General features: G+C 32.9%; 11 protein-coding genes, 1 non-coding gene and 3 pseudogenes across 30 annotated transcripts; 8 read left to right on the top strand and 7 right to left on the bottom strand.

Annotated features, from left to right (window-relative positions):
- The first annotated feature begins 3,421 nt into the window (after nucleotides 1–3,421).
- LOC111308946 (E3 ubiquitin-protein ligase MBR2-like) lies at nucleotides 3,422–10,929 on the top strand. 7 transcript variants are annotated; one of them, XM_089746782.1, is made up of 8 exons: nucleotides 3,422–3,677; nucleotides 4,202–4,458; nucleotides 5,769–5,881; nucleotides 6,017–7,931; nucleotides 8,770–8,820; nucleotides 10,124–10,222; nucleotides 10,300–10,443; nucleotides 10,544–10,929. In XM_089746782.1, the coding sequence occupies exons 4-8, from the start codon at nucleotides 6,156–6,158 to the stop codon at nucleotides 10,673–10,675; spliced, it is 2,202 nt and encodes a 733-aa protein (XP_089602908.1). In that variant the 5' UTR covers nucleotides 3,422–3,677; nucleotides 4,202–4,458; nucleotides 5,769–5,881; nucleotides 6,017–6,155; the 3' UTR covers nucleotides 10,676–10,929. The 7 variants fall into 7 exon arrangements, with proteins under 7 accessions (XP_089602908.1, XP_089602909.1, XP_089602910.1 ...); XM_089746783.1 differs by having other exon boundaries at nucleotides 5,700–5,881; XM_089746784.1 differs by lacking the exon at nucleotides 4,202–4,458.
- A 2,052-nt stretch (nucleotides 10,930–12,981) lies between these two features.
- RGE1 (basic helix-loop-helix (bHLH) DNA-binding superfamily protein) lies at nucleotides 12,982–15,708 on the top strand. The gene is made up of 3 exons (XM_022907662.2): nucleotides 12,982–13,583; nucleotides 14,269–14,715; nucleotides 15,043–15,708. The coding sequence occupies exons 1-3, from the start codon at nucleotides 13,251–13,253 to the stop codon at nucleotides 15,136–15,138; spliced, it is 876 nt and encodes a 291-aa protein (XP_022763397.1). The 5' UTR covers nucleotides 12,982–13,250; the 3' UTR covers nucleotides 15,139–15,708.
- Nucleotides 15,709–24,125: 8,417 nt separating this feature from the next.
- On the bottom strand, nucleotides 24,126–25,753 carry LOC111308949 (U-box domain-containing protein 26 pseudogene; annotated as a pseudogene). The gene has a single exon (XR_016329427.1). The product of XR_016329427.1 is annotated as a U-box domain-containing protein 26 pseudogene (transcript).
- Nucleotides 25,754–35,717: 9,964 nt separating this feature from the next.
- LOC111308944 (PI-PLC X domain-containing protein At5g67130-like) lies at nucleotides 35,718–39,833 on the bottom strand (annotated as a pseudogene). Its single transcript, XR_016329426.1, has 9 exons — nucleotides 39,520–39,833; nucleotides 39,390–39,446; nucleotides 39,180–39,302; nucleotides 38,952–39,089; nucleotides 37,123–37,221; nucleotides 36,698–37,001; nucleotides 36,369–36,593; nucleotides 36,188–36,274; nucleotides 35,718–35,961 (listed from the first exon to the last, which is right to left on the bottom strand). The product of XR_016329426.1 is annotated as a PI-PLC X domain-containing protein At5g67130-like (transcript).
- Nucleotides 39,834–43,085: 3,252 nt separating this feature from the next.
- LOC111308285 (putative receptor-like protein kinase At1g49730) lies at nucleotides 43,086–48,581 on the top strand. 2 transcript variants are annotated; one of them, XM_022906605.2, is made up of 9 exons: nucleotides 43,086–43,458; nucleotides 44,322–44,873; nucleotides 45,407–45,700; nucleotides 45,806–46,067; nucleotides 46,159–46,211; nucleotides 46,508–46,575; nucleotides 46,663–46,752; nucleotides 47,309–47,393; nucleotides 47,470–48,581. In XM_022906605.2, the coding sequence occupies exons 1-9, from the start codon at nucleotides 43,386–43,388 to the stop codon at nucleotides 48,012–48,014; spliced, it is 2,022 nt and encodes a 673-aa protein (XP_022762340.2). In that variant the 5' UTR covers nucleotides 43,086–43,385; the 3' UTR covers nucleotides 48,015–48,581. The 2 variants fall into 2 exon arrangements, with proteins under 2 accessions (XP_022762340.2, XP_089602901.1); XM_089746775.1 differs by having other exon boundaries at nucleotides 43,114–43,458; nucleotides 45,413–45,700; nucleotides 47,470–48,424.
- Nucleotides 48,582–52,062: 3,481 nt separating this feature from the next.
- On the top strand, nucleotides 52,063–56,250 carry LOC111308943 (subtilisin-like protease SBT3; annotated as a pseudogene).
- Nucleotides 56,050–59,802, bottom strand: LOC111308942 (uncharacterized). Of its 2 annotated transcripts, none has more exons than XM_022907649.2 (3): nucleotides 59,513–59,802; nucleotides 59,324–59,387; nucleotides 56,050–58,132 (listed from the first exon to the last, which is right to left on the bottom strand). In XM_022907649.2, the coding sequence occupies exon 3, from the start codon at nucleotides 57,998–58,000 to the stop codon at nucleotides 56,408–56,410; it is 1,593 nt and encodes a 530-aa protein (XP_022763384.2). In that variant the 5' UTR covers nucleotides 58,001–58,132; nucleotides 59,324–59,387; nucleotides 59,513–59,802; the 3' UTR covers nucleotides 56,050–56,407. The 2 variants fall into 2 exon arrangements, with proteins under 2 accessions (XP_022763384.2, XP_022763383.2); XM_022907648.2 differs by having other exon boundaries at nucleotides 59,641–59,802.
- Nucleotides 59,803–60,384: 582 nt separating this feature from the next.
- On the bottom strand, nucleotides 60,385–62,364 carry LOC111308284 (thioredoxin M3, chloroplastic-like). The gene is made up of 2 exons (XM_022906604.2): nucleotides 62,038–62,364; nucleotides 60,385–60,938 (listed from the first exon to the last, which is right to left on the bottom strand). The coding sequence occupies exons 1-2, from the start codon at nucleotides 62,213–62,215 to the stop codon at nucleotides 60,619–60,621; spliced, it is 498 nt and encodes a 165-aa protein (XP_022762339.2). The 5' UTR covers nucleotides 62,216–62,364; the 3' UTR covers nucleotides 60,385–60,618.
- A 357-nt stretch (nucleotides 62,365–62,721) lies between these two features.
- On the bottom strand, nucleotides 62,722–62,794 carry TRNAR-UCU (transfer RNA arginine (anticodon UCU)). Its single transcript has one exon. It is a non-coding gene; the product is annotated as a tRNA-Arg (tRNA).
- Nucleotides 62,795–62,950: 156 nt separating this feature from the next.
- MCCB (3-methylcrotonyl-CoA carboxylase) lies at nucleotides 62,951–66,505 on the bottom strand. The gene is made up of 10 exons (XM_022907642.2): nucleotides 66,034–66,505; nucleotides 65,836–65,955; nucleotides 65,298–65,732; nucleotides 65,132–65,222; nucleotides 64,799–65,040; nucleotides 64,547–64,711; nucleotides 64,249–64,323; nucleotides 63,888–64,019; nucleotides 63,422–63,478; nucleotides 62,951–63,312 (listed from the first exon to the last, which is right to left on the bottom strand). The coding sequence occupies exons 1-10, from the start codon at nucleotides 66,244–66,246 to the stop codon at nucleotides 63,109–63,111; spliced, it is 1,734 nt and encodes a 577-aa protein (XP_022763377.2). The 5' UTR covers nucleotides 66,247–66,505; the 3' UTR covers nucleotides 62,951–63,108.
- Nucleotides 66,506–66,528: 23 nt separating this feature from the next.
- Nucleotides 66,529–70,176, top strand: DJ1C (Class I glutamine amidotransferase-like superfamily protein). Its single transcript, XM_022907643.2, has 8 exons — nucleotides 66,529–66,864; nucleotides 67,130–67,330; nucleotides 67,711–67,860; nucleotides 67,946–68,125; nucleotides 68,376–68,453; nucleotides 68,615–68,815; nucleotides 69,024–69,161; nucleotides 69,252–70,176. The coding sequence occupies exons 1-8, from the start codon at nucleotides 66,604–66,606 to the stop codon at nucleotides 69,459–69,461; spliced, it is 1,419 nt and encodes a 472-aa protein (XP_022763378.2). The 5' UTR covers nucleotides 66,529–66,603; the 3' UTR covers nucleotides 69,462–70,176.
- A 381-nt stretch (nucleotides 70,177–70,557) lies between these two features.
- On the bottom strand, nucleotides 70,558–75,221 carry LOC111308941 (ABSCISIC ACID-INSENSITIVE 5-like protein 7). 2 transcript variants are annotated; one of them, XM_089746745.1, is made up of 5 exons: nucleotides 75,084–75,221; nucleotides 72,979–74,122; nucleotides 71,930–72,001; nucleotides 71,810–71,839; nucleotides 70,558–71,047 (listed from the first exon to the last, which is right to left on the bottom strand). In XM_089746745.1, exons 2-5 carry the CDS (start codon nucleotides 74,071–74,073, stop codon nucleotides 70,973–70,975), a joined length of 1,272 nt encoding a protein of 423 aa, XP_089602871.1. In that variant the 5' UTR covers nucleotides 74,074–74,122; nucleotides 75,084–75,221; the 3' UTR covers nucleotides 70,558–70,972. The 2 variants fall into 2 exon arrangements, with proteins under 2 accessions (XP_089602871.1, XP_089602872.1); XM_089746746.1 differs by lacking the exon at nucleotides 75,084–75,221 and having other exon boundaries at nucleotides 70,558–71,038; nucleotides 72,979–74,207.
- A 5,502-nt stretch (nucleotides 75,222–80,723) lies between these two features.
- On the top strand, nucleotides 80,724–84,640 carry LOC111308937 (pentatricopeptide repeat-containing protein At4g33990-like). Of its 3 annotated transcripts, XM_089746734.1 has the most exons (3): nucleotides 80,725–81,396; nucleotides 81,935–82,032; nucleotides 82,147–84,640. In XM_089746734.1, exons 1-3 carry the CDS (start codon nucleotides 81,389–81,391, stop codon nucleotides 84,387–84,389), a joined length of 2,349 nt encoding a protein of 782 aa, XP_089602860.1. In that variant the 5' UTR covers nucleotides 80,725–81,388; the 3' UTR covers nucleotides 84,390–84,640. The 3 variants fall into 3 exon arrangements, with proteins under 3 accessions (XP_022763373.2, XP_089602860.1, XP_022763372.2); XM_022907638.2 differs by having other exon boundaries at nucleotides 80,724–81,386; nucleotides 81,935–84,640; XM_022907637.2 differs by having other exon boundaries at nucleotides 81,935–84,640.
- A 2,342-nt stretch (nucleotides 84,641–86,982) lies between these two features.
- LOC111308938 (glycoprotein 3-alpha-L-fucosyltransferase FUT11-like) lies at nucleotides 86,983–92,822 on the top strand. 2 transcript variants are annotated; one of them, XM_022907639.2, is made up of 7 exons: nucleotides 86,983–87,691; nucleotides 88,672–88,832; nucleotides 89,396–89,637; nucleotides 90,770–90,874; nucleotides 91,258–91,414; nucleotides 91,585–91,812; nucleotides 92,152–92,822. In XM_022907639.2, exons 1-7 carry the CDS (start codon nucleotides 87,308–87,310, stop codon nucleotides 92,405–92,407), a joined length of 1,533 nt encoding a protein of 510 aa, XP_022763374.2. In that variant the 5' UTR covers nucleotides 86,983–87,307; the 3' UTR covers nucleotides 92,408–92,822. The 2 variants fall into 2 exon arrangements, with proteins under 2 accessions (XP_022763374.2, XP_022763375.2); XM_022907640.2 differs by having other exon boundaries at nucleotides 92,172–92,673.
- A 4,061-nt stretch (nucleotides 92,823–96,883) lies between these two features.
- LOC111308936 (ferredoxin--nitrite reductase, chloroplastic-like) lies at nucleotides 96,884–99,481 on the top strand. 5 transcript variants are annotated; one of them, XR_016329405.1, is made up of 4 exons: nucleotides 96,884–97,434; nucleotides 97,667–98,021; nucleotides 98,100–98,427; nucleotides 98,561–99,481. XR_016329405.1 is itself a non-coding variant. In XM_022907634.2 (4 exons), exons 1-3 carry the CDS (start codon nucleotides 97,065–97,067, stop codon nucleotides 98,405–98,407), a joined length of 999 nt encoding a protein of 332 aa, XP_022763369.2. In that variant the 5' UTR covers nucleotides 96,907–97,064; the 3' UTR covers nucleotides 98,408–98,427; nucleotides 98,561–99,481. The 5 variants fall into 5 exon arrangements, 3 of the variants coding, with proteins under 3 accessions (XP_022763369.2, XP_089602837.1, XP_089602842.1); XM_022907634.2 differs by having other exon boundaries at nucleotides 96,907–97,434; nucleotides 98,134–98,427; XM_089746711.1 differs by having other exon boundaries at nucleotides 96,929–97,434; nucleotides 98,134–98,427.
- The last annotated feature ends 14,053 nt before the right edge of the window (nucleotides 99,482–113,534 follow it).

Here is a 113,534-nt window from a genome sequence, read left to right as displayed (position 1 = left end):
AAACTAACTGCAATATAATGAGTTTTTTTTTTTTTTTGGCCAAAGATAAAAACACACTACTTGTTAAAACCATGACAAATTTAACAAGCACTGCAACAGAATGAGTTAACCATGCCAAATTCTCTCCATCTTATGTCATAATTTCAGTTAAATCATTGTCACAGCGCATCATGTTGTTGCTTAGAACAATACATCGTCAACGATTACAATCTTCGGTAATTTCCTTTATTTATTTTTGAGCAGTTTGTCTTTACAAGGAACCATGTCTCTTTGCAATGTGTGGTTTATAATCTACCATTCCAATTCTCAATAAAAAGTAATAGACTTGTTGCACTAGAAAACAAAGAACATGCTTTCTATTGAATTAAAAATAGTTACCATCCAATAAATACTACTACAATCAGACAGAAGAATCCTTACATTTTCCATTGATATCTACGGAGGATGCTGAAATAGATTCATCTTCAAAAATCAATTGGTAGACCAAAAAAAAAAAAAAAGGGAGACAAAGGGAAAGAGTTCCTTGCTGTCATGAATGTGTAATGCCAGGGTGAAAAAATGCCTAATCCAGGTGGAATTATTTTCGTTTCAAATGAGCAAAAGAATTGTCAATCACTTATTTCAAAATTGTTGAATCATGAATGGTCACAATCCGGTAATATTTAGACTCTGAAACTGAATCAAGCAATCTAGTTGAGCTACAATTATACTGAACTTCTTGGATCGCCTCCCAAACTTGACACATGAGCTTCTCTAGCTTCTGTTGCCAATGCATCTCGAATAACAGAAGCCTCTTTCCTAATTGAATTCTCATCTAAGCTAGCTTCCTCATAGTACTGAGATCTCTGATCATGCACCAAGTAATCTCCCATCCATTCACACAATGCAGAATCATCCTCTCTCATAAGCAAAACATTATGCAGAATTGAACAAGCCCCAATAATTGCGACCGCAGTCTTAAGTTCTTCTTGCATTGGTTGATTCAAAATTCCCCAATTCCTCAAACTAGCAAAAGTTTTCAATGCTGAAACATGCATTGGACTAAGTGCCACATTGAACTTCATTTCGCTTGACCCTGGAACCACATCAACGAAAGGTACCATTAACCACGGAAGCAAAGGGTACCCTCCATCGCCAACCAAATATTGACTTATAGCCACTCCATTAACCATAACTGGGCTTGAATTGAGTAACCTCCCTTTCTCAATATCTTTATACAGAGTTGAAGATTTAAGGACTAGAGAATCACCCTTATCTCCCTTAAAACCAGCAACAATGCTCAAAATTCTTGATGATGAATCCACCACTAACTGAACAGCAATGCTATCAATGCTTCCATTGTTTTCATTTATAATATTGAATCTATTGCAAGAAATAACGCCGCAACAATTTGGCAACCCCGTAAATTGTTCAAAAGATGAAGATACAGACTTTAGTTCCTCTGGACTAGGAAATGCAACCCAAAATCGGAAATTGGTGCAAAGAACGCGGCACAAATGTTTAGCACAGAAACGAGTCACAGACTCGGAAACCCCAAATCGTTGAGCGATTTCAGGGTAACTTGAACCGGTGGCTAATCTGAATAAACCAATACCAAGCCTTAACTCAGCCGATAGATTCAACGGTGAGCCAACCGGGTCACGGCACTCTAGCAGCGGCTCGAGCAACCCAGCGAGCCACTCAAAATTAGAAGATCTCATTCTAAAGCAGGCTTTGAACGAGTCAGGATTCCGAGTCAAGCAGAGTCTGACTCGGTCATCGTCGAGTCGATGTAAAAGTTCACGGCCCGCGTCTTCACCTATGGGTTCAGATTCAGATTCTGGACAACGGGTTCTCTTCCTTTTCCTGGAAACAGAAACGAAGGAAAGATTAGCGGCGATTTCTTGCGATGACAGCAAATAGTTGAGGATGGAAAAGACGCTGCCATCGGAAACGAAATTATTGGAATTGTAAGAATTGAAGAGAAGGAGAAGCAATAAAAGGAATTGAGAGACAAGGGAAGAGAGTAAAGCTGACAATTTCCGGGGATCCATAACGTGCCTTTTTGTCGGGGAATGAGGAATTGGTCTTCTTGGGAATCGAGGTTTGTGTCAGAGAGTGTTGGGTACGTGAATCAGGGAGGACCCAACACTTGAACACACCTGGCTACCTGCTTGCTCGTGTGGAATTTGTAATTTTTGGAACCTGCTTGTGGGTCATCCACTTTTTCAATTCCACATTTCCACTGCATTTTTCTGCTCACATTTCATTTTTTGGGCTAGTCATTTATATGATCCAACGGGCTTTCCTTATAACCCAAAAGGATTAAGTTCCAGTTTATTACGACAAAATATTAGGATGCTTTGAATTACTTCATTGTTTTTTCGGAGAGGAGGTGCCTTGAAATTTGTAGTACACTAGTACTATTAAAAAAAATTTTGGCAATAAATAATTTTGAAAGTATTTAAGATGATATTTTAAATTTTATATAATATTTATAATTTATTTATTTATTTTTAAATTTTGATTTATATATATATATATATATTAAGTTGCAAGAGGGATAGTATTAAGAAGAAAATGCGTAGACATATTTTATAAACATAAATGGGTAGAATACAAAAAATTGGATTGTTTGACCCCAAAACTTAAAATTAGTTATTGTAATAAGTGAAACCATTTATCAAATCCTTTAAATCAAATAATTGCTAATAAAAAATTTGAGGATATTTAAAAAAAAACATATAATTTTTTTATATTTTACAAATCAAGCCAAATCAAAATTAAAAGATAAATCAACTGGAAATTTAATTTTATTAATTCATTCTATCATCATTAATAAATAATATTTTTTAAATTTAAATTTTAAGATATGTAGTTTTTATTTTATAATTTTTTATTAAAAATAAAAAGGTGCTGCCGAATAACTCCTCCATCTGAACATTCATCTTTTGAAGCCCCAATAACAATGGCCATTATGTTGAAATGATGAAGTTGGGTGTTGGAATAACCCAAAAAACCATTCTGGGCATTCTAGAAGCCTTGCTTGCCTCCGCAACCAAATAAAAATTATTTGGCCCAATTTTAGTAACCATGGCCTGTAATTGCGTTTGTCTTGCTTGCTAAACTTCATCCAAATCCTTCCCCGGCTGGCTCCGAGGTTTAACTACTTTTTTTTTAATTTACTTTTTTATTAGACAGAAAATAACAATAAAAAAAAAAATAAACGAGAAATGGGCCCATGGTAATGCATGAAAGCTACGTCTGCAACAAAATGCCTCAAGCACTTAAAGACTACAAGACAAAAATTTTGTTTTTTTTATTATTTTTATTTATATTCAAAAAGTTGTACCTATTTTCAGAATTTATCTTATTACAAATTCAATAAAAAAAAAAAAAACCAATATTACAAACAAAATACACTTACTCTCTTTCTCTTTCTGTCTGTTTCTCATCCATTGTTTCAGGCTTTTGGTCTTGTCCTATTCCGATGATCTACTTCTCTTGCAAAATAAGGAGAGCAAGAGAAAAGTCCAAAAACTCCCCCAAAAAATGAAAAATAAAAAGAACAGGATGAAACGAATTGAAGAAACGCCCCTGATTCCTCTCTTGACAACTGTTTCTCTTAATACCCTTTTAATCTCAAAAACCCAATTTTTTATCGCTCTTCGTTTCATCATCTCAGCTTTCTTTTTCAGGTATTTCTCTTCACCCATGCGATTTTTTTAAATAAAATATATTAGCTTTAATGTTCTAAAATATTTTTCTTTTAAATCGTTTTATTTTGTCCTGGGATTTCTTTGTTTTTGCTAATTTTATGGTTGTTTACTTTATTTTTTATTCGATTTTTTTTTTTTAAGTGTACGAGGGATCGAGGTCGACCCATGTTGGGTTCTTTGCAAAGTTTTTTTTTTTTTCAATTGGGTATTTATCTACAAGCATTTGCTATTTTCATTTTCGTTTTTTTCACATAAAATAAAATTTTCGGTCAAATATTTGGATATGAGCATTCTTCAATTTAATCATCTGATGCTAAATTTGGTTTTTTTTTTTTACTAAATAGAGGAAGAAATAGTATTGGGTTTTCTTGTTTTGTCGGATTTTTGTCCAAAAATCAAAGCTTTACTAGTACAAGAAGCAGCTTAGATGATTTTTAAAAGACCTTTTTTGGGTTGTTTCCATTTAGTTTAATGGGTTTGTTAATTTTTTTTTCTTGATGCAGATGCTTAATTTTGCATACTTAGACAGTTGAGATCCTGCTTCTTCAAATTGCGTTTTGTTGATTTTGTAATTTGAGGCTTGAACAAGTGACATTTTGATCTCCGGTTCCCGCAATCCCAGCATTTTATTCCTTTTGATCTGCTTGAATTGCTTCTAAGCATTTAGTGCAATAGTCTGAATGTTCTTGCCAAAAGATCTTGAATTCTTCCCTGTTTGCGAGTCGAAGCTAAGTCTTGAATATCGAGCACATTATATGTGGTAATAATTTTAATAGCATTGTGCTTGTATATGATACTACTTTTTCAGTGTTCATCAATTGGTTCTTTATTATAGTTCTAGCTTGCACCTGATTATGGATGACAATGCATGAAAATATTGATGAATTTATGGTTGAGTTGTAGGTTTGTGGCAATGGCCACTTTCTTTGTTTCCATTTGGTCATGGTACTGGAATTTTACTGCTTGATTCTGCACTTAATGTGAATGACTAGTTATAAAGCTTTGTGATTTTGCACAAGAATAGAGTGCTTGCGAATAGAGTATCTTTACATGTCAAAATGGAAGGCAGAAAAGATGTTGGAAGAAAGATTGATTTGCTAATCTGGCTTAAAGTTGCCATCTTTTTCCCAAGTATCTAAGTTGCTTTGGATTTCTAATTATGAGTCTTGAAGTCATCTTGATTATGAATGTTCAGCAGATGAGTTGATAAAAAGGCTAGGTTAATTAGTGTTAAAAATAATTACACAAAATTTGAGCTGGTCAGTTCTGGTAACATGATTTTGCATATGCTTAGGTGCATTTGCATGTGTGCGGTTCTGAAATGTGAGTTTGAGTTTGTATCCTGCATGTTTATCTATGTTGCTTGAAAGGGACTATGCCAATAAAAGAACAAAGTAACAGCCTCACGTATCTTGAATCTCAAGACAGTAGGATCTGAAAAGTAAAAACAATAAAAATATCTTGTTCAACTGGTTTTAGTCGTTTCAATATACTATTAAACAACAATTATAATGTATGAGGGAGCGGGTTATGAGCGGAAAGACATAACAGTTGCTCATCTTGGGCATATTATCTTAGACTGAATGATTTATTGGAAGAACATTTTATCCTTTACCAATGTGTCATTAGGTGATGCTTGATAGACTCAGAGGCGATCTCTTGTAAACATTCTCTTTTAGCTTGTTAGGTTTGGTTAATCCTCTTGTTATTTGCTGCTTCCTACTTCCAGAATTTTTTTGTTTTGTGGATCATCTGCTATTTATGCTTGGAATGCCCTGAACGAGACAATTACTGCCTTGTGCATTCCATGCGGAAAGTCTCTTGGGATAAAGAAATAGTCAATCAACTGCTTTCCTTATAACCATAAACCTGTCAATACAAGTTCATATATTGATCTCTAATTGAGCTGGCATTTTAGAAGTTAAAACTATTGGTACTCTGTTTTTGTTTTGATCTACTTGACCTATTGGGATTTCTCGTTGCATGCTATGTAAAATATAGTTACTTGCCTGCACCTCCTGTCAAAAATCAATATCTGTTGTCACTGAGAGGTGTTTCTTTGGGTTCAAGATGATAGTGGCTGGGGCTTTCGCTTGCTGAAATACGTGATACACCAAATGCAACTGGTCAATCCTATATTACCTGGGAAAGCTAAAGACTTCAGGAGTTTCAGAAATTATTTTGTAAGTTGGTTGGAATATTGTGATTTTTTAAAATACTTTACATAATTTCCTTCCTGCATTGCATAACCCCTCTCTATCTTCTTTTTTCCCTTTCATAACTAAAATGAGAATTTGATGTTGTGCTTATCTTTTCAGATTTCAACTACTGGCCTGTGCTTGTGTATCCCTTTTGTATTTTGACCTAAGAAGCACGCAGATTGAACAGGCATTTGTTTTGGAAATTTGGAATAATATTTAGCATATCTGACATATTTCTAGGTAGATATTGTCCCTGATGCAAGGTCAGGGGGGCACCATTGATACCTTCCCTGAAACTGTTAACATTGATGAGGGATCTAGTCCGAATAACACCACTATCGGTCAACCGAATTCTTTGCCTAACATGCTGAATCCTGCGGAAACTCAGTTATCCAGTTATACAGTATCTTCTGGTGGGACAATGCATGGAAATGCTATTATTCCCGATATTCAGAGCTTCAGTGGCTGGAGTTCTGGTGAACCGAGCTCAAGATTGAGACTGCAAAACCAGGTGATGCAGGGTGTTCTAAATCACCATCTTAATGATGATGGGACAAAAATGGAATGCAGTTGGTCTTCTTCTCACGGTGCTCGTGTTGGGGTTGCTCCAAGGTCAGAAGAAATGCGGATCGAACCACCGAATGTCTTTTTTCCTGGGAGACTGAATAATGGACAGAGTGGCAATCAGGTAAGAAGTGGGCCCATATATATGCAGGGTTCCAGCTCTAATCGTGTCCTGCAGAATGTGAATCTAAATGAAGGATTTATTAGCAGTAGTGGTACCAGGGGTTTAGGTGTGGGAATTGGTGGAGGTCCTAATCTCCACAACTCAGGTGGACTAGAAAGAGAACAGATATCTAATGCAATTGTTTCTTCTGATAATATTGGTAGTTCATCTGGAAGCTCTAATTTTGTGGGGGACAAAACTAATGATGGTTCAGGCTCCTCTTTGGGCAGTTGTGGTTTATCCTGCAAGAGGAAGGCCCTTGAAGGTACTTCTGGACAGTCTTATTCTGCTGGTACTTCAAGCTGTTTTCAACGAATTGAAAATGCGGCGTGGCATGATGGTCCTGCTGGTAATGATGCTTCCAGCAGCTTGAGTTTATCTACACCCTCTCGGAATTTTCTTAATGTAAGTCATCCTGATCAGCTGAATCCAAGAGTTGTGCTTGGTTTGAGAGGGGTTGTTAGTGATGCATTTCCTTCTTCAAGTGTAAGAAGAGGAAATCCGGGAAACCAACAAGAATCTTTACCATTTAGTTTATCATCAACAACAGTTACCGGGCATTCGAATTTTGGCTCTCCTAGTCACCCTAGAGTTGCCCCATTTAGTGATCGTTTAGACTTGAGATCAACAGCAGCAATAGCAGGAAATTCCGGTTCTCCCTCGACTCAACCTCATATGAGGACTACTCCCGTTGTGCCTAGAAATGTGCATCCTTTCCCTTGGAATGGTTCTTCCAATTCAAGAGTTGGCAACCCATCAAGTTCTGTTAATTCTGGAGAGAGAGCTGCTGCATTATGGGAGGAACCAAACATAAGAAATATTCCAAGAAACAATACAGAGCATCCCATGTTTGTACCAGCAACTGAGATGCGAAATGTGGCACAAGATCCTACAGGTTGGAGTTTGGCTTCTGGAAATGTTAGCACTTCTGGAGGAATTCCATCTAATCGACCAGGGCCTAGTTCAAGCATCCATCCTTTGCCCGCTTCTGCCTGGATTCCTCCTCACAACCCTCCAATACATAATCAACAAAGACTATCCGAATTTGCTCCTTGGTCTTTATTTCCTCCAATTGATTCTGAATCTGGTGGTCACAGTGGCCATTTTCCACCATTTTCTTCAGGCCCTTCCACTTCCCCACAAGAGACGGTGGTGCCATCTGGATCTAACCGCCAAGGGAATAATCTACCATACCCAAGGTCAGCATTCATATTGGAAAGACATGGTGATGATGTTCTTAGGATGGCCCACTCATTGCGAGCATTGGCTGCTGATATTGAAGGGAGACACCGGCTAATATCTGAGGTTTGTGGTCTACAGTTTTTTTTTTTTTTTTTTTGCTAATTTTTAACTTAATTGCCTCTGTACATTTATATGTCTAAGAAATAGGGTTGCTTTCAATTAATTTTAGTACTAAATAGTAGCACATTTGGCTTTCAAGATAATGATGATTTGTCGCATTCTAGAAATACCGTAGTTATCCAATCCTATGATGCGCATCTATACATAGTATTGTGTTTATATGCATATAAACTTACACCCCTGTGTGCACACAAACATGGTTCATATACTCACACAAACAAACACATAAATCATAAATCAATTCTAAGAAGACAGTTTTATTTCTAAATTGCTATTACCTATTAGTAATGTTCTTTTTGTTCTCCGTATTTCATATTTGATGTTCTTCACAATCACAAATTGATTATGTGTAGGTTATTTACACCAGTCATATGCCACTTTTTAGTCTCTCTCTACTAAAATGTGCCATCTCCATAGTTCTCTCTTCTCTTAGGTTATTTTCATTATTTTTTTTCATCTGTTCAATTTTGTTGGATGTTGATGATTTCTATTTACCTCTTCTTTGTTATTAACTTTTTTTCAAGAAAAAGCTGCCAAAATCATCTTTATTTTGCTCAATTCCTAATTATGCAACCCATATCTATTACATAATCTGTTTATACTGTTGTTTCATAGCTTATTAATTTGTCAATTTTGAGAAAATAATGTCTGTTACATAAGTTGACCAATTAAATTTGAGATAAAAGATATACGTCAGTAAAAATTATAGGGTTTTTTATAATGGGAATTGAACTTAAGAAAAACTTTCCAGTAACTTCTCATTTTCTTCTCCATATGTCAGATTCACCAAGTCTTGAATGCCATGCATAGGGGGGAGAACTTACGCATTGAGGTTTGGTTTTTATTCATGCAATGGTTATGTTACCATGACATTTTCATAATAGGTTGTGAGCTTGCAGTAAAGATTAATTTTTGTCCTTTGGCTATAATGATTTAGCTGGCTAAAGTTGAAAAGATTCATTCCTTTTCTTTTCGCCTTTTATCTACTCAACAGTTTTATCTATAGGTGATATGGTTTCTATGCATTTCATATCCTTTGCCAATTATTGAATTTTTCTCATACAAAAATTTTCTCAAAATACAAATAACTGCTATAGCAGCACTTCAATGAGTTTTGATTTCTTTGAAAATGAATGTTTGTCTTGGGACTGGATTGAAAACTTAGTAGCATCAAGTATTTAGGTGGCTTTGGTGGAAATATATCTAGTCTCTTCAAGGAAATGATAGAAGTTGGAGACAGCTCAGTGCTGATGAGCAGAAACAATATCATTCTCTTCCTTTATCAGCCTCCTTTCACTAGTTGGGATAAATGCAATATTCTAGAATATGTTTTCATTATTGAGAACAAATTCTGTGTGACTTATGTTACTAGCTTAGTCTTGAATTGAAAACTTAGTAGCATCAAGTATTTAGGTGGCTTTGGTGGAAATATATCTAGTCTCTTCAAGGAAATGATAGAAGTTGGAGACAGCTCAGTGCTGATGAGCAGAAACAATATCATTCTCTTCCTTTATCAGCCTCCTTTCACTAGTTGGGATAAATGCAATATTCTAGAATATGTTTTCATTATTGAGAACAAATTCTGTGTGACTTATGTTACTAGCTTAGTCTTGAATAATCTGTCAGAGTTAATTTTCAGGCAAAGCATATTATTGGATAGTTTGGTGCATGGGAGGTTGTTTGATGTCTGACTTGATTGCTTCAACAGTTGAAGATGCTTGTGATGTGAGGATATGGTGATGTTCACTTGTTTTAAAGCCACATTTCTGTTCATATTCCATATCGTCTAGTCTTGATTTTTTTGGCCATTATGTCACATGCATGGCTTGATATCCTTTAAGCAAAATTTTTCTCACAATCTTTGATTCTTAGCATTCTTGGATAAAATTATAGTAGGATTTCGCACCCTTTGGTCCCACAAAGGAAAAGAAACAGGCTCGCAACCTTCAGAATACTGAATACATGTCTAAATACTTTCTAAACCGATTTCCACCAAATGAGAGACAAGGAACTCTTTTAGTGGAGCACCCGGGTAGAAGCCTAGGAAGTGCTTTTTGTCTGATAATAATTCTTAGTCCTTTCCTACATTATATGGTGTTGTATTGATATTAGATCTTTACATGACGCCCTTCCAGGATTATATGCTGTTTGATCCATTGATATATCATGGAATGGCTGAGATGCATGACAGACATAGAGATATGCGTCTTGATGTTGATAACATGTCTTATGAGGTAAAAAGGGTTGCTGCTTTATGTTCTATCACTTCACATTGGAGGTTATTCTTCTTACATATCAATTGGAACATTAGGAATTGTTGGCATTAGAAGAACGCATAGGAGATGTGAGCACTGGACTGAGCGAGGAAATGATTCTGAAGTTGATGGAACGGCAGAAGCATTCGACCACTGCAACAGAATCCCCAACGGAATTGGAACCATGTTGTATCTGTCAGGTATGATGCAAGACGAGAGTAGATCTGCTGCTTTAAATAGCTTCATTAAGCTTCTGTTAGTTTAGTTTTGTTTACCTTGTTTGAACTTTAACCATGGCAGGAAGAATATGCAGATGGGGATGACACTGGGACACTAGATTGTGGACATGACTTCCACACTAACTGCATCAAACAGTGGTTAATGCTAAAGAACCTATGTCCTATTTGTAAGACAACAGGCTTGCTTAAATGAGAGCGAAGGCCATCGTTAGAGCCAGGAAATTTAATTTTCCTCTCATGGGTCATTAGATCCAATAATAGGGTGGATTATATCTGTGATTTAAACCGGCTTTTCTTGCTTATGAACTACAACTTTCAAGGCCATGGAGCAGTTGTTACTGCCATGAATTACAGGATGAGTTTGTGGCATAACAATGATAACATATTTGAATTAATATTTTTGACATGACATTATCATGCTTTAAGAAGGTCAACATTAGTTCTCAATGTTTCTGCTGGAACTTATGAATGTGCTGCTAGTATATTATTGTTTTGAGCGTTTGGGCATTTTTATGGCTTTGGACTGTATTTACTGCCCAAACCAGTCCCCTTGGTCCTTATTACATAAGCAAGCCTCTGTAAATATTTTGAAGCCATTTTATTTTTTCCATAAGCTAGTGATATAATTAGGCATTAGCCGGGGTTATGCAAGTGAAAGCTATCAAGTACAATAACCATAACGAGTCCCTGTAAATTTTTTCAATTTTTATTGCAATCATACTTTTATCCTTTCAATTGTTTATAAAGAATATATATTTTCAGTTTCGTCGGAGACAAAATACAAAAGAACAAAAATTTTAAGCTATTTTAATGGATTTCAGGCCATCTATATGGCTTCTGGCTGTTTGATGTGATGACGCATCCACGTTTTCTTTATTTTCATAAAAAAAAAAAAAATTATTATTATTATTATTATTAGTATTAGTGTTATACGCTCAACCTCTTTTATGAAGTACATGCACAAATGAACTCTTTCTGCCACTAGATCTCTTTTATTTTGGATACAACTGCTGTCCCCAAGGCTGCGTGGCCAATTTTGAAATTTGAAACCTCCCATATCTCACCCATTTTGTAAGGGAAAAAAAAAGCCCAAGGTAACACATCTTGAGTCATTTTTGATGGATTACTTTTTAGATCATCATCAGATGTGATAGCAACAACATGAAATATTTTGGATTAATTCATTATTATATAAATAAATCTCATTTTTTTTTAAAAGTATGCTCGTGTGAACGAATATAAAAAATCTTAATTTCATTGTGATTTGTTTGAAGAAACCGTGGATCCATTTTTTAATTTAAAAAAATTGTTACTTTCCATCATATAAATCATGGGTAGTTTATTCATAATATAAACAATTTATCAAAATCATTAGGATATGCTTAGTGTTGTAGGATTAGCCCTTCATTTTCGAAGAATAAGAGCAATTTCACAACTTTCTTTTTTCTTAGAATCATATATCTTATATAATGAATGAAAATATTCTATCACTAATCATACGATGTATTAATAAAGTATTTAATTTTTTGTTTTAATAATTAAGATTTAAATTTTAACAACTTCAAAAAAATCCATTAAAGATATTACTTAATAATTAAGTTTATTTAATAATTAATTTAGTGAATTTATAAATTGAGAAGAGTGTTTATAGAATGAGATATGAATATATGTACGTAGAGTTATATAAAAATGAGTGTCTATACAAATGAATATTTGGGCTGAGATTATTAGAGAGAGTACTGCTCATAAATTTGTTTGATATAAGATTAATTATATATGTTTGTGTTTTGAGTTGTGAGCTGAGTTAAAATGTTTGAACGTCGATGATTGAATATTATTATAATATTTCTACAATTGTGTGAAAAGTTTTAAATAAAGTTTGTAAATTTTTTAATATAAAGAATTTAATTACAATTTTAATAAAAAATTTAAATTGATAAATTAATAAAGTTTAATTAAAAATAATATTATGTAAAAAATTTTAAAAATAACGTTTGTAATTCAAATTTGATTAGTATTTATCAACAACATAAATTTTGTCAAAATTTTACTAAAAATTGTTATCTTAAAAATGTATCAAAATTTATAAAAAAAAAATTTTACAATTTGTGTACTTGATTTATATAATAAGATCTTATAGTTTATCAATTTTTATTTTTAATTTTAATTTTTAATAATTTTTAATAAAAAATTTTATTTAAATTTTTTCCGTGTAATTGAATGTCTAACAATGTTAATTTCTTAAACATTGTGTGTATGAGTTTTTTTTTATATTGTTTTAAACTTTAGCCTAATATAGACTCAGTAACTTCAATACCAGAAAACAAGTCAAAACCTTTTTCTTTATGTTTTTCAAAAACTATAGAAGACAAAAAAACAGTAATTTGTGAAAGAAAGAGTGGGGCCATGTAATTGTAAAAATCAGTCTTTATAGTAAATGGTAAATGGTAAATGGTAAATGGCAAATGGCAAAATACGGTGGGGTCATCATGAGTTGTGGAACCCTCAAACGAAGAGAAAAAAAATATTTGTTACAACGCGCTTTAGGCTAAATCATATATATGTACGTTTTTGTTTTGATTCTCAGTAACGGCATTGCCTTATGATTGTATTTTCGGCTCTTCCTCCCTTCCTTTCTTCCTACTCCAAACAGAATCCCCCCCGCCCTCTCTCTCTGCCTTGTTTGCCACCTTTTAAACGCCTTCTCTCTTCTCTTCTTCTCACCTCTTTATTTTCTCTCTCTTTCTTCTAGCTAGCTATACCCAGTCATGTCAGAGGAAGGCGGCCATGAAAGTTTTTTATTATTGGAAAACCAGTCATGGGCCTTATCCAATTCAGATAATAATTCAACTGGTACTGGTGCTGGTAGTGATGAGAAATCAGGCAAAAACCAACAAGAGCAAGAAACTTTACAAGACGAGACTGAGAAGAACAATAAGAGAGAACTTGGAGGAGGGGGTGAAAAGAATGGGAAAGGAGGAGGAGGAGGAGGTGAATCGGATGATCATGAAATGCATATATGGACAGAAAGAGAGAGGAGGAAGAAGATGAGAAACATGTTTTCTAACCTTCATGCTTTGCTTCCTCAGCTTCCTCCTAAGGTAATATAAGTGACAGTCTCTTTCTTATATCTTGGTCTTGCTCTTCAACTTTCGGATAGTTACTTATCAAACATAAACAAACTAAGAATAGACGGCAAGCTGTTGAAAATAAAAAAGTGGTAACGTTTTGATATTCTGAACTTTGAAAAACTTTTGCATTTTGTTTCTACCATGCTTGGCCTCAAAAAAAGTAAGAAGATAATCTCTTGGTCTGGCTGAATTTTCTATGAGAAGATACATATTCATTCATGATCAAGAAAAATCAAAATTTTAAAAATGGTTCCTTCTTGAAGTTATTAAGTTTTTGACAAATTCTGAGAACTTACTGTGGAGATAGGGAAAAAAAATTGGTAAAACCAGACCAATTTTTTGTCATTGTCAAAAGAAAGTAAAAATCGTGTCACTTATAGTTTCGGTTATAGAAAATGCTTCAATGAGTAGTCAGATTTCTTCCTTTATTTGTTTATGACTTAAGATGGAAATGTATTTAACTATTTATTGTAACTGAGTTGTCATAATCTGCATAATTTTCCAAATCCCGGTTTTGGTTGACGGTTTTTTCTGAACCAGGGAGATCATTCATGATCTAGTTACTTGCCTGTATAATAAACCAATCTTAATCATGATATGAAAAGTTGGCACCCGATGAAGATTGGGCTAACTCCATCGAATTTAATTTACACAGGCTGACAAATCCACCATAGTTGATGAAGCAGTAAACTACATCGAAACCCTACAACAAACTCTCCAAAAGCTACGAAAACAAAAGCTAGAGAGGCTCCAAGGTTCCAATCATGTTGGTTATGAGCCCTCCTCCATGATGAACAACCAAAAGCAAGCTTTTGATTTATGCAGGGAGGCATTCTTGGCTGATCAAGTATCTTCTAGTGACCCAACCATTTTTTCGAATTCTCTTTTGGTCTCTCAATTCCCTGTACTATTTCAAACATGGACTTCTTCCAACGTTGTGTTGAACTTATGCGGTAACGAAGCACAAATAAGCGTGTGCTCACCAAAGAAGCCAGGGCTGTTCACCACTATTTGCTATATTTTGGAGAAGCACAAAATAGAGGTGATATCTGCGCATGTTTCGTCAGATTCTAATCAAAGCATGTTCATGATTCAAGCGCATGTAAGTTTGTACTTCTCTGATCTCTGCCTCAAATTATCTATATAATTTTTTACTTATAATTTGCCACTTCCAGCATTCTTGTTCACCACAGCAAGAAGATTATTGTCTTTTAGACATGCTAAATGAAAACCATTCTATAGAACTAATTTTAGACATTCTTGTCGGTGGAAATCCCTCAAAATTCTTGTCAATATTGTTTATATATTAAAATTGATAATATAGATAGAAAGCTCAATCAAAGCCTTTTTACTGATTAAATTAAATTCTTTTTAGCACCAACTTTGCATTTGTATCTTACACCAATTCTGTGTTGGGTGTATTGTCCAGGCAAGTGGAGCTTCCAATCAGCTGTCAGCGGCATTTCAAGTGGAAGAAATGTTCAAACAAGCTGCAGCTGAGATCATGTGCTGCGTCTCTTCCTGATCATAGCATAAACTAGGCCCTCAAATACATATTATTGCTTCTTTTGGTAAAAGCGACCCGAGTTTTAGTATAAGAGATATGGAGTAAATCCATCGCCATTGACAAGATCCTTTTACCAATTAGCTACCAATATTCTGAATGTTGCTTTGTTTGCTCGAATTTGCAGCCTCAATTAGGATATGATTCTAGCTGCCCTCCCTCCATAGTCTATACCTGAAGGCTTTAACTTCAACCTATAATCATGATATTTCCAGAAAATATTGGCTTTTCTAATATGAAAGAAAGGAAAAAAAAAAAGATATGTTTTGATGCGTAACAACATTTTCAACCTCCCTCTGATCTCTATCCTCGTACAATTTTTTCTTTCATTAATAATGAAAGAAAAACGATGCCCGAACTGTTCAAATATACATGCATAATTCGACACTTTAAAAAAAAAAAAAAAAAAGATATTCAAAGTGTTGGGCTTGAAGCAACAAATATAATAACTCATAAGCAATATATCGCAATAAACTCATAGTAATAGATAAAAATCAACAATCAACAAAGCAAGAAAAATAAAACACACTAAGATTTACACGAAAAACCTTCCAGTATAGAGAAAAAAACTATGAATCATCAGAAAAATCTCAATTATCAAATAATGAATATACAAAGTTCTCCTTTAACTAAAACTAGAGCTGATCAATAACTAGAATGACAATTTGGAGAAATCTTACTAACTAGGTGATTCAACAAATATACCATGAACTTGTTTTTAGAGAGCTTCAAACCTGATCTCTACTATTCAGAATGTAAAACACTAAATCATGAACTTGCTGATAAAATTTTAGCTCAATCGGACTACGAATCGACTTCCGTTCAACTAATAACTCTCATCTCTTCATTTTCTCTCTATCTTTTCTAATTTTTCTTTTACCCTTTTCAGTGCCACTCCTTAATTACCAAAAATAGCTCGCCACTTCTTTATTATTTAGGGCTTTTATTTCACGTTAAGTTAAAAGGCTTTGGGCCTTTTAATTGGTGGAAACAATAGAGCTGACCCTATTTTTCAAACAATCTCTCCTTCTAGCTCTATTAAGAAGAGATTCATCACTATAGTACTCATTTGGAACTTACCTTGACCAAGGAACTCATTATGATCAAGTTACTACAGAACTTAAAATTTTTCTTAAGAAATGTCTTAATCAATATATTTACTGCATTTTCATCAATATAAACTTTTTTTAACTACATCTAATGTTCTTCAATCATCAAATGTAACTAGAGATATCTAACATTAATGTGTTTTATTTTAGCATGGTACATGATATTTTTACTGAAATCTAAAGCATTCTAGCTATCACAAAATATCACATACTTATTCTGATTTAATCTCAATTCAAGAAGAAAATATTTCATCCAAAGCATTTATTTACCTATTTCGATTGCTAAAGTATACTCAGCCTCTATATTTGATAAAGCAACATACTTCTGTAATTTAGACTGTCAAAACATAGTTCTTCCTATAAAAGTTAACAAAGACCTTAAAGTTACCATTAAAATCACATGTTATGCTAGCATTAGTAAACCTTTTTAGAATTGGTTGTATATTTCATAACTCAAACACATCTTCAAGGTGCCTCTCAAATATCTGAAAACTATTTCACTGTTTCTCAATGAATCTAGACATAGCTAGTTGCTCTTCCTTTTGAATAAGATTTCTTATTCAAATGAAAATGATTGACAAGTAAACTACTAATTAATTTAGCATATTGTATGTTAAATCTACTAAACGCCCATTCAATATACTTTTCTTGTGACAACCATAATTTTTTAGCTCTCCTATCTAGGATAATATCCATACTAAGAATCTATTTTGTTATACCTAAATCTTTTATGTCAAACAACTTAAAAAATTATTCTTTCAACCTGTAAATTATACCAACATCTTATACTACAATCAACATATTATCAACATATAATAAAAAAATAATAAAATTACCATAAAAAAATTTTTAACATACATATAAGGATCCGCTGCCGCTATTTTATAGTTGTGACCCACCATAAAAAAATCAAACTTATTGTACCATTGCTGTAAAGCTTGTTTCAAGCTATACAAGCTTTTTTTTCAGTTTGTAAACTAAATATTCTTTCTCTTTCACTTTAAATATCTCAGGTTGATCCATATAAATATCTTATTGTAAGTCACCATGTAATAATGCAGTCTTAACATCAAGTTACTCAAGCTTAATATTCAAACTAGCTACTAATCCTAGTATCACTCAAATAGAACTCATATTCACAATTGAAGAGAATATCTCATCAAAATCGATGTTGAGTTTTTGAAAAAAAATTTTACCATCAATCAACCTTTGTACCTCACTAGTTTATTGTCATCTTTTTTTAACTTGAACATCTACTTATTTTTCAATGGTCTCCTCCTTTTCAAAAAGTTAATAAGATCATATGTACCATTTTTTCGTAATGACTATTTTTTTTTTCATTTTTTTTAATTAGTGTTTTCTATCTAGAGTAGTCTATATATCTTGAAAACTTTTTGGCTCTTTTTCACTAGTAACTAAAATAAAATCTAAACTTGGAGACTTATTAGATGGTTTGTACTCTCCAGTAGATCTTTTAAGCTGTAACTCTACACTACTTAATACCGAAGATAGTTTTTTATGCTCAACACTTTCTAATAGAAAATACTGCTCACCCTGCTCAACATTTTTAGGTAGAAAATATTGTTTCTTTTATTTAAAACTGATTACATCTAACTTATCACTAACCATGGTTGACTCATTTGTATCTTCAAGTTCTGTCTCTTGTTCATTTTCACCATCAATGGCTCTTTATTATGGAACCTTTATCGATGTTGAAACATTATACTCAATAATAATCTATATAGTTTTCTCATTTTTCTCAATGCTTACTATGGTTTCTTTTTCGTGAAAGATTACATCTCTACTTCTTACTATCTTTTTTTTCACTAGATCTCATACCCTGTAGCTAAATTTTTTATCACTATATTTGACAAACACACATTATGTAGCTTTACTATCAAGTTTTAACCTCTCTTCTTTTGGCATATGCATGAATACTTTACACTTGAAAATTTTTAAGTGAGAGTATGAAGTATCCTTTCTTGTCTACACTATTTTTAAAATGTCAACACCCAAAAGAATTGACGGTGATCTGTTAAGCAAATAACAAGTTGTGTTGACTATTTCACCCTAGAATAGTTTTGATAATTTTGTCATTCTCAGCATACATTTAACTTTTTTTATAATAGTACAGTTTATCCTTTTAGGTACACCATTATGTTATGGTGTTCCAGATTCTATCATTTCATGCCTGATTTCATGCTTTAAATAATATTCTTCAAAGTTTTTGGATGTGTCTTCCTTACCATTATTAGTTTGAATAGATTTCAAGAGTAACCCTGTCATCTTTTTCATCATGACATTACATTTTTAAAAATATTATAGCACCTGGCTTTTGTTTTTCAATATATATACCCAAGTTTTATGTGAAGCATCATCAATAAAAGTAACAAAATATTTGCTATCATCTAATGGTTCAACCTTAATAAGATCACATGCTTCAGAATAAATTAATTCTAATATATTTTCGTTTATCTGAGAATATTTACAAAAAAAAAATTTTACGATGCTTATCATACAAACAATGATTATATGAATCTAGAAATATACCTTTTATTAAAAAAATAAGAGATTGGCTTGCCAAAACCTATAATCCCTTCTCGCTTACGTGTGCCAGCCTTTTATGCCATATATTTGACATCATCCTCAACGATATTTATCTTATTGCTATTCAATTACATCAATATTTTGTATATTATGCAACATAATTTTTTTATTACCACTATCATAGATCTTTTGAAAAGCTTTCATTACCTATTGTTTTATCGACTCTCATATCTTTATCAAGGACATTAATCACAAATAAGTTCATTCTCATATCTGAAATATGTCTAACATCTTTCAAAATCAATATACAACCCGTACTAGTTTGTACAACAATATAACCAATCCCAACAATCTGTAACACACTCTTATTTCTTATATTGATGCAACCAAAATCTCTTACTTTAAAAGTTGTAAACAACTCCTTCTTACGAACACATTGATATGTCGCTCATGTGTCAACTACCCTCTTAATACCAGAATTACTTATATGATTACAATCGTCATGTGTATAAATAAAAGTAATTAAATCACTATCTGAATTCACTATTGCAATATTGTCATCAATTGAACTCTAACATTTTTCATCTTTTCGTTCTTGCTTCAAGATTTTATAGTTTTGCTTTACATAATCACGTTTACCATAATGGTAGCACTTCACTTTATCTCTGGATTTGGATTTATGTCTAAACTTATTACGATCTTTTAAGTTTCAACCTCTATTAATGTTTTTATCCTTGTTCTTTGTGACAAGAGCTTGATTCCCAAAGTTTGAATCTTTTTGCCTTTCTTATTCATTAAGCATACTATCTTTTACCATCTTCAATGTTACCTTATAATTAAAAGCTGAATTAAGAACAGTCACAACTAAAGTATTTCAGCTGTTTGGCAATGAATCCAAAAAAAAAAAAAATGATTCCTTTATTTCATCATCCATCTTAAGCTCCATAGTAATCGTCTAATTGAATATATCTTGAAAATCACTCAAGTGCTTTGTAATCGATCGTCTATCCCTATATTATAAAGTTGCAAGCTTTTTAACAAATATAACTTTATTTATGCCTGTTTTTCTCTCATATAACATTGTCAATTTTTTTTAAATGGTGTGGACATCTGTCTCCTCTGCTACATAATGAAAAATACTGATATCAACCCATTTTCTTATTGTGGCCTGTGTATTCCTGTTTACTTTCTTTTAGCTTTCATCTTTCATATCTATTAGCTTAGCTAAATCACCTAATATTGACTCATACAAATTTTTATAGTATAAATGATCCTTCATCATAGGCTTTTAAATTGAATAATTTGATACTGTTATTATGAAACATATATCACTCTTTATGATCTCAAATAAAATTTATTTCTATTCTGAATTGCTTATGTATCAATATATTAAAATAACCAAGTTTTGATATCATTTATTGGGCTTGAAGTGACAAACACAATAATATAAAAACAATATATCACAATAAACCCATAATAATAAATAACAATCAATAATCAACAATGCAATAAAAATAAAGTACATCAAGATTTACATAAAAAATCATCAAATGTAAAAGAAAAAAATTATGGACCACTAGAAAAATTTTCACTATCAAATAATGAACATATAAAATTTTTCTCTAGTTAAAACTAGAACTAACTAATAATTAAAGAAACAATTAAAAAAACTCACTAAATAAGTACCTCAATAAATATATCTTAAATTCATTTTTAAAGAGTTTCAAACTGATCTCCATCATTCAAAATATAAAATATTAAATTATAAACTTACTAATAAAATTTTAATTCAATCAAATCACAAATCAATTTTTCAATCAAATCACAAACCAATTTTCAATCATCATATAACTCTTCCTTCTTTTTTTTTTTTTCTGTATCTTTTCTGATTTTCCTTTTTCTTTTTTCGGCGCCACTCCCTAATCACCAAAAATAGGCCCCCACTTTTTTATTATTTAGGGCTTTTATTTCATATTAAGTCTTTAGGCGTTTGAATTGGTGGAAACAATAGGGCTGGACCCACATTCCCAACACAAAGATCCTGCATGCGCGAACCAATATGACGAGCAATTGCTTTCCCTGATACGAGAGAAAGAAATAAAGTTTCTCATTAGTACCTCGTGTGAACTACGTGCTTTATGATCTTGTGCTCATGTATCAGTTGGTTCTTATTCTCTTGAATTGATTATACATGGATGAGAATAATCTGGCATTTGTTAAAAAGGCATAATGAGTGAACGGGTTATTTTGATTGAACAGTGCCATGGAGTACTTTTCCACACACCGTGACTTCAAGCTAATTTGTTCGACAACCACAATAAATAGGAATTTATTATAGTCTTAATTTCGTTTATATATACATTAGATAGAAAATGCATAATCCAGAATTTTTAGTGTACAACTTTACTTCATCAAAATATTTTCAATACTCTCAACTCTTTGTTTTGTTCATGAGAGAAGAAAATATGCAATTGATATTGCTCTAATAGGGTTGCTATTGGAATCAAACCCCTCGTCCACATTTTCTAAAGGCTAAAGGGATGGAGTTTGATTATGCAAAAAAATAAATAAATAAATAAAAATAATAATAATAGTTTTTTTTTTTTTTTTTTTACCAAACCCAAAAACACCAGGACAAAACCCGCTATTTGTCCTTAACCCATTTGGCTGACACCTCTCACTTCTTACCGCCGACGCATACTACCAATTTTCGCTTAACCTCAAACTGAGGCATCTGCAGGAAAACTTCAACTTTTCTCGATCATATTTCACCATCTCTAGGTTAAACTAGTTGTGGGCTAGAGTAGAACTAGTTGTCTGTTAGACTAGAACCGAGCAAGGGGAGGTGCGAACTGCCCCTATCACAGCAAGTACAAATCCAACATTTTTGACAACTTCATGCCAACGGCGACTCTATCTCACCTCCAGTTAGACTCCATATCAGCAGTCTTTGTCCATGCGGACCATCCTAAAAATCCTCCCAATAATGTAGAACATATTTTTAAGAAAAATATGTTGATTTAAAAAAAAAAAAAAGAAAAAAAACAAAACTTCGGATTCAACTTTCAAACACTACTATGTAATTTTGGGCCGTCCAACCCCTCTTTAAACACGAGTGTTGAGGGTCTTAGATCCTTTTAAATAAATACTATTGGTAGAGTTCTCGTCAGGTTTTGTGGGTCATAATACTACCCAAAGTGAGATGAATTGGGCTTAAGAAATGAATATACAAATGTCCACATCAGGAATAATCTTAAGATTCCTCCCCCCAGAACAGAAATATAAAACAGGCAGCTTATCTTTGTCTTTCAATTTTAGAAGGAACTCTGGTCAAGATCAAAGCTTATCTTAGTCTCCAAAATATAACGCAGGAAGCGGGGGGACAATCAAGGATCATAGCTATTCTAGTTTATGAAATTCAAATATGTATGATATCCAAAAGTTGTATAAGGTAAACTCTTTATAGCCGAAGAATGTTCCAACTGTACATTAAATGGTCAAGAACTCGGCTTGCAATTCTTTCCTCAAAGATCATGACTTATATTCCAGATCTGGCGTGTCTGAGAGCTATAGGTACTTCAAATCATGCTCAAACAGATAGTGGACAATTTTTATCGTACTACAAGAGCATACTCCAACAGAACAGATTCTTGTACGAGGTTCAAGAAAAGCAGGTGTTGCTCTTCCATTGTTCACAAATCACAACCTTGAATGGATAGGCATTCGTTCTACGCCATTTACTACCATGCAACACAAAAATAACTGATCAACTCAAACTCGAAGTACATTTGTACAAAGAATAATTGAAGGGGCTGTAAAAAGCAAGGGAAACTTTATTACTACATATTCAAAAGCAATTCCTGCAATTGTAAACCACAATTTGGTTGTGCCAGGTTGAAACATTGTGTATACGCACTTGACGGGTCTTTACATTGGCAATGTTTAATACGTTCATGTTCTGGTTCTGGTTGTCGTTGTTTTCGAGTAATTAATGTGTCAATACTCAAAACACTAGTCAGCTTCATGAAGCTTTTCTATGGTTGTCGCTAACCAAAGCCTATTATCATAAAAACTTTCATCACCTAAAGATAAATGTCATCTTCTGCAAACTATTTTCAGGTAAAAAACCCTCATGATTTGGCAGCACATGGGTGATTCAGCAAGTTCTAAATTCAAAAAAAGTTAAGAGGGAAGACATTAATGGTTGGGACCCAAATGCTGCAAAAATCAAAGAGGGCGCAAAGACAAACGAATTTCCCAGTCGTTGTTGTGACAAAAAGAGTAGGAACAAAGTTGGTGTCTGGGGCATGTGAGTACTAGTAGCCATTACCCACAGGGAGGAAGAATGTGAACCAGCCCACGTGATTCCATGGTTTTATTCGCACCAACATGTGACCCATCATCTCCCCACATCTTTAAGCCACATAGCTATTTTTCCATTTCAACATTAGGGTGGAGGGGTCCTTCTAGAGGGGACCCTACCCTTCCCTGTTTCCTTGCCATGATTCATCTTTGGACCTCTAGCATGCACGCTGCACGCGAGCATGAAAGAACTAGCTTAGCTATCTTTGGCAGTCCAAAGTCAAATCCCAGTTTCAGCAGAAAGTAAGAAAAAAAAAAGAAAGCCAGGAATTAACAGATTACGCCCAAACAAAAAAAATAATAAGGAAACAGAACTTTTTACTGTCAGATCTCTGGAGAAAATAGGGAAAAAGGGAGAGAAAAAGAAAGATGAAGGAGATGGTCTGGAGTCCAGGGGACAGTTCCAGGATTTGAATGTGATTTTATGAGGATCAGCTTTCTATAACCGGTTATCAGATACTAGAACCACGTTTATTCCCCACTCTAAACTTAGACATTTATAACATTTGATTGCCAAAAACTGATTCTGTACTGCGTTTGTAATTTGTAGTATTTCTTACAGAAAAAATATATGGAGTTCTTTTTTTTTTCCTTTATTCATTATATTGATTTCAGCTGTTCGATTAATTCTTAAACAAATCTGAGACTACAAGTTGGATTAATTACAGGGTTTGAATCCAAATCCAGTAGCTACGCTGAGGTCAATATGGTTAGCTCTTTCAAAAAGCCAACGTTCAACTCTAATTTTCAGGAAAAGTCTGCCGAACAGCTATGAAACATGTGTCGCACCCACCAAATCAAATCAAATCTAAGTTTCATAATTATTGAAGACTTTGCAAGCTCATTTCACCCATAAACTAATTACCCTCCATCAAGAGTTCCCGCAAAATATGAAATAATAACAAAAACAAAAATAAAAAAAATTGGATACACCAAGAACAGATCTATCTTTTCTTCTGCTTTCCTTGACAAAAATTCTTACGTACAAAATTACATACAATAAAATTACAATCTTCCTCTATATACCCATCTAAGACCCTGAAATTTTATTTTTTTTAGAATTAAAATCTTAAGTTATAAAAAAAAAAAACTAGTAAGTAAAAATCTATCATTCAAAAGAGTACGATTTCATTGCAAGCAAAATCATCCGAATTCCCAATAGAATCTTCGGGCCACGAATCCCGAAGCAACTTAAGCAGCATTTGAGCCTTCCTCTTAGCCCTGTCCGTACAATCACTTTGAACCAACAATAGCAGCTGCGTCAGAACACCCGCACTCACCGCGTCCCTTTGACTCTGTTCCGACTCCGAACACAGTGCCAGGAGCGCACCGGCTGCGTACTCCGTAGCCCTGTCCGAAATCTTCAATATTGTCTTGACCAACAATGGAACTGTAAGCGCGTGTGCCGCGAAGGCTGAACACCCAGAGGGGATCCGACATAATAATTCTATCGCAGCTAAAGCTCGTTCAGCATCGCACTTATCCAAATCGGCTAATCGGTCAATCAACGTCTCGGCTGCTCCGGCTTGAACAGCTTTGTGCCTGGTTTGTTTTACTAAGCACAAGGCAAAAAGAGCTCGAATGCTGATTTTTAACGCGCGTGGATAAGAGCTGAGGTTTCTTAATATGTCGGTGACGCCTTCGAAAATTTCATCTACATTGCATATCTGAGCTCGAAGATCTGACGATCTTGTTCCGGCGAGAACGATTTCGATGAGCGAAGCTGAGGTGACTCGGACTTCAATCGACGAATGGGACAAGAAGTGTGACAAGTAGGTTACTTTGTTTGAATCCGAAGCGATTGATGCGCACTCGGATTCGGTGAGCTGAAACATTACTAAAAGCGCAAGTGCCTCATGGTTCAACTCCGACGAACTGGAACCCGTATCTGAAAATAGGATGCTTATGAGCATTTCACGTGCGTTATGGGAGGAAATCACGGAACGATTATTGTCGGAGTCGCGGGCGAGTCCCTTGAGTCGACGCAGAGCAGAAAGACGAGATTGAAACGGATTCGAAACGGAAGAAGCTTGATTCAGTAAGGACCGAACCATGGTAGGCTCAGCAGGTTGTTTAGGAGTAGGAATTCGCTCGATACCAAAGGCCTGGTTGGCGACACACCAATCTTGAATAAGGCGGCGAAGGGTATGGTTAGGGATGAGAGTGAAGTCGGAAAGTGGGGCTCGAGTAACAGGACAAGTGGAGTTACCGGTAGCTACCCATGACTCAATGCTGGTTCGGTCATAGGTTTGGCCGGTGCTGACTGTTACAGGGTCACGCATGAGCTCAAGTGAAATAGGACACCTGAAATGGTAAGGAACTTGCACACCAACCAAATCTAATGGCTCTATACTTCCAGGCATCTCCAGAGACAAAAAGGGAAAAAAAAAAGTAAATCAGTAGGGGTGGGAAGAGGACTCCGAGAATTCTCTGGAGAAATTTGTTTGGTGCCTGGTTTTGGTTTCACACTTATATATATGAAAATTTGGAACAGAGAGACAAGTACCCAACAGCTATACCATAAGGGAGTGGTGGGACTGGGAAGGGGGCAGGGTAAAGGGGGCTCGGGCTGGGGGTCTGCTCTTATCTGACTAAGGGCCACACGTGTGGCTTTTATAAGTCTGGACTGTGGAACCTAACCGAAGAGTTGAATTGGGGGAAGGGTTTGGTTGGTCAAAGAATATGTGCGACTTGGTGGGTCCCACCTTTTTCCAAGCCTAAAATCTAACTTCTGTTTACATCAACACAACCACTGTTTGTTTTTTCAGATTTGATTGAGCATCATTAACAATGGGCTGGCTTTTGTTTCGCAATCGAGTCCTTATAGTTTGGTGTTTTTCCACATCATGCACTATTTTTTAAAAAATTTGGAGTGTGAGGTATTGAAATTTGAAACATTACTTTTCCAGCAAATTATAATTATTTGTTTCAATTTAACTCCAGTGGAAGCTTCAAAAAGTAAAATCCAAAACTTGTATGTTTAGTATATTTTGTTTTGAAAACATAGCTGTGAATTGAGTTGCCTCATTTTTCTGAAAAAAAAAATGAATAAAGGGTATAGGTGTGAATTGAGCTGTGCCTGTGCCCATCATCAAGAAATGTGGATATTTTTATCTTATCTACGTTTTTAGGTAATGTGTTCATGTCTATGCTTTTACTGGCTAGTAAGAAGACTAGCTTTATGCATGCTGTCATGGTTTGGATGTCCTATGGAAATCATGAAGACAAAATTATGTTAGGGCTCGCTTTACAGTCTGGTGTGGTGTCAAATCTTGCTTTGTGAGTGAAAATTTTTCAAAAAAAATAAAGATAATGAAAAAGGGAATCGAACCAATGGCAACCTCAATCTTCAAAGTTTACTACTTTTAAAATTAATGCTTTTGTGCCTTACAAAAGGTTGCAAGGACTGAAAAATTACAACAATATGTAAACAAGAAAGGTTTTGGTTTTTGAATAGCAACAAACGGAAGCGAATCCTTCAATTTGAAGTAAAATCAAAGAAAAAAAAACTTTTAATTAGTTGCATTAAGACCCTTGAAGTAGAAGAAATCTTTTTTTGACAATTTAGCTATAATTACCTTGATAATAACTTTCTTAGGGTTGCTTTTAAAAGCCAATAAGAAAATAAGTGCGACAATTTTCAAAAATTAAAAAAGAAGTGTAACAAATATTTATTATTCACATAAAGTCTTTTTATTTTTTTTATATTATAGTGTTCAAATTTAAGCTTAGAATTTGATTGGAAGATGAATGTGGATAAGAATTGTAAAGTAAATGAAAATTTTCACATATTTTTTAATGATAATTCAAGATTTAGGATTAGTTTGATATTATTGTTATAAATGGAAAAAGTACATTTAAAAAATGTAATTAAAAATTTTAAAATTTTAATATTATGATAAAAAAATGCTATTAGTAATTAAAATATTTAAAAATATATAAAATATTAAAAATATAGAGTAATATAGTGATTTTAAATCCTAAAAACACTTTTTCAATGTAAAAGTATGATTTGGGTTGCAAAACTAAAGTTTTTTTAATTAAAAAATTATTTATTTGTTACTTAATATTTAGATTTGATTAAAAATAAATTTTAGTACAAAAGATAAAACTGAATTTATTAATTCATATACACATTTTTAAAAAATTATTTTTAATAAATTTTAATTTTAATATTTAAGACCTTTGATCTTATCTCAAAATGAGATATTTTTAAAAAAATTATAAAAAAAAAACAAAATGAAAGGTGGGGAGTCCAATTGCAAAGGATTTGAGATTAATTATTAGGTTTCAATTGTCTGTTACTAATACAATAGTAGTGGGCGGTCAAAGGTCAAAGAAGAGGAGATAATCACAGGAATGTGCGGGTCCAGGTTGTCTGTCCACCTCTTTATGCGAGCAACGTAAATTACAAAAATAAATAAATAAATAAATAATTCCGTGGATAACATCAATAGGGTGGTTTCTAGATGGGGTGGGACCGAACATAAGTGGACGATGTTGATCAAGTGGGCCCCCCACAATATTGTCTATGTTAACCAAAATTCCCTTTCCACTTTCCAGTCCCCCCCCCCCCCCCCCAAAAAAAAATCAGAGACCTCTGATTGAGGCCATTCAATATGTAATAAGTTGAGTGAGAAACAGGGAATCTGTCACATGCTTTTACTTGGGAGCAAGTAAATTGGAACTTTCTTGCCTTTCGGCCTCAGGAGACCGCTCAGCTACGTTACTTGGGAGCCTCATTTGTATTGTCATCAGTCAAATATTTATGGGTTTTGCCAATGACATTTGCTAATCTTTTTATTACTTCTTAATACTTTTAATTAACTTTCATAATTGTACACCTTATTTTTAATGAGTATTTTCTTTAAGACAATCATGTAGCACAATTTAGGAAGATAAATATACCATCATTACTTGCTCATTCAATCCATTTTATTATGCATAATTGAATTATTGAATAGAGTCTTTTATTTTTTATATGTATATAATTTTATGATTGTAAATTAGTTATATTTTTAATTTATTAAAAAATTATTGGTTTTATTTATATAAATTATCATTAACATTTAGCAAGTTTTCTAAAGTTGAATAAAAATGTTAAAAGTAAAAGAATTAATCTCAAATGTAATTGTGACTGTTGAATTATTGTTTTAATAAAAAAAATTTCAAAATCATAAGAATTCAAGTTAAAAACTTATATTGTATGTAATTTGAATTAATTTCTTAATAAATTTTTTATTGAGATAACTATAACACCAATTTTGATAAGGATTGTTTGGTTGCGCAATAATTTGAACTTATCAATATTGTTTTTATAGAGAAAAAACTTATAATTCCTTCTCTTGTTTTGTTTAAGATTTTCTATTTTGCCATTTCTTGGCGCTGGAATAGTCGGTGTCGTTTAGCGGCGGAAGCACACGCCTGTTGGGGGACAGTGCGCCCCACGGGCCACGTCCCTCCTGCGACCCTGCTGTCTCCGGTCAACCGGGCAAGCCATTGCCGCTATAGCCTACACAACGTTTGCCTGCTCCGATGCACGTACGATACAACACGTGTTTCCAGCTATAAAATCAAAATCCTTGACAGAGTCCTTTTTTTTTAATTTTTTTTTTTAATTTTTCTTTCTCGTTTAAGAAAACAAAAGCCTTCTTCCGAAAACAAAAATCTTAAAGAAGAGAAAACAAGATCAGAAACAAATTTTTAACATGGCTTGCTACTGTTACAATCCTTGGTTGGTGCCCCAAGTATGGTATCTCTGATTCCAATCAACCTTATCCCATTGGGTTTCGGATAACTTGCGACTTTTCATGGATCTCCATTGATTTTTTGTGCTCTTTTTCCTCCAAATTTCTACGTTTTTTAATACAATAGCAACCTATTTTATTACTAATAATTTTACTAATCGATGGTCTAAACATAATTACCAACGACTTTTATTTGGATTTCAAGGCATCGATATCCATTTTTTTTATAATAAAAACATTCAAATAAAAATTTTAATTTTAATTTAATTAATTCATATAATTTTTTTAAAAAAATAATATTTAATAAATTTAAAATTCAGGTTTCATCATTTATACTTTTTTTATTTCTTAATTGCAATTAAAAAAAACTTAAAATAAGTATTAGGCTATTAGCTTTGCTGAAATCAAAATTTATAGTGATCGTTTACAATGATTTTAATCAAATTTGATGGTTGAAATGAATTTTGAATACCAGCTCCAAAAGCTGTTTCATTGTCTTTTATTTTTCAAATCTTTTTTTTTTATCTCAATAAGATTAAGCTTTATTTTTCAATTATTACAATCTATTTAGGAATTTAACAATGTAAGAAACTAGGCATGTGTTACTATAAATTTGTAAATTATTCATAAATGTATTTTTTCTTTAAAAAATTATATAAATGTGAGTAGGCAAGCTAATTGACATTGAGAAGATCACGAGCAAGCATTAATAAAAAAAAAAAAAAGCATGTATGTTAGTAAAATAAAGGACAAAGAAGGGGTACCTTGAAATTGCCAACAAAAAATAAAACTTTTTTGATAATTTTGAACTTTTATCTCAAAGATGACTCGTGAATCGATAAGGTTTTTTTTTTAATGTTTTTCGTTTGATAAACAGAATCTAATCAGAGTGGACGACGACTTGCATTCTTTATTAATCGTTCATACAATTGGATAGTACGAAACAAAAGCCTTTAAACTTGAACGGGGGATGTCTTTTTCAGGCTATTACCCTACACTAATCTTAATTTAACAGACAGTGTTGTCTGTACTTTCATTTCCACTTCTCCAATTTTACTATTGCAAGTTCGTAACCTTTTTACTTTTAACCATTCAACTTTAATTGAAAAGTACTTTTCCGCAAATTTTGTAATTTTAAAAACAAAACGGTAATATAATAAAAAAATAATATAAATTAAAAATATAAAAATAATATGATTTAAAATTTTTATAAAAATCATATACGAATTTAATAAAATAAAAAAATATAATTTATATTTTTGTATTGATATAAATTTTAACAAATAATTTTTATATAAAATATAAAATAAATATATAAATTATTAATATTTTACATAATACGAATATATAAATTATTAAATTTATTATAAAGATTTTTTTTTGTATCATATTATGTTGTCATGTTAAATTGATTTAAGTAAATTTATTTATATTAGATCCGATAAATTCATGAAAAATTATTTTTTATAATTTTTCTTTTTTTTTGTATCATATTATGTTGTCATGTTAATTTATTTTCAAGTTTTCATTACTACTCACTAATGGTTTTTATTTTTTAAAATCCCACCAATTGCACCAATTTTTTATTATTTAAAAAATTTAGGATAATATCTGTATTTTTTATTAGATTTAAGACTTCATGATATGATAGGGATGAACAATTCAATAATGAAAATTAGTCCCTTGGAAATTTTCTTTTCAAACAATTCTTCAAAAAAGAAAAAGGCTGGATGATTTTTATTGGAAACGATTTTATATGGTCAACCAAATTCTATTCCCACATTTAATGTAATAGTAGCAAGATAAACGACTAATTCAATTGTCATATCCGGAATCTAAACAATAACACTTATTCTTAGAAAAACGATATTAGATCTTAGTATCTGATTTTCTTTATTGTTTTGCAACAAATTTATCATAGATATTAAATTATATATTAATAAAATATTATATACTCTAATTGCACATTTCTTATTATCGATTATGCAACAAATTAATTATAAATATTTGATATTGCTTTACTATAAAAAACGTAAGTTTATGACCATTTTTTTATTTTAAAAATACTTTAATTATTTTCAAGTTAATGAGTATAAAAAGTCTAGGAGATATAATTAACAAATTATTTAATTTTTTATTTTTGATTACAATTAATTAATTCCTCCAATATTTATTTACATTTAATTAAGGCCTTATTTTGATAAAAAGTTAACATCATTAATTTTTTGTAATTTTTTGTTATAATCAAGATAAAATTTTATATGATATCAATATAAGATATGAATGTTTATCATGTAACGTAATTAATATATATAAAAATTAAATAAAATATATATTTTTTGTTTTATTTTTGATCTATTTTTTCATTCTCTCTAAGATATTTTTAAGAGTTTAATTGACTATAATTAAAATATTAATTAATTTATTTTTGTCATATAATTAAAATATATCTAATTAAATATTTTAACTAAATTAAAATTAAAATTTAAAATAATTTTTTAATTATAATTCAAGTACAGTTTTTACTCTTTAGCCTTATTTATTTTTAAAAACAATTAAAGCTCAATTTTGGAGGAAAAGTAGATACGAGAATTGAAAGCCACAAAAGAAAAAAGAAAAAGAAGATTTGAGATTTGGTAAGAATATTTTAGCATCCTTTTTATGTAAAAAGAAGTTTGACTCTTGGTTTTGCCTTTATGCTAAATTAAAAATTCTATAGAGGCATAGTGCCCAACAAATCTCACAGACGTTAGCTAAGTTCACTATCTCATTACCGTCAATTAAATTAAGTTAATAAATCAACTATATCTTAATAAATATGTATTTTATAAAAAATCATAATTAAAAAAAATATAGATGTTAAAATTTAAATTTAATATTTGTTAGATATTAATATATAACTTTTTAAAAATTATTATTATAAATAAATTAAATTAAATTTTAGATTGAATATTGACATATTTTAGAATTAAAAAAAGTAAATCACTTTTGTAAGCCTAAAAAAAAAGTTTTTCCTGTCTCTTCACTGGATTAAAGTTGCTCAAATAGTATGTTGCTTCATGTCAAGAATCTCAACCTCTAAAATGTATTTTTTTTTAAGGAATTATTTAAAAAAAAAAAAAGAAATGGGTTATTTTTGACTTGTCGGAGTAATTAATTGACGATTAGAGTGTAAAGTAGGCAAGTCTAGTTGGCATTGTGATTCGACCTACGATTTTGTCTTTATGTGGTCCAATAATGAAATTATGAAATCAACTTTCCACGTGGGTTTCTCCACGTTGACCACGTCTCCAGTTTTAGTTGTGCTGCTGACGTGGTCCATAACTAACTTGGAATTTTTTTTCAACTGTGTGTTTTATAATGTGCGGTTGAGCTCTCCACGTGGACCTTTTGTTACATCCATCCAAAGCTAGGAGAAAAGTCGTAAAAAGTTTTCCAATGAATAAAAAAATCAAATAGTAAAGATTGAAACGATGACGGCTTTTCATTTTATTTTTTTAATATTATAAATAATTTTAAATTATAATAAAATATTTATTATAATATTTAAATTTAAAATTTATTTAATGTAATATTTAAATTATAAATTTATTAATTAATGTAATATTAATTTATAATATAATTAATTTAAATTATAATATTTTATAAATAAATAATTTTTTAAATATCATATTAATTAATAAATTTATAGTTTAAATATCATATTAAATATATATCATTATAATTTAAGAAATATTTATGAAATTAATATTTTTTTTAATTAGATAACTTGATTTAATCAATTGATCTAATCTAAGGACATTACAAAGTTAAATAAGTATTAAATATTATAAATATTTAAGAAAAATATACGTTTGATATTTTGGATGTGATATAATATTTGTCATAAAATTAAGAGATTAAAACTTTATTTTTTATTCATTAAAGTTTTTCGCGGGCATTGATTCAAATTCAACCCAATAGAAAAATATTATTTCATTTCATTTGACATTTTAAATTTATAAGATTCCAATATTTTACCAGATGATATGGCTGTTATTACAATATTTATGTAACCAGCAACCTCTTAACCTAGTAACAAGAATAAAATTTGTTTGGCTTGTAAGCTTTGGTCCTGAGTCCAAATAAAATAAATAAATAAATAAGACATTTTAAGGAATTTTTTGTTAACTCCAGCTAGCTTAATCCCACCAATTAAGATGGGTGAAAATTTTTATTTATTTATTGTTTATTACTATATCTAAATAAGAAAGATAAAATAAGAATACTTAAATTAAAAAGAAAATAAGAAAAAAATTACTTGAAAAAATGATGAAGGGTGCGAAAACTTAGGAACAAGGAGATGGAGAATGATAGCTGAATACGCAATTGTCAAAGTTTTTAGTATAAATCTCTTTAGATTACAGTCATGCAACACTAGTGACATTCAAATGATGAAATCTTTCAATGAATTCATGTTGTTATAATGATTAAAGAAAAAAAAAATTGTGGTTTAACAAAATTCAATTGCTCAATGAATTTTGACTTTCATACGTAACTTCAATGTAGTGAAAGTCTTTTTTTAATCGCATTATACTTTATCATGAACAAGATTTTAAAAAGTTATTGCTTATTTATAAATATATCTTTAGACTTAAAATAACAATAATTATTGATTTTTTTTATTAATTGGTATGTTATTAAAATTGATATTTAAAAATTATAGACTTGAAATTATATGTATAATATTTTTTTAACTAAATAAATAATAAGTTAAAAAATTTAAAAATATATTAAAAAAAACAAACTGCTAACTATATTGAATAGTATCGATTAACTTCTAATATAATGATTTTTAAAAATATTCATTAAATAATTTTAAAATTTAAATTTTATCACTTATAATATATATTTAGAAAAAAACCATCATACGTCTTTTACTGTTACTGTCGATATGATAGAATAGGTGGCATGTGAATGAAAGTGGGTGAGAAAATAGTAATGTAGTGATAGAAAGCAGTCAAACTAATGGCAATAATATAAGTTGGGTTGCTTTCCAATTGGTCCACTGCTAGCACAAATTTTCAAATCTTAATTGGTCAATGTCGTTATCAGATTTTGAGTATACTGTTTGGGGGCGCATGTTAGGCGAATATAAACCACATGACCCCATTAGTCATGGATGAAATTGATGCCCCTCTATATGTCATTTTCTTTAAAATAAAAAAGAGAAATCTATATATATATTTGGCTTTGGTCAGACCTTCGCTGCCCTTGTCCACCCATATAATCATGCTTTTTTTATCACATGAGACTTTATTAAGATCTTCCATCGTCATACTTGACAAATTTTATTTTTATTGGAGAAAGGTTCGAATTTTATTATTTGTATCAAAATAGTGATTATAGAAAAATTCTCCAAAGTTAAATTTTTTGTTTTTAAATTATAAGTACTGAAATTTAGGTATCTAATTTACTTCATATTATTTTTTAAAATAATTATATGAATCAAATAAATTTAATTTAATTAATCATTAAAAAAAATCCATGAATTAAATGAAAGCAGTCATTTTCCCTTGTGAACCTGAGGCACTAAGGCAGCAAAATCAAACATTCCCACACAAATTTTTAGTGGAGCACTTCAGCTATTCCTTTTACCATCATATCAAGGTAGGGAAAGAAACGACTTTCTTTTTTTTTTTTTTTTTTTTGTCATGCATTGTACTATCAACTCAAATCTGATCACAAAATTTAATTATAAGCAGCATATTGAAACCTTTAATTAAACTAAAATTTTAGTGAAAGAAGATGTTTAGGATATGCCATGTTCATCACATAATTGAACTGGTATAAATTGTTTATCTGTAGCCATATGACAAAACTTTCAATGGATTCCCCCTACCTGCCTACAAAACGTATATTCCAATTCCCATTTCAATTAAGTAGTGAATAAAGAAGCAAATTGTGTAGATTTGAGTGTTGACTTCATCAGATTCACAAGTACTGTTTGGAGCTGGTTAAGTTTGCTGCATGTTAACGTATCATTACGCCTTGAATGACTTAAAATAAAGGGATTAAGGTTTCTCGAGCTGTGCGCAAACCGACTGGCGATTGTCAGGGGTGTTTTTTATGCTTAAGTGCCCTTGATTCACGCACGATTAACTCTTAAGTTATGGACTAATAAGGAAAAAGAGGGGGAAAAAAATGGGAAACCGAAAGCGAGAAAGAAAGAGAAGCTCTTGTTTCTCATGGCACAGCTGGTTGGACCTGGTAAATTGAAGGCGGGGTGGGGAACCAAAGTGGAAGGGTCAGGCCTACTTTTTCAAACTAACAAGCCTATATCTCATAAGGAAAACTAAGTAATGGGGCAATTGGAGTTGGGATTTGTTAACCATTTGGATTGAGTAGCCCAAACTGGGAACATAAGACAGGAAGAAGTTCCATATCTACAGCTTTTGTTCACTTTCTTTCTTCTCAGATTTCTGTCTCTTTTGTCGGCTTAATACTGCAGTGGCTTCCACATTACATTTAGGTTCATTGATTGTTAAATGGCAGGTGAAGGTTGACAGGGAAAGAGCCAGACAATGTGTTGTGCGTTAAGACAGAGCATGCCTGAAGTAGCATCACTAGCAAAAGGTAAAGATTCTTCGAAACAATCACATGGTACCCACTCATACTATAAAAACCTGCTATGATAATTGAAACAGAAGAACAAATACCAACAATTATGTCACTCGATAGCCGCCACTCTTGAACCGTCGTGAATGTCCAACACCAAATAAATAAAGCTGGAATAAGGAGTACAATCCTTTCGAAATTGAATTAATCTATCTGGTTTGTGTAATGGTTAGAACTTAAAACAAGTTTTAAATTCATGTTTACAGTTGTAAGAGAATTGCTACTAATATTACGCCAAGCAGCCACTGCAATGGAATTGGTCGACTATCCAAATAAGCAAAGCTGGAATCATGTGCTACTGCTCCTGGTGCAGGAGGAACACCTGCCTCAGGTATGTCGCATATTCCAAAAGTCATATTTGCCTACCCACAACAATTCAATACCACAGTGATCAATCAGACATTCAAATTCGTCATGTTTTTTCAGAGTTAGAATGCAGAAAATTTTAATCTCTATGCCCCCAAGTAGAGTTGTAATTGTCCAGGGCTTTAATCAACCATTTCTTATATATTTATAACTCCTGAATCCAAAATATTTATAGGAGGAAATGGAATGGAGATCATAGATAGAAGTACTATTGTTACAGACCTTGCAATAGACAATGTTTCCGCATCCAAAAACTAGATGACCATTTGCCACGTCTATAGCTTCCGGAGCACCTCCACCATTACTCCTCTGAAATGTTCATCCAAGAATTGGTTATGAACGCCCAATTCAGCACCACTAGAATTTTTAGGCTGCTCATGCTTTAGTAGTAATAAATGATTACCTTGTAAAAATCTACAGCAAATGAAGTTAGGCCACCGGTTGCCAGCTGCTACATAACATGTGTTCACCTTGTTAATCAGTGGAGCTGAATTGTGTTTGCAAGCTTGAGTTACATCTGGTCTATCAGGAAAGTAGTTGAATAAGGCCAGTGACCTTGATGTTGCATTCATGGCAGGTGATTCTGCTCGGTTTGGACATGAACCAGCTACCATCCCTCCATTGCCATCTGCTATTTCCAAATGCATCAATGGCACCTCTGCTTTGAAATAAGCATAATTTTCTGCTTCTTCAAATGAACCGTGTTTAAAAGATGATGGTAACAAGACTCACATTGGTTTTCTACCATGTATCTCCATTGATAAGCTATACCTTCAGAGGCCTCCTTTGCTGACTTTGAAGTGAAAACCAGCAGGCGCTGATTCTTTTGTACCATATCATCAACCGTTGGCCAATTTCCACCATTTTTTGGCATTTGAGATACGGGAAACCAGAACTTCCTCAGGCCAGCAGCATCAAATACTTTGCTCAAGCCCCTTGGTGAGGTAACATAGTCTTCAATGATAATGGTAGCAATTACTGATGGGTTTGCTTCAAGAAATGCTTGAACCTCTTTCAAAACATTAATAGCAGGTTGCTGATAAAAAGAAACTCGTGCATTAAGGCCATGGTAAAAAGAAATTGTTAAATTCACATTTTGCAAAAACGAAGTCCAAATAAAATATATGTATTTGCTTTAGATGTCGACACAGACTTACAAAGGCTGTATGGTTGAAGCATTGTCCTCCAAAGGAGTGACACAACCAGATGTCATTCTGGAAATCATACATGTCCAGCATCAAACCTCTAACACCATTCTGCAAGACAGAAAACCACTTCTGTACTCACGAATTATTGAAAAACCACTGCTATTCCATTCATATTTAGCAAAACATTGGCCTATTCAATAGGGAGAATAAGTATATATAATATATGAAAGCCATTACTCTGCTTCTAGGGGGGGAACATCTACATGAGTGTAATGAATGCTGGCATCAAGAGCACGGTAAGAAATTAGGTTAGCCTATCAAGCAGGGCAGCAAGCATTTATTCATTAACCTGATCATTTTTTGTGCTAATAATTCATCTGGGATCCGACAGAATACGGTTATGAAGCAAATGCAACATTAGTCATAGGTCAACTGCAGTATTTAGGGTATGCAAAGCACATGAATTTCATTTTCTCCACTAGGTTATATATTTTTTGAATGATCACCTCACCTAACGCGCTTGCCTAACACGTGGATTTGGGAGGAGATTAAAGTATAGATGTCGTTTACACCTAAAAATAATTATTAGAAAAGAAGCATGTTGATGTTGCTCTTACTTTCCAAGATCAAATTTTTAACTTGCCTGCTTAAATTAAGAATCACATGTGAACAAAAAACACAAATTCCAAAACATTCCAACTGAAAAGAGGGCCAACCTAATGGGGATGTCTCTGACTCTTGACATGGGCTTGGTAGGATTTCTTCTTCATTTCCCCATCATAAAAATACCAAACACATGCCATTTTCATTAGAAACATAAAAAATTGGTTAAAATCTAACATCGAATTGAAGCATTCAACAGAAGGTATCTTATACCGTCGCAAGTACAAGATATCTGGGAAAGCATGGTTTCTATATAATTTTCCCTTAAGCAAAGAAATGCTTTGGCTTCCTTCATTTTTACTGAATTAAAATGGAATTCCCATATCCTTTCGAGGGGTAAATTAACTTCATTATCTACCTACAAAAAGAGCTAAAATGCTAAATAATCTTCCAATTGTACACATGTAGAAATAAAAGAATCTATAATTTCTTACTAAAATCATCGAGGAACCATGCAATTAAAGCTTCATTTGGGAGCACGATTAAAAAGTTCTTGCACCGAAAAGTACTTATTATAGTCGAACCTCTCCCAAATAAACCCTAAGTTGACAACAATAGTCGAACCTCAAAGTCGTTTTCTATCTGTCTTATACTAATAATCCAACAATGTCTAATTTAATTCAAATCTAGTCGGTAATCTCATAATATAAATGCCACTACTATCACTTTAACTTTTAATCAATTCCAAGCTGTATAATTCACCCAAAACATGTTCTTGTCATATTGGACGCAGCATCCTCAGAAATCAGATAGTACCAACAACTACATTCAAGCACAAGCAAACGAATCCCTTAACAAAAAGACTTGGCTATCCTTTCTCTTTAATATAAAATTTCAAAATATTCCCCCCTTACAAAGAGATTCTAGTCTTTTAATCCTATCCAAATTTTACTTTCCAACTGTAGAGCCGACATTCCTTAAATTCAATCAATACCAAACACCGCCAAACCGCTTGCAACCTAATACACTACCTAGTTATTAAAAAAAAAAATTACACTACCTTGTTTAATTCACTGAAAAGTGGAAACCCAACCGAATTTTTTTTTGTAAGAAAAGCTGAAACTGATTGCATAGGATTTGAGAACTGCATTGATTTTCTTTACTGTTCGGTCTGTTTGTAGAAAATTAAGCATAGAACAATTACAGTTAATTAAACGGGGATCGAGAGAACATACGTTAAGCTGGTCGGTGATGGAGTCCTGCTGGTTCGTGGGAGCTAAAATCAAAGACCCAGTTGCAGACCTCTCTCCCAGCCTCGCAAACGAGTTGTGGGTAGTCAACCAGGAGTATCGATTATATGGAAGTCCCTTAGCCTGTTTCAACCATCACACCCACAGAATTTATGTCTATATATCCCTCCTTTTTACTTGTATACATGTCGAAAATGGATTAATTGTACGGACCTGAGAAGTGGGGTTTACAGGTTGGATTCGAGTGCATCTGGGCCGTAGATTTCCATTTGCCAGACAGGTTTCACAGTGCAACCCTGAGTCACAATTGCTATTTGCTACGCATGTTTGTCCCTCCTGTTCAAGATACACCTCACATATTGGAACTGACATTTTAAGGAAAATCATAAAGGAGTCTCCTCCTGATAATTGACATAGGCATACCTTGAGAGCAGAGCAAAAACCAAAGAGAAGAGAAGTAATGATCAGAATGATAATCAACTGCAAATGAAATATAGTATATTCTGTTAGTTTTCCTTTGACGACAGAGAAGAAGAAGATCATTAAAACTTGCCTGCATTGATTGGTTTTTGGAGTTTGCTTTTTTTGAATTTTCCTTTTGCTTGCCTCTGTCTTCATATAGGATCAGAATTTGTAGTCCATTAAGTTTCGGATAGTACTATTTTTTTGTGGTGACCCTTACATATATAGATATAAGGGCATCAAAATAGACAAATAGAGGGAAAATGAAAATGCAGGTGTTTCATGCGCCGCTATGGGGTGGTTTACCAGGGCATGTTTTTCTCAACTAGTCAATGGTTTTCTTTAATCAATGATGATTACCCAAGTTTTAAGAAAAAGAGAGAGAGAGAAAAGCTTTTAGGGTATGAAGAGGAAAAAAAATCACTGCAACTGATATCTTCAAATTTTAAAAAAAATTGATTGGTAAGAGAATGATCTTTCGTAACAGCATGAAATTCTAACAAACAAGGAATAGCATCCCAATAGGGCACTGAAAATTTGTTGCTTAAAGTCTTCCTCTTCTACTTGCTTGCAATCATCAACCAATAAATTATGTATATTCCAAAGTCTTAATAATTGTAACACCCATTTTCTCAACATTTTAATAGTTGTAGGATGATTTTCTGGCTTTTGTTTGTCGGATACTAGGAAAGTTCCTTTATCATTTTCCTCTGCTTAAACATTATAGATTATAGGTTTGCCATCCACCATCGATTTAAACTGCTTTTGGCAGGAAAAAAAAAATCTCAAAGTCCCATCATCAATTCGCAAATTGAGAACAGTGCCGCTTTAAGAGTGCGAGTTCAGCATCGCACACAATGTTAGCTTCACCTGGTAGCTTTAAAATATCTAAACCAAATGTTGAAATTTTGAAACTAACATATTGGTAACTTCTGTCTTTTAGCCCCGAAACAAATTGCCAGAATCCCGAGTTGACAAACCTCTACATGCAGAACTCTGAGCTGCAAGAATTATTTGATCTGAGGGAAAGCTGTCCTGGACATTCTTTCACATTTAGCACATGCATGGTAGCTCTAGCAGCCTTTGTTGGCACGTATAACTGCCACTAATCCAAGCCCGCTGCATGACAAATGTGGCTATTCCATAATTTTTGGTCCTCCTTAGTCCGGCCTTGAAGGCCTGAATAACTAAAGTCGAATCATGGCAGCTTACTAAAGCCCTATTTACTGAATTTTGATTTGGTCCAACCTCACAGCATACACCATAACGGGCTTGAAGTTATTGAAAGATTGAAACATAAGGGGGGAAATGTTAAGAGCAAATTATTCAATCATGCTTTACTTCAGATCATCAGTTATACAGCAAATGTTAAATACGAATGAAGACAACTCAACTCGAAAAGACACATGATACTTTCCTTTTTGAAAACAGTGTGGCACAAGATACATAGATGTTATTTATTGTTCCAACTTACAATTTGGTGTAGGCATTGACAGGGTAAAGTTAAAGCCTATGTAATAGCAAATTGTAAATCAGGTGTGTGGTTGAATCCCTGTGTAGTCCATTGTCTTTATCGTACTAATTTCACAGTCGACAGTTCAATAATAACTACAACGATGTAACAACTGATGGAGACATGTACTAATAGGGATTTTCACGGCTATGGTAGGGTAGGGGTAAAATATTTTTTATTTTGATTTTTTACATTAACTTATTTTATGCCTTAAACGACGAATATTTTAAATTTTTTTAACGGATATATTTATACTTATAACTTCTTAAAAAAATAAAAAAAAATATTTTTCTGTTTTTTTTTTTTATAATTTTTGTTTTACATATATATGCTATTTTTTATAAATATATATTTTTATAAAAAATTATAAAATATAAAATATAATCACAAAATAAATACTATATTATACTCTTCAAATATCTAATAAAATTTTTAAAATCATATCCATCTTTATTTATATTTTCAAAATTTAAATATCCATCTCTATCTTTATCTAATCAAAAATGAACTTTTCATCAATTTTAGCACATCCCTTATCCTACAGGTTATATTGTGCACATTATTAAGCTTCGAAGTAGTAAGAAATTAAAGATATATTTGAAATTACATTATTATTATTATTATTATTATTATTATTTCTCTTTTATAAGGCATAAATGAACAAGAACAAAACCATCAATGCACTAGAGTTTCTTGTATTTGGATTTGAGATGAAAATTAAACTCATCAAGTTGAAGACAGAATTCCAAATTAATTGACTCAATTTGATTAGAATACAAGGGATTCTTTTTCAAGCAGAATCTTATTATAAAAATGAAGATGAAGAATCAAAAGCAAATGTTCCAGGAGTGGACTGCAAGGATAAAAGAAAGGCATTGCCTGCCTGCCCAAAATTGACATATAAAGCTGTTCATAAAAGTCATTATCCTCACTAAAACCCTTAGCATTCCCAAAAGTCTCTCATTAAAAACGTAGTAGCTCCCACTCCCACCCCTGCAGGATAAAAAAAAAAAAAAAAAGCACAGGTGATGTTCATCAAAATCAACGTCTAGTTTCTACTGATATATGAGGTTATAACAGTACTCTAGCAGTCGTATAAAACTTTATCAGTATTATTAGAGTGAAGATTAGGTCTTTTTTTTTTTGTCAGCACATTGAAAAACTGATATGATACCAATTGAAACCCACGCCCACAGAAAACAAAAATGCTCGAGTTTCCACCGTTTTGGGTTTTGGCTGTTGCAGTATCCTCTCGCCTCCCCACAATTAATGTTGGTCCCACTTGATTTATAACCACAAAGTTTCCGAGAAAATTTAGCTCACACCCTGCCAACACAGGTAATTTGAATTATAGTACAGAATTTCTCGAGACTTTGAGCGGCTGAGTGGCTAAAAAGTTTGCAAGTTAATTTGTGTCTCTATTGCAACATGGGGATCACATGTTAATGATTCTTCCATTGCAACAAGTTGATCTTCTTTTTATGTTATCCTCCATGTACAAAGCTCAGAGTCCTTGGAAGGCCTGGCCATTTTACCTACCCACCCTCATCTGTCCCTGTTCATTGTAAATTCTGTCGTGTTAAAATAGATGTCAAATTGTCTATGCAACTCTGCAAGAACTTTCACTTTTCCAAAGTTCTCTATAAAAACTTGGTTTCACATTTTTGCCTCAAACAAACAAACAAAACATTGTTTTGTCTGCAAAGAAAGCATCAAACAACCTTTATGTGCTAACATACAAAAATTCATGAGCAGCTTGAAGAAAAAAAAAAGGGTAAAGTGGCTTCAATTCATTACTATTGTCCCTAAACTTAAATCTTTTAAACCCTATATTAATATTTTAAGACAAGATAGGCTCACATTTTAGTTAATAAGTAATTAATATTTGTGGGTTAATATAGTATATGAAAATAAAGTGACCTATACTACATGAAGTCATAGTCAAACAAAAGAAGAGAGAAACCCCAACCGACCAACAAGGATAATCAGCAGATATCTCATCAAGACAACTCTTATTATACCCGTAATAAAACGAGTCCTAAAAATAATATCAAAACTGACCCACTTCAACGTGATTCTTTGGGACCACGCTCCCTTCCATTTTTCAATTTTCCTATTTCAATGATAAAATTAGTTTTGTTTATGAGCTGAGAACCCCTGCAGGCCTCCACTGCTTAAAGACCCGAAAGAGAGAGGAGAAAGAGACAAAGAGAAGGCTCAAAAGCCGCACTCACTCACTGCTCAGTGACCACTGACCAGTGCCCCCTCTCTCTTTGTTACTCAGTTCTCTACGGTTCCTAGATGTGCTGACATTGCTCCATTACTTAGATTTCTCTGTTTCTTTTCAAATCTTTCTCTCTCTCTCTCTCTCTCTCTCTCTCTCTCTCTCTCTCTCTTTTCTTCGGGCAAAACTTGAAAAAAATAAGTTTCTTTCCTGTTCGACCATGGTGGTTTATGCAAAGGCACTGTTGGGTTTCCTGGCTTTTCTTGGTTTGCAGCTTCCTTTGATATCGGCAGGTTATGTTTGATTACTTTCTTGTTTCTAAAGCTCAGCTCTACTTTCCTTTTTAAGCAAGTTGCAATTGGTGTTATCACTTGTTTTTCCTTATTGTAAAAGATGTCATTTTGGGCCATTTATTATGCTTTTTTTTTTCCTTTTCGGTCTGGGGTAAGAGTGGAATCCTGAAAAATAGGTTTTGGTTTTGAAGCAGAACATTTTGAATTGTGATTTCCATTGATATGAAAATGCACGCTTTTAAAGTTTATCCATTGTTCTGTTTTGATTGTAATTGACATTAGAATGTTTGAGCTACCTGCTTTTTGTACCCAGTTATGTGGTTCAGATGATTTATAGGTACTTTCTTGTCGCTCACTGTTTAAGGAATTTGAAGACAATAACATGTTCAATCCATTATCTTTTCAATTTCTGGATTTAGCTTAATGGATACTTAGAGCTCCGTGTCAAGAATTAATGGCCAAAGTGGTGTCATTTCAACTGGATATTTCTGGCTTGCATTGTATGTTTTTGCTTGGTAAAATGATGTGGCAATGTGATTCCTATAGTATAGTGTTGATTTGGCACTGATATAGATTTTCAAATAAGGGCTGTCCATAGTATGCCAGAATTTAGGTACTTTTGGCTAGATGATGCATTCTGGGTTTCAAGTTGATTGAATAGGATCCTTTTCCTTTATAATCACCAGTAACTAGTCATTTAAAGGTTACAGAAATTTGACTGTCATACTAACACCTTCTGTCAAACATTTTCTTGGTGATTGTCAGTGATCTATTTTGCAAGTGATGAATTGAAAAGCAAAGATGGTGATGTTATTGTTGCTTGAGTCACTCGTATCTGATCAATGGTCTTACTACTTTTGCAGATTGCCCCTTAGATTTGAGCGGATCAAATTTTACTCTTGTGGCTTCTTTATGCTCTAATAAAGATGACAGAGGAAAGTGTTGCCACTATATGAATGCTTTCATTGCCTTTTCTGTTGCTCAATATGCAAATATGACAAGCAACCTAGGAGTTACATCAAATTTATCTGATTTCTGCGTCCACTCCATATTGCAAACCATGGAACTGTATGGAGTGCCACGAAATGCCACAATTTTCTGTGGGTTTGGTACAAAAATTCCCGTTAGTTATGACTGTAGGGGTCGAACAACTGTACCAGAGATGCTCGAGTCTCCAAAATTTATGGATGTCACAGAGAACTGCAAACTGCCACTTTTGCTGGAAAATGATTGCCGAAAATGTTTAAATGCTGGCATTGTCTACCTTCATCATCTAGTTGGATCTGAAGATAATATGACATTGAGTACTTGCCGAGATGCGACCTTTGCTGCGCTTGCAAGCCAAGTTGACAACACTTCAGCTATTGAAATTGCAAGTTGCTTTTTCCAAGTTCAGGGATTTAACATCCCACCAGGTATGAATAGTTTCACAAAAAACAGGGATTTGATTTTATACGAGAACTGTTTGTGTATCCGTTGTTATGTGGATAGTTTTTTGTAAGAATTCTCCCACTTTTGCAGTCTCTTGCACGGCTCAAATGTTATATGATTTTTCTTAACTTTGTATCCCTCTATCCTGCTTCCTCACTTTTCCTCTTATCAGTGGTGATTAGAGCCAAGAAGCTTTGTTGATACATTACCTCTCTGGTACTTAAAATAGGTGGTCTAGAACAATCATCAGGCTAAAGTTGAATCTTTTATGGGGACTGGTAATAAACATTGTAATGCTTTGGTGCCTTGTTCTAGAAAATTAAAAAAAAGAAAAAGAAACCTAAATATGCCTGGAAAAACTGATGCTCCTAATTAATATCGCATCAAAAATGTGCTTTTGCTTTCATGTGGCCATTAGATATATGAGCATGTTTTTCATGGCTTATTTTCTGTAAGTAAATGAACTTTTATGTACTCCATCCAATCAGCTAGTAATTTATTGCAATCATGATGCTAGTTTCAGAGTCATCTCCATCTCCACCTACCCCTAAGGCTTCTCCTAGTCCGTTGGTTGCCGCTAGTCCAAGTCAACTCATTTTCGGAGTACGGCCAAAACAAAAGCACCAGACATACCACCTAACGTTAATTCCAGGCATTGGCATAGCAGTTATAGTAGCTGCTATGATGATGCTTATAGTATTGGTAGTCTTGATTCGAAGGAAGAGCAGAGAGTTAGATGATTCTGAGAGTATGGACAAGAACTCTTCAAAACTCTTTCCTTCTCCTCCACCCATGCGTAAATTTCAGGAAGGTTTGTTTTGATATCACCTATTGTCCTGGATAATGGCAAGTTTTGAATGTCATTTTCTTTCAAAGGGCAGTTGTGTGATCTGATGGGGATTGGTATTAAATGCAGGTACTTCATCAATGTTTAGAAAATATAGCTACAAGGAAACAAAAAAGGCAACTGACAATTTTAACACTGTCATTGGATGTGGAGGGTTTGGGACGGTACACAAAGCTCAATTTAGTGATGGCTCAACGATAGCTGTGAAGCGGATGAACAAAGTTTCAGAGCAGGGAGAAGATGAATTTTGCAGAGAGATAGAACTTCTTGCTAGATTACACCATCGTCATCTAGTTGCTCTAAGAGGATTTTGCATTGAAAAGCGTGAGAGGTAGTTCATTCTTGTATGTACCTATGTACGTGTGTATGTCCAGGAGATTGATCCATCTACCAGCAAACTTAAATGCTTTTGCTTCTTGCAGATTTCTAATGTATGAATACATGTCAAATGGAAGCCTAAAGGATCATCTTCATTGTATGCTTCTCCTTTCCTTTAATTCACTTCTCCAAAGTTCAATATTATCCTTAAATGGGTTTGGGAAGGGGTTCTTAGGAGCAGTTTGAAGTCAGTTACATTATTTTGGTTCAAAAGAAGAATTTCTTGCCTCCATTTGACACTGTATTAACTTTTGTGATAATTGTATAACAAATTTGTACACACAAATGCAGTAGAAGGCATACTTGATCAACTGCTTCTTTCCATGTTATCTTTCCATGTCCATCATTTGTTCATTTAATGCCCTAAATGGATTTGATCTCAAATTTGTGCAGGCCCGGGTAAAAACCCACTGAGTTGGGAGACCAGAATACAAATTGCCATTGACGTGGCTAATGCTTTGGTAATAGCAGTTGATTCTGTTGTTTTTTGGATTTGCAGATTTGTTTATACAAAATTATCATCTTGCTAAATCTCTTCTCTTTTGCAGGAGTACCTTCATTTTTATTGTGATCCACCTCTGTGCCACAGGGACATCAAATCAAGCAACATTTTGTTGGATGAGAATTTTTTTGCGAAGGTATTGTGTCTGTTGAATGCTCATTTAGTTGTACAACCACTTGTATTTTGCTCTCACATTTATGAGGAAACTCCTTATGGAGTATAATAATTTCTCTCCAGAATGCTCATAGACTCTCTCTCTCTCTCTCTCTCTCACACACACACACACACACACACACAACTTGAGAACTTTTGATTTCCTCATCATTTTCTCAATAAAGTAAATAGTAGTTTTTCTTTCTCGGTATGCATATGTTTGGATAATAAAAAATGGACCTTCAATTACTAGAGCAAGCTTTTTTTTTTTTTTTTTCTTTTGAAGTAATTACTAGCGCAAGCTTAAAGTAATAAAAATGGAATACAACCTTCAATAACTAGAGGAAGCTGAAAGCTGGTGAAAGCACAAAAGGCCATTCTAATTTCTAAAACAATGAGAATGTTTGAGAAAATGAAACAGTTTCTGAAGAAATTAAGGAAGAAACGTTTCATATGAGAACTTTGAAGAACTTCTGTCTTCTGCATCAAAGTACATTGCTTTTAAACAATCCTGCTTTCTGCTTTACTGTATCCTCTAGGTTGCAGATTTTGGCCTTGCGCATGCTTCAAAAGATGGTTCTATTTGCTTTGAACCAGTAAATACTGACATCCGTGGAACTCCAGGTTAGCCAATAAATCATTGGAGGCTTAATTGTCTCATATTCTTCACTTAAAGATCTAAACGTTAGATAACTTTCAGGTTATATGGATCCTGAATATGTGGTCACTCAAGAACTCACAGATAGAAGTGATGTATACAGCTATGGTGTGCTACTTTTGGAGATAGTGACTGCAAGACGAGCTATACAAGATGGCAAGAATTTGGTAGAATCATCCCAGGTACTGATGGCATCAGAGTCAAGGCTAATTGAGCTAGTGGACCCCCAAATTAAGGATTCCTTTGATTTAGACCAACTTCAGACAGTTGTGACCATTGTGAGATGGTGCACCCAGAGGCAAGGGCGGGCTAGACCTTCAATCAAACAGGTCCTTCGGCTTTTGTATGAGAGTTCAGATCCAATACAAAGTGGGTTTATACAAGCTGTTGAAGATGAAGATTATGATGGTACTGACGGAAGAGGAAGGACAAGCAGAGGGAAAATTCCTAGGAGTGGACCTCTTTTTCACAGTGGGGATGGAAGATATCTTGCTTCATCTTCAAGTACATCAAGGTCATATTGTAGTAGAAGCTTTTTACTAGAAACTGGATCACCACAATCTCCTCAAAATATACTCTCCCTTTGAGGCCAATCATTTGTTTGCTTCATCCAACCATACAAAGAGTTGCCTCTATTTGATTAAACCATAGCTGAGATTTGAGAGATTGCTTGATGTGATTTCACTCATTAACTAGCAGGTATGCATGGTCTTTGTTATGCAGAATCCTCATGTAGTAGAGCAAGTGAATGCCATCAAGCTTGTTACCTGTACAAAAGGGAAAAAAAGGATTCAAAAAGTGGTCATCTTATAATTTTCCAGTTTATTTTTCCCTTTTTTTTATGGATAAATGACACAAATGTATTTTTTGCTTGTATCATTGATGCAGAGATTAGGATATTGCAGCTAGTCATTAAGATTGCCCTTTATTGATTCAAAAACTGAAAGATATGCCTCAGTACAATTGTCTTATTGCGCCTTCAAAGGGAGTTGCTGCTATTTTGTCTGTGGGAGTTTTTTTTTCTCCTTTTCTCCTCTCTTTTATGATAGGGTATGTAGGAGTTTGAAAGTCATGTAGTCTGTTTGAAATTCCATGGAAAAGTAAATCATTCTATTATTGTTTTGCCATCAAAATCAAGTACCATATGGTTTAGTAATCTCAAGGGTTCCTTGCTATGGTTGAATTCCTTGGTGCTCATATGTCACGAGTTGAGATTCAAATTTGAGGCTCACATGGTTTTAGAACACGAGGATAATTTTTTTCGTGTTCCAAATTAGCTTAATTGTCATGATTCACATCAATTTGTGAGGTATTGTTTACATTGAGCTTCTTGGTTTTATGGTTTTGTCTTACAAAAAGAGACTCACAAGTTGAAGGTGATGTGAATCCTTATATCTTATGACTAATTCTAGTATACAGTCGATGTGAAATTCATGGTTTTTCCTTAGGATCATGACATCTTTTTCCACTTCAATGAATGACCACTATCCTTGGTGGGACATTGTTAGTACTTCAAGGGTTGGTTCTAACACCACTTGTCACGTGATCAATACTTTTTTCCTTCAAAATTGATTTATCAGGGTGTGCAATACTTTGACCTCTTTGTCTTATGATTTTGATTCACAAAAGAGGATTAACAAGTTAAAGGTAATGTGAACCTTTATATCTCATGATCAATTCTAATATACAGTCGATGTGAAATTCATGACTCTTTCTTAGAATTATGACATCCTTTCCCACTCCAACGAATGATCACTATCCTTTAAGGATTCACAAGTTAAAGGTGGTGTGAATCTTTATATCTTATGATCAATTTTAGTATACAGTTGATGTGAAATTCATGACTCCTCCTTAGGATTGTAACATCTTTTTTCACTCCAACAAATGATCACTGCCTTCTGTGGTACATCACTAATACCCCAAGAATTGTTTTTAACATCACTTGTCACATTGCCATTACCCTTTATCCTCAATGATCAATTTTAGTATACAATCGATGTGAATTCATGGCTTTTTCTTAGGATTGTGACATCATTTCTCACTCCAACGAATGATCACTGTCCTCTGTGGTACATCACTAATACCCCTAGAATTGCTTTTAGCATCACTTGTCACATGGCCATTACCTTTTATCCTCAAAATCGATTTATTAGGGTGTGTAGCCTCAACGTTTTTATATTCGGTGTGAACCTTTATATCTCATGATCAATTCTAGTATACAGTCGATGTGAAATTCATGGCTCCTCCTTAGGATTGTGACATCCTCCCCCACTCCAACGAATGATCATTATCCTCTGTGGTACATCGCTAAGTGACATCTTCCCCCATTTCAACGAATGATCACTGTCCTCTGAGGATTCACAAGTTAAAGGTGGTGTGAACCTTTATATCTCATGATCAATTCTAGTATACAGCCGATGTGGAATTCATGGCCCCTCATTAGGATTGTGACATCTTTCTCCACTCCAACGAATAATCACTGTCCTCTGTGGTACATCGCTAAGTGACATCCTCCCCCACTCCAACGAATGATCACTGTCCTCTGTGGTACATCGCTAATATCCCTAGAGTTGCTTTTAACATCTCTTGTCACATGGCCATTACCCTTTCTCCTTAAAATCGATTTATTAGGGTGTGCAGCCTCAACGTTTTTATATTTCCCAGACCTGGCTCTAACACCACTTGTCACATAGCCATTACTCTCTTCCCTTAAAATCGGTTAATGGTGTGTAACCTCAACGTTTTTATATTCCCCAGAGCTGGCTACGAATGATCATTGTCTTCTGTGGTACATCGCTAAGTGACATCTTCTCCCACTCCAACGAATGATCACTGTCTTTTGTGGTACATCGCTAATACCCCTAGAGTTAACCTGTTACACCAAAAGATGCAGTCAACACAGCCAGAATCACGCCTGTAACTCAAGTCAATTCGTGAGGTTTTTTAAAACCACCAATGAGATAGACACGAAATACATGCAGGATCATCATTAAGACCATCATACTTGCCGACCATTGATGAACTGATCGGATTAACCAACCAAAGTTAGCTTCAGTCATTATATATTGAACAGAAGTAAAAGCTTCAGTAACGGTTGGACGATAGTAAAAAGTCATAGCAAATCCTATAGCTACTTGTATCAAAAAACAAGTAAGCATAATTCCTCATAGACAATAAAATATGTTAACATGAGAAAGAACATATTTACTAGTTATATCATCTGCAATCGCCTGAATCTCGAGGCGTTCTTCGAACCAATCATAGACTTTATTGAGATAGGTAAACCAAGAGGACTCCCCTTCTGAGAACCGTATATGAGAATTCATGGTGTGTAGCCTCAATATTTTTATACTCCTCAGAGCTGGCTATGAATGATCACTGTTTTTTGTGGTACATCGCTAATACCCCTAGAGTTGCTTTTAACATCACTTGTCACATGGCCATTACCCTTTCTTCTCAAAATCGATTTATCCTTAAAATCGATTTATCAGGGTGTGTAGCCTCAACGTTTTTATATTTCCCAAAGCTGACTCTAACACCACTTGTCACATAGCCATTACTCTCTTCCCTTAAAATCGGTTAATCAAGGTGTGTAATCCTAACGTTTTTATATCTCAGTAACCTCTCTTTCATATTCGATGTGGGATTGGAGTACCTTATCTACTCTTTTTTGGAGGGCTTAACGGACATTCTCTTCCACCCAACCTTATCACATGATCATTACCTTCTCCCCTCAAAACCAGTTTATCAAGGTGTGTAGCGCCAACATTTTTATATCGCAGTGACCCACGTTTAATGTCTAATATGAGATTGAAGTATCTTGTCTACTCTTTCTTGAAAAGCTTGGTGTGACACTTTCCCACCCAACCTCACGACGCACTCATTACGGAGGTTGACCACTATGTCTACCCTCTCTCAAGGCATTTGACGTGAGTCGAATGGTTTAAGGTCTACTTTGATATCACTTGTCATAAGTTAAAACTCAAGCTCTAGACTCGCGCAGCTCCAAGACAGGAGAATGGCCCCTCTTTCGTGTTTTAGAACCGCCTAATTGTCATGATTCACACCAATTTGTGAGATATTGTCCCTTTCTTAATATCATGATTTTATCTCACAAAAAGCATCTCACAAGTTAAAAGTGATATGAACCTTTATATCTTATGATTAATTCTAATACACAATTGATATAAAATTTGTGATTTCTCCTTTAAGACCGTGACACGTGCTTATAATTGATGCTGAAAACTGAGGGTTCCTCTGTTTCCTTGAGCCAACTCATGCGTGTCTAGACTAAAAGGCTTGAGACGGAGAAAACCGAAAAAATGGAAAGATTGTCTCCAAATCTGATGATCAAAATTGTTACAATCACTCTTGCTTATTTCTTTGGGCGATCCAAACTATAATAACACATTTTGCCAGCTAATATTAGGTCGCTATCCGATAAATAATGTTGGAAAAATCGTTTTTGTAACTTTGGATGACTCATCTTACATTTAGTCCGGCCATTGGAAAATCAGAAAATTCATTGATTTACTCTATCTTTATGATGTATTAACTTGGGGACGATCCATGTCTATAAGTAAGATCCTCTGAATCTTCAAATATCACATCCAGGTGGTATTAATGACCTGAACAATGGAACAGCTCACTCCATCAGGACTCCTCATTTCTATCTCCATTTTATTCTCTATTGCCACATCCTCGTCGGCATCAGAACGCCCTAGGACCTACACTATCCATATGGACAAATCAGCAAAGTCCGCTATCTTTTCCACCCATCACGATTGGTATATGTCAACCCTCTCATCCCTGTCATCACCAGATCGCTTTTTCCCATTGCATCTCTACGCTTACAATCATGTGATAGATGGTTTTAGTGCTGTGTTATCCCAAGCCCACCTTGATCAACTTCACAAATTGTCTGGTCATCATGAAGCATTTGGTCACCTTCGTACCATCCGTACCCCAACATTTACTGGATTGAAGAAATATACCGGGTTATGGCCTGTTGGTGGATTCGGTGATGACTTGATTATTGGGGTCCTTGATACAGGCATCTGACGTGAAAGCGAGAGTTTTAATGATGAAAGCTTGCCGCTGGTGCCAGAGAAATGGCGTGATGCATGTGAAAGCGGTATTAAACTCAACTCATCTTATTGCAATAGGAAGCTAATTGGGGCAAGAACCTTCAGCAAAGGCATGCAGGAGGAAAAAATGAACATATCAAATACAGATGACTCCGATTCACCACCGAGGGACTACAATGGTCGTGGTACCCACACATCGTCCACAGTAGCAGGCACCCGGGTGGTAGGTGTTGATTAGTTTGGATATGCAAAAGGAATAGCTATAGAAATGGCACCAAAGCCTAGGATTGCCATGTACAAAGTGCTGTTCTTTGACAACAGTTATGATGCCGCAGCAACTGATGTACTGGCTGGCATGGATCAAGCTATAGAGGATGGTGCGGATGTCATGTCATTGTCTTTGGGGTCCATTGAGACTCCGTTTGATGAGAATCCTATTGCAATTGGAGCTTTTGCAGCTTTGAAGAAAGGGATATTTGTTTCATGCTCAGCTGACAATAATGGTCCTCATGCATATACCATTCTCAATGGGGCTCCTTGGATCACTACCGTTGGTGCTGGAACCATCGATCGAGACTCCGCAGCTCATGTCACGCTTGGTGATGGAGAGTTAACTGTAACTGGAAAATCTGCCTATCCAGAAAACTTGTTTGTCTTGGGCGTTCCAATATACTTTGGACATGGAAACCGAACCAAGGAACTCTGCGATTTTTACTGGCTGGATCCCGAAGAAGTTGCTGGAAAGTACTTATTCTGTGACTTCGACCCCAGCGGCCAACTAAATCCAAATCAACAAACTTTTGAAATGGACAGAACTGGAGCTGCTGGAGCTATATTTAGCTCGGACGATGGGCTGTTTTTCCAACAACGATTTCGACAATCCCTTTGTGTTACTAAATCCGAATGACGGAGATCTGATAAAAAATTACATAATCAATTCCAGGAATGCAACAGTCAGTATTAGGTTTCAAACAACCCTTTTGGGTACTAAGCCAGCTGCACAAGTGGCTTACTTTTCATCTAGAGGACCTGATAGAAGATTACCATGGATACTGAAAACCGATATTTTGGCTCTTGGAGTCGACATTTTGGCTGCTTGGGTCCCCAACAGAGGCTTTCCACCAATTGATGACTATGATTATTTGCTTACAGATTACGCTATTGAATCTGGAACATCCATGTCAAGCCGCCATGCAGCTGGCATAGCCACACTGCTTGAAACCACCCACCGCGACTGGAGTTCGGCAGCCATCCGATCAGCAATGATGACAACAGCTGATGTTATTGACAACGCAAATGGCCGTATCATTGACATGACCACAGGGATTGCTGGGACTCCTCCTGATTTCGGAGCAGGGCACATAAATCCTAACAAAGCCCTGGACCCGGGCCTAGTCTACGATATTGAGATTCCAGACTACATCGACTACCTTTGTGGGTTAAACTACACAAGAAGACAGATCCGGAATATCACGGGAAGGTCTCGTTGGATAAAATAATCTTTTAGTACAATCATTTTAACGAAAACGAAATTAATTAATTAATTAATTATATAAAAATAATAATTTAATGTAATTGATTCAATTAATTTATATTAATAAAAAAAATTATAAACATACATCAAATTAATTTATTATTCAATAATCAATATTTATAAATTTTTTTAATTTTTTTATGAAATATTTTCAATTCAAATAAACACATACTCATATATATACTTTCAACACAAATAAATACATACTCATATGTTTTCATTTATCATATTTATGTGAATTCTCTTAATCTCCTTTAGTTCACTCTCATGCACTATATTTATGTGAACTTTCACAATCTATTTTATTCAACTCACAAACATACAAATATACAAACTCAAAAGATGTAAATCTCTAATATTCTTATGTAGTGTCTATCTCATAACATTCTACAATTCTCTTACATATTTTTCTCATAGCTAATCATATAGAGACTTCACATATTTATAAGCATACAAATTTACCTATTAAAAATATTTTTCTTCTTATAATTTTTTTTTTTGTAAGTTAAATTTACCTATTAAGAATTATTTTTTTTTTTAAATTATTCTTTTATAATTCTTTTTATCTATCAAGCAATATCTAATAAATTTTAGATAAATCTGTTGTGAGATTTGAATCACTATTTTCAATAATCTCTACCTTGATTCAAATTTCATCAAATTATTTGTTTTCATACTAGACATACTTGACTTCATTTACAATGAAAGTCTCATAATCATTTTGTTTTGTGTGTCTTAATGCTTCACGTAAATTGATCATCAATCCTTAAAATATGAACTCGAACTCTATTTTTAAATCGAGCTCCTCTAGGCTTGCTTCTTCCTATGTCTCTAATCTCCACTTCTTCTTACGTCTTAAACTTAGCTCTGATACCATTTATTAGACAAAAAAATATCTAATCCAATAACACTAGTGAAAATAAAATCAAACAATTAATTAATCACGTAAAAGATAATAATATAACATGATTCGATTTAATCAATCTACATCCACGAATGAAAAACAAGATCCATAGGTTATAGAAAATTACAAATATACATAAAATCAATCAATCATTTAGCAATCAATACTCAAACCCTCTTAATCTCTTTTAATTTTATAGAGTATTCTTAACCCAAATAAAAACATATCTATGTGTATCATTTCAACACAAATAAACATATACCTATATATACACATTCATTACATTTAAATAAATTCTCTCAATCTCTTCTAGTCCACTCCCATGCACTATACTTATGTGGATCCTTTCAGTCTCTTCTAGTCTACGTATAAACAAACATACACATTTATAACATATAAATTTCTAGCATTTCTGTGAGGTATTTATTTCATAAAATCTTACAATTCTCTTACATATTTTTTTCATACATAATCTTATAGAGACTTCATCTATTTATAAGCATACAAATTTACCTATTAAAAATTTATTTCCTCTTAAAATTTTACTTCTGCAACTCAAATTTGTTTATTAAAAAAAAATTTTTTTAAAATTTTTTTATCTAACAAACAATATCTAATAAATTTTAAATAAATCTATTATAAAATTTAAACCATTATTTCCGACACATCTCACTTTACATGTGATAATGCTAACCTCGATCCCAATTACCCATCATTCATCATTATCTTGAACAATACTAACACAACCAGCATCACCTTCCAAACGGAACTGACAAATTTGGCAGAGGGTAGCTCGGTTTCTCGAGCAGTGGTGAGTGTTCCTTCAGGTATGAAAGCTGTAGTGCAACCATCAACAATTACTTGCAGGAAAATACAGTAAAGCCAAGTTCCAACTCACCGTTGACATTGATGTCGGAGTAGCAAGTATCCCTCAAAGTGATTACTACGGGAATTATGGATTCCTGAGCTGGTACGAGGTCGATGGGAAGCATGAAGTTAGAAAGTCCAATAGTCTCTGCATTCGCACCTTAAGCCAAATTGGCTGGAAATTTCATCTTTTTTTTTATGTTTTTTAGTAAAATAATGGAGCAAAAGAAAAAAAAAACAAAGGATTGATAACTCGATATTTTAATTTACAACAGAGTTCCACGTTATATGTTGATCAGTTACAATGACAAGGCATGAGAATTACATGGAAATTTTAAACTCCAAATCCATGCATGATGCACAACAAAAATAACAGTGCTCCCAGCCTGTCCTATCTACCACTTATGAAACCGTGGCAAAACAAATTAAAAGAGAGAGAGAGAGAGAGAGAGAGAGAGAGAGACAGAGACAGAGACAGATCAGAGACCAAGCATTGATAAGCATTGCTCAAAGGTCTGATCTATTCATTTTTTTTTTTTTTGTAAAAAAAGAAACAACGGCTTAGAGGAAAGAATCTGTCTGATTCTTCTAGCTACCCACTGCAAAGAGAAATTTCCTCTTGCTTACTGGTTCTTCATGCAAGACCACAACTTCCCTCACCTTGTCAAACAACTCCTCCAGCTTCTCAACACCGAGCTTTCTATAGTCCAACGGTTTCTTATACCGCTGCTGGTATATTTCTTCAAAGCAACCCAGGAAAATCCGGCAAGAATAACTCACAAGAATTTCCTGCAACTCATATTTAAATTGTTCAAGATTACGCTCATCAACATCACATCCTGCTACTCCAAAGTTAGTCCATCCTTCATTCCTCCTCTCATCACGTTCTTTAACTACCACTCTTTCCTCATCAGAAAACTCATCAGAAGAGCCAGCACCTGCAGCAACATCAATGTTTTCTTCCTGATTCCCCCTCCCCTTTTTATCTTTCCTTGCCAGATCCAAAGGAGGTGCACTTGGGCCTGCTTTCCAGTTTCTAAGGTAGACAAATTTCTTATGACCTTTTCCATCAATTGCCAGAGTGTCACCCATCTTTTTGAACAGATTAACAAGTTTGAATGCCCCATACTCTGCCACGTAAAGAGGCCTCCCAAAAAACTTTTGATACTCAGCAGGAATTCGGGTAAGAGGCATGCATCCTCCTGAAAGTTCTAGCAATTTCACCAGTTGTCCCTTCAAACCATTTATGTCTCCAGGTTGTACCCACATAGTATCATTCTGATCATAAAAGCCAGGACATCCCGATGCTTCATTTAAACCGGATGGGAGACTTTGTGACCTCAAAGTTGTAGGGAAAGAAGGTACGGCTATTGAAGGGTTGCTTGTATATTCAGAAAATGATTGTGACACAATTGAGAAATCTCTCGAGTTGTAATAGCTTTGTGAAATGCCCCTATAAACTATTGCCTCTTCCTCATTTTGGCTATCTGGATTGTCACTAATATGGCACCCCATGAAATAACCAGCAATATCAGCTAATCCTCCTCGAGGAGGCGTTAAGGCCTTTGAGGGAGGTACAAAACCTTCCCCACGAGCAACACTAGACCAGTCCCAAACAAATTTACCAGCACTGCTCAGCGCGGATGAAACAGCAACACCAGCAGGAATAACAAGAATGATTGTATATCCACGTTGGCCAAGTATGTGAAGAGCTGGAGCGAAATCAACATCCCCTGAAATCAGCATGATAGATGAAGGTGGAGGGTTATCAAGGGCAAATAAAAACATGTCAACCAAGATAGCCTTGTCAGCAGCATCCTTCCTTCCATTTGGGACATCTATCAGTTTGACACCGGTTCTCTGGCAGCCCTCCCTGAGCCTCCTAGGGAAGGCATTAAAATCCCCATAAGCAGAAAACATCAAGACAGCTCCTTTAATTACAGGATGCACTTGCAAAGCCATTCTTATATTCCCTGCTACATCTTCAGGCCGGACATCACCTGGGACAGGGCAGTTCTTTATATCCCAAAGGATAGCCACAGGACCATCAGAGGAGGTTCGATTTTGGTGGTTCATAGGAGGTTGAAGCACATTCATGTTTGACTCCACCATAAGAGTTCCCCTTTGTTCCCCAGATTCTGAAGGAACCATGGATGTTGATGCATTTAGATTGGCCATCATCACCCTCTTTTATCAGAAAATCAACCAGCAGAGAATTTATGGGAAAAATAATGAGAGCCAATACAAGGATGTTATGACAAGTAATCCTTAAGGCCGAACAAAGCAAATTCTGCATACGTCACAGAGCAATATCTGAAGAAGAAATATTAACAAACCAGTCAAGAGCTAGAATTAAGATTGCTAAGTTCATTGCACAAACAGAATCCTATAAGAAATATTAGACAGAAGTTAACAATGTATAAACACAATAACTTGCAACTAGACCTGGCGATTCGTGTCATCGTGTCGTGTAAAATATTATATTCACGTCATGTTTTACACGAAAAGCACATGTCATAGTTAGTGTCAACACAAAAACATAAAATACAATTTTTTGGTTTTATTAAAACTATTTAAGGTTTTTCTAAAATTTTAAGCCATATTATCTCCGTATATTTTATTTGTATTGTTTTCATATCGTGTTACCATATTGTGTTTCAAATTGCTAGGTCTACTTGTAACATGTGTTGATACTACTTTGGATAAAAGGGTATAGACAAAGCATCGCTTGGATACAGAAAGAAAGAAATTATGAGGAGGAATACAATACAACTGGTTATCCTAATAGTTAGTAGTGTACCGGTCAGAACTTTCCAATTTATGGAAATGTTAGCATGGTAATGAAAACAACCAATCATCTTGATGTTTCCCTTAGCATCTGTTCTAGATACTCGCCACATAAATCATTCAAAGTAAAACAGAAAATGCATATAAAAGAACCTAAAACATGGTGCTTGAGAGAAAAAAATGGTGACATAGTTTACTAGTGGTTGTTAAAACAGTTTTTGATTGTGCAAATGTTCATTTATAAGCACTTGATCAGAAAAGGATGTGGAAAACAACAATGCGAAAAGTAATTATGCATCTATAGGACTCCTTGGATGCAGAAAGCTGAATACCAAAAACATTTCTAGCAATTCCCAACACCAAATCAGTTTCTTAATTCTTGGGAATGAAAACCACAACTGAAAATTTTTTCCATTCAAGTATTGCCCTAAGTTCTAAGCTTTACAAATTAAAATTGACAAAATTTATTATATCACGTATTGAAGATTAGAACCCCGCACACACTCGCAAGACATACCACAACTCCTAAATTCAATCAGTAAACTCCACAGCTAGAACGAACTGAAAAAATGATTAATCCAATATCTATTTAAAACCCAATTTTCCCCCATTAAACAAAGCAACACACAAACAAAAAGTAAAATATCCAATGATCACTCAATCAAGAAAAATAAAAATTAAACAAGAATTAACACCAAAGATAGATGAAAAGGGTACCTTGTGTCAAGACCATAACACCATAAATTACGCGTCTGTCCCCAGAAACCAATAATCTCAGATCCTGAAACCAAAAAGAAGAAAGAAACACAGAAATATCCAATATTTAATAAAAGAAAGGATCTTTATTTCAAACCCACAAAAGTTGAATTAAAAATTAGGTTCACTTCAATAGAGAAAAGAAGAAACCTGGGGAAAAGGGCAGGTATTTCAATTGATGGGTTTATCTTATTTAAATAAAAAAAAAAAACAAGGGAATTGAGATAATCTGAGAAAGCTGAGAATCAGATAGGTAAAAAAATGGAAAGAGAAATTACACAATCATTGCTGTGGAGGAACTGGCTGCTTTCTTAGTACAAGCTACTATTTTTGGGTATAGACAGTAGATTCGACTTTCGGCAGCGGCTTTGCCTTGTTTTTTAGTTGGGCTTCGCTTGATTGCTTTGTTTTTGCGAAAAATATTTGCAAACAGTTTGAAGGAAATAAACATAAGATTTTGTTTGTCTAGTTTTATGGACGGCTAGATTTTGTTCCTGTAAGAACACGTGGAATTTCTTACCTCTTTGCATCAGAACTCGGTCGGTCTAATTAACATAAGGGAAAAATAATAAAATAATAAAAAATCCTTACATTTTATTATTTTATTTAAATAAATTCTCAAATTTTTATTCTTATCTAAATAAATTTTTTTAACGTTTAATTTATATCTTTGATTTTGAATTATATTTAAATAAATTATTAATTTTTAATTTATAACTAAATAAGCTTTCAACATTTAATTTATATCTAAATAAATTCTTAACATAAATTAATTTTTTCAAAAACCATAGGATGTTTAGCTCACAGTTTTAAAGATTGAAGCAAATTTGGATAGATATTAACTGAAATTTTATTGCTTTTTTGTAGATAAAAAAAAAAAAAGTCAACGATTAACAAAGGAAGTTTTGATAATGCGACACTGATCGATCATCCTCTCTAATTTTGCTTCCCATCTTAAACAGAACATTTCTACCTTCAACTTGAAAAACCCTTAAAACTGTATGAAAGAGAATCTGGGGACATGTGGAAGATTGATTGTATTGGTAGAACAATTTAAAGTTTTAAAACACCAGTTTCAGTAGGGAAAAAAAGGACAACCGTGAACAAAAAGGACCATTTCGAAGCTATGGCGATAACAGCAACTAGCGAGATACAACTAAAGAATGTACAATTTATGCACCGCATAATCCACTTGACATATATATGCAAGAAAAGATGAAACCTTTACTGGTTGTTCCAGTTGTGCACTACATTGTTTAGGACTTCAGAACCCTCTCTATAGCAGTTATATAAAAGTCCTTGGGCATCGTACCGACAACAGACTCCCGCTTCTCTCCATTTTTGAACAGCAACACCACAGGAACAGCCTTAATTTCATAATCCTCTGCAATTGGCAAGTCACTGTCGGTGTTGAGCACAAAGCAGTTAAGTCTCCCGGAATACTCTCCTGCAATCTCATCAATAATTCGGTGAACCATCCTACAGGGGCCGCACCAGCTTGCATAAAATTCGACTAGAACAGGGGTATCGCTGTCCAATATCAATTTCTCCCATGTGTCTTTAGTAACCACTGCAGCTGCAAATAATCAACAAAACATGATCAATTTGGCCTTCAAATGTTCTATAATATCATCACTTATATCTCAAAAGGAAGAAACTAGAAGCAATGCACCGAATATATGCGCACAAGCTCTACAAAACTTAAATTGCTCTTAAAATACTGAAGCAGCATTAGATCATTACCTCTAAGAGACAGTGAGACACCATGTTCAATTCTGTTAGTCGTTTCTTACAGCTTCTAAAGCTTAGAAAATAGATTGACATCCCAATTCCTGAATACAAAAGCTAAATTCCAAACTGTTGGTAATATCTCAGTTGGTTCGACCACTACGATACATTACAAAACAATCTCATCTTTTCAAAGTACCCTTTCTTCTATCCACAGCACCAGCAGTAAAGATTTTATGTTGCATGGCACCGCTACAAACAAGTTTTTTGGCTGATAGATCAAGTTAATTTTAGCGAAAGTATCAGCTTTGAAAACATAAAACTCACATATAATTATATAGTAGTAAACTTTACACTGAAAATTTCCGAGATCTAATCTACCATGATACATAGCAACAAATCCGAATGGAATTTAGTTTGAATCTACACATCTCCAAATTTAATAAAATCAGTCAAAAGGCTCTTCTATCGTTTCTCTTTTGCAGATCCAGTGGCAGATTCATCCAGCCAAAGCCATAAAGAGACAGAGAATATCTAAATAACCACCCTATTAAAGAAAAAGTAAATAACCAATGTTGAGGGTTCATATCCAACGTTTTAACACTCGTTTGAAAGCACCAAATCTTCAAAGTTAAACTATTTCCTAGACTTGGCCGCTAGTTGCCACAACTACGACCAACCGAATATTTTAACACACAGATGCACACAAACGCCTTTTGATTGGTTAAAGCTAGATTTTACAAATTCCCGGAAAATTTTTGCCTGTTTTCTTTCCTCAAATTTCTGGGTAACCAATCAATCTAACTTCACTGGATACGCCACAACAAATATGAAATAACATCCGAAAAACATAAACCCGATTAACATAGTAAAGCAGTATCAGATCAAATAAAAACCCACCATTTCAAACAGTATTAAAAAAACTCCAACAAAGAGTAAGACATTACCTTTGGGTTCACGGGTGGAGAGGGTCTTGAGAGTGAGAGGAGGCGCGTTACGAAGCTTAAAGGACCCATTTTTCAAAGGAAAGGAGATCCTTGAAGAGTTTAGCTTAAAGGGCAAGTGACAAGAAATGGAGCGTGTGGAAGCAAAATAAGAGTGGCTAATCGAAGTAGAAGAAGCCATTGAAGAAATAAAGAAGGAAAAAGACAGGGTTTTTATTATTGTAGCGAGGAATCGGATGCTTTATAGAAAAAGGACAGCGGTTTTGGTTTTGGAAGATTTCTGGTTTGTTGGTAGCAGCAGCCGCTCAGTCTCAGTCCGCCTACCAGAAAAACCAAAGAATCAAATGGAAATAAAACATGTGCTCTTTTTGTTTTATTTTGATTTTTCGAATCGGACCCAGGGGTAAAGGTCCCATTTTTGTTGAATTTTCGATCGATCCATGACTAAAGGTAGGGCCCGTTGGGTCTGGTTGTTTGATGCTAGTGGGTAGGGAACTGGTCTGTTAGTTTGTCCCAGTTCAATGGGTTGGGTCTGATTGTTTGATGGTGGAGGGTAAGGAAAGAACCAGTTTTGTAATTGGATCTGATTAGTTTGGCCCAATTGAATTGAGTCCGGTTCGTTCGGTGGTGGGTACGGAAGGGGCCAGTCAGTTTTGTAATTAAAAATAATATTATATAAATATAAAGCACGCCCGGTGGGACTCGAACCCACAATCGCCTGATTAGAAGTCAGACGCCTTATCCATTAGGCCACGGGCGCTGTTGATAGTGTTGTGCTTTATTATTTATATTTCTTTTTGATATTATTAGAGTCTGAAACTGAAATTTTAATAAATTAAAACATTTCCGTGCTAAATTTTTGAGCAACGGAAGCAAATGTGAGGTTAGTAAGTTAGTATGGGCATCTCAAACATCATGAACATAAACTTATTCTGGCTTCAGTGAAAGACACACAAACCTTACAAAAGTTATGGGTCTTCGCTAACAGCATTTTAACATTTGACACAATGATTAATGATTTATGAGCTGCATGCAATTGGTTGGAAGAGGACGGATTGCAAGTTATGATTATGATTACATTCTAAATACACCATATTTGGTATCTTCCAATGGGTGATTCATGGATGCCGAGATGCAGAGCCCAATAATTTTCCTGGTATCAGCAGGATCAATAATACCATCATCCCAGAGCCTGGCTGTGGAGTAATATGGATTTCCTTCTCTCTCATATGCCTCCACAACCTTAGCCTTGAACTTCTCCTCTTCTTCTTTTGTCCACTGGAATACAAGAATGAGCAAGCACAGAGAAACAAGCATCGGTTCATAACTGCTTGGATTCAATAGAAGAATAATCATCATTCACTGCTTGAGAAGAAGATAAGTTTACCTGAATTCCTTGCCTTTTCTTGTTGGCCCCTTCAATTTGAGACAGCACACCAGCGGCCTTCAACATATGATATGATCAGCCAAAACTCAGAAAATTCAAGTAAACAAAACTAAGAAAATATTTTGAGAGATATCTGCATAACTCGTAAAATGTCTGGCTACCTAAGCGTAAGGAATAGCATTCGTGACATGAATGGAAGGTTCTCGAGTTTATCATAATTTCAATGGTGTACATCCATTCATTTTTAGAAGACAAAGACAAAGAATGATTTCAACGGAGCAAACTCATAATTTCAATGCTTGTGGTAAGCCACAAGCATGATGAAATTTCATGGCATATTGTATATGAATATAGGATGAAGGAAATGCTACTTTTAAGATTAGGATAGACTTCTCTATTGTTATTTAAACCAGGGATATAATGTATTGTTGGCACAAAGATTATCTGTAAGAAAGTATTGACCAACCTGTGCACCACCCATCACAGATATTCTCGAATTTGGCCAAAGGAACAGGAAGTTTGGGTTAAAAGCACGACCACACATTGCATAATTTCCCGCACCAAAACTTCCACCAATCATAATAGTCACTTTTGGTACCTGCAAAATCATCATTCAAGAGTGGTGAAGAGGTAAACATTATAAATGTGTATCGGTATGTTTCTGTCCATGTACCCCATGATTGTATTTTAAAATAGATGACGAAACAAATTTATACAAATAAGGAGGTGAAAGAAATTAAAGCAATTTGTTCATCTACGCATCCATCAGCGTATATCATAAGAATAACACACAGAGCCAATAAACAATGTTGGAAGATGATACCTACCTTTGCACAAGAAACTGCCATCACCAATTTAGCTCCAGATTTTGCAATACCATTTGCCTCAGATCTTGAGCCAACCTAGCAGTTGAGAATAATCAGTTAGGTTTGAAAGTGACATTAGCTCCATCAACTTCAGAGCAAAAAAGAGGCATAAATAATGGTTGTTGACAAAATTCAGTGATTTCAAACCAAGTGCATAATATTCTACTAAATGAGTTTGATAAGCAACACTCCGCATGAATCATGAATGCAAGGATATAAAGCATTGATAGGCTTGGAAGGAAAGTGTGGGATAATGTACCATAAATCCAGTGATGTTCTGAAGAAAGACCAAAGGAATGTTACGTTGAGAACAAAGTTCAATGAAATGGGTCCCTTTAAGTGCAGATTCATTAAATAATATCCCATTATTTCCAAGGATTCCCACAGGTTGTCCAAAAATTTTAGCAAAACCTGTTACAAGTGTCTGCAACAATACGATCAAGGTTAGCAGATTCATGCACATTATGAGGAAAAACAACTTCGAAAACCCAAGAGATATTCAAGTCCTCACAGTTCCATACAGTTTCTTGAACTCGTCAAATTCACTTCCATCAACAATACGAGCAATAACAGATCGGACATCAAATTGCAGCTTGTGGTCTACTGGTGCAATGGAACGAAGTTCTTTCACATCATACAATGGTTCTTTATATTGAAGGTTTGTGCTAGGAGATGTATTCAGTATCCCTTGTTTCCCAGCCAAGTGCAAGTTCTTGACAATATTCCTCCCAAGAGCAAGTCCATGCATTTCATCTACAGAAAAACATAAAAGAAATTGCAAATCCTCACATAATCCTAAATTGAGAGATTCCAATAGTAGTAACAGAGGATAAGGAAACAACACCTTGAGCAAAATAATCCGAAACCCCTGATGTCTTACAATGAACAGTAGCACCACCTAAATCCTCTGCAGACACTTCCTCTCCGGTAGCAGCCTGCCAAAATTTCCCTTTTAAGTATTATCTAATACAAACAAACACATTGAAACAGATAAGTGCAAGGAAACTAACCTTGACAAGAGGTGGTCCAGCTAGAAAAATGGTACCATTTCCCTTAACCATGACACTTTCATCAGCCATGGCAGGAATATAAGCACCCCCAGCAGTACAAGAGCCTAACACCAATGCAATTTGAGGAATGCCTTGAGCAGACATGGTAGCTTGATTATAAAAAATTCTACCAAAATTTTCCTTGTCTGGAAACACCTCAGCTTGCTTTGGAAGAAAAGCACCTCCACTATCAACTAGATAAATGCAAGGTAATTTGCATTGGGCAGCAATTTCTTGTGCCCTTAGATGTTTCTTAATGGTAATCGGATAGTAAGTTCCTCCTTTAACAGTTGGATCATTAGCCACAAACATACAAAGTCTCCCATGAACTGGACCAATTCCTGTTATTATTCCAGCTGACGGTAAAGGGTCTCCGTATAATTCATGCCCTGCAAGCTTTTTACATGAAATGTTCAATAAGGAAGCAGAAGACACCCAGAAAAGAAAAAAGAAAACAAACAAAAACCCATTTTAAAAGAGAAGAAATGGCCAAAAGAACCTGAGACAATTCGAGGAAAGAAGAACCAGGATCAAGGAGACGATCGATTCGTTCCCTAGGAAGAAGCTTATTTCTGCTCCTGTTCCTCTTCACAGCAGTTTCTCCTCCTCCAGCAAGAACCTTAAATCAAATGAGTTTTTAACTAATAGCACTAAGAGAAGAATTGGATATATATTTTGTTGAGAAAGTGGGAGGAACCTTGTTGATATGGGATTGGAGTTCAGACAAGAGACGTTCCATGGCATCGGAGTTTTGGGCAAAAGTGTCGGAGCTTCGGTCGACTCCATCGGGAAGGAGTCCTATGGAAAAGTGTTTAGTCTGGAAAAGTTGGATTCGATTAGCTATTAGACATGGGGTTGAATTTACACTCCAAGAAGCTGAAGCTGCTTTCCTCACCAAAGACCTTAGCATTTCTCTCTCTCTTTTTTTTTTTTCTTTTTCGGTTGTCAAAAGAAGCTCACAATTTGATTAAAAAAAAAAAAAAAAAGGTTCAGACTTTAGCGTTAGAACTTAAAGGAAGAGTTCATAGATTGTAGTGCATTTTAATAGTTTATCCTCTTCGCTGGCTTTGCGTATAATCCATATCCACCAATTTTAACTGGATCCTGAAAACGCAGCGTTCTACTGGCTCTCCCTGCCCTTTGGGTGCAAAACGACATCGTTGTGGTCACTGTGGAGTGTGGGTGGCAGCGGATAAGATAAAAGCATCAAATTTCTTGTTTTCAGCTGGAGAAGTAATTTGCTTTCCATACTCCGGTATTGCGAGGAATGGATACTTTGTCGTGTTTGGTGTTGAAACCACCAGCTCCTACGAGGTTATTTGGTTCGAGGCTTTCTCAAATCGCAGCTTTTGGCTCTGCAACGTTTCTTTCTAGCTTAACGTTTCCTTCTTCAATGGACTATCAACTTCCAAGAACTACTGCAAAACGCTCTTTCAAACCCATCAAAGCGTCGTCTTCAGCAGTTCCCACAACCCCATCAACAACTGCGACGGTTATAAACACAACCACCACTGTCTCTCCCAAAAAGGTGTCTCCTTCCTTAAACCCTATACCCTTCTTTTTATTCAAATGTCAAATTTTGGCTTTTTGTTTTAAATATGCTATATTTTTCTTTGCAATTGATATTTTTCTAATATCTGCAAAACCCTTTTCACTAGAGATTCACCGAGTGACTGCGTTTGGTTTGATCACATTGTTAAGCACTTAGCTTCATGGGTTTTAATTAGTATTTCTAATATTGATATAGAAAATTAAATTTTTTATCTTTGTTGTTTTTTTGTGTGAATGGATAGGTTTTGGTTCCAATTGGATTTGGTATAGAGGAAATGGAAGCTGTTATATTGGTTGATGTTCTGCGCCGTGCTGGTGCAGAGGTGACCATGGCCTCAGTGGAACCGCAGCTTGAGATTCAAGCATCCGGTGGCACTAGATTGGTTGCTGATACAACCATCTCCACCTGTACTAATCAAGTTTTTGATCTCGTGGCATTGCCAGTTAGTTCTTCAAACCCTGTATTTTCATATTTGCTTAAGATATAATGTCACTATGACTGCATATTCATACATTGTTAGTTGTCACAAGAGTACCAAGGGGTGTGTTTTTATTTGTTGTGACAATGAACACTATGCATTTGGTTTAGAGGTGTCAGCTGTCTATGGTAACAATAGTAGTGTTGGAATTATACTCTCCAACTGGAAATAACCTGAAACACATCTGGGATTAATGCGACACTTCTTCTTTCTGAGAATATGGCTGTGCTTCCCCTAATCTGTAATTTTACTGACCAAGAGATTGATTTGTTATTTATAGTTCTTCTGGTAAATTATTTTTAGTATACATTTCATGCTGCAGTAATTTTTTCTAAAATTTGAAGGGAGGAATGCCTGGTTCTGCACGATTAAGAGATTGTGAAATTCTCAAGAAAATTACAAGTAAACAAGCTGAGGAAAAGAGGCTGTATGGAGGTATATCTACTGCTCCAGCAGTCACATTTCTCCCTTGGGGTCTCTTGAGGAGGAAGCGGGTGAGTATTGGTTTACAATAAATTTGGAGTTTTGTGCATATCAATGAATTTTGATTGCTAAATTTGATGTAGTTTATCATGCAAGATAACTTGCCACCCTGCATTCTTTGACAAGCTTCCAACCTTCTGGGCTGTCAAATCAAATATTCAAGTTTCGGGAGAGCTTACAACAAGCCAGGGCCCTGGAACTTGTTTTCTGTTTGCTCTGTCCTTAGTTGATCAGCTTTTTGGGGAGTCTGTGGCCAAGGCGATTGCAGAAGTGTTGGTAAAGCCTTTTACTCTGTTGCTTTCAAAGTCTCTTTATGGTGCTTCACCCTTGCTTGTTTGATCCACGTGATAGACAATCACATTCATTTATGTACATAGAGTGATGTGGGCTTATATTTATTTTGATTTCTTTTTTAGTTTCTGACAAGACTTCATCTGCAATATTGAATTCTCAACTAAAAACTATGTTGCATTCCCAACTAAGGACAATGGCATGCATTTCACTCTGTATGACGATTGTTTTCCAGTTCATGCATTCTGCTGATGATAAACCGAGAAAGGAAGAGTTCAACAAAGTTGACTGGGCTGTTGACCACGCTCCTCATGTGAGTTATTACTTGCTTTAGTTGGATACATTCCATGTTCATACTCTGGCTTCAACTGTGACAAAATCTTGCATATTTTTATTTTAAGTTCATATGGCGTCTTTGCTTTAGCCATATGTTTCCTACCTCACATACTATTCTGGTCAAAATGTTTTTGGCAGGTTCTAGTTCCAGTTGCAAATGGTTCAGAGGAGATTGAAGTAGTTACTATCATAGACATTTTACGTCGAGCGAAGGTGGATGTTGTGGTCGCCTCAGTTGAAAAATCAGTTAAAGTTACAGCATCTCAGGGTGTAAAAATCATTGCTGACAAGTTAATTGGTGATGCTGCAGGGTCAATATATGACTTAATCATTCTTCCGGTGAGATAAACAAATTTCCATTCTAATACAAATAGTTTTGGATGTACTCTTCTCAATATAAAATTGGGATTAAGGAATTCTATTATATTTTGTATCCTACGTTTGTGTTTTAGTTTGAAATTCATAACTTGGGCCAGGAAGATTTTGTTTTCTCTTCTACCCTGCATCTGTGAATAGTAAAGATTTTTTGTTTATTTTTAACTTGTAGGGAGGAGTTGCTGCTGCTGAACGGCTACAAAAATCTAGGATTCTCAAGCAGTTACTCAAAGAACAAGATGCGGCTGGAAGAATATGTGGAGCAGTTTGCTCTTCTCCCACAGTCCTGCACAAACATGGTTTGGTGAAGGTCAAGACTCAAGATAAACTATTTGATATTTGCCTGCTTATTAATTATCATATGCTCATGCTCAACACTGATAACATCTGCCAAATACAGGAAAAGAAAGTCACTGCTCATCCCTCTACCATTAGGGAACTCACCAATGTAATAGATGGTCCCAAAGTGGTTATTGATGGTAAACTGATCACAAGCAGGGGCCTAGCTACTGTTTCAGATTTTGCACTGGCTATTGTGAGCAAGTTTTTTGGCCATGCAAGGGCTAGAGGTGTTGCAGAAGGCCTCGTTTTTGAGTATCCCAGGAGTTAGAAGATCTAATTTTGAGTCATTTCAGATGAATGGCAATTTTTCCAGATGCCATTAAGATATTAAGATGAGGTTATAATCCCTGAACTTGGTCGGCTAGTGGAAGGAGAAAACCATCACAAAAACATGCTCCATGTGAGTATGAGTTGAGTATCCTCCCTTTTTGGTGTATATGCCATGTCTTAAACAGAGGTCACACCTGCCTGTTAGGTGCAAAGCAGCAAAATGACAAATGTTGACTTATCAATTGTCATAGCCATATTCGGGTGATGAGCTGCTACTAAATCTTCAAATATCTACCGATGTGGCAAACCAACCTACAGGTAGTTTGATATTTTAATAGAACCTACTATCAGTAAAAGGCCTGATATGCTAACGAGTTCTGATACTTCAAAATTCAATTTTTTCTCTCGATATAGATCATATGTGTTGCCTTAGGTGAACTGGAAATTGCAATTGCAACGGCCTTTTCCGGGAATCCGAATAATGTAATATTTTGGGTGGGGGGATGAGGGGAATGAAGGCTGCAGATTCCCTACTGTTATAATATTGTTTGACTCTCTTCAACAAGATGAAAAATGTTAGTTAAGGGTCTAATCTGACTATGATGTACCAGTTTTAGGCCAATTTATGTCTTTCAGGAGCATTTAGATTTTTGTAAGCATTGTCATTTTTGGATATTTGGATTCTATCTCACCAAACATCATGTTTCTCTGCAGTCATTTTCTTCCAAAGGTTCCTGTAGTCTCCTAGGTAAAGAATTATTAAGGTAGTATATGCTTAGGGGGGCCGAATCAAATTGGAAAGTGGATGAGACATCCACGTAGGTGGGATAAAGGATTCCGATGGATGAGGCTGGGATTATCGCCATCTGGCTACGGGATTAGAAGATGTCTCATAACACGACAAAAATATAATGGCCTTTTCTGTTGACTTTTCGAAATACAAACGTGCACGACTTTTGTTCTTTGTGTAGGTTGTTCAAGAAACCATAAACCCAAAAATATCAAATCATGGTTCCAACGCCATCCCCAAAAAAATAAAAAGTAAAAATAAAATCAATGGAGCAATTGGTTTCTAAGCACCAGGAGTCGCTAGCTAAAAAACAATGCTAAACCTTTTAGGCAATTTCATGACCAAAGATTATTTGTTACAACACGCAAAAAGTCCTAAATTTTTAAGTCAAATCTGATGGAGGTTAGAGGCTAACCAAGTCTTTGGGTCGAGTGTAAAAACATATTGGAGCATACATCCAACAATGCTACATGCCTTTGTTCTCAAGGTTATATGTCATGATAGGCAAATAATATAGATCAAGCCAATAGGAAAGTCTAATCTACAGAGCGAAACTAATTGTATTAAGTTCATAATTTACAACTCAAAAACCTTTGCTCCTATGCATAAAGCTATCTACCCCCTCCGAAGTATGAAGATACAGATAGTAGATGCACACCGCAATCCTTCTACCATACCAATGGCCAAGATTTTTGTATCGACCATCTGCAGTTCCAACTCTACCAAGGGCCTGTGAGTGTTCTTCTCAAGCATTGTCTTTTACCTCCCCGTGGTCGATTCAGTGTCTGTAACATCTATCCGAATGAGGCAACAGAGAGCACAAGAAAAATAAGCATTATCTTCTCAGAGTGAGGTTAGTAAAGAAAAAGGTAACATTCATGTATTGCTGTCAACTTAATGAAGAGTAACCAGACTAGAGAGAGAAAGAGGGAAACTGCTGTATCCTTTGGTCAACCTACACGACTCCACTGGCTTTGGTGCAAATTAAACTATAAGTTTGTAACTCATCTTTTGACTCTTGAATCCAGCAATTGCTATGCATCATGCGTTAGTCTAGATAATTAACAGGTTGCCATCGTTTTTTTTTTGGGGGTGATACATCGACTAATTGTCAGCATAAAAATAAGTGCAAGAGAAAAGGAAAGCTGGATAGGATATTATCAAGCAAAAGAGATGTACTTGATTTCAAGTCAAGCACATTCTTTATGTAATGATAAATCGATCTTTATTGATTTTTTTCAGCTAATCACCCTGTAAAAATCTAGTTGCTGCGTCCAATTATAAGAGAGAAAACGTCCATTATCTTTTAATCTCAGAATAATAAAATACTGATTTTGAGGCTTACTAATGACTACTTTCACTATGCGAAACACAGTGCATAAAAGGAAACAGCTAAAACAGGATAACATTAACATTTCAATGAAATCCATAAGACATTATACTATGATTTGCAAAAATCTCTATATCTTTAGGCTTTGAAACCCATCTAAAAGCTAGTTGCTGTTAGGAATGCCAATATAAATGCAACCTGGAAATGAAAGAAATGAGCATATTACCTGATTTTTCTGCATTTCCATCATTTCTTCCTGCACCAACCAAAGTACAGTCAAGGATGGCACTCCACCCAACGTTTTCAATAAAAACACATAGAATCTTAGTCAGCAGACGGCACTTACCTGTTTCTTCTGCAATTCTTGGTTCATTTCTTTAAGTTTTGCAACCTCAGCTTCAAGTTCCAATGTATATGCCTGTTAGAAACTCAGAACAGTTGAAGCAATCAGTTGTTATATACTTGGAGTGAAACTATAAAATGAATACAACTTATACCTCTGTAGTACTTTTCTTTTTAGAGTTCGGTCCAAAAAGACAATTAAGGAACTTTTCAAAAAGTTTTCACAGAATTATTTTTAATTTCCATGTGATTTATGTAACACATAGAGCTAAAGGATAAATGATACAACTGCAACAAATGTCAAAATATAAAGATGCCTTCTCCATATGGCATGTTTTGCTAAAGATTTGTACAAGGAGTTAACTGAAATAACAGTGGTATTAAATTTCCACTTCAAGGAGTTAAATTAAGCCATGCTCCAATGTTGATGCACCATCAGTAATCTTGTCAGTAAATAGGGTTTGGTTTGAGTTTCTTATACATCTCACAATAAAAAAATAGCGTAGTTTACAGGAATAGTAGGTAGGAAAGAACGCAGGCTGCAGCATTTTATATTGACACAAACAAAAAGCCATAACAAAAACGATGCAGTGGACGAGATTGGTTAAAATTTGTTCCAAACAGCAGTTGCAGCAACCTTTCATCATAGTTCCTTCAACAGAAAGGGCCACATACCAACAGCAATTTAATGACTGCCTTTAAATAGGCCCATATCACATTATCAGAACGAAAACATCCCCAAGAAAGAGATATTCTTCCAAATGGGAACCTGACTTCATGCCAGTCATAAAGACTGCAAAATGCAGTGGCTCTGCATTGGCGTTATATTTGATTGGCAACTAGAAACCATACCAAACCACTATTTTCACACAATCAATGTAAGGGCATCGTCCTAAACTTATTCTGTAACATGTCTTTAGCAAGTAACAAATTAAAAACTAACAAACTTTTTAAACAAGAAGTATCAATGAGCTTGAATCTATACATGAAACGAAATAGTAACTGATAACTGTGAAGGAAAAAAGAAGTGTAGGGGCTCAGCACCCAACTCACCTGCTTGCGAGCTCGTGATCTTGCAGCTGACTCTCTGTTCTTAATCATTCTCCTTTGCCTTCTCTCAACTACTTTCTCCAAAGCTGCACTGCATTTTCTTCCCCGGCCAAATACACAAGGAACTGGTGAGAAAGAAGTGGTATCTACGCTGTTCTTTGAAATGACATCTGAAGATATCTGGCTTGCAGGAGATCCTAAACCAACTATTCTCATCCCACCACTCTGCAGCCCGCTAGACTGAACAAGATTACTATTCATAGAAGGGTCGCCAATTCCAACCACCGAACCCCTAGTTCCTGGACTAGCAAGCTGTGCAGCGTTTATTAAGTGCATAGAAGTAGCAAATGCAACTGTTTGTTGCTTGGGAAAGAGTGGCTGTAGCTGTGGCTGTGGTTGCTGCTTCTGCTGTTGCTGTGGTTGTTGTTGTTGCTGCTGCTGCTGCGGCTGTGAGGATTTGACTCCACTTATGTTCAACGGTAACCTTGAAGGCTGATTAAGAACAGAGTTATTGTTACTCAAAAATCCATTGTTTCTATTTGTCTGTTGAAGTCCAATAGCTAAACCAGAGTTGTTACCAAAGAATCCACTATTATTTGGCATTCCAATCTGTTGCATATCTTCTCTTACGACACCTGCCCTCGCCAAGAATTCCTCCAAAGTCATCTCTCCCAAAGTCTGTTGCCTCTGTGGCAAATTTGTTCCTCCACCACCACTGCTTCCGTCTTTAGCACCATCGTACTCTTTCATCAAGTCTCTCCACACTTCATCAACCGTTTTTTGACTCAGAGTCCTTGGCAATGTTAATGATCCTTGCCTCTGCAAATTGCCACCAGAAAGACTTCCTTCTCCTCCAGGAACTGAAGCTGTCATAATAGCCTGAGTTTCTTCAGCAGTTGATATATTTTTCAAGAGTTCATCCATGTTCATTGATCCAAAGTCCTTTCCAAGTCCACCAAAGGTGTTCTGCAGCTCATCAAAGGTCAATGAGTATATGGATGACTGCCTAGCCAATGGGAAATTCCCCAGTGGCTTTGACCCGATTCCTTCCATACTTGGAGCATCACCAAAGTTCTTGAAATTCAGATGAGATCCCATTTCTTGTTTTGAACAGCAGCAAACACAGATGACCTCAATTCAAATTTCCCTATAAATCCATCAACTGAAGTAGATGAGATGATTATATCGTTCACTGTCCTTCTTATTAATTTTTTTCCTTCAACCTAAGATCTAATAAATGTTCACAAACCAAGCAAAGTTAATCATACGTAATATTCTCATTATATTTTCAATTATGGTCATACTTTTTAATTAGAATTCCATTAAAACCATAAATATCTAACTAGCAATAGAATCATAACTATTCATCACAACTTTCAAACTATAAATAACAAAAAACGAAAATGAGAAAGTAACGGCTTAGAAATATATGGAAACCAATAAAGATTAAAACTTTCATCTTAAATCTCGAAATTTCAAGATTCTCCAACATGTAGTACAAAGTATACAATCATACACATAACCAAACAAATTGTTCTGCAAATCCATCCAATTTATGCAGATAAGATAGAATAATTTGAAACTACGTTTTGTCATTTTGTTTTTCTTCAATACCCAGATCCAGAACACTAAAAGGAAACAAAATCAATCTGGAGCTAGAAACTAATCAACAGCTAACAAGTGTCAAACTGCCATTTCTACTAAACTTTCATTTGCAGAAAACAGCACAAAAATCGAAGCTTTGACAGAATCTAAAGCCAACCCATTATTCCAAATCATAGAATCTATCAACAGCATGTAACATCAAGAAAAATTCAACCCAAGTAACAAAAAATAAATCAATGAAAAAAAAAACTTTTTTTTCATTATAAAACAGAAGGGAAAAAAATAGCTAGACTAACTCCAAGTAAAAAAAATCTCTTCCTTAACCCATTCAAAATGGTTCCCTTAATCAAGAAAAAACTAAAAAAAAAAAAAAAACAAGCAAAAAAAAGAAACTAAAAATAAGAAAAAGACAAAAAAAATAAGAAAATGGAAAAATATAAAATAGTAGAGAGAAAGAGTGAGAAAGAAAAGAAAAGAAAAGAAAGAGACGCTTTCTTTTTTACCTTTTAATTTTATTTTTGCGAGTTTTAAATTTTTTGTAAACCAAAAAAAATAAAAATTTGTTAAAAATCGAAACAGTGTGGACTGGAGAACGAGCGACCGAGAGAAAGAGATTGTGTCGTTTTTCTGAAGAGAAAGGGTGAGGCTTTAGCTGTGTGGAGGCGACAAGTGTCTGTGCCGCCTCGACACGAGTCGAAATTTAAGGAGCTTCCCCGATTTTGGTGGATTTAATTGTAATTTTCTTTATCTTGTTTTTTTTTTATTTTTATTATAATATTTACTGGGAGGCTGCTAGTCGCCTAGATCGCGCAACGTGGACCAGTAGAAATCGGGTTGAAAGTTTGATGTGACGTGTAGCCAATGGGGAAGAGAAAGATGGTAGATTAAGTGCCGTTGGATCTGCTTTCCGACAAGGTGATCTGATGGTACTTTTTGGAGTAGGGAGGACTTTGGATTAATTGATCATATTGGGTGATGAAAATTGTGTGTTATGTGGTGCACAATTGCACAAAAACACGTTTTACATTATTTTCATTTTCTTTCTTTTTTTTTTTATTATTTAGAAAATTATTATATTAAAAGTTAGTAATAAAGTTCAAAATTTTCAAATAAAAATCTCCTATGTTTATCGAATGATATTGTGATTTATAAACTTTTATTTTATTTTAATTAAAATTTTAAAGTTATAAAATATTTAATTTTTTATTAAATTTTTTTAGTTGATTGATGTAACGTATAAAAATATTTATTTAAATTTATTAAATGAACTGTATGACAAATATTTGAAGAAAAAATGTTTAAAAAAACAATTGGACATTATTCATCCATTTTTAAGATTAGTGGATATAATTATAATGAAATAAGTCATAATCTTAATTTTATGTAAGAAAATATCAAGAATTTATTTATTTTTTAGTAAATATAAGAATTTATTTAAATATTATTCCTCAAGAAGTATTTTATCACATAACTTGTAATTAAACAAACATGTCGTGTTATATGATAAAAAAATTATTGACCCACAAATTAGTAAATTTACAACATTCTACTATCACATCTAAATTTTTTTTTTTTTAAATAGATCGCAACTTAAAAAATTTAAAATAAATTATATATGTTGAAATTTAAATTTTAAATATATTAGTCAGGGATGGTTTTTTAAATTAAATGAGTTAAATTTTAGATTTATAAATATTTTGCAAACCAGATAAAAAATAATAAAATTTTCACACACTTTTACCCGATAGCATATATTTCAATAATCATTCTATATACAACCAATGGTTATGTGTAATAATATGTATTGATAAACGGTTATAAATGCGTACCACAAACTTATAGCTAGTGTGACTTTCGTGTAATTTTGTAGCACAATTTTTATTATATGATTTTATATGGGTTTTAAATAGTAATTAACTGTGTTTTTTTTATATAAATTTACAAGCATAAAAAAAATTATAATCATAATTAAATATTACATTTATATATAAAAAATTTATTGAATAATCAATCAATAAACTAAAATATAACTAACTAGATAAATCTAATATAAAATTAAATTAAACCCACATATAGATAATTTATAAATTAAAGAAACTATAATAGTAGGGGCAAATTTACGTATCAAATATTACATCGTTTTTTAGACTTTAGATCATAAAAATGACCTTTTTAGAACCATTGAAGGATATAAATCTTAATCAAATATAATATTTTGATATAGTTTTTGAACATTTAATTAAATGATAGAAACATTTTTTATTCAAAAAGTTGAGAACGAAATCTATTTATCTAAAAAATTTATGGAGAGAAAATAAAATGCTTATGTACTCAACTAGTTGAATAATGAGTTGATTTGGGTTCACCACAACTTCACAAAAATCACAAGTACATTTTGCTACTAGTTGTTAATGGGTCAAATGGACTCAAGTTGGGTTAATTTCTAATGATTTTATCAAAAGATTGGCTCAGCTTAGCTTAGCTCATCGAGTTAAAAGTTCAAAATTTTTAAATATATATAATGAAAATATTAATATTTTATATTAAAATTTAATTTAAAATATATTTTATTTATAATTTAATATTTCGAATTAAATCTTATCCTTTCATACTCACAAATTTTATTACAAATTCTGACTCATCCGTGGACGATATACTTGTTACATATTGAACATTTTTTATTCAAACCTTACCAATAAATGTAGCATGCTAGCATTATTATTACTCTCGAAAGTTGAAATATATAGAATAGGATTACGTGATGTAATAAATACTTGATAATGAAATGATTAAAAATGTAGTAATATAATAATAACAATAATAAACTAAGTATTGTATCATATAATTTTGAGGTTGATTATATGAAAGATAGAAATAAAAAAAAAATCATATTAGATCATGTTTTAAATCTTCTTACACCAATTATTTAGTTCAAATTTTTTTATCTATTTTATTAACTCTCATTTATTATTATTTATATTCATATTTTTCGTAATTTACGTCTAAAATTTTAGTCTTTCTCAAATCTTATTACTTGCATCTATATATTTTCTAATTTACCTTACCTCTAAAAGTTTTGGTTTCTTCCAAATTTAGAAGTTCATTTCTTTTAATAAGTGCACAAATAGGTCTATATTTCATATGTTTTAATTATCTCAAACAATTCTTAATGATATTTTTTTCAATTCAAATTATTTTTATTTTTTCTTGAATTTATTTTATTTTTTTTAGTTTTATCATATATCCATCTAAACATTTTCATTTCAAGTACACTAATTTTCTTATCATGTTGTTTCATAATAACTCGATACTCAATATCATATAATAATGATGGCCTTATAGTTGCTTTATATAACTTTACATTTAACTTTAAAATCATGTTATAATTACACAACACATCTAACGTATTTTGCCTATTAACCTATCTTACTTGAATCTCATTATTTACATTTTTTTTTTATCTCAACATCCTTTAAATAATTAATTTCAAATATAAAAAATAATTACTTTTTGATAATACTTCATCATTTAACTTAATTATATTAGTATTCAGTTTCTTATAACTACTAAACTATTGAATTTTAAATTTCCTCAATTTAAAATCTCAAAACTTCAATATATATTTCTTTAATTCTAACTATACTTTAAATTTTAGATATATTGGTTTTGAATTTGTTTTAATATTATTAATTTGTTAAAATTTTAAATTCATTATTACTTTTTAATAAATTTAAAAATTTAGTGCATTAATAGCATTAAAACAAAGTCAGAATCAAGGCATCTAAAATCTAAAATATAGTTAAAAACGAAGTTTTTGCATTCAAATCCCTCGCGTTTCTTACTCACCCGTAAAAAGAAATTAACGGAATAAAGAAGGACGTCTGAACGAAGTAAATGGCTGTCATTTGGTCAACATTCTTTAGTACAACGATAAGTCGATAACAACTTTCATACGTGGATTTCACATGTTATATGCGCACATCAAATAGGTGTCATGCACCAAATGCACGTGCAACTCTGCCTCTTTATCCATCTCAAATCTCTCAAATTTAAAAGTTTCGTTTGGCAGTAGGTTTACCGTCAAAGCACCATCCCTAAATATTTATCCGTACTACCAAACAAGTGCAAAGATTATTGCGAATTCATCTTCTAGCAATAATAAAATTAAAAGTTTTTTTTTTTTTTATGTTTGTTGAATATTATATTATTTATTCCAAAAGCTCAAAAATTTACCCTTATGATTTTTATCCCTTGAAAAATGGAATTTTATATAAAAAAAAAACTCTTAGCTTTAAAGAACAATTTTTAATTTTTGATTATAATATTATTTTTACACTGAAATATTTTATGAAATATAAAAAAAATATAATTTTAGATTATATAATAACCAGATTGAAGGAATCGTAATCAATAGGGAACGTCGGAGTCACTCACATCAATAACGGTGGCATTTTCAGGCCGATGACTACTAAATAGAACCAATTTAATTATGGGGTAGGGGGAATAGGCGATCTGCAGATTCCGCAACAATGGTGAGGTTCCGGAGCACCACGTGGCTGTCCATGATTCCTTCATGTGCACACCATATATATCATGGTGGTTCCGCACATACGCAGTCCTATTCTCCACAATCAATCCTTCATTGCGTCACATGTACGTGTTGTTCTATCATATTTTAAAAATTAAATTTATTTATTATAATATAATAATCAGTTTTAGGGTATATATTAATAGATAAGGTAAGATAAAATAATAAAACCTATAATTTAAGAGTTAAAAATGCAAATGTCACAAATATAAATAGTGTAAAATTGTTATTCGTTAAGTCCAATATTTTCTTGTGCTAAAGGTCCAAAATAAAGTCAAACCCATAAAACTAAAAAAAAAAAAAATTTAAATATGATATTCCCTTAAACTTTTTTTTTTTGTTTTCTTAGATGTTTCAAAATTATTTATTTTTTTTAATATTTAAAATTCTTACTTTTTTATATTTTAAAATTATTTTTATGATTTTTTTATTAAAAATCATGAACATTTTATTTAATAAAATATTATATTTTAATATTAAATATATTAAAGTAAAAAAATTTTAATTTCGTAAAAATTAATACATAACAAATATTTTAAAATGGAAGGAGTATAAAGAAATAGGAACGCCATCTATATACAATTTATTTTAATCAAAAAAAAATTTTTTGATAAAAAAATACATATATCACATTTAATTCAATTCATACAATTATATTCTTAAGAGCAAGAATTATGCAGTAAAAACTAAAAAAAGGTAGATTAATCTTACTCTATCTCATAATTTTTTTTTTTAATTTTCAACATTTTTTGTTTTACATAATTATTGATTTGAACGTTAGGGTGCATTCTAAAATTTTAATTTCCAAGCCCTTCTGATCACTTTTTTTTCTTTTTTTTGACAATCTAAACAAGCTGTCTTTTTAAAATTATCTATGAACTTTATTCTATTAATCTAAAAACACCTCAACCATATTTATTATTACAAACAATCCATAAATAAAATAAAAAGTAGTAGTATTATTCTTTTGAGAAATTATGGCTTAAAAAAAGTTTAGGATAAAGTTATTTATTCAACTTATAAATTTGTTTTTCCACGACATTTTGTGGTTGGAAATAGGTAAAATGCAAAAATGACCCGTCATTTTCTGTTGTGTGTGTGGGGTTTTGCTTATTTTATTTTATGAATTATTAAGTGTTTGTTGTTCAACAACTTAGATTGTTTGTAGGTGTGAGCAAATACAATTCAAGTACTAGTTTGATTTTTATTGCAATTTGATGATGCAATTGACGAGTTTATAAATTGTATTGTTTTTATTAGATTTGGGTAATGCCATGGTAAAAAATTTTGCTTTGGAAAGTTTAAGATATGGGAACAATAGTACCAAAATGGCCGTGGAATAAAAGCTACCCAATTTGATCTCTTTAGGAATGCGGACAAAGTAAGGCACAGTAGTAGTACAAGTCAAATTAGGCAATATTTACTTGCAGTACAAATAAAAAAGAGAAAAAGGCATTTTCAATTCTTTTTTTTTAATTAAATACAATAAATTTGTTTTTTATTTTTATTTTTAATTTTAAAAATTGAAATTAGGATATTAATAAAACCTCGCGTATTCCTTGTTCCACTAAGAAAGTCTCCTGCAAAACCGTGAGTTTCTCTCTTTTGCCATCAGGTCCCATGCTGTACAAAAAAGTAGTGCATCGATCCAGATGGGTCTGACAATCCTGTTTCTTCTTTGGAAGATCATTAACATATTACTTTCAATAAATAATTTATCTTTTTGAAAATAAAAAATATTATAAGTATTAAAATTTAATTTTATATTTATTTTTAAATTTTATTTTTCAAAAAATGATTATATGAATTTTCTCATTACTAAAAGAATTCGATTTCCAGATGCTTATAAGAATTTGTGCTGTAATAAAAGAAAATTAAGGTTGAATTCTATATATATATATATATATATATATGTTTGAGTACGGTTTTGTGGATCATGATTGCATTATAATTTACAAAAAAAAGAATGAGGAATTGGTGAAAAGATTCTTAGAAAGGAATTACTGGACCTAGTTTCCAGATCGCAACAGCCTGACCCAGAAAAAAATTTTGAAGCTCAACCTCCACTCACGTAGCCCAAGCCCAATCCAAACCCTTCCTCTCCATCTCCGAACGACTTAAACCCTAGTAGGCCAACCTTCCACTCTGGAAATCAGCACCACCATATTCGGAATTTACTCTAAAAGTTCCTACATATCCTTCATAATAACAACTACATGTATGTTCAGGTATAATTATCCCACTCATTTCTTCTTGCTTCCATTTAGAACTTGAGGGACTTTATGTGTGCTTTTGCATTTAGTTCATTCTTGGAATATATGTCTACTTGATTTAGAGCGCTTGGAGCTTGAGATAGGTTAGAGAAAATGAGGGTGTAAATCACTTCAAAAACTACAGAAATCTTGTTGATTCTGGTTAATTTCACCACTTCAGATTTGCAAAAATATCTAACTTGAATTCTGGAAATTGGGTATGGTAGTGAATCATGGAATCTATTTGGGTTATTCTTCTGTGTTAAGTAGATATAATTTTTTCCTCATGATTTTCAATTCTTTTGTCTTAGAGTTTCTTGTCTCGAATCTGGAGTTATTTGATCAGACAGTAATGATATTGCCCTTAATCTAAACTAGTTAAAAGTAGAACAGAGTTTCATCGTGGACATCAACGGGTCTTTTGTGTTGAGTAATTGTTAGAATTAGCCCATATTTTGTATTTAAATTTTTTCTCAATTTGCAGAATGCTTTATGCATTATCTATTTTACTCAGGTTGGTGCCAACCTACAGAGGTAGGCATATATCAAAAATCTTGCCATCACTTCAAGTGCGTTTCACCTTGTTTTCAGCAGCTTCAAATTCTCTACAAAGTACGTCAGATGGTTATGAAGACGGTTGCAAAGCAGTTGATTTCAATCGTCTGTTCAAATCTTGCAAACGGTTGCACCTTGCTAAGCACCTTCACGCTCTTGTTGTGGTTTCAGGGAAAGCTCAAAGCATTTTTTTCTCTGCCAAGCTTGTTAATATTTATTCTTACCTTGGTGATGTCTCATTCTCACGTCGCACTTTCGATCATATCCCCATCAAAGATGTCTATACCTGGAATTCTATGGTTTCTGCTTATGTTCGCAGTGGTTATTTTCGGGAAGCTGTAGATTGTTTCTATCAGTTTTTCTTGACCTCTGATCTTCGACCTGATTTCTACACTTTTGCTCCTGTGCTAAAAGCTTGTAAAATTCCACTTGATGGAATGAGGATACATTGCTTGGTACTAAAACTGGGCTTTGAGTGGGATGTCTTTGTTACCGCTTCCTTGGTCCATATGTATACCCGGTTTGGAATTGTAGGCTCTGCTTGCAAATTGTTTGATGATATGCCAGTACGAGATATTGGTTCTTGGAATGCAATGATTTCTGGATACTGTCAAAATGGCAATGCTGCAGAGGCATTAGATGTTCTGAATGAGATGAGATTGGAAGGGGTAAAAATGGATCCAGTTACAATAGTTAGCATTCTTCCTATTTGTGCACAATTAGATGATATATTAAATGGAATGTTGATTCATTTATATGCTATAAAACATGGGTTGGAATTTGATTTGTTTGTGTCTAATGCTTTGATTAACATGTATGCCAAAGTTGGCAAATTGGAGCATGCACAGAAGGTTTTTGATCACATGGTAATAAGGGATGTGGTCTCCTGGAATTCGATAATTGCTGCCTATGAGCAGAATGATGATCCAAATGGAGCACTTGGTTTATTCTACAACATGCAACTAATTGGAACTAGTCCTGATTATCTGACGCTGGTGAGTTTATCATCTATTGTTGCTCAATTAAGTGATTCTCCGAGTTGTAAGTCTGTCCATGGATTTGTCATGAGGAGAGGTTGGATTCTGAAAGATGTCATCTCTGGAAATTCTGTGGTGGACATGTACGCTAAATTGGGAGTTATGGATTCTGCACGTGCAGTTTTTGAAGCCCTCCCAGTTAAAGATGTGGTATCTTGGAACACTTTGATCACTGGTTATGCTCAAAATGGTTTGGCAAGTGAGGCAATTGAAGCATTTGGCATGATGCAAGAGTGCAAGGAGATAACACCAAACCAAGGAACTTGGGTGAGCATTCTACCTGCATATTCTAACGTAGGAGCCTTGAAACAGGGGATGAGAATTCATGGCCAGCTGATTAAGAATTCTCTCTATTTGGATATCTTTGTGGGAACCTGCCTCATTGACATGTATGGAAAATGTGGGAAATTAGATGATGCTATGTCCTTGTTTTTTGAAGTACCCAAAATGACTTCTGTCCCATGGAATGCCATAATATCTTGTCATGGAATTCATGGGCATGCTGAGAAAGCTCTGAAGCTATTTAGAGAAATGCGAGAAGAGGGGGTGAAGCCAGATCACATAACTTTTGTATCTCTGCTCTCAGCATGTAGCCATTCAGGTTTGGTTGAAGAGGGTCAACGGTGCTTTCATGTGATGCAAGAAGAGTATGGGATTAAGCCTATTTTGAAGCATTATGGCTGTATGGTAGATTTATTTGGTCGAGCTGGGCATCTAGAAATGGCATATAATTTTATAAAAAACATGCCAGTAAAGCCTGATGCATCTGTATGGGGTGCACTTCTTGGTGCTTGTAGAATACATGGAAACATTGATTTGGGCGCCTTTGCTTCAAATCGCTTGTTTGAAGTGGATTCCGAGAATGTTGGGTACTACGTTTTGTTGTCAAACATCTATGCAAATATTGGGAAATGGGAGGGAGTGGATAAAGTACGAGCGGTGGCTAGAGATAGGGGATTGAGGAAGACTCCTGGATGGAGCTCAATCGAGGTGAATAACAAGGTTGATGTCTTTTATACTGGAAATCAAAGCCATCCAAAATGTGAGGAGATATACAAGGAGTTGAGGTGTTTGACTGATAAAATGAAAAGCCTAGGTTATGTTCCAGACTACAGTTTTGTGTTGCAGGATGTTGAGGAGGATGAGAAGGAGCATATCCTTATGAGTCATAGTGAGAGATTGGCAATTGCATTCGGAATTATTAAAACTCCTCCTAAAAGTCCTATCCGAATATTCAAGAACCTGAGAGTTTGTGGTGATTGCCACAATGCAACCAAATTCATATCAAAAATTACAGAGAGAGAGATTATCGTGAGGGATTCAAACCGTTTTCATCACTTCAAAGATGGGGTTTGCTCTTGTGGGGACTATTGGTGACATGAGTAAACAATCGAGGAAACAACCTTGGATTGCAAGAAGAATCGAGTACACTTTATATGCTGAGCAGTTGAGATGGAGCTTGGATTGATTATCAGAAAAGTCTGAGTTGGACCACAACTACATCATCAGACAAGGCCAAAGGAAAATGAATGCTTTTAACCATAATGTACCAGGGAAGGTTGTTTTCTTGCAAACTGATTTGGTGACCACATTTTTTCTCTTAATAATAAAGTTCATAATTTTTGCCATTCTTAAGTCTAACTACAGTGCTTTATTTCTTTGGCATTCGCTCGGCTGTTGCTTGAGTACCACCCACTGGTGCCAGCTTGGTAGAAATGTGAGGAGGTCCATGTGCTTATCTGGAGTAGGTGTCAGGCCAACATGGAAACAAAAATGGTCGATAAACAGTTGACTTTATTGACTCCTAAGTATTCCTAATTGCCAACTTGTTCTTCTAACAATACTTTTTACAATAGTTAGAAACAGATAGATAAAGTTTAATAGCAATTAGAGATTATATAAAATATTTAAAACATTCACAAATTCTAAATCAGTTTATTTATGTAATCATTTTAAAAATATAATATTTTGTAAGTTTAGATTAAAATTTTAATATTTATAATTTTTTTATCCTTAAATGATTGATCTCTTTTGTAAAAAAAATAAATAAATAAATAAAAGATTTTGATTTTAATAGAAATAAAAAGAAAATTCGTTTCTACCTAATGAAAATAACGCAAAAGTATTGCTAAAAAATAACAAAACCCAAAAGAAAAAAATGAAAAAAACACTTCCACACGAAATCAAAATTTATAAACAATTCAAAAACAAAGTATCAGTTGACATCTTAAGCCTAGCATTATTACGTGGTCATAAATGATTGGTGGTGCTTTTTATAATTTATTAATTTAGAATGGACCTTGCTTTAAAAAGTTAGATAATGAGATTGATTACGATTAGATTAAAAATAATGTTTTAAAAAACTCCGATTAGATAATAAAATTGATTACGATTAGAATAAAAAAAAAAAATTATTATAATTGTGATTGAAAAAAAATGATACGGAAAGAAAAATAAATATCTGGTTGACGTTGGCCGAGGATATTATCGTTTTTGATGACGTGGCACCTATCTGTGGTATTGACACTTGTAAAAGTGTCGCCATGTGGACCCTTTATTGGCCCCATAACTGAACAGCACCGCCTCTCTTTCTTCCTCCCATTTTCTCTGCTAAATTGAAGGAGCAATTTTTTCTTTTGAAGTGAATCAAATTTCACGTTTTTGTTCGATTTGAAAGAAAAAAAAATACAATGGGAGATAATCTCCGCCGGAATTTTCCCTCTCCGGCTCTGTTTTTGGATCCTCAGGCTTGTGTAAGTGAGTTGACTCGAGCGAACTCGGACTCCTCTGACTGTGGTGTAACCATTGAAAACTTCAGAGATACTACTGCAGACGCAAGACCGGTAATTTCCCTTTCATTTTTTTAAATTTAAATTATGGCTCTGCCTGAGTTATTCTTATCTATAAATCTTTGTGTTTAGTTTTTAGTGATATGGCAATTTTAGAATATATTTTGACTGCAGACAATTTTTTATTTTTTTATTTTTTAATAATGAAGGTTCTATTTTCAGTTAGAAAATCAAATTAGGGAAAGTAGAGAGAAGAGGATATCTCTTCATTGAAGAAAAGTTGCCGTTAATTTATTTTTTTAAAAAATGAAGATTATAATAAAAACATTTTAATAAGATTTCTGTTTGTGCATATGTTTCTTTTTTGGGATAGACAGTCACAGTCTGCTGAGTTTTTTTGAGTTGCTTAAAATTTTGGAATCTACTGATCTTTAACTGAGAATCTCAGTTTTTATAACCCTTAATGATTTGGTATGATTCACTGTTTTGGAGTGTGAAAAATGGAAATCTATAACTAATTTCCTTATTTAGCTCCAATTAACTGCTGCTTGTTTGGTTTATCAGCCTAATTCAAACTTGTAGGCAAATTTCAATAATCTTAACAATGCCAAAAAAAAAAAAAAAAACCTTCATAATATTTTAGGAAAATGTAACTTTGATTAGACTCAGTAGTTGTTTTTTTTTTTTTTTTTGGGGGGGGGGTGGGGGGGCAAGACTCTTTACTTTAAAATAAACAAATAAACATTTTAGAATTAGTTGCTAATATAAGTTTCAATATTTATTTGCATTATATTTTAATTTTTAATCAAAATTAAATTTACTGTTAATTTGAATTAAAATAATTTTGTAATTTTAATTATTTTGATTCAAAAATAAAAAATAAAAAATTTATAATATAAATGAATCTCTTATTTTTTCAAAAAATATTATATTACTAATTTATTTTAATTTATTTATATCGTTATTTTTTAAGAGATAATGTTTAATAGTTTTGGAGTTTAAAATGTCGTATTTATAATTTTTTTTTTTTTTTACTAAAAAAGAAGGAAATCAAACAAGTTAAAGAGTCTTTCTAAGTACCCCTCACCGAACAATCTTCTGCAATTACATAATCGTCCGATGCCAAAAGGCCAGAACCCAGAATACTATTTAGCTGAAAGCTGGAGTCAAACGCTCCTTCTAGACCACAGCCCTAACAAAGCCGTAGACCTTTGAACGATCCCAAGTCATTAACTTTCTTGTTTTGTCTTCCGCACTCTTGAACAACTTTTTCCACAAACATAAACAGATCGGACCCCCTAAACAAGAACCAAAATTTATCTTCTTTCAAACGTGAAATTTCATTTCATTGTCTTCTTAACGTTACAAAAAAAAAAAAAAAAACAAAGAAACAGGTTTACTATCTCCTTTGTTTTTGTTTTTGTTTTTGTCTTTTTTTTTGTTTCGTCCCCTTAAAACAAAGAGTTAGATTGGGAGAGACAGGGATAAAGACCCTGTTTTTGATTGATGGGTATTATCTCAAATCTGAGAGGATCAAGAACCCAAGCAGAAGGGTTGCCATCTTCTACATCTGTTTCCAACAAGAAAAAATGGTCTAGTTTGATGCCTTTCGTTGTGGCCCTTGTGGTCATAGCTGAAATTGCGTTTCTTGGTCGTCTTGACATGGCCAAAAACGCTGCCTTTTTCGATTCATGGCCTGAGATGTTCTATAAATCACAATCTTCTGGTGGAGTAGAGGTTGCTGGCGTTGAAAAGTTCGGGATTGAAGCTTTGGGTGGTGATCAGAACTTAGTTAAAGAGAGCTGTGAGGAGTGGCTTGAAAGAGAAGATGGCGTGGTTTATTCAAGGGATTTTGGCAAGGATCCCATCTGGGTTTCTGGTGGCGAGCAGGTTTCTTAACTATTTCTTCTTCTTAATTTTTTTTTTTTGAGGTCAAATGATAGTATGATCAAAGTCTGTTTTTGGTCTTTGCAAGGTCGTTAGATAATATAGCGTATTGAACACGATTATGATTTTCTGTTTCGATTTTGAATCTTTAGCTTTTAAGATTGTGAATTTTTCATAGTGATTTATCTATGAAGTTGTGAGGTTACCGATAAATTCTATCTGCCCATTTTATCACAATTTGACAGAATCATGTAGGAAATGCAGACAACAATAATGTTTTTGTATTATTGCTTTTGAGTGAAGATCATGTCTTCATAGTATTTCTTAAGGCCAAAGGAATTATCCTGGAAGTCTGAGAAATATATATAAGTTTATCCTAGACCTTTCTCTCCATTCTTTCTAATCTATTCATTAAGGTTATGTTTGGTGCATAGGATGATAGATAGGGTAGGATGATAATCATCCTATATTATGTTTGGTTTATATCTAAAGAAAGGGTAAGGATTACAAAGAGAATTAATCATCCTCTTGGTATAGGATGATTAAATCCTCTCCAAGTGGAAAGAAAGGATTATTTTTAATCCATGGGATTATTACATTGTCCTATTATACCCTTAAAACTTACATCAATAATTTGAGGAAGAATAATTTTGACCAATAAATAAATTATTTTATCCTAATCCTTGCGTACATCAAACACAAGATAGGATGACATTATTTAATCTAATCCTATTCATAATATCATCTTATCCCATGCTATCATAATCTTGTGTATCAAACACATCCTAAGTGTTAAAATGATGCCGGTGCTAGTCCACTCTAAAATGTTCTGGTAATTTTGCATATTATTCTTCCCAGATTTGATGTTGTTTAGAAGTCAAACTTCTTAGTGGGCTTTGGTGAGTTTAGTAAATCCAACCAATTGGTTTTAGCATTAATTATGTCTTCTTACTTATTGCTGACTTCATCTTCGTGGTATGTAGGAGTGGAAAACTTGTTCTGTGAGCTGTACGTTTGGATTTGATTCCAGTAAGAAACCTGATGCTGCCTTTGGTTTGCCTCATCAATCTGGAGTTGCTAGTGTGCTGCGCTCAATGGAATCAGCTTCCTACTATTCTGAGAATAATATTGCTCAGGCACAACGGTGGGTAAGCACAATCTATAATGACTTGTATGCATTTGAAACAAACACTAATGTGCCCTGAATGTTTGGGACAATTCTCTATCAAGTACTTTATTTCTTCCCAATATTCTCTTTAACAAGGCTTTGCCTCCTCTATACAAGTGAATTTAATATTAAATAAGATATTTTCTGTGAATTACTCTTAGAAGCTATGATCTGTGGACACCGATGTTAGTGTGACTGTGATGCTTCAACACTGACATATTTCCAAGAATCTAGGCTCATCAACATGGCTATACATGTGTCCTTATATTTTCCATAATATTTTACACATTAATAACAGTTTGTAAGATTTTGCCAAAAAACATTCAGTAATTGCACTAGCTTCTTTTGGTAATTAAGCTGGCTTCTGTTGTAGAAATGTTTGGTATAAATGAACTGAACTATTTTCCCTCTAACTATTGGATAGGTGCTAATTATTTCATTGGATAAGTGTCCTACAGAGCTAGGCTTAAAGTGGATTCTAATTAAGGGGAAGTCTCTGTAAAACTAACTGTTTCATTTTTTTTTTCCTTTTCAATTAGGAGGGGTTATGATATTGTAATGACAACTAGCCTCTCTTCAGATGTTCCTGTTGGATATTTTTCATGGGCTGAGTATGATATCATGGCACCAGTGATGCCAAAGACTGAGAAGGCCCTTGCAGCTGCTTTCATTTCTAACTGTGGTGCCCGCAACTTTCGTTTGGAAGCTCTTGTTGGGCTTGAAAATGCGAATATCAAGATAGATTCTTATGGTGGTTGCCATAGAAATCGCGATGGAAGAGGTGAGATTTTCTTTTCTTATGCTTTTGATGTTAACCTAATTATATACTGACATGCAGTCTGATGTTAAACTGTAAAATGTTGTATTTTTTTATAATTTTTGGCCCTTCCTATAGGTAAACTAGAAGTGGCAAGTGTCTATGTTTTCTTTTAGTGTAAATACTTGACTGCATTTATGAGGTTACCAGTTCTCTATACCTGAGGTTTCGTTTTTATATTTCTTACCTGGTTAAATCAACCTGGAACTCCACAGTGCATTACTCTTATAATGACTATGGTTTCTCAAAAATAGTGAGAGATCTTAAAATTTTTTCCATGATACAACTCCAGCCTGCTCAACCATTCTGGTCACACTTCATGAATCTGTTTCTCCCTCTTTATCTATTATCATTTGTAATATTCTATGCATATATTCAATGCAGTACACATGCTGCATCTATACCTATACATATGAGTTGCTCTGGATATCAATGCCAACTTGTTATTTCCATTGCTATACAAGAGTTGTCGGCCATTTCAGTAAAAGACTGTTTGTGGGAAATTGTTTTGATAAAATGAGAAGTTTAGGTAGTGTTTAGTTTTAGAAAATAGAGTGATTTTCTGTTTTGATTTTCTTGGAAAATGAAAAACATGAGTTAAAATGTGTTTGATAATTGAAAATGAAAATAAATTTTTAGAAAACAAAAATGAAAATGGGTTAAAATATGAAAGCAAAAAAAAAAAAGTTTTCAATTGTGAAAACAAGGGATCTACATTATTTTTTTCCTTATGTTTTGCAAGTTACCATATTGAAACACTTTTTAATGTCATTAATTAATAAATATATTTTTATATTTAGAATTAGATGCCATTAATAGTAATATTATTGAATATTTTATTTATTTTCTTGTTTTTGCATTTTTAGAAAATAAGTTTTATTTTCAGTTACCAAATACAGTTTTTAGAAAACAAAAAATAGAAAATAAAAACTATTTTCTAGAAAATGAAAATAAAATTTTTTTTTTTTTCTTAACCTAAACAGAGAGAGTCGATTGAGGCACAAACTTCAGTGACTAGTTAATTGCTTATCACCTCATGATGTGCTTGTGCATTGTGTAAAGTAGTTTATGAATATATTTCATGTAAATTTTGCAGTGGACAAAGTGGAAGCTCTTAGACGCTATAAGTTTAGCTTGGCTTTTGAGAACTCCAATGAGGAGGATTATGTCACGGAAAAATTTTTCCAGTCTCTTGTTGCAGGTATGAACATTATTTCTGATGGCCCTTTAAACATTATATTAGGACAAAAGGATTTCATAGGCAGAAATTATTTCTTTCCAATTCTTGGTTCCTTTTGATCGATGTTACAAAACTCCATTCTACTTGAGTCTCTTAAATTGAACCTAATCATCTCCTTAGGGAATTAGTTCCGCTTTTGGAATAAAATAATAAATGCATAAAGTTTTGCCAAAAATTGGAAATTGTTATAACTAATTTCTGGAAGACTTTTGTGAAATAGGATCCAGAAAATTGTGATTCGGGCTGGAAAGAATTCATAGGTGTTTTCATTTTGGACATGAATGTTTTGATACCAGTGTTTTCAGTTTCACCATTTGATTAATGGAGCTGTTAAAATTTTGTAGGAACTGTACCTGTGGTTATTGGTGCTCCAAATATTGAAGATTTTGCCCCCTCTCCTGGTTCAGTTTTACATATTAAGGAATTGGAGGATGTTCAATCAGTTGCAAAAAGAATGAAGTACCTTGCAGAAAACCCTGATGCTTATAATCAATCATTAAGGTGTGGCTTAATCCCAGGAATAAATATGCTAGTTTACCAGAAACCTATTTCTTATTATGGAATTGTTACATGCACCCTGCTCCCCTTTTTATGAGGTTTGTTGATGGTTTGAGTTATATTTTGATTTCTTAATGTGGGGGCTTGTTGACAATGAGATAACCATGGATTAGGTGGAAGTACGAAGGCCCTTCTGATTCTTTCAAGGCCCTTGTGGATATGGCTGTGGTTCATTCGTCATGCCGTCTGTGCATTCACTTGGCAACTGTCATCCAAGAGAAAGAAGAAAGGAGCTCTGACTTCAAAAAACGTCCCTGCAAGTGTAGCAGAGGATCAGAAACCGTGTATCATTTATATGTAAGAGAACGAGGAAGGTTTGAGATGGATTCTATTTTCTTGAGGTAGCCCCTGTACTTTTTAGCTATTAGCACATTGTTACAAAACAATTTTTTTGATCCTTGTTATCCAGACTTGATTTGACTTTCTTTAAACATAAAAATCAGTGGAAAAGTAGTTGAAATCATCTAGTGTTGCATTCATTTCACCTAATTGATGATACATGACTATTTTATCTTTGACTTTACCTTGTTAAGACTCATGCATCTTAATTCTTAAGCATAAGCCAATTTGTCAATGTGGAGATGAGTGGTAATTCAATCTCCACTCAGTGGAAGCTAATTTTAATCGATTCTTAAAATTTGAAACTGGAGGAAATCCTTACTTCTGACATTGATGAGCAGGTCTGGCAATTTGACTTTAGGGGCCTTGGAGGCTGCGGTGCTTATGAAGTTTAAGTCTGTGGAACACGTGCCTATTTGGAAGCAGGAAAGACCCAAAAGCATAAGAGGAGGAGATGAACTAAAAGTATACAGAATATATCCTGTTGGCTTGACACAGAGACAGGCTTTATATACCTTCAAGTTCGAAGGGGATGCTGATCTTAGGAGCCACATTGAAAACAACCCTTGTGCAAAGTTTGAAGTCATATTTGTCTAGATTGAAGGTTGCATTATCTCAACTTTGTGCTTGGACGATGGATTCCACATTTCAGCACTATTTGCTGAAAATATTTCCTGAAAGATCAAGGTAACCTTATGTAGGTTATTACTTTCATCAAATGCTTCTTGTAAGGACCTCATGATTTTTTAACATTGATGAGCTGCTAGGTAATGGCTGATAGGGATGAGCATGGCTTCAAATGGCTCAATTTAGTTTTAGCTCACGAAACAATGCATCTGACCCTTTGAGTTTTAGCTTCAAAATTCTTCCAAGCATGATAAATTATTGGATAAATTAGTTTTACTTTAGATATGTTAAAAGAGTCATCGTGTATAAGTTGTTCCTGGTGAATCTTTCGCTGTTATAACTCGTGAATACTTATGCTGGAGCAATCTGGCTTTTTCATTTGCAACTTTGCATCTTCCCTTTACTTCAGAATGTGAATTCAGAGGGTATAATTACATAGTACTGCAAAGCGACTGTCTGAATTCTGACATTTTGATCGTTCACTTCCGCAAACCTTATACACTCAAAGATTGGGCGAGGCAATGTCTCATACGGCTCTTAGTAACAAAACTTTGTTGGGCCATGCAGTCTCAGCCATTAACTGGGGCTCAACGATGGAGCCTCTGCTCTCTTTTTGTGTGGGGAATTCAGCTAGGAGAACCATCCGTAAAAAATAAAACCTGTCAGCTGCCGGTGCCCTGGGAAGGCAAGTAAATGGGGAGAATCTTCCAAGAATGACCTATGCATATTCTTGGCTGGTTAAATGTTTGCAAGTTGCAACCCTTTTTAAATACTAGTATAACATGCAGTTTCTTAGGTTGTTGACTACAAAATTTCTGGACCCTCGATCTCAATTGCTCCCTTTATCTTCTTTTTTTTTCTTTGTTCTTTTCTTATGAAATAGTATTCATCCATCTAGGAAATTACTGGCAAACAACAAGAAACATAGAATCATAGAAAGACAAATGTAATATGTTGAATGAGAGAAAATGAAATAAAAATATGAATGAGAGAAAATGAAATAAAAATGTGGTCAACAACTATGTGATCTGATGGTAAAATATTACTCTTGGCTTCGGTTATTGGCGTTCTCAAATAAAAAATTAAAATATGAGCCAAAAAGCAGAAAAAAAAGAAAAAAAAAAAAAGCAAGTGAGAGGTTGAAGAGCAAAACATGGTGCGTGCCAAAACAAGGGAAGAAGGATTGTGTGACTTCGGGCCCCATGTTTATTTTCTATTGAAACCGAAAACAAAAATTGAGCTTAACTGGTGGCGGCGAGTCAAGTTAAGTGCCTCTTGGCTCATTCTAAAGGTTAATAATCAACATCTGGTTCAGGTTTCTTTAACTCTTAAATCTATTCTCTCTTTCCCATTAGAGAAACAAAATGAGTGGGTCATCGTCAGTTACTTTACCAGAACATAAGCAACTCTTTTTTTCTAATTTTCTTTTCCCATTTTTTTTATGTTAGTATATCCGCGTTTCAACACTAGATTTTGTAAAATCACCTCATTCAACTTTGGCGACTTAAAATCGGAAATCTGTTATCATAAGCCTAATATCTTTGATTGTGAGAAGAAAAGGACAAAACATTTTCTTAGAACATTTCAAATACCACCTTAATGGACTGCACCAATACAAGAGCGCAAAATCTGACGGGAATAATAAATACTGTACACCTAAGATTTACTTACACCTACAAAAGTGAGGAGTAGTTTTAACTTTAAAATAGAATTTAATAATAATTAAAATTGAAATTTAATTTAATTAATTTATATAATTATTCATAAGATAAAATTTTATTTATAATTTATAATTATAATTTTATAATTATTTAATCATAATAAAAAATTTATGTATGAATTTATAATATAAATTTTATATAAAATTTTGATAAATCTCATATAATTTTAAATTATGATTAATTAATTATATTATAATTATTTTAAATGATATGTTTTTAATTAAGTAAATAACCGGTTTTGAGTTATAAAAGTTAAATGATATAGTTTCGTAAAATTTAAGGTGTAGAGCGCGGTTGTTTTTTTGACTGCCGCTAGCCTTTTTTTTTTTTTTTTTTGAAATTTTAATTTGTAAGCAAAAGAAATAAGAATATTAATTCCTTGCTATTTTTTACTTGGTGATACGATTTTCTTTTATTTTAAAGAAATGTAAATTATTTGAGATTTTGTTTTAATAAAAAATATATCTACTTCAATGATTTGGATTCTGTCATTCTAACAAATTTGTATAATATTTTTTATTTTTTTATAAAATTTACAATTTTAATAAAATTTTGTAAATTTTACAATTCTTTGAAGAAACCATTGCCCAACCTCCAAGTCCACTAAAATGGGATAGGAGTCATATATTTATATATAAAATTTTTAAGATCTCTATAAAATTTTTAATAATACGAGTGAATGGTGACATGATCAGTGTGAATCACGAATTTTCATGTTAATTTAACTATGCTTCAGATGATATGGAGAAGAAATGTTGTGGATGATGAGAATGAGATCACATCATTGTTACTTTGGCATTTTACTATAAAATTATTTATAGTATTTTTAACAATAACAATTAGTGTACATCTCGTGAAAATTGACCTTTTTAGATGTAGACATCAAATTTTATTTGAGTTTACTGAATTAATTTTTGTTTTTAAGTTTTGTGTATTCATATTAAAATTAATTTAATATTATTTTAAAATATAATGATTAATAAAAAAAAAATTTGGGGTGGCAGTGATGTCTTAATATAAACAATAAAAGTATAATAATAAAATAATATTTTAAATATAAATAATCACACCTAAATTTTACCTAAATATTAAAAAATTAATGTGATCTCATTATACTTAAGAATTTATTTATTTGTATTGCATAATATTCATTGACATACATATGTTATTATGTTATCATTGGCAATCATTTGCATTCTTCTGTTTTTAATTTTTTTATTTATTTACTACTTGTGATAAAATATTTTATAATAAAAAAGAATAATATATTTTTTAAAAATTTTGTGATATTATAAAATAAAATAAAAATAATATTTCGAAAGAAATGATTCTTGGTACTTTACTTAGATGTTGGAGAGTCACTAACAATTATCTTTTATAAAGAGTGTTATTTCATTTTAAGGGATATTGTATTAAATCTCAAGTAAAAAAAGTTATCTTAAATTCTATCTAGATGTTAGAGAATTTTAAGATAATTCTTTAACTTAAAATTTTTCTTAATATTTTTAAATAAAAAATTTTAGCAAAAAAAATATATATTTTTAAACGAAGGAAATTAATATTAAATTTTAAGTCAAAATCATTTTATCAAATATCGAAAATAACGTATGATTAAATGATATCAATTTATGAGTGTTGTGAGGGTGCTAATTCTTTTCTACACATAACCGACTCTTAAACTTAACTTAATTTTTGTAAATCAAAATTTATCTTTTTATAAATTTTAAACCTGCTTTTAAAGTTTTATTAAAACTATAAATTTTTAAGTGATCAATCATACTTTAAAACAGATTAATGATAATTTTTTTTTTTTAATTTTAAAATACTCTACAGTCTTATAATCTCAAAATCATTAGGACATTAGATTATAAGGTCAAAGGTTAAATGGACAAGCAATCAAATGCAGAAACCAGAGGCCAAACCCGTTGACTTTAATCGGTAGCAAATTAAGGCAGAAGCCAATAAAAAGTGTTAAGATTTTTTTTTTTTTAATGAATTGAATGCTTTATACGTCATTTATAGTTGTTCTCTTGAAAAGTTTCTATCCATTTTTCCTAAGAAGCAAGGATTAAAAAAAAATATAAGAGGAGAGAGAAAAGAAAAAAAAATCCGCATGGTCACATGTCATCTGTTGATAATCTAATAATAGCTAAATTTAAAAAGATAAAACTTACCTGAATTTATATAAGTAAAATTCGTGAATATTTTTTATTAAAAGTAAATATATAAAAAATTTTGATAAAAATTTTGAATAGATAAATTAATAAAATTAATTATAAAAATCATCAATAAATTGATAAAATTAATTGTAAAAATTAATAATATATAAAAAATTATTAAAAATATTATTTATAATTCAAAATTTATCAAAATTTATTTAATTGTAAAAATTTTATAAATATTTTTACTAAAAATATCTATTTAATAAATATATAAAAAATTTTAAATTTTATTCGTTTAATTTACATAATAAAAATTTTTAATTTTTAATTTTTAATTTTATTTTTAATTTTAATTTACTTATTTTTAATAAAAAATTTCACTAACTCCCTCACGCAAAATTTTCTTAATTTAGAAAGAATAAAAAGTTGGGCTAAATTGATAGGAATAGCCGCTGAATATAACTCTAAACTGTTTAAAAATAAAAGACAAATCAACTGTCATGTTTCTCATCTTCTTCCTCCAATGTACTACCACCAACTAAATTGACCCTTGACACCATCCAAAAGTCCCCTCTTCCACCAAAAAAACAAAAAAAAACCTCTCCGCCTCTCTTGAGGTCCCCTTCTTTCCATTACAAAAATGTCCAAACACTTCTCTCCCTTCACTTCTCTTTCCACCACCACAATTCTTGCTGTTCCAAATTCTTTATATCTCATTTTCAACTTTTCAAACAACTATCCCAAATGTCTTCCTTTTCTGTTCGTTTACTTGCACCACAAGCATTGCCATCTGCTTCCTCCTTCAGGCCTAAAACATGGGTTCTTGCTGCTCCAACGACAGCACCAGCATCAGTGGAGGTGGATGCTGGGAGGTTGGAGCCAAGAGTAGAAGAGAGAGATGGCTACTTTGTGTTGAAAGAGAAGTTTAGAGAAGGCATCAACCCTCAAGAGAAAGTGAAGATTGAGAAAGAACCCATGAAGCTTTTCATGGAAGGAGGGATTAAAGAACTTGCTAAGATGTCAATTGAGGAGATTGATAAGGCTAAGGATACAAAGGATGACATTGATGTCAGACTTAAGTGGCTTGGTTTGTTCCACAGGAGAAAGCATCAGTGTAAGTTTACCACTTACTAAAGCTTGTTCTCTCTATTGCTTGATTTGGATTTTGGTTTTAACATGAATTTCTTGGATTTTATATTTTGAAGTTGACTCAGATCAGCTCCTTATAAGATCACATGATTCTGATAATTAAAATTACAGTACCATAATATTGATGGGGTTTTGCGAAACTGAGTTATAATTTTGTTGTTGTTGTTGTTGTAAGATTCTTCTATTATTGATGGCAGATGGTAGATTTATGATGAGACTGAAGCTACCGAATGGTGTAACGACAAGTGCCCAAACACGATACCTAGCTAGTGTGATAAGGAAATATGGGAAGGATGGGTGTGCCGACGTGACAACCAGGCAAAACTGGCAAATTCGGGTAGTGGTGTTGCCTGATGTGGCAGAAATAATCAAGGGACTTGAAGAAGTAGGCTTGACAAGCCTACAGAGTGGCATGGACAATGTGAGAAACCCTGTTGGCAGTCCTCTTGCTGGCATTGATCCGGAGGAGATTGTTGATACCCGTCCTTACACGAACTTGCTATCCCAATTTATTACCGCCCATTCCCGTGGCAATCCAACCATCTCTAACTTGTAATTTCCTTTTACACGGCCCTGATTCCATTGGAAAATAATGTGTCTGATTTTGGACATTGTGTTTTGTTTGAACAGGCCAAGGAAGTGGAATGTTGTTTTGTTTGAACAGGCCAAGGAAGTGGAATGTTTGTGTTGTGGGGACTCATGATCTTTATGAACACCCCCATATCAACGTTCTTGCTTACATGCCTGCCCCAAAAGATGGACGTTTTGGGTTCAATTTGCTGGTTGGTGGGTTCTTTAGCCCCAAGAGATGTGAAGAGGCCATTCCTCTTGATGCTTGGGTCTCGGCGGATGATGTCATCCCAGTGTGTAAAGCAGTGCTAGAAGCCTATAGAGATCTTGGCTTCAGGGGCAACAGAACAGACAGAAGACAAGAATGATGTGGCTGATTGAAGAACTGGTGAGTAACACAGTTTTTCTCAATTATTATGCTAGTACGTAAGGTTACATTATTTCCATCTTTTTGTATTCATTGTTCCCTGAATTATTGAAGCATCAAATCCTGATCATTTCAAAAATTTGTCAAAATGCAGGGCATTGAAGTATTCAGATCAGAGGTAGCCAAGAGAATGCCTCAGAAAGAGTTAGAGAGAGCATCTTCTGAAGACCTGGTTCAAAAGCAATGGGAAAGGAGAGACTACCTTGGTGTCCATCCACAGAAACAAGAAGGTTTTAGCTATGTTGGTATTCACATTCCAGTTGGTCGAGTCCAAGCAGATGACATGGATGAACTAGCCCGGTTAGCTGACACATATGGCTCAGGCGAACTCAGGCTTACCGTAGAGCAAAACATCATAATTCCAAACGTTGACAACTCGAAATTAGAAGCCTTGCTTAACGAGCCTCTACTGAAAGACAAGTTTTCACCAGAACCAAGTATTCTCATGAAAGGGTTAGTGGCTTGTACCGGCAACCAATTTTGTGGGCAAGCCATTATTGAGACAAAGGCTAGAGCCTTGAAGGTGACTGAGGAGGTGGAAAGGCTAGTGTCAGTGACCCGGCCGATTAGGATGCACTGGACGGGCTGTCCTAATACTTGCGGACAGGTTCAAGTTGCTGATATAGGTTTCATGGGGTGCATGGCAAGGGATGAGAATGGGAAACCTTGCGAAGCAGCAGATATCTTCTTGGGAGGGAGAATAGGGAGTGACTCGCATTTGGGAGAACTTTATAAGAAGGCTGTTCCTTGTAAGAACTCGGTACCTGTAGTTGCTGACATTTTGATGGAACACTTTGGAGCTGTCCCTAGAGAGAGGGAAGAAGGAGAAGATTGATCAATGAATTCATTCATTGCTTTTAGATTTCCATTTTTTTTTTCTGTCAAATTGAATGATGTAAGGATTCTAAGCATGCCTTTCGAGAAGAAAATGGAGCATCTAAAAGATATTTGGAGGATTCATCTGGACAAACTTTGATAAATGGGATGACAAAGTGAACATCTCCACTTTTTAACATGCTCGCTCTACGATGATGGTTTTTTTTTTTTTTTTTATGATATATAACATCTTGATCACATGCATCAAAATAAAGTTATTGGCAATATATTTCCAATTGTTTGGTTAATGTCGATCACCCTGTTCTAGGAGCAGATTAAGTTCCTTTCAGGAGAAAGACAAACCTTCACCCCAAGTCCCCAGCTATCTAAGGATGCTATGAGAATTATGATATCAACACAGAATGTGAAAGATTGAGTTTATATTTGATCCATTGACAGTTATACATTTTATACATTATCAATCAATTAAATGTTATAATTTTATTAATAACATATTTTAAAAATTTAAAAATTCTTGTAGATAAATATCTTTAAATTTTATTCTTGAACATTGTTTGAAAAATTAATTTATTTTTCTACTTTCTACAAAATCTTAATTATAACTTAGAAATTTTAAATTAATTGAACAAATTTATTTATTAACTTCGATAAATTATTTAAATTTAAGAGTTCAAATTTTGTAAGTGAATATTAGTATTGAATAAAAATAATATTCAAAGTTATAATTAACACTAAAAATATTAGATAAAAGGAAAATTTTAATTTAATTTAAACAATTTAACCAAAAAGAACCCTAGCTACCATCATAATTCATGTCAATCACAACTAGTCACCCCTCCAACCACCACACTCGGCCTTCAACAACCTTTGATGGAGGAACACCACATTCAACCTTCAGCAATCTTTAATGGAGGAGCACAAGCACTAAGCCTTTCTTGTACCCTACCCAAAAGCAAGTACCAAAGATTATTAGATCCCCAAATCCAATTTTTCGTAACTAGACAACAATACAAGAAATCTCTTGAATCTTGATTTCAAGCCTGCCATCTCATCAACTTCAACAACAGTTTTTCATAACTTTCGGTAGCTCATCCCTCTGCAGTGGTTCTACAACCGGAAATGCTAAGATTTGGGAGGAAGAATTCGCACAACAAGACCGTGGAATGGATGAGCTTTTGGCGGTTCTGGGTTACAAGGTTAAAAGTTCAGATATGGCAGTAGTGGCTCAAATGCTTTAGTAAGAGGAAGTTATCTGTTACGTTCTAAGAAGAAAATTTTAACGATATTTATCTTTGAGGACTTTTAAATTTTAAAAATTTTTCATATTTTTTATAAAATAGTAACATTTAGTTGATTAATAATATATAAAATACATATATTAATCCGGATGCATATATAAAATATTAATATTTCAAATATTTTATATCAAATATATATAAAATACATACATGTATCAAATATTAATCCGGATAAGTCTTTTACTAGGTTTAGATTGGACATATTCAGATTGCTTCAATTTTGCGCTTGGGGCTCTCCTGGTATGCCGCAGCCGCATATAATGGGCTAGGGATCAGGGTTGGGATATCATCCTAAGTTCCTAACTGCCAAGCAGTTCTTCTTCTTTGACATATATATTTTTTTATCTTTCAAATGGACTCTTCCTGGTGAATGGGTTTTCTCCTTGGGCTCACATGTAGTTTATTACCAGGCTGAGAGTGAGCTTCCAAGTGTAAATAATCAAGCAATATTTATGACCTTATGGGCTCGTGCTAAGGATTCCTATCAAATGGGTAAAAGTTTTTTTTTTATAATTTCTAATTAATTTTTAAATCTTTACCTTAATATTACATGTATAAATTCTTTGGAATCTATAATTTTTAGGTGTTAAATTTAATGATATATTACCGAATTCCAGAAATAGTCGATATCTAATAGGTAAAAATTGATTGTGCACAAAAATCATTAATTATGTGACTTTCAAATGAAATGATGAATTATTTATTTATTTATTATTGTTATTTTTTAGTCCGAGAACTTCTTATTAATCTATATATTGATAATGCTGTCGAAAAAGACATCTGATTCAGACATTCAACTGACAACCCCACAACTTGCTCCATTGGTAGATTTGTTAGAATCAAAGAGCTCACACATTGTCAATTGCACATTAATGAGCCAACAAGACGCGACCAGAAGAAAAAAATCAGCCAATCTCTGCAACTTGAATGTAGTCTAAGGGCCAAGCCATGTGACCCTATACAAATGGAGACCACAAAAAATGTACCAAGACTCAAGTTTAAGGCTAAACATTTTCGTAGAGAATTAGCCAGCCTTATTAAAGAGTTGAAAACGACCAGAAAATGATAAACCAGCAAATTCGTTGTTGGTGCCGTTTCCGAAGAATTAAGGGGCAAAGTTATTCAGTTTTTTGATCTAGTGGTCAAGAACACTTTAAAAAAGACATCACAATTGAGTTTCAATCCTAATCTCTCCCCTCCCTCTTGTTGTATTAAAATACGAGAGAAAAAGAGAGTAGTTAAAGATAAAGGCTAAAATTTTTTTTCAGATGTTTGCATTTTAATGTTCAAATCAGCGTTTGGTTGGGAAGAAAAAATAAAAGTGAAAAAGTATATTATGTTTAAATAATATTTAGATGACCTTATTTATAATTGAGTATAAAAAATTTTAAATTGGTCCAAAAGTCATAAATAACTCTGGTTTAGATAATATCTAACATACCAAATTAATTTAAAAATCATAAATAAAAAGTTTTACCTTTTAAACCTAAAAATGTCTCTGTCACTTGTTGTCCTCGGAACCCGTCTCCCTGAGACTGTCACGATTTCAGATGGCCCGGTCCGTTGTAATCACCCCTGTATTATTATTCATTGTTAGCTTTAGATATTGCCAAATCAATGGTGTTGGCCAGTTAGCCAACAGGTTTGTAACTAATGCTTCCATTGTTTGAAACATTTTTCGTTAAATCACTATCTTATTTACTGCATTTCTACGAATTTTCCCAGTACAGGGGAAACACCTGGAAAGTTCATTGCCTTCCTATATCCGACGTCAATCCCGTTAAAGAAAGTAAATGAAAGAAAAAACTGGGGTTTTAAATAGAAAACCTGATTGAAGAACACAATGCGATTTCTTGATGCATAATTAAGAAGATAATCTTATATACAATGGCTGATTTACGTGGTATTGTGAGGTTAAAAATTAGAAAACAAAAAAATTTAAAGGAAAATTTTGTGCTAGACACCTCCAAAATTTTTTTCTAAACACTTAAAAAATTAAAAATTAAAAACTTAAAAAAAATTTCCATGGACATCTCAAAATTTTTTCCGAACACTATTCTTTGGATAAAATTGATAAATCTTTAAATAATATTTTATATATATTATAAGTTCACGCTCCCCATTTTTATCACATTGACCACTGTTTATAAATATTTATAAATTTTTTTTTTTAAGGAAAAGGCTGAAAACTGGAAATCCAATGAATAAGAAGCAAATCTCTCATGTCTGGGGGGCCATTGCTACTTCAGTGTTAGCTAGTCTGGAACGTCTCATGTGAAGATCTGGAGTAAATCCGATTGATCCAGTGGACTCCACGCACCAAAATTTTCAATGATTCAATGTAATAATAAAGTTTTTCTCTTTTGGCAGATCCTGCATGAAGCATATACCATAAAACAGTGAAAAAGTTGAATGAAGATAGTCTCCTGCAATTGTTTCAAAGTGATTGGCAACATATCAGCTTGTATCCATATCCTTATCCATATTTACAAGTGAATACAACCATAGTTTCAAAATTCTTTCGTTGGTATTATTTGACCGTTGCTAACTTGTTGCAATAATTTGTTCTTAAACAAAAACTCGTTTTGCTTTATTACAAAAACAACATTTTTGTTTGTTGTATATTCTACATTTAAAGTAGAGTAGTAAATTTTAACTCTATCTTGTACGTTATTATTCAAAAAAATTTCTAACTTCACAAAAAATAAAGTGTTGTAAAAATCCCTTGTTTAGAATTTTTCAAAAACATTTTAGAGTTTTTGGGTTTATACGTTAATAATTCAAATCAATAGTCATTGTACAAGTAGAATTAGTTCTTCTACTACAAGTGCTAAATATAATCTTAATGTATAAATAGTAATATTATTTCATCGAAAGACAAAATTTACATAAAATATTTTAGATAAAATTTGTAAAGTTTTTTTTTTTTAAAATGATTTAATAAGAATTTTAATAAAAAAAATTCAAATTGATAAATTGGTAAAGTTTAATGTAAATATTAATTATATATAAAAAAATTATTAAAAAAATTATTTATATGTTAAATTTAATCAATACTTATCTAACAATAAAAATCAGTCAACATTTTTATCAAAAATTTTTATGTAAAAAATATATCAAATATTTTTTTTTTTTCAAATTTTACATACTTAATTTATATAATGAAACATTTCAATCAATCAATCAATTTTAATTTTTTATTTTAAATTTTATTTAATTATTTTTAATAAAAAATTTCATAAACTTCATCTAAATCTTTCACTTTCACGAAACGCTCGAAAAAGTCTTCTAATATCTCCATGAAAAAAAAAAAAAGGGGTTAACTTAGCTTGTTTTATCGTGGGGGCAAATACAAAATGTACTTACAAGTTAGACCAGACAAGAAGAAGACTAAGAAAAACAGCAAGGTGTTGTGCCCTAATGCTACGTTGCAGGGACCAACTTGAGGGCCAATTGTTCCAATATAATTGGAACGTTCCATTACATTCACGTGAATTGCGCGTGAGTTAATTACTTGTTGCTGAAAACCAAAGAACTTGTACACAAATTTTCAATTTGTCTCACTGCCTATCTCACAATAAAAAATGAAGATCACGAAATGGCATGGGGCATTGGGTCAATCAATGAAGGGTGAGTTGGGATTGGGAGAGTCTCACATTCATTCATAACATTAGTCATTACCCGCCGTATGTTCCAAAAAATGGAATCAAAGGCCAAAGTGAAAAGCGTCACTGCTTGGCTATTTCCAGGTGGATCTGGCATCATTCTGGATATCTGGAAGCACTCCTCTTTTTTTCCTTTTTTATTTTGTTTCATTTGATAATTCCAGATTTTCTGGATTTTTATTCCCCCTACCTAGCATTGCTTTTTTTTTTTTCTCCCCCCCCCCCCCCCAACCTCTTTCCTTTCTGCTTAATTGCCCTCTTCTGTTGAAACTTTGCTCCTTTGATTGATGTTGAGTCGACATTGACCATCAATTCATGCTTTACAAAAGCACTATGACTAAGTGCAATGTATACAAGCTTTGTTAGTTTAGTATGGCAGGAAAAAAAAAAAAAAAAGGTCAAATTCTGAATTTAACCTTCATCTCATGCGAAAATGTTGGATTTATTAGTTATTTAGTTATCCTTCTACTATTATTGTGTACAAATTGAGACTTATACTTTCAATAATTGTTAATTTTAATGTAATCGTTAACATCAATAGAATTCTTCTGTTAGATATGATGATTTGGTATTGATCAATTGACGCGGACATAACACTAACCATAATGATTCAAGATAAAGATTATATGAAAAAACTTTTTAAAAAATACCGGTAATATAACTTAATTTGAAGTAAAAGAGATTTTTTTTTGTTGAAAAAATTTTAACTTGAAAATAAAAAAAATTATAAAAGTTAAAATTTAAATTTTAGATCCATTCTCTTTTCAAAATAAATTCATAAACCAACCTAAATTCAAACATTATTGATTTTGATTTGTTTTCTACATTCTTTTATTAACCAAGTTACGTGGGAAAAGTACATTGGAACAAATAAAGGCGTGGTCAAATGATAAGCAATAAGCAAACTCATTTGCGAACCAAGTGTCTATGAATGTCAAACAAAAATCCTGTAAGTCTCAATTTGGGAAACTAATCACGAGAGAAGAGAATCTACTTAGAAAAACGATGAGGGAAAGAAAGTTATTGTTTCTTTTCTTTTCTAATACGTGCTGCCATCACATATTTTCCACTTGTACTGATTCAATAAGCCATCAATATGACCTTTTTTTTTTGGCTAACCCTGAAGAATGAAAAAAGAACTTGTGACATACAAATGAAAGCGATAACTGGTTGTGGGTTAGCGAATCTTTCCAAATTGCATGACTTTACATGGAAAAACTGACCATTGCAGAATAGATTTTCGACTCAACAGTGAAATGAATATCCTAACCTAATCTGGGCATTCCTAAGGGCTGCTGGTAGCGTGCTAGAACGCAAAGTTGCAATATTTTTTTGGAAAACCAGTAGCCTAACACCATGTGTTTTTTTCCGTCTACTCGAAAAGGATGGGAATTTAGCAATGTCGTCGAGAAGGCTTACACCTATGGTAGCAGACAAGAGGCATACGACACCCGAGCTTCTTGTTAGTGATTGTATTTAAGTTAATATAGATATAAATTTTTAATTTGAATGATCAAAATTCAATTCTTGATAACGTTAAATATAATATATATATATGCTCTATCTTTTTTTTTTTTTTTTTATCGTGCTTAGATATGATTTTTTTTCTATATATATAGTTAATTATCAGAGATAAAAAATTTTAAATAGTTCATCACTTGAGTTTTTTTTTTTTTTTTTTCTTTTTCTAGTTGTTTCATGCATAAGCATAACATGTGCAATGAGTCACAGCATTTTTTTGTGGATAATTGTGAGCAAGATTTGAGTGGATTAAAGTGGAAGGTAATAGTGCATTTTGGCAATTTATTTTTCTCTTGGGAGGGGGAATTCTATTCAGGTGATAGGTCACAGAACTCTAGAGAGGAAAAGTGGGTGGAGAGCCCATCCTTAAGAATCATGTTGAAATTATTAAAACCGAGAAGGATGGTTCAGTGCCGTACAGCTCTAGCTTTTCTCTTCAACCATCTCGATTGGAAATCTAATTGAAGATTTTCAATCTTTTACCTATTTGGGGGTCACCCTAGTCAGGCTACATGTCCAAAATGTGCTCAATGTAAACATTGGCATGATTGCAAGCATGGAGAAAGAGAGAAAGAATTTGAAGCACTCGGATACGATTTTATTTGGCCCATTTCTGATTCGAATTTCTGAAATATCTTATACAAAAAGGACCCATAAGATGATGAATCGATTGAATTGCGTATGCCTATCCACAGCCGCAATGTTCTTGGTTTATTATCAGCCAATAAAAATAGTTTTTACTGATTCTCCTTGCTGATCCAAGAATCAGCTCAGTTGCAAATATCTATAAGAGATATATAGCATTTTGCAACATGAGAGCACTCTCATCAGTTTGACCAATAATTAGGTCACACAAGCTTTTTCTTTTTAATTTCTTATTTACTTTTAAAATTTTTTATTTTATTCTTTATCTGATTGAAAAAATATTACACGCATAAATTTTTTCGAACTTACAACTTTTAAATTCCATCCCCATTGACATGCAGTCCAAGGTCACACATGCTTTTAAGTACAGACTACCTAACTTGCTAGAAATAGTTACAACTTGTTTCCACTTAGAGTCGAAAGGCAGGTACATTGCCTGAGCTTTTATTGATGGAAAGCCATGGAACATGGCGGTCAAGGCAGAATTTGAAATGTGACATGCACCAAACAAAAGCAATAATATAAGAAATAGACGCATTGTACCTAGGGAATAATTCAAATTTTCATGGCTGCATGATTGTTTATGTCAAAAGTCATGATATTGCAAAATTCTCGTACCTGATTAAATTAAGTTAGAAACAAATTTGGATTATGTAAGTGTGTATTGTCTGATCATTAGCTAAGCAGATTAAGAATTAGAACATGTGAAGAATATAAAGGATAATGAGGCAAAGAGAAAAAAAAATGTAATTAATTCTAGAGTCGTTTTCGAGGACATGATTTCCTTTTTCATGCAGTTTGCTTTTGGCCTAAACATCTTTGGAGTTTGAAGTGCTTGAATTGCTTCCACGTATATATAGTTTTAGCTTTTGCCAAAATTATTTGGTGGCCTCTATATGTGATTGATTATCAAGTAAGCGATGATGGAGAAAAAAAATTAATTAGCTAGGAATTAGTTCAATAATAATAATAATAATAATAATTGTCATAAAGTATATATCTATAAACCTATAGCTAGATACAATAAGAGAAGTTATTTTGTTAAGATATGATTGATCATCTAATAAATTTATTATTTTAAGTAGCTCTTAAGTTTAATTAAAGGTTCATAAAGAATAAGTTTTAGTCTACTAATCAGAATAAGATTCTGGCGTTCAGTTATATATAAAAAAAGTTATAGCACCCCCACATATCTATCCAAAGAACAGTACTATTTAATTTTAAATTAGTTTAACAATCATTTGGTTCTAATGGTCTTTGTTTTAACGTTGAAAATAATTTTTAAAATTCTCTATCAATCTGACAGAATTTTTAAAAATAATTTTTCACCTCAAGAGTATTTTTAAAAATTTCATTTATTTTTTTAAAGAGGTTTCATCATCAGAAAGCTTAATCAATTTTATTTTTTTTATTGAATATTTGTTTTATTGAAAATAAATCTAATTTTTTTCACCCTTTGGGTTTATTAAAAATATTTTCTCACTTAAAAATACCTTAAATAATCATCAATTTGCGATTACTAAGAATTTCTTCAACAGAATTTATTTTTATAATTTTTATTTTTATTTCTAAATTTTTTATCATTTGGGTTTATTTAAAATCTAAGGCTTTTGTTAATTTCCTAATCCTTGGAAAGAAAATAATACAACAATTATCCTTTTGAAGTCTCATTTAAATTTTTTCATAATTTGGGTTGAATTTAAAGAAATTTCTCACTTAAAGATTTCTTAAAAAATTTACCATTTGAAATTTTTAAAATTCTCATCATTAGAAAAATTATCAAATATTTTCAACCAAAATTTAAAGTTATATTGTTAATTTTTATTCAAAAAAGAATACAATTATTTCTATTAAAATTTCATCTAAATTATTCTACAATTTGGGTTAAATTTATAGCAATTTCTCACTTAAAGATTTCTTAAAATATTTACCATTTGAAATTTTTAAAAATCTCATCTTTAGATAATTGTCAATTCAATCCTAAATTTTTATATTATTTATTATATTTTATTTGTTATTTTTGTGTAATTTGAAAAATAAATATTAATTATTGTTATAGAAATTTTATCTAAATTTTTTTCCATTTGGGATGAATTTAGAAAAATTTCTCACTAAAGAATCTTATAGAAATTAGCCATTTGTAATTTCGAAAATTTTCACTATTGGATAATTATTGTTTACTCTTTAAATTTTATATATACATTTTTATAATTTTCTTCCCTAATTTTTCTTAAAATTTAATCATGCATAATACTTAATAAATAAATAAATAATAACATAAAAATAATAAAATAAAATAAAATAAATCAAAATAGGAACCGACTCTATTCGATTGATGTGGCATGGCTTGGCTACAAGAAAGGACAACGGCTCAGCTTAGCTCAGCTCTACTGGTGTCAAGGGCTCTAGAACACAAGTCAAGGACTAGTTTGCGATCAGGTTGGACCAACCCAAATGAAAACACGTGGATTTGGTAAAGACTAAAACACCGAAACGACATTGTTTAACAAACGTATAAAAGGGCCAAATTTTTCTTTTTTCTCAGATTTTTTCCTTCTTTTTTCTTTCATCTTCTCTTTTCTCTATTTTCTATCTAGAAAATAAATGAATGTTGATCACCATGTTCTTGAATTTCTTGTTGAAATCTAGGAATCTCATCAAAAAGTTCAAGTTTCACCAAAAACTTTATTGAAAATTGAAAAATTGCATCGAAAAATTCAAGTTTCATCAAAAACTAGAAAAGTACACAAAAAAATTCACCAAATTCTAAAATTATCCAAAATTTATGAAAGTTCTTCAAAAATCACTAATTGGACCTCAAAAAACAAATCGAACTTTTCCAGAATTGAATGAAAACCTCTGTCAGAAGTTTTTCTGAAAAAAATTGGACTTAACTACTTTCTCTACTTTGCCTCTAATTTTTGTTGTGTTTTTCTGCTAATCTCTTCTTTGATAATCCGTGTGTTCTATTGTTTGATAATAGGTTTATTTATAAGAAACAATCAGAAGAATTTCTGTTTGACTGTAATCAGCTTTGATAGAATTGTTATATTATCATAAAATTAAAATTTATCTTTTTACAAGTCAAATCCAATTCTAATTCTTACCCAAATTGATTCACAACAAAACCTTTTTTTATTATTAAACTAAAAAGATAAATAAAATAAAAATTAATTTTAAATTTTGAACTAAATGGGGTATCTATAGCTACTTATATTTGTGTTTTTTTTGTGAAATAGGAATTATAAAAAGATATAGACATTTATTATGCCCGAGTGTAGCTTAACAATAATTACAAAATTCCAAAACTCTAAAGATTCACAATTTGAAATATTCAAAAACTTTACAATCTGACAATTAATAATGCAAGTTGCAACTCAAATATTCGTAATTTGAGTTTAAAGAATCACCGTTTTGAAAATCAAAGGTTTGTAATTCAAAGATTCACAAGACTTTCAGATTTGTAAGAATTCAGATTAAAAAGATTTCAGATTTGTGAGATTTTCAAATTCATAAGATTTTTTAGGTTCACAAGCCACAAAGATTCGTAAAAACTTATATTTGCAAGAGTTTAAGGTTCATAAAGATTTAAGGTTCGTAAGGATTTAAGGTTATCAAAATTTTAGTTTCGTAAGAATTCAAATTCGCATATGAGATATTCACATCCAAAATTTCAATTCATGGATTCGCTTCACAATTGCAACGCTCATATCTAACATTTAAATATTCACATTCTAAAATTCTAGAGATTCATAGTCAAAAGTTAAAGATTTTTTTCTTTTTTGTAAAACTTAGGGATTCACTTTCAAGATTTTAAAGATTCTCATTAAAAAATTTTAGTGTTTCACATCCAATATTCCTTATTTAAAACTTCAGGGTTTCATAAAAAAATTCAAAGCTTTTCATTCAAGTTCAAAGATTCACATTCGATAAATTTTAGAATCTCACATCTAAATTCAAATATTCTCATTCAAAAAATTTAAGGGTTCACATCCAAAATATTAAAGCTTTTCATTCAAAAACTTTTGGTGATTCATATCCGATACTTCAAAATTTTAGATTCAAAAAACCTTGGAGATTCACACAAATTCTCAAAATATCCATTTAAAACTTAAAGACACAGATTCTCATTAAAAGATTCTTATTTAAAATTTCTTAAAGATTCTCATTTAAAACTCAAAGACAAATATTTTCATTTAAAATTCAAAGATTCTTATCATTTTTAACATTAAAAATGCTCATTTAAAAAGCTCTACAACTTTAAAATTTTAAAATTTTAAATGTTTTTCTCGTAAAATATTTTTTCATTTGAGGATTCCCAACCTTATCTTAAAAAGCTTTCTTCAAAAAGTTCAAAATTTTTTATCATGAAAATTCTCAATCTTTCATCAAAGTCAAAATTTTGTATATAAAGAATGTCATGATAATGACATAAATGTTTTCTTAATTATGCGAATACAACAGTCTAGATTCTTATAATAATGCAGATGTCATACTCTAAACTATAATTCAAATATTCACTACATGATGCAAATGCATAGCCAGCCAAGATTCAAATATTCACTAAGTTATAAACTTGTATTATGTAAACAATAATGCAAATGCAATGCATGTAATGCAGATGTCACTAAAATCAATTAAATTCTAATTAATTATGGTAATATGATTTTCAAGACTCTATCATCTCACATTTTTTATTTAGCATATCAACATTAGCCATTTCAGAATAAATTTTATCCACTGATCCACATTATTTTCATCATTTGATCATAACTCATAGGTTATATTGACTAATCCATCATTTTCATCATTTGATCGTAACTCACAGGTTATGTTGACCAATTCATCACCATATTCATCACTTAGTCACCCCATGTATCCTTTTAAATTATCTTTTCAGGCTTTTTTCATTTTTTTTTTATTTTTTATCATCCTAGATATTTTTTCAATAGAATGCATAAATCTTTTATGAATATTATCATCCATTAATTATTATTTAAAATCATAACAAATATCATATAATCATATATTTTCTTGATTTATTTTAGGGATACAAAAATAAGAGAGTACAAGTTAAATTGAAAGAAAAATAATCAATACAAAATGAGTCTGGTACAAAAATAAATGGGCAAATGAACAAATTCAAAACATATCACTAAGGATAAGTATATGAATGGTGTAACGATGTTCAAACAATGAATATTTAGATAATTTTTAACATTAATCCAGAATTATTTTTCAAACACTCATTTCATTGACTTTCGAAATCATTTTAAGCTTATCAAACTTTGTCCCAGTTTTAGAGAATCTTCAGATGTCTTTGATCTTCCATATATTTGACTGACCATCCAACTCTCAACTCAAATATTTTTCTACCCAATTTCCCTTTTGAATTTTGAATTTGAATATTTCTTTTTTCTTTTTTTTTTTCATTTTTTCCCATTTCTCATTTTTTTTAACTTTTTTCACTTTTCATTTTTTTCAATTTTTTCTTTTTTTTTTACTTCATCCATAATTGATATCTCATACACATCAATCTCTAAAATACAAAAACATAGCATGATCCATTGCTCTTTCACAAACATACCTTAGCCTAATATATGATCATTCAATTCAAGCATTTATATTTGATCAAAATAGACTTTTAAGGGTTGTAAAGTAGGCTATGGTGAGAGATCATGAAAGAAATGGATAAAATAGACTCAAAATATATATTTAAAGAATTCAAACTAAATGATCATTTTTCATCATGTGATGCAACTTGGCACTTTACCCTATTCTATATCATTTCATTATTTTTTTTCTTTTTTCATTCATCTTATTCCTCTTAAAAGAATTCTTATTACTTTGTCCTAAATCATTTGTGGCATTTATTTTTTTAATAAGAGATTGTTCTTCCTCTCATTTTTTTTTTTAACTTTTTATCTTTGAGGCCTTTTGTGATCTTTTGCCTATTTTTCTTTTTCAAATAAGTTTTTTCTAAAATTTATCCCTCAATATGGATGGTGATTCTTGGTTGGGTCTCTTTTAAAAAAAATCATAATAGGCTCAAAATGGGTAGCAATGGATAGTTGTATGAATGGTAAAAGAAAGACGATCATTTTTTATCTCAAACATAAACACTTTCTTTTAAGATCATCTATTGAATAAAGAAAAACTCATAGATCATTATAAAAGATTGCATATATTCAAGATACATCTATTTCATATTTACTAGTAGTTTACTTTTTTGTTCAAATCATCTTTAGAAATTGAACTTTATCAATATGAATGAGTTTCAAAAATTAAATCCTAAAATTATTATTATCATTGTCTAAACATTCATCATTTGAAATTAGAAAATAGGAATAAAGAGAAATGAAAAAAATAAAACGTGGAATAATGGTTTGAATGAAAGAGAAAATGTAATGAAATGCATCAAGTTTCTTTTATTAAAATGATAAAAAAAAATGAAATTTTATTACATAAAAAGAATCTTAACATTACTCTGAAAAAAATTTCAAAATGACAAGCTACATCCAACTAACTTTAACATCATTGTTTTTCCCAAAATTATGCCTCTATGTGATTAGACGAAGAATTTTTATTGACATCTGACCCTTTTGATTCGTCGAAGCTCATCAAGCTTTATCAAATCAAACTTCACACATTATGTTTGAAAGCAAAGCAAGTTTTAATAAAATGACCAATGTTTCTGTTATGATAATCACATGTGATATTAGCATCATACTATTTGAGATAAGGTGGCTTCAATGGTTCTAGAATAACTGAAGATACCAAATCATTCTTGATCATTTCTGGGAATATCTTAATATAAGTCATTGGAATAGGATCAATGTGGGCTCTTTTTTGGTTATTCTATAATCTTCTCAAACCACTTACTTAGTTGTTAGGTTTAGAAGCTGAGGTAATGATATGACTACACCCATATGTAAGTACTTGAAAGACTGATTAGTAGGTTAGTGGATAAGTTAATTGTGGATATGAATGGTAAGGGGCCTATATAATACCATTAACTACGGGATAGTAAACAAGATGAACATGTGGTGGATATAAAGCATAACTTTTGAATTGTTGCTTATTGAAATTCATAGCTTGGGCT

Source organism: Durio zibethinus, chromosome 2 (genome assembly GCF_047325235.1).
Source record: "Durio zibethinus cultivar Kanyao isolate XHJ-2024 chromosome 2, ASM4732523v1, whole genome shotgun sequence".
Taxonomy (NCBI): Eukaryota; Viridiplantae; Streptophyta; class Magnoliopsida; order Malvales; family Malvaceae; genus Durio; species Durio zibethinus.
This window is presented reverse-complemented; position numbering and strand designations above follow the sequence as displayed.

Bases quoted from the DNA above. Each gene is read 5' to 3' on its own strand.
- LOC111308946 (XM_089746784.1), top strand. From the start codon at position 6,156: ATGCAAGGTCAGGGGGGCACCATTGATACCTTCCCTGAAACTGTTAAC. The intron at 7,932-8,769 runs GTTTGTGGTCTA...TCCATATGTCAG, and splicing joins GACACCGGCTAATATCTGAG to ATTCACCAAGTCTTGAATGC. The intron at 10,444-10,543 runs GTATGATGCAAG...TAACCATGGCAG, and splicing joins AACCATGTTGTATCTGTCAG to GAAGAATATGCAGATGGGGA.
- LOC111308284 (XM_022906604.2), bottom strand. From the start codon at position 62,215: ATGGCTTCTTCTACTTCGATTAGCCACTCTTATTTTGCTTCCACACGC. The intron at 60,939-62,037 runs GTAATGTCTTAC...GATTATTTGCAG, and splicing joins CTCCACCCGTGAACCCAAAG to CTGCAGTGGTTACTAAAGAC.
- LOC111308938 (XM_022907639.2), top strand. From the start codon at position 87,308: ATGGGTATTATCTCAAATCTGAGAGGATCAAGAACCCAAGCAGAAGGG. The intron at 88,833-89,395 runs GTGGGTAAGCAC...CTTTTCAATTAG, and splicing joins AATATTGCTCAGGCACAACG to GAGGGGTTATGATATTGTAA. The intron at 91,415-91,584 runs GTGTGGCTTAAT...ACCATGGATTAG, and splicing joins GCTTATAATCAATCATTAAG to GTGGAAGTACGAAGGCCCTT.
- LOC111308285 (XM_022906605.2), top strand. From the start codon at position 43,386: ATGGTGGTTTATGCAAAGGCACTGTTGGGTTTCCTGGCTTTTCTTGGT. The intron at 44,874-45,406 runs GTATGAATAGTT...TCATGATGCTAG, and splicing joins GGGATTTAACATCCCACCAG to TTTCAGAGTCATCTCCATCT. The intron at 47,394-47,469 runs GTTAGCCAATAA...GATAACTTTCAG, and splicing joins TGACATCCGTGGAACTCCAG to GTTATATGGATCCTGAATAT.
- LOC111308936 (XM_022907634.2), top strand. From the start codon at position 97,065: ATGTCTTCCTTTTCTGTTCGTTTACTTGCACCACAAGCATTGCCATCT. The intron at 97,435-97,666 runs GTAAGTTTACCA...TATTGATGGCAG, and splicing joins CCACAGGAGAAAGCATCAGT to ATGGTAGATTTATGATGAGA. The intron at 98,022-98,133 runs GTAATTTCCTTT...TTGTTTGAACAG, and splicing joins AATCCAACCATCTCTAACTT to GCCAAGGAAGTGGAATGTTT.
- MCCB (XM_022907642.2), bottom strand. From the start codon at position 66,246: ATGCTAAGGTCTTTGGTGAGGAAAGCAGCTTCAGCTTCTTGGAGTGTA. The intron at 65,733-65,835 runs GTTCTTTTGGCC...TCATGTAAAAAG, and splicing joins CTTTCCTCGAATTGTCTCAG to CTTGCAGGGCATGAATTATA. The intron at 63,479-63,887 runs GTTGGTCAATAC...CATATGTTGAAG, and splicing joins CTGTGATGGGTGGTGCACAG to GCCGCTGGTGTGCTGTCTCA.
- LOC111308941 (XM_089746745.1), bottom strand. From the start codon at position 74,073: ATGGGATCTCATCTGAATTTCAAGAACTTTGGTGATGCTCCAAGTATG. The intron at 72,002-72,978 runs GTGAGTTGGGTG...AGTTTCTAACAG, and splicing joins GATCACGAGCTCGCAAGCAG to GCATATACATTGGAACTTGA. The intron at 71,048-71,809 runs GTAATATGCTCA...TCATTCGGATAG, and splicing joins TGGAAATGCAGAAAAATCAG to ATGTTACAGACACTGAATCG.
- LOC111308942 (XM_022907649.2), bottom strand. From the start codon at position 58,000: ATGATGGCCAATCTAAATGCATCAACATCCATGGTTCCTTCAGAATCT.
- RGE1 (XM_022907662.2), top strand. From the start codon at position 13,251: ATGTCAGAGGAAGGCGGCCATGAAAGTTTTTTATTATTGGAAAACCAG. The intron at 13,584-14,268 runs GTAATATAAGTG...TAATTTACACAG, and splicing joins TTCCTCAGCTTCCTCCTAAG to GCTGACAAATCCACCATAGT. The intron at 14,716-15,042 runs GTAAGTTTGTAC...TGTATTGTCCAG, and splicing joins TGTTCATGATTCAAGCGCAT to GCAAGTGGAGCTTCCAATCA.
- DJ1C (XM_022907643.2), top strand. From the start codon at position 66,604: ATGGATACTTTGTCGTGTTTGGTGTTGAAACCACCAGCTCCTACGAGG. The intron at 67,331-67,710 runs GTTAGTTCTTCA...TAAAATTTGAAG, and splicing joins TTGATCTCGTGGCATTGCCA to GGAGGAATGCCTGGTTCTGC. The intron at 68,126-68,375 runs GTAAAGCCTTTT...ATTGTTTTCCAG, and splicing joins AGGCGATTGCAGAAGTGTTG to TTCATGCATTCTGCTGATGA.